This window comes from Pseudophryne corroboree, chromosome 3, assembly GCF_028390025.1.
Source record: "Pseudophryne corroboree isolate aPseCor3 chromosome 3, aPseCor3.hap2, whole genome shotgun sequence".
In the NCBI taxonomy this organism is placed as follows: domain Eukaryota; kingdom Metazoa; phylum Chordata; class Amphibia; order Anura; family Myobatrachidae; genus Pseudophryne; species Pseudophryne corroboree.
Genome location: NC_086446.1, coordinates 451,634,880 through 451,779,058, shown reverse-complemented (window position 1 = coordinate 451,779,058; position 144,179 = coordinate 451,634,880).

The window sequence follows — 144,179 nt, the reverse complement described above, 5'->3', positions numbered from 1 at the left end:
TTGGACTCTCCTGTGGATTTGTGGCATCGGACAACGCCAGCAATATTGTGTGTGCATTAAATATGGGCAAATTCCAGCACGTCCCATGTTTTGCACATACCTTGAATTTGGTGGTGCAGAATTTTTAAAAAAACGACAGGGGCGTGCAAGAGATGCTGTCGGTGGCCAGAAGAATTGCAGGACACTTTCGGCGTACAGGCACCACGTACAGAAGACTGGAGCACCACCAAAAACTACTGAACCTGCCCTGCCATCATCTGAAGCAAGAAGTGGTAACGAGGTGGAATTCAACCCTCTATATGCTTCAGAGGTTGGAGGAGCAGCAAAAGGCCATTCAAGCCTATACAATTGAGCACGATATAGGAGGTGGAATGCACCTGTCTCAAGCGCAGTGGAGAATGATTTCAACGTTGTGCAAGGTTCTGATGCCCTTTGAACTTGCCACACGTGAAGTCAGTTCAGACACTGCCAGCCTGAGTCAGGTCATTCCCCTCATCAGGCTTTTGCAGAAGAAGCTGGAGACATTGAAGGAGGAGCTAACACGGAGCGATTCCGCTAGGCATGTGGGACTTGTGGATGGAGCCCTTAATTCGCTTAACAAGGATTCACGGGTGGTCAATCTGTTGAAATCAGAGCACTACATTTTGGCCACCGTGCTCGATCCTAGATTTAAAGCCTACCTTGGATCTCTCTTTCCGGCAGACACAAGTCTGCTGGGGTTCAAAGACCTGCTGGTGACAAAATTGTCAAGTCAAGGGGAACGCGACCTGTCAACATCTCCTCCTTCACATTCTCCCGCAACTGGGGGTGCGAGGAAAAGGCTCAGAATTCCGAGCCCACCCGCTGGCGGTGATGCAGGGCAGTCTGGAGCGACTGCTGATGCTGACATCTGGTCCGGACTGAAGGACCTGACAACGATTACGGACATGTCGTCTACTGTCACTGCATATGATTCTCTCACCATTGAAAGAATGGTGGAGGATTATATGAGTGACCGCATCCAAGTAGGCACGTCACACAGTCCGTACTTATACTGGCAGGAAAAAGAGGCAATTTGGAGGCCCTTGCACAAACTGGCTTTATTCTACCTAAGTTGCCCTCCCACAAGTGTGTACTCCGAAAGAGTGTTTAGTGCCGCCGCTCACCTTGTCAGCAATCGGCGTACGAGGTTACATCCAGAAAATGTGGAGAAGATGATGTTCATTAAAATGAATTATAATCAATTCCTCCGTGGAGACATTGACCAGCAGCAATTGCCTCCACAAAGTACACAGGGAGCTGAGATGGTGGATTCCAGTGGGGACGAATTGATAATCTGTGAGGAGGGGGATGTACACGGTGATATATCGGAGGATGATGATGAGGTGGACATCTTGCCTCTGTAGAGCCAGTTTGTGCAAGGAGAGATTAATTGCTTCTTTTTTGGTGGGGGTCCAAACCAACCCGTCATTTCAGTCACAGTCGTGTGGCAGACCCTGTCACTGAAATGATGGGTTGGTTAAAGTGTGCATGTCCTGTTTATACAACATAAGGGTGGGTGGGAGGGCCCAAGGACAATTCCATCTTGCACCTCTTTTTTCTTTAATTTTTCTTTGCGTCATGTGCTGTTTGTGGAATGTTTTTTGGAAGGGCCATCCTGCGTGACACTGCAGTGCCACTCCTAGATGGGCCCGGTGTTTGTGTCGGCCACTAGGGTCGCTTATCTTACTCACACAGCTACCTCATTGCGCCTCTTTTTTTCTTTGCGTCATGTGCTGTTTGGGGAGGGTTTTTTGGAAGGGCCATCCTGCGTGACACTGCAGTGCCACTCCTAGATGGGCCCGGTGTTTGTGTCGGCCACTAGGGTCGCTTATCTTACTCACACAGCTACCTCATTGCGCCTCTTTTTTTCTTTGCGTCATGTGCTGTTTGGGGAGGGTTTTTTGGAAGGGCCATCCTGCGTGACACTGCAGTGCCACTCCTAGATGGGCACGGTGTTTGTGTCGGCCACTAGGGTCGCTTATCTTACTCACACAGCTACCTCATTGCGCCTCTTTTTTTCTTTGCGTCATGTGCTGTTTGGGGAGGGTTTTTTGGAAGGGCCATCCTGCGTGACACTGCAGTGCCACTCCTAGATGGGCCCGGTGTTTGTGTCGGCCACTAGGGTCGCTTATCTTACTCACACAGCTACCTCATTGCGCCTCTTTTTTTCTTTGCGTCATGTGCTGTTTGGGGAGGGTTTTTTGGAAGGGCCATCCTGCGTGACACTGCAGTGCCACTCCTAGATGGGCACGGTGTTTGTGTCGGCCACTAGGGTCGCTTATCTTACTCACACAGCTACCTCATTGCGCCTCTTTTTTTCTTTGCGTCATGTGCTGTTTGGGGAGGGTTTTTTGGAAGGGCCATCCTGCGTGACACTGCAGTGTCACTCCTAGATGGGTTCGGTGTTTGTGTCGGCCACTAGGGTCGCTTATCTTACTCACACAGCTACCTCATTGCGCCTCTTTTTTTCTTTGCGTCATGTGCTGTTTGGGGAGGGTTTTTTGGAAGGGCCATCCTGCGTGACACTGCAGTGCCACTCCTAGATGGGCACGGTGTTTGTGTCGGCCACTAGGGTCGCTTATCTTACTCACACAGCTACCTCATTGCGCCTCTTTTTTTCTTTGCGTCATGTGCTGTTTGGGGAGTGTTTTTTGGAAGGGCCATCCTGCGTGACACTGCAGTGCCACTCCTAGATGGGCCCGGTGTTTGTGTCGGCCACTAGGGTCGCTTATCTTACTCACACAGCTACCTCATTGCGCCTCTTTTTTTCTTTGCGTCATGTGCTGTTTGGGGAGGGTTTTTTGGAAGGGCCATCCTGCGTGACACTGCAGTGCCACTCCTAGATGGGCCTGGTCAGACGTGTGTGTTGTGAGCTCCTGAGTTCCACTCGAGTGTCGGATTACACCCAAGATCCCTGGAGCCCTTCCCAGCTGGGATGGAGCCTCCCAGGGGAAAGGAGAAGCAGTTTCCCCCGGTTATGGAGCCTGACCCAGGGGAACCTATACTGTGCAAAGGCTCTGGTGCTGGGGATTTAAGTCCAGTGTCCCAGTCTGCTGTAAAATCATCCTGCATGCAGTCTGCTATGGAGGTCACTGTGGAAATCCCCAGCAGTGTGTCTAAAGCCTGTGGTTTAACTGCAATTACTGACCTATCTACAACAGCTGGTTTATCTACACCAGTGTTCCCTGATCCTGCAAAGACTGCTTCTAGTTTGCCTACTAGTGGATCCCCTGCTGCATCTGTTAATGGCCAGAGCATGGAATCTTATGTGGAGCTGCTGCATAGTACCGGGGGCTGTGCTCCCTTTTCAGCGGGTGCTATCGGCAGAGTCCGGTGGTCAGGAGAGCCGGTAAAGACCTTAATAGGCAGCCCTGAGCTCCCCCCTGCAAGTGCTGTGAATGGCGTTGAGACCCGGCGTCTGGAAGTGAAGCAGCTGGAAGGAGAGTTTTCTGCCGCTGGAGCCCCTGCTGACGCGACGGTGAAGAGGTTAGTAAGTCCGGCCGTCGGCGGGTTCCCTGCATGTTATCGTCGCTCTGTAGATGCAGGGGCTGGTATAGTGGCCTCTGGGTCTGCTGCACCAGTGTGCACTGCTGCCAGCCTTAATGTAAAAAATCAAAAGGAGGTGGAGGAGGTTTTGGATGGTGATAAGGACAATCAGGGAATAAAGCCCCATGCTAGTAATGTTCCATCCATGCCAACAGGTGTTACTAAGGTGGTTCCCCCCATGTTAAGTTTGGCTGCCAATAAATCAGTGACAATGATTAAGGAAGGTGACGTTCAAGTGGCGCCTATATCTACATCTGCTGTGCTTAAAAAAAATCCTGTGTGCCCAACTGGTGATGAGACATCTATGATTAAGGAAAAAGTGACTGGGGGTTCGGTTGCTGTGAAAATTGAGGGGTGTCTAGTGAAGATGACCCCCTGTACAGTGAATTTAAGTCCCCCCGTTTCCGTGCCATCTGGATCTGCTTTGTTGGTGTGTGAGGGAAAGTCAGTGGCTGCTACCGATGCTACCGTGGGACCGGTGACCAGGTCCAGAGCTGTTAAACCTGTGGTAGCCCCTGCAAAGTTTATTGTTGGTAGCTCAGGGATCGGTGATGTCAAGAAATTAGCCACTGTGGCCTCTGTGTCAAAAACAAAGAAGCCGGGGCTGAAGTGTGATGTCTTGGTGGAGTCTGGATCGTTGCTTGATGTGGTATCCTCTGACACCGAACAAACGCAAGCACAACTCTCATCCGCTGCAATTGGGGGTAATCTCCCTGCGACAATTAAGTTGGAGTGTAGGGCGGCTGGTGCCCGGAGTGTATCCTCTGACCTGCCTGTGGAGGTCCAGGACAAAGTGACAGAGCAGTCTGTCTGTGAGACGGGTTTGTCGTCTGGCGACTCCCAATCTTCTTGTGGGACTAGCATGGCAATTATCGATGAGGATACTAAGGAGATGGAGATGCAGGACTTTGCTAGCACTGGTGAATCAAGTATTGACATTGCTGAGTTGAAAATGTTAGTTGTTAAGAAGGGGATTTTGATTGCGGAGAAGAAGAGGAGGAGGAACACTTGTCCAAAATGGGAAAGGGAGAGGATGGAGGGGGACATACGCAGGTTGGAGCTTGAATGTATATGTTTGGAGGCCAGGATGCTAGCACTTCAGAAAGAGCTGGAGGAAGAGGAGAAAATTGAGTGTGAGCCAAGTGGATCGACCGTGTCTGAGGAAGAGGATCCAAGGTGTGATGGTGGTGCTTCTGCTGGTGAAGATGCTGTGGATTCTGCGATGGATCAGGGCCTGGAGTGTAATGTTGCTATGGTGGAGGAGGCGTCTCCTCTTTTGATTGTGGAACAGCGGTTGGATGGTGGTCTGGGAGGTGTCGCTGTTCAGGCTGGTGTTGCTTGCTCGGGGTCGACCTCCCAACATCTGGCCTCCTCTGCTGGGAAGCAGGTTGCGTCCATGGTGGGTCCGGCGCGTGCCGGTGAGATGGCTGAGGCGAGTCTCCCCAATCTGCCTACGGGTGGTGGCGTTAGCAAGCCAAGCATGGTGGCAGGGGTGAGTGGTGCCAAAGACGCCACTGGCACTAATGTTGATGGTGTCACTTGCTCTAAGGCTAGGGCTAAAACAAAACATGTTGCCGAGACTGGTGTTAAGAGTGTGTCGGTGGGTCCAGTGTCATCGTGTGGACTTGCCCAAGGTCTTCCGGCGTTAAGGAAAGAAGATTTATCTGCAGAGGAGCGGGCTATTGTTGATGGTCTATATGGTAGCTTGGGCGTACCTGTGAGATCCTTGCCAGCTATATCCGTTATTAGAACCTCTTTGGCCAATAAAAATGCTAGTTCTGTATCTGTTGGGCAGGGTGCGGGGCGGGGTAATGTTGTGGGCTCTGTTGGGCAGGCCTCGCCTCAGGTAGTTCCTAAGCCGGGCTTGTCCTCTTATGCGGGTGCTGTCTCAAGTGGCAATAGGATTGTTGCTCCAAAGGTGTTTTCGGCTTCTGATCAGGCTGGTAAGCGTCGCAACGTGGTTTCACTTAAGTGGATAGGGGTTGAGGAACCCCCTTCTAAAGGGGATTTCCTGGAAATGGTGTTCTCATTGGGTTTCCATGCCCCTGATCTTTTTGCTTGCATCCACCCTGTAAAGACCCCTGACTACGACCTTAGTTTCATATCTTATCAAGGGCTGCGGGTGTTCTGGGAACAGTGGGAGCTAAAGAAGGGGTGTGAACCGTATTGTCGCTATAAAGCGGCGGCTGTTACTCGCCAGGATAGAGTCCGTGCAACTGTATTGGTCAGGAATGAATCCCTCCCTGCTGCAGATATTGGCTATTGGTTAAGTCGATATTGCGACATCTTGTCTCCTCTGGTGAAGATTGATTTCACGAAAGGTGTGTGGGGTGGAGCCTGGTCGGCTGTGATCAGGCTTAGGCATAATGGTCAGGTGCCTTGCCATGTTCCCTCTGCTGCTTTCATTGGGAGAGACAAAATCCAATGTTTTTATCCTGGTCAACCTAGACAGTGTCACCGCTGCGGAGACTTTCGTCACCTAAGCAGTGACTGTACTGTCCTGAAATGTGCCCTCTGTGGTAAAACTGGGCACATGGCGAGGGATTGTGGCAACGTAACCTGCAACCTTTGTGGGTGCGAAGGACATCCTTATAGTAGGTGCCCCAAGGCCTCCCATAACCTTGAGGTTATGGGGGAAGAGCTAGAGAGGGAAATGGGTCGTCTTTTTGAGGAGGAGCGACGGGAGGTTGTAGAAAAGCAAGTGGTGAGGGCGGTGGTAGAGAAGAACAGTGTGGTGAGGAAGGTGCCTGCTGAGGTGGATAAAGATGGCTTTCAGGTGGTTGAATCTAAGTCAAGGAAAAGGTTGGCCAAAAGAAGGGATTCAGACCCTGGTATTTTCTGTGTTAATGGATTTCAGTTTAACTCTGAGGAAGAGTCTGAGGTGGAGGACAGTGATATCGTCTTATCTGAAGGGCAGCTTGTCCAGGTCCCAAAAGATAAACCCAAGAAACAAAGAAGGAGGTCCTCTGTTAAGAGTTCTTTTGGGGAAGTAGCGTCCGTGGTGGAGGGGAAGGGGTGTAGGAGGAGTGAAAGGAGGAGACGAAGTAATGAGGTTGATAGTTCTGGTCATGTGTCTTCAAAAGTTAGATCGGTGGTAACATCAGACACTGATGGGAAACCTCAGAGTTCAGTCAGGGAAGATGTGGGGGACTTTTCCTTCATGCCTTCCTGTACCCCTCAAATCCTTTCCTCATTGCCCCAGGATCTCATGGATCCTCCCCCTGTCCCTGTGGACCCTAGGCCCTTTCCCGCTTCTCCAGGAGCGGAGCCTCCTGATCCGGGTCCTCCTCATGATGGTTTGGGCCAAGATATTTCTGCTGCTTTGGGGGAGGCTCGGGACATGGACCTCTCTGTCTCTCCCACTGCAGGTGAGAGTGATACTGAGGAGGTGTTTGTTGGGGAGGATGATCCTCTTCCCTTGGGGACTAGTTTTAAAAGGTATGGCTCCGATGAGGAGTCAAGTAGGCAAGCAAAGAGAAAGTGATTGGGTCCTACCTTACAATCCAATGAAACATGGATCCCCAGCCTATACGATGTGCCACAATTAATGTGGCTTCCGTTTTGTCCGAACGTGCTCGTTTTATGGCCTTTGATTTTTTCAGCACAATTGAGGCTGATTTTTTATTTTTGCAGGAGACCAGGATTGGTGATCTGGCGGTTCTTCATAGAACAAAGCGTGAATGGAGGCGTGGACCGTCTTTCTGGTCTCTTGCGGCCGAGCCGTACGGTGGGGTGGCGGTGCTTTTTACCGGTATGGTAACCGTGCACAGGATTGTAGAGTTACAGGTAGGTAGGTGTATGGTTTTGGATATCAACTTGAAGGGACAGAACCTACGGCTAATTAACATCTATGGGCCCCAGTCCCCAAGGGACAGGAGATGTCTCTTCACGGAGATAAAACCGTTTCTTTTTTCAGCCCGGCAGATTGTCTTTGGTGGCGATTTTAACGCTATCACTAGGCCAAAAGACAGGGGGGGCACAAAGACAACCCTGGGTCATGATTCCAATTTTTTAGCTAGCATGACTAGGGAGGCTGGTCTGGTGGATGTGCACGTTCGCCATTTTCCAGACCTCACGGGTTACACCTTCTATTGTGGTAGTCGTAGGTCTAGGATAGATAGGTTTTTTGTTAAGGAGTCCGCGAAAACTTTGCCTCCTGTGGTGAAGCTAGTAGAGTTCTCCGATCACTGTATTCTGAGTTTTGCTTTGAATGCTTCGGAAACCCCTCAGAAAGGGCGGGGTCTATGGCGGCTGAATTCGGGGCTCCTGAAGGAGGAGACGGTGAGACAGTCCTTTAGAGATTTCTTTCAACTACAAGAGACTCTTTTGGAGGCAGGTTGGAGTAGATCTGAGTGGTGGGAGGAGTGTAAAAAGCGCACTCGGGGGTTTTTCCGTAGGCTGGTAGCTCGGAAAAACTTGATAAAACAAAATGCCTACTATGACTTGCGAAGGAAACTTGATTTCTTGATCTCTGAGCGTGGAGATAGTGGGGAGATCTCTCGGGTGAAGGCTCGGTTGAGGGAATATCAATACAGTCGCATGGCTTCCTTGATTTTGGAGAGGGATTATGGAGCTTACCACTCACCTGATCCCTGTCAGAATTGTAGAAAGTCGGTTGATCTGAAGGAGGTGCGGGGTTTGGTTGATTCTCTGGGTGTCCTTCGTGAGGATAGGGAGGGCATTCTGGGGGTCATCAGATCCTACTACTCCAATCTTTTGTCCGAGCAGCCACTCATCAGAGAGAGGATGGAAAGGTTTCTTAGGGAGACACCTGGGCTCGGGGGCCTTGATGCCTCTTTTGACTCTTTGGGAAGTGATGTGACGGCGGAGGAGATCAGGAAGGCCATAGACGGTTTGTCTATAAAGAAATCTCCGGGCCCGGATGGCTTAACATCTGAATTTTTTAAAGCATTTTCGGACCTCTTGGTTCCTCATCTTGTGGAGGTTTTTAATGAGAGCCTGGCTGAGGGTTTGCTCCCTCCCTCCATGAGGTTGTCCGCCCTCATATTATTGTCCAAAGGTAAGGATCCATCTCGTGTTGAGAACTGGCGCCCCATCGCTCTTCTCAATACAGACAGGAAGATTTTGGCAAAGGTGCTCTTCAATAGGCTGATGGAAGTTTCCGGGCTGTTGCTTTCTTCTTCTCAGCATGGTACCGTGAAAGGCCGTAGCACCTTTAGTGCTGTCCTTGGCGTCCGGGAGGCTGTGGAGCGGTGTCGTGCTGAGAAGTGGGGAAAGTACTTGCTGGCATTGGATCAGTCTAAGGCTTTCGATAGAGTCAATCATGAGTACCTGTGGGCCTTGCTTGAAAGGTATGGACTTCCAGTGAGGGTGGTGGATTGGCTTCGCGTTATTTATAATCAGGCCGAGAGTTTCCCGCTTGTCAATGGTTGGGTAGGTCCTGCCTTCGCGGTCAACTCCGGTGTCCGTCAGGGTTGTCCCTTGAGCTCCCTTCTGTATGTGTTCGCAATCGACCCTTTCGTCAGGAGGGTTGAAAGTGGTGCACTCGAGGGGGTGCAATTGGGGCCGGAGTGTCTGCTGAAGGTGGTGGCCTATGCAGATGACGTCACGATTGTCGTATCGTCTACGACTGAGGCACGTGATGTGGAACACCTTATCTGCGAGTACTCTGGGGCCTCGTGCTCCATGATAAACCAAGTCAAATGTGAAGCTTTCTGGATGGGGGAGGAAGGTGAGGAGTTCAGCCTTCCGGACAGCCTTCCCCGGGCCAATTCGTCAATCAAAATCTTAGGGATTTGGTTTAGTCGTGGTGATTATACCACTCTAAATTGGGTGAGTAAGCTGGAAGTTGCTGCCCGTAAAGTAGAGAGCTGGAGAAAATGGACATTTTCTCTCAGGGAAAGGGTTGACCTGTGTAAGACTCACCTGATCCCGGTGTTTCTTTATGTCAGTTATGTGTGCTGTTTGCCTCAATCTTTGTGGTCCAGGATTTATTCTTTGTTCTTCCTGTTGTTGTGGGGGAACAGGATGAATCTCGTTAAGAGAGGCATCACCTACAGACCGAGGGCAGAGGGTGGACTTGGTATGGTCAACCCTGTGGTGTTTTTCACATCCACTTTTGTAAAGTTACATCTTGGGAGTCTGTTTTTGGAGGCCCCCCCTCGGTGGGTAGAAGGCTTTAGGGTTTGGGTGCACCCCTTCCTCAGGTCATGGATAGATGGCGGTCAGGTGAGAAACCTCCGAGTTGATAAATGCGGATACCTCCCGATCTACGTCATCTTGTGCTTGAAGGTGACAAGGCTATGGGGAATTTTGATGAGTGAAGTCAAAGGCTTCTCTAGAAGGGAGTTGGATAGGAGCATTTTGCGATCTCATTTTTATGACCAGCCATCGCTAAGGGACTGCCCGGGCAATGTGTACTCAGCTGGGTTGAATCTGATTAATTCTCGGAGGATCCCACTGAAGTTCAGGGACATTGCCTGGCTTCTTTTTCAAGGGAAGCTTTATGTTAGGGGGAAGATCGGGTTTCGAGGTGCCAGTGATCGTGTTTGCCCACGTGAGGAGTGTCCTGGGGTGGTGGAGACTGTGGACCACTTCTTGCTCGAGTGTCCCTTTAATGTAAAAATTTACAAAGCCGTTTCAGCCGCCTTACGCCTTCGTGCCTTTCGGGGCTTAGTTACCCTGAGTGGGCGTATGGGGCGTTCAAAAAGAGGTTTGGGAGATTTGATTTAGTCACCATTTACCTAGTTAGTTTAGCGGTCAGGTACCACACTTGGAGTGCACGGTGTCTAGTTTCCCTTAGAAGGTTAGTCCTTCCCTGTACTGAGGTGGTTAGTACCATTCTTCACGAGGTAAAGAGGATGATGGATATGGATCGAGGGAGGATGGATGCCGTCAGTTGGTCCAGGCTTTGGCGCCATCTGAGACCCCCTTGAGTGGGTTGCTGAAGTCTTTCCTTCCTTCCATCCTTCTGGCTTTCTTTTCTTTCACCCCCCGTAGATTTTGTGTTATAGTTTTTTTATGCTATGGTTTTAACATACGACTAAAAGCTCACCTCACTTTCTCTATGTTTGGATTTTGTTGTGTGTTAAGGCTTGATTTTGTACATATTGGTCTGTATATTGCTATTGACTGTCTATTTGACAAACTATTATTAATCTTGCCAGTGCTATGGACTTTTGAGTTTATTTGACATTGCCTCTTCATAAACTAATCTGATATATTATGCCATCGTAGTCGGACTATAGACTTTGGACAATATTATTTAAGTATGGCTTTTGGCTGGTATCACCTTGTTTATGTAAATTATTTTTTTTTCTCGTGTTTGTTGATTGCTTTGTTTTGTTGTTGCAATTTTTCTAATAAAAAAACATAGCCACTCCTAGATGGGCACGGTGTTTGTGTCGGCCACTAGGGTCGCTTAGCTTAGTCATCCAGCGACCTAGGTGCAAATTTTAGGACTAAAAATAATATTGTGAGGTGTGAGGTATTCAGAATAGACTGAAAATGAGTGGAAATTATGGTTTTTGAGGTTAATAATACTTTGGGATCAAAATGACCCCCAAATTCTATGATTTAAGCTGTTTTTAGTGTTTTTTAAAAAAAAACACCCGAATCCAAAACACACCCGAATCCGACAAAAAAAATTCGGTGAGGTTTTGCCAAAACGCGGTCGAACCCAAAACACTGCCGCGGAACCGAACCCAAAACCAAAACACAAAACCCGAAAAATTTCAAGTGCACATCTCTAATAAATACACACCTGAAGTATGAGATTACTTCATTCTGACTAGCACCCCTCCCCCACCTACCAAACTGATTTTAAGCAGGGACCTACATCTGACTGCACATCAATGATTCAGGCGTAATACAAAGTAAGTCCTATTATTTTCATACAGTGTCAGTCTATTTGGGGGTAAGCATTGGGACGTGGGGTCCCCTGAACTGTTCTGTCTGGGCCACTCCAGGGCATCACACCCTAACACTTATAGTCACTATTTTTTCACTACCTCTTAAGTGTGTCATTTTATCCATGTATTTTTTTCACCCACTTTATATCTAATTTTAAAACACTTTCTACACTCCGTAACTACCTATGCTTCTCTTATACTTTATTACACCTCACGATTTTCCACTAGTGTGGTGCCTTGGGGGGGTTCATGGCTGGGCTGATTTGGGGGTGCCCTGCATCCCAGTGTGAACCCCAAAAGTGTTAGGGACTTGCTCGATAGAGGTGATCTCGACGCGGTGAGCAAGCCCATATCATTGGCCAATTATATGCCAACAACCTCTTAGTATATTATATACTGTAATTTATAGTAATTATTGTATAGTGCATCTGCACCCATTTCTTCCCCTGTATTACCATAAAATCTCAGCAGATAGCACCTTTCATTACAACCACTAGGGTGTGCAGTCTAGACCCATTTCCTCTGTATAGTCTATACTATGTGTATAAATACACACCTGAAGTCTGAGATTACTTCATTCTGACTAGCACCCCTCCCCCACCTACCAAACTGATTTTAAGCAGGGACCTACATCTGACTGCACATCAATGATTCAGGCGTAATACAAAGTAAGTCCTATTATTTTCATACAGTGTCAGTCTATTTGGGGGTAAGCATTGGGACGTGGGGTCCCCTGAACTGTTCTGTCTGGGCCACTCCAGGGCATCACACCCTAACACTTATAGTCACTATTTCTCTGGCTGGGTCCACAGGATTATCCACAGGATAACATTGGGATATTGTCGAGCGACAGCGAAAATGGCACCAACACGGTCACGAGCTTTCTGGCCTCCCAGGATGCATTGGGGCCTCCACTATATAGTCCCGCCCACTGATTCCGTCAGATCAGTTTTTTGCTTGGTGTGGCAGGAAGCCGCATGGTCACAGGGCTGCTGTGAAAGCAGCCTCAAGTTTTCATTACTTTATTTTTATAGACTTACTGTTTTTGTTTGAGCGACTTCTCTTAACAGCGTCTTAAACGTGTATTAGAAAGAGTCGCTCCAACAACTCCCCACCGGGTCGCAACAACGCTTACCTTCGCGGTACAGTGCTGTCTCGACGGGCATCTGTGTCGGATGTTCTAGCAGGTCCAGCAGACGTTACCAGGCTGTGGCCGGAGCATGGGGAGACAGTGAGTATATGGACTTCCTCTTACTAGAGGGGTCAGGACACAGCTACGCTGATTTGGTGGAGACTACAAACAGCGTGTTGATGCGCCGAACATCTCGAGTGTGACAGCGCTACGCTCCGGGGATCATAGGCGCCAGGACTAGGTGAGGCCGCGATCCTGGGAGTTTAAGTCAACAGGGGGTTTCAGACGCTCTCCTGGCCGTCCCTCCTCCGAGTTCATGGCCAGTTCCCGCGGGTCTCTCGTTTCATTAACTGAATAACCTCACTTCCGGCTCAGACGCTACCACGAGGGTACTCGGTCGCAGCTTAGACGCTGCGGTTGTGTACACTGGATATAAACCCGCCCAGACCGAGTCGCAGGCCTTTAGTGTCTGCATGCACGTGGAGTCGCTCAGCGTCCGTGTCCGTTGGTGAGCGTCCGTGTCCGTTATCAGTTACCAAGAGCGGCAGTGTACACCAGTAGCGTCTGAATCCACTCAGCGTCTTTCGAGCGTCTTTGCTTGGATATGGAAGTGTGGTGAGTCTCCCTGTATCCCGCTCCCTGGAGGCAGGGTATACAGTACTAAAAATTCCTTCTACTTCTTAGTGTGCACTGTTAATTTTTAGTACCTATTGCATATGAGACCTGTATATTACTGTGTTTTCTGCATGTTATGTTGAAAAAGAACCAGTTAAACAGAAGTACAAATTTCCTACTTATGTATAAGTTATTATGGAGGTTGTATTCTCAGATGACAATGTCTAATGCTTTAACATGTGACTGACTGCTAGTATGTGTGCTGACTTTTCTGTGTAATGTCAGTCCTGTTCTGACCCTCAAATCAGGTGCACTGTGGTCAGATTGATTTCACCTCTATATACTGATTATAGGGTGTGGTTCAGTCACAAAATTGTGTAGTCAATATCAGAAAAAATGTCTGTGAGCGGCAAAAGTGATGAGGAGAATTTGTCAAGCACTCCTACAGCCCTAACATGCTTATCTTGTAAGTCAGGGGTAATTGATATGATTCAATTGGTCACTTATGAGGGTTTGTGTGCAAACTGTTTCGCTTTTCAGCGAAGTAAAAAACAGGAGTTAGTTCAACCTCCAGTAGAGCCACCATGGAATATGTTCGCAAAGACTGTCTTCAATAGCGGACAGGTTAGCTCCAGTAGCACCACCTCAGGGGTTAGGTTACACTATGAACCCATACATGCAGCTCCCTTCCTATGGTTTGGTTCCAGTAGCCTCTACAAGCAACCAAGGGGTAGGTAAGACTAAGACAGATACGTCTGTATGGCAGACTACACAAGAGGATACATCGGATGATGATGCGGAAACAATAGATTCAACTCCGTATGATGATCAGTCGCAGAGCTTTAGTTCAGATGATGTAGCTGAACTCATTAATGCAGTAAAGGCTGTGCTTTCTCTGGAAGAACCAACCAAGACAGCGTTAAAAGCAAAAGCACCTGTATTCAAACGAACAAAGTCAGTGAAAGCTGAATTTCCAGCGTCAGAGGAGTTGACGGAAATGATGGATGAGTCTTGGGCAGCGCCTGGTAAAAAGTATAAGATTCCTAGGAGATGGGATTCTTATTATCCATTTCCTGCTGGAGATTGTTCGAAGAGAGAAGTTCCTCCAAAAGTAGATGCACATGTTCTGCGACTCGTGCACAAATCTGCTTTGCCACTGTCATCTACCTCTTTGAATGATGTCACAGACAGGAGGGTAGAGAGCCTATTGAAAAATATTTTTTCTCTTGTGGGTGCAGTGGTAAGACCTGCTATGGCTTCGGCCTGGGTAGCAAAGGCAATGGGCGAATGGATAGAGGAACTAGAGAATGACATCCCCTCTCCTACTAGGGAGCAAGAGGATCGTCTTTGCCGTTTAAGACAATCTGCCCAGTATTTAGAAGAAGCAGCCATTGATGTAGGCACTGTTGCTTCTAAAGCTTCAGCCCTGGCAGTAGTCGCTCGCAGAGCAGTCTGGCTACGGACCTGGAAGGCAGATGCGGAGTCCAAGAAGGAATTGGAAGCATTGCCTTTCATGGGTAATATATTATTTGGAAAACCTTTATCGGATATGCTAGAGTCAGAGGCTGAATCGAAGAAGGTCAGATTTCCGGCTACCTATAACCCTAAGTCCAAGGGTTTAAAATTTCGTTCATTTCGCTGGCAAAGCAAAGCGAAAGGTAAAGAGGAGCCTAAACAACCCCAGTTTAAATCCAGGGGTAAGAAGCAGTGGGCTAGCAAAAAGCCAGCTTCCAAACCTGAACAAAAGCCCTCAGCCTGAAGAGACGGGCCTCCGCCTGGAGGATTCCAGGGTTGGGGGCCGACTCCTGCAATTTGCACACACATGGCAACAGTCAACAACAGATGCCTGGGTGCAGAAGGTAGTATCTCGGGGGTATGGGTTCCCATTCAGGAGGCAGCCTCCTCAAAGATTTTTTTGCACCAGCCCGTCTCGTATAGAGTCGAAGGCCAATGCCCTGCAAGAAGCAGTCCAAAAATTACTGCAGTCAGGTGTGATTGTCCCAGTACCTCCATCACAAAAGGGACAGGGATATTACTCCAATCTGTTTCTAATCCAGAAACCAAATGGGTCATATCGACCAATTCTAAATCTGAAGATGTTGAACAATTACATATGGATCCCGAAGTTCCACATGGAGACGTTACGCTCCATAATGTTGGCTATGGAACCGGGAGACTATATGGTATCTCTGGATGTGCGGGATGCTTACCTACATGTGCCTATAGCACTATCACATCAGTGTTACCTCAGGTTTGCCATCCTCAAGGAACACTTCCAGTTCCAAGCTCTGCCCTTCGGGCTAGCTACAGCACCCAGGGTGTTTACCAAGATCATGGTGGTTATGGCAGCTTGTCTGCGCAAACAAGGGATAAGGATATTCCCATACCTAGACGACCTATTAATCTTAGCACAGTCGCAAGATTTACTGTTGAGCCATCTCCAACAGACGATAGTTTGTTTACAGAGACACGGGTGGCTCATAAATTGGGAGAAGTCGTCCCTGAATCCATCACAGCGGATGGTTCATTTGGGAGCCATATTGGATTCAGACCTACAGAGAGTTCTCTTACCAGAGAAGAAAATAGTCAAGGTGCAGGTCATGGCTCAGGAAGCGTTGCAAGCCCAGACAATGTCAGTCCATGCAGCAATGCGGCTTTTGGGTCTGATGGTATCAACGTTCGACATGGTGGAATATGCGCAATTCCACTCCAGACCATTGCAGCATCTCATTTTGACAAAATGGAACGGAAATCATCAAACAATAAAGAAGCAGATGATAAAGATTCCAGTAAATGTAAAAAGGTCTCTAGCATGGTGGCTACAGACAGACCATTTAAACAAGGGGAGACCCTTTTGGATAAAAGAGTGGCAAGTCCTGACTACAGATGCCAGCCTGCAAGGTTGGGGGGCGGTACTCGGAAGCCTATGGTTCCAGGGAAAATGGACCGCAAGGGAAAGTCGCCTGCCGATAAATCTGTTAGAAATAAGAGCCATTTACTTGGCCCTAGTTCAGGCAAAGGACAATCTACAAGGAAGACCAGTCCAGATCCGCTCAGACAATGCGACGGCAGTAGCATACCTAAATCATCAAGGAGGGACTCACAGCAAGAGTCTGATGGAGGAAGTAACTCCCATTCTAAAGTGGGCAGAACTCCATCTCCCAGCATTGTCAGCAGTATTTGTCCCGGGTGTACTAAATTGGGAAGCAGATTTTCTCAGTCGGCACACCATTCAGGAAACCGAATGGGCACTACACCTAGAAGTGTTTCAAACACTGGTGAACAGATGGGGTCTACCGGAGATAGACCTTATGGCGTCTCATCTAAACAACAAAGTTCCGAGGTACGGATCAAGAACAAGGGACCCAGGAGCAGTCCTGGTAGACGCACTGTCAGTAGAATGGAGGTTTCAGCTGGCATATCTGTTCCCTCCAATATCTCTGTTACCCAGAGTAGTGAGAAAGATAAAACAGGCAAAAGGAGCAATCATTCTAATAGCTCCAGCTTGGCCAAGAAGGCATGGGTACACAGATCTGTGGAGAATGTCCGTGGAAGCACCGATACTGCTCCCTCAACGTTCAGATCTGTTAATGCAGGGTCCTTGTTGTCACAGTCATCTGGATCGCCTGTCTTTGATGGCGTGGCTGTTAAAACCTCTATCTTAGAGGCTAAAGGATTTTCAAAGCAAGTAATCCAAACCATGCTTAGAGCAAGAAAGCCTTCTTCGGCCTGTGTATATCATAGAATATGGCAAGCCTATATTCATTGGTGTTCTGGAAAAAATTACAATCCAAGAGCCTTTAAAGTAGCTAGAATTTTGGATTTTCTGCAGGCAGGATTGGATATGGGGTTGAAGGTTGCTTCCTTGAGGGTGCAAGTCTCAGCGTTGACTGTATGGTTTCAGCAGAAGATTGCTGACCTACAGGATGTACGTACTTTTTTCCAAGGAGTAGTACATATTCAACCTCCATTTGTTCCTCCTGCAGCTCCCTGGGATTTGAATTTAGTTCTTAAATTTCTCCAGGGTCCTTTGTTTGAACCACTTGAGAGAGCAGATCTTAAGTGGTTAACGGTTAAAGTTCTTTTTTTTACTGGCAATGGCGTCAGTCAGAAGAGTGTCAGATTTAGGAGCATTATCATGTAAGTCTCCTTTCCTAAGTTTTTCTCCAGACAGAGCAGTTCTCAGAACAAGATCTAGTTATCTTCCAAAGGTGGTGTCAAAGTTTCACCTGAATAAAGAGATTGTAGTCCCAGCTTTTCAGGTATCGGGACTATCTGCGGGAGAAGCGTCACTGGACGTGGTCCGGTCTTTAAAAATCTACATAGATCGTACTAGTGCCATCAGGAAAACAGATTCCCTCTTCATCCTCTACGGATTCCATAGGAGAGGTTGGCCTGCTAGTAAACAGACGCTGGCGAGATGGCTCCGAATGGTAATATCTGAAGCTTATTCTCATGCAGATCTCCCTATTCCGGCTAATGTCTCTGCACACTCTACACGTAAGGTAGGTCCTTCTTGGGCAGCACAACAGGGTGCATCAGCAGAACAGATATGTAAGGCAGCCACATGGTCTTCCATAAACACATTCATCAGACATTATGCCTTGGATACTTTTGCCTCTCATGACGCAGACTTCGGGCAAAAGGTCCTCCTGTGCAATCAGGAGCGTCCCCACCACTAAAATGGCTTTGGGAATCCCAATGTTATCCTGTGGATAATCCTGTGGACCCAGCCAGAGAAATGAACGTTATGGTAAGAACTTACCGTTGATAACGTGATTTCTCTTATGTCCACAGGTATCCACAGGGATCCCACCCGGACGCATCTGATTTGAGGATCTAGACAAACACTAAAAACCTCTTCCTTCTTGTATGGAAGGGTGTGCATGTGTGTTCTTATCGCCTGTACAGGTCTCTACCTAATGTTCCTGCCTATAATCGCTGTGGAAAGAACTGATCTGACGGAATCAGTGGGCGGGACTATATAGTGGAGGCCCCAATGCATCCTGGGAGGCCAGAAAGCTCGTGACCGTGTTGGTGCCATTTTCGCTGTCGCTCGACAATATCCCAATGTTATCCTGTGGATACCTGTGGACATAAGAGAAATCACGTTATCAACGGTAAGTTCTTACCATAACGTTCATTTTTTCACTACCTCTTAAGTGTGTCATTTTATCCATGTATTTTTTTCACCCACTTTATATCTAATTTTAAAACACTTTCTACACTCCGTAACTACCTATGCTTCTCTTATACTTTATTACACCTCACGATTTTCCACTAGTGTGGTGCCTTGGGGGGGTTCATGGCTGGGCTGATTTGGGGGTGCCCTGCGTCCCAGTGTGAACCCCAAAAGTGTTAGGGACTTGCTCGATAGAGGTGACCTCGACGCGGTGAGCAAGCCCATATCATTGGCCAATTATATGCCAACAACCTCTTAGTATATTATATACTGTAATTTATAGTAATGATTGTATAGTGCATCTGCACCCATTTCTTCCCCTGTATTACCATAAAATCTCAGCAGATAGCACCTTTCATTACAACCACTAGGGTGTGCAGTCTAGACCCATTTCCTCTGTATAGTCTATACTATGTGTATAAATACACACCTGAAGTCTGAGATTACTTCATTCTGACTAGCACCCCTCCCCCACCTACCAAACTGATTTTAAGCAGGGACCTACATCTGACTGCACATCAATGATTCAGGCGTAATACAAAGTAAGTCCTATTATTTTCATATAGTGTCAGTCTATTTGGGGGTAAGCATTGGGACGTGGGGTCCCCTGAACTGTTCTGTCTGGGCCACTCCAGGGCATCACACCCTAACACTTATAGTCACTATTTTTTCACTACCCACTTTATAAAGGCAAAAGGTGGTCACACCAAATGTTGATTTGATTAAGATTTATCTTCTGCTCATTCACTTTGCATTTTGTTAATTGATAACAATAAACTATTAACACCTCTATTTTGAAAGCATTCTTACTTTGCAGCATTTTTTCCATATCTGCCTAAAACGTTTGCACAGTACTGTAAAGCACACAATGTATATATTTTCCCATACATACTGTAGTTGTATGCACCTTGTGCATATGGGCCCTCATTCCGAGTTGTTTGCTCGCTAGTTGCTTTTAGCAGCAATGCAAACGCTAGGCCGCCGCCCTCTGGGAGTGTATCTTAGCTTAGCAGAAGTGCGAACGAAAGGTTAGCAGTTCTGCTACTTAAAAATTTCATGCAGTTTCAGAGTGGCTCAAGACTTACTCCTAGCTTGCGATGGCTGCAGTCTGTTTAGGTCCTGGTTTGACGTCATAAACACTCCCTGCGTTCGGGCAGCCACTCCCTTGTTTCTCCAGCCACTCCTGCGTTTTTATCTGGCACGCCTGCGTTTTTTTAGCACACAATCAAACAACGAACACTCGAGCGACTGAAAAGCGTCGCTCGAGCTGGTGTAAAACTACTAAGTTTTGTGTGAAAGTACTTAGCGCATGCGCGTTGCATACCATGCGCATGTGCAGAATTGCCGATTTTACACCTGATCGCTGCGCTGCGAAAATCATCAGCGAGCAATCAACTCGGAATTAGGGCCCAGGTTTGCTACTAGTCATCATCAGCATGCACTTGCCCTATACTATGTTCAGAAGATATGCCTCCAAACAGTACTATTTTCACTTATGAATAGCTCTCTCAAGCCTATATTTGCGTGAACATGGCTTCACATAACTTTGACTACATGATTACAACCACAATTCAGTTCCACCTCTTCAGTCATACATCTGGTCAAAGATTGTACAACTCTGCAATGCAGGGCCGTAACTAGGTGTGTGCCGATGGCGCCTTGCCCACAGCGCAAATGCACTGAGGGCATACCATCTGGCAACACACACACCACCCACCCCCCGTATGACCATCATGTCCAGTGAGTCAGTACTCAGTAGTACTGAAAGCCCTACCACCGTCACTTTGCAAGGGACGGGGAGCAGTTACAACCTCCCTCCCATTATCCGTCACGGAGACCCACCGCCACTGCAAGTTAGTGGGAGTGCTACCGCAGGCAGCAGGTCTCGGAAATGAGTGTCTGTGAGTCCCTGGATGCCGGCGCTATGTGGAAGCCCCCCGTTCCATTATTCCATCAGTGAGACCCACCGCTGCTTGTGCATGGGAGAGGGAGCACCAGACGGCTGTTCCTGGTGTGTGTCCCTGTGGAAGCCCTGGATCCTGCCCCCCCCAGGTGAGAGACAGACACACACACACCTCCCCCCTCCGTAATGTGTTAATAGGGGTCTCTCACACACACGCACACACCCATGTGTAAAACCTGCTGCCATAATTTGTAATTAGGGGACTCTGCTGCCGTAATGTGTAAATAGGAGACTCTGCTGCCGTAATGTGTAAAAAGAGGGAATGCTGCCTTAATGTGTAAAAAGGGGGACTGCTGCCGTAATGTGTAAAAAGGGGACTCCGCTGCCATCATGTGTAAAAAGGGGTACTCTGCTGCCATCATGTGTAAAAAGGGAGACTCTGCTGCCATCATGTGTAAAAAAGGGCAACTCTGCTACCGTAATGTGTAAAAGGGGTACTCTGCCTGCCGTACTGTGTAAAAGGGGACTCTGCCTGCCGTACTGTGTAAAAGCGGACTCTGCCTGCTGTAATATATAAAAAGGGGGACCCATGTGTAAAAAACTGCTGCCGTAATGTATAAATAGGAGAATTTGCTGCCGTAATGTGTAAAAATGGGGACTCTGCCTGCCTAATGTGTAAAAAAGGGGGGCTCTGCTGCCGTAATGTGTAAAAAGGGGGACTCTGCTGCCATAATATTTAAAAGAGGGACTCTGCCTGCTGTATTGTGTAAAAGGGGGACTCTGCCTGCCGTACTGTGTTAAAGGGGACTCTGCCCTATCTTATATATGGTGGGGCGGGGGGCGCCAATGCTGTTTCTTGCACACACCGCTAAAATATCTAGTTACGGCACTGCTGCATTGCCCTCATTTCTGAACATGTGCAGTGCAAATTCACATTAGATAAACTCCACAAATGGGACCCCAGTGTATGTTGAGAGGTAGCACATTGATTAACTGACTCTTAACTATTCTATAACATTTCTTTCAATCCATACTTACCAACTCTTAGATTTTTCCCAGAGGAGAGTTCCCAGTTGTGAGAGGTAACTGATCACTGTAGTTTCCGGACTATGTGCTTCTCATGAATAGGCCCCACACCCTTGAGGCATAATGCCACGAACCATGTGTCCATGAAGAGAGATTGGGCATAGATGACACAATGCTTTCAGAAACACTTAATCTCATCCTCATACTGCCCATTTCATTAGCAAGTGGGCAAGATGCGCAAGCGTGAACTACATTTACAGGAGGCCGTGGAACGCCACAAAAATTCCAGAGCCCCCTGGATAATCCAAGAGAGGAGACAAGTATGTTCCAATCAGACAACTTTTCCATTTCCTTTTATGAACTCTCTGACTACACCAATTGCTAACCGAGCATCAGATACAAATGCTATTTGGCAAGCTTAAATTTTTTTAAAATGTGCAAGTGGTTATGGGGAGGATTTGCTGGGCTAAAACTAAATTTTTGGTAATTCTTTTGGATCACCAAGAGAGTCACAGCGAAATGCGCCTTTTCCCAGTCCCCGCTTCTCGATACCACAATTCATTGCAGTATGGTGCCAGGATGACATGTTGTTTGTTGAACAATCCTCCACACGGGTTGGGGTAGGAATGCCGGTAGTCGGGATCCCGACAGTCAGAATACCGATGTCGGGACCCGGCCTCCAGAATGCCGGCAGCGGGGTGAGCGCAAAGAGTCCTCTTGTGGGTTTTATTCACACTTTATGGGTGTAATGGACACCCACGAGTAGGAATAGCCCTGGCTCCGCTGACGGCATTCAGGCGGCAGGGATCCCGTCATCGGGATTCTAACCGCCGGGTTCCCGACCGCCGGGATGTTGACTACATCCCCCTCCACACTGGCCGCAATCATATGGCTTTACGGAGGAGAGATGAAAAAGTAGGTACATCTGCATACCCATAATCACTTTCTGGTAATTTGAAACACAAGAACTACGCAGTTATTTAGACCATACAATTCTTATTCTGTAGGGGACTGAAGAAAATTACACAGAGAATGAGTCACGGCATGAACTAGGCAAGAGGGACACACTTTAATGTGACAACATCTGTCTGATCCATAGTTTTCCTCCTAGCTCCTTAACCCCTTCATCTCTCCAACACCCCCACTTATTTCCTTTCCTTCTTAGAACTTTGCCTCTTACGACCATTATATGATCCCTATAATGTATGTGCAATTCAAATCCACATGATAAAATAAGAGCGGAAAGCAGTGTGTTAAAATTGTTTATGTGTTATTCATCTGCCATTACAAAAAAAAAAAACTCAGACTGTAGAAATGATTCTAGAAGCAGCTTGAGGAGGGGGCTAATGGAAAATCTTCAAACAAGGCTTGAGACCCAATTTCATCTGCAAAGAGGAACAATTTCCACAAAGGTCTGTAGAAGGGGGAGGAGAGTGAGCCACAACGCCCATACTCTCCAACTCACACTATATGTAGGCATTTTAATCTACATCAATATACATTCACTGAGATAAATCATATATTCCATGCTGAAAAAGTTATTTATAGAAGAAAGTAGTGAATGTCTGCATAATCTTGTGGGCAGAGGCCACTATTGCAGACAGGATGCTAATTTGCAACAGATGTAGAATAGATAAACAGTGTATAAGGCCGGGTACGCACTAGAATGATCGGCACAATCTGTCATATTGGAACGACAAATCGTGCATATCGTCTAGTGTGCATGCCTGATTGTTCGCTCCCGTGGGTTGCATACAATATCTTCTGGTTGGTCATGTTGCACAGCCACTTAGATGATATCGTATGCATATAAGAAAACTCATAGGCGTGCGCAGCACATATTATTAGGGGGTGCACTGTCGGAGGGTCAATGCAATATAAAATATCCACCCTTGTACCAATCCTAAAAAAGCAGATAAATTGTCAGATGTTGTGGTGTGCACCAAACAAACACCCCTGGTGGCACTCACTGCAATTACACTGCTCCTCCTCAGCCTGGTCTGGCTCCCCCTCTCTTTCCCCTGCAAGCTGCAGCAGCTTACTTACAAGTCAGTCACTCAATGACACTGACAGTCGCAGACTAGTACTGCTGCTGCTGGAAAAACGAGTGACGTGTCAATGCTGCTGCAGACCACCTGCCAGCATTGAATTTGTCTTCCTAAGAGGAATGCTGGCTGCATGCTGCTCCTCATCAGTGGCTGGCGTTGGCATAGCATAGAAGGAGAGAGGTGGTGGGTGTGCCGGTGGGCGTGTGAGCAGCATGACGTAATCACATCACGCTGTTTTTGTACATGGTGGTGGAGCCGGGAGTTTGAAAGCCAGTGGCAGTGGCACCCTTGATTAACCCAGGCGTCTGGTTAGTAATGCAGTCCTGACAGGGTGCAGCGCAGAGGGGGCAGAAATCAGCCTGCTCAGCGATCGCTGCATCAGACATGTGAGATCGGGGTGCCAGACATTAGGGGGTGCCTGTGCGCACCAGGCACCCCCCTGCGCACACCTATGAGAAAACTATGGAATTGTGGCATATGATAATAATAATATTAACCACCTACACTTTCATACAATTGGTTCTGTTTAGTAATGCCCCAATAGTTAATGTGTAAGCAGAGTTACAGCTATATAATAGGCTACATTTCCAACCAGAAAGTTATGTGCAAGCTATTGGTATATGTTGGCATCACCATGTAATATCTGTTATATGGGTATAGGTTCCTATCCTTATTAGCAATAACACTTTGATAGGTGCTATAGGAGTAGGTTCCTGGTTTATAAATAAGCAGTCACTCAATTACTAAACTAAACCTTGCAGCCTAGACCCACTGGATTTCATAGTTTTGATACTGATTCTAAGCTGGGAGTGAAGCAAAACAGAGCAAATTACTGTGCACCTGCATGAAAACATGTTGCATTGCATGTGGGGCAGATGTACCATGCAGAGATATTTAGATTTGGGAAGGGTGTGACCAAAATTAAATGTAAATTGCATGGTAAAAATAAAGCTGTCCAGTACTTGTGGTCTTGGTCTGCATGCAAAAGCAGCCAATAATAATAACCCTGCATGCAAAAAATATAAATGTACAGATGAGTCCTAGTTAATCTTACCCCGCTAATTGCTACGGTTAGCGTGCCCACGGTTGTGCATGTGCTGCGATCCATAGGCTCGCATGGGGGGGGGGGTGATTATGGTTAGGCACTAGAGGGGGGGTTAACCCTAGCCACCATCCCCAAGTCTTAGCCCTAACAACCACCCCCGGTATCTTAGCCCTAGTCACACCCCCCCCCCCCGTCCCCCCGAATTTCAGCCCTAGCCGCCACCCCAGTTGGGTTAGGGCAGAGGGCAGGGGAGGGGTACCCACCGCCGCCGGGCCGTCGCTCCCTCCGCTGCTGCTCACAGCGCTGCTGCTCGAGAGGAGGAGAGTCCAGGGTGCGCCTCTCCTGCCCCTCAGTGTCTACCTTCAATTCAGCACCGGCCCGTGAGCCAATCAGAGCTTGCAGACCGGCAGCCAAGGCTCCTGATTGGCTGCCGTATCGCAAGCTTTGATTGGCTCACGGATCGGCGCCTAATTGAAGGTAAACACCCGCACCACCCGACCGCCGCCGGAGACTGAGGGGCAGGAGAGGCGCACGCTGCGCTCTCCTCCCCTCACACACAGGACAGCAGCAGTAAGCAGCAGGGGAAGGGGGAGAGGGAGGGGCGGGGGGGGGCATATGTACCTGGCACTGGGAGCATATCTGGCACTGGGAGCATCTCTGGCACTAGGAGCATCTCTGTATCTTCCACTGGGGGCAGATCTGGCACTGGAGGGGATATGTGTATCTGGCACTGGGGGCATTTCTGTATCTGGCACTGGGGGCATATCTGGCACTGGGGGGACATGCGTATCTGGCACTGGGGGCATTTCTGTATCTGGCACTGGGGGCATATCTGGCACTGGGGGGACATGCGTATCTGGCACTGGGGGCATTTCTGTATCTGGCACCGGGGGCATATCTGGCACTGTGGGGGCATTTCTGTATCTAGCACTGGGGGCATATCTGGCAGTAGGGGGGCAATGTATATCTGACACAGTGGGGGCACTTGTGTATCTGACACTTTGAGGCAATGTATATCAGGCACTCTGGGGGCATTTGTGTATCTTGCAATGTGGGGCAATGTGTATCTGGCACTGTGAGGCAATGTATATCTGGCACTCTGGGGGCAATTGTGTATCTGGCACAGGGAGACAATGTGTATCTGGCACTGTGGGGCAATGTATATCTGGCACTGGGGGGCAATGTATATCTGGCACTGGGGGGCAACGTGTATCTGGCACTATTTGGGTCATATGTGTATCTGCCCCTCCCCCCATATGTGTCTCACGCCCCCATTTTAATTGGTCACGCCCCATGTGGCATTTGGCCACACCCATTTCGCGTGACACAGTACCTATAAGACATTTTTCTACTTGCACCACGGGGTAAAATAATTACCCCGTCCTCTATCAGCATTCTACTTGTTGGGATGCCAGTTACTCCCAACCACTGGTTATTTATATCGCATCCTCCATGGGTGCATATGCTCCTGCGAATGGGTCGCAGACAGGTGTGATGCAGCCACATGTGCTGTCCATTCCAGGATGGATGAGGGAGGACACATCTGTATTTGCTTACCTTGTATTGCAACATGGTTTGTTCCAGGCAGGGACATAAGTTCATACCAGAAACCCAGAGGCAAAATAGTTGTTGTCGTCCCCCTGCTTGCATTAACTACCAACACTCAAATCCCAGCAGCACTCAAACACACACTCCACCCTAAGCAGCTGCCTAATGGTAGAGCCAACCCTGCACTTACACATAATGCCCACAGTAGTAGTGCCGCTTACATATAATACACACAGTAGTAGTGCCGCTTACATATAATACACACAGTAGTAGTGCCGCTTACATATAATACACACAGTAGTAGTGCCGCTTACATATAATACACACAGTAGTAGTGCCGCTTACATATAATACACACAGTAGAACGCCGTTGTTGGGGTGCGGTCCGGACAAGGCAGGCGTGTCTGAACTGTTGCGGGGGCGGGCCACAGCAACTGCATGATATCACCTAGGCTGCGCAGGCAAAAGCATCGCCGCCGTGCATTGAGAAGTACATTTGGATCTGGACTATGTACATGCTATTTGAAGATGATATGCAGTGTTTAATACTATTTATGTGAATAGAACCAATAAATCATCCATGATTCTTTATCTCAACAGTCTGCACTGTCTGCTTGTTTCAATTTTTTCAGAACAATATCTTTATAAAGAAAGAATACATTAGTGCAGACTTCACTGTCTAAATGGTTGAAAGATAGTAAGCATTGATTGTTTTACTCAGGATATGTGGCTGCGCCACGTGTTATTAAGATATTAGCATTCCCCTCAGATGTGCAATCTGTATACTAGTGCTCTGCCTTTATACATGCCATATCTGCTCACTCACTACTAATACAGTAAGCAGGTAACTGTATTATCCACTATATATATCAGCAATAGATAGCTACAGGCTACAATCCATACAGAAATATTATTATACGATTGCAAAAAAAAAAAAGGTAATTTGTGTGATTGATGTTTTAAAAATGTCCTGTGTAAATACATGTAACTTCATCCTCGTTGCTACAATGCCGTATTGCAGCCACGCTGCTCCCCAAGCAGAGCGCCATCACACCTGCCATTGCACAGACTTGCCCCCTCCATACCTTGACAAAGTCCACTGGGTACAGGCTCCAGGACAGGGTCGTAGCCAGAACTGTGTGGGCCCCATAGCAACATATTGAAGGGGTTCAGGGTATACCAAGATATATTGCAGACCCAAAGGCAACTTTTTTTTTAAGGACACCTATGTATCACCCAATGGTGAAAAATATATATGTAGCCCAGCTAAGTAGACGTTATTTTTAGTATATATAATTTGTATATCTATTATAAAATAAATAGTACCGATGAGTATGTATGTAGTGGTTTTAATTTCACTTATATAAGAGGAGTGAGTAAAGGTATGACAAAGAAGCTTCTGGAGCCCATCGCGGGAGAGAAGGGAGCCATGCGCCGGAAAAAGAGGACTAGCGACTAGTGAGCGAGGACAAGCAAGGACAGGGGGATCACGAGCCAGCCGCAGGTGGGAGATATAAGAGGCTCCCGCAGGTGACGCGAGAGGAAAGAGAGCCGTTGAACGTTGGAGAGGAGGGGGAACGAAGAGAGACGGAGCGGAAAACAGCCGGGACCCCGTTTCTTTATCCCCGTTAATCAGCACCGCTTCTCTCCGTCAGTATCCAGAGGATTTGGTGAGCCAGCCAGCGATCAACGAGAGAAGACACTGACATACAGCTCCGTCAGCCGCCAGCCCGACACTACCGTACAGCTCCGCCAGCCGCCAGCTCCGTCGGGACGAAGGAGAGAGGGAGAGTGCCTGCTCTGTCAGCCGTCAGCCCACCAGTCGCCAGCCCTCCGGGACAAAGGGTTAAGGAGAGAGGGAATGCCTGCTGCCTTACTTTGAGCCCGCTGGTGAGGGAGAGATAGAGCATTGGAGGACAGACAGACGGTGATTCCGGCAAAGGGACGGTGGCTCCGGTGAAGGTGGAGCTGATGACGCATCTCATCTCCTATACAGTGCGGTGGTAAGATATTGATTACTATCGTGACAGCTGACAGCTTGGCAATCCCAGTCAGCAACTAACAAGTAGGGAGATACTACTTGTTATAAATAAAGAATTGCAGAGTGAATGTTTATTACTGTAGTAAAGAAGAACAACTGATACAAAAACCCCTCTAAATATAAAAGGAGGTAAGGAAGAGAGATGTTACGCATCATCTAATTTAATCCCCTATATGCCCAGCATGAGATCAGAAATTCATAACTGACAAGGGGGAGTGGCTTACAAACTCTGCTGGAGGGTAGGGGGAGCATATGAAGGACATACAGTTTTATTGTGCATCAATAATTTACCACACATAAATTAAAGCGTGAACTCTTCCTTCAGACTTTATCGATACAATTTATGTGTTACATTGAAGAGAGACATTAAGTTGTAACTTTTACCAGGCTCATATAAAGCTAGCTTATTCATTAATTGAAAGAAATTCAATGGATACAAGGAGGTGCTGTTGAAAGGAAAGATTACATGTTTACTTTTAGTACTATGAGAAGAGAAAACCTTTGTTACCTAATGATTTAGTCCTTTCCTTTACTTACACTAAAAGAAGGATCTTAGGATTCAGAAGATATACTATATACTACAGAGGAGCTTGCATAATATTCTGCACAGACAAAGATAAGCATAATCGTCAAGTTGTCAGATAAAGACTAGGTTCACATTGCAAAGAAGAAAATTAACTTACATTTGCGATTCATAACCAAAAATATAAAGTATACCATTATTTAACACTTGGATACCGGAATACAAGACAGAGACTATTTTATCTTTAACGGCAGAAAGACTTTGATTACAAGGAAAAGCTATATAGTAGTATAGTGGTAAACTGGACACTTCATACCTTTCTCACTACCTCTATGGATAGGAAACATGAAATATTGTTAATATTAAATTAAATTTATATTAGTTATGTTTTAAAGTTATATTATATATATATATAAATATATTAGTGAGTAATAAGAGTACCCGGGTCACTCGAGCACTTCAGGTGCCATCTTTATTGAAGTAATACAATTTTTTGTAAATTGCATGCAACAGAATTGTAAAGTATTGCTTGATGTCAATAAATTATTCACTTTAATGGATATATTTAAAATACTATAAAGTATTGGTTCTATTTATAATACTTACCATCCAGGTTGAGACATATTGAATATAACAGTCCGATGATCCTGAAAGACAGAAGAGATAGAAGATACATGTATTCGATGATTACAGGTATTTAACTAATCCTTGGTATTCAGTAAAACTACAATACTAACTACACACATAGAGATTAGGCTTACTCAAGCGAGCCTTACCAAAATTCCTATAAATATATATCATTAAAATAAGAGAAGCTTGAGTGGAGGCACGATTATTTCATATTATAGCCCTTTGATACCAAAGGAGACCAAAACCAATTCAGTCCTTATTGAAGAAAGGGCTACATATACAACACATGTAACTGTGACAGGGAAGGTGGCCCCTTTTAGCTCTGGGCCCCATAACAGCTGCACTCCCTGCACCTATGGTAGCTACGACCTTGTTCCAGGATCTGACAGCTCCAGGATCCCTACCACGGCTCCAACTGCCATGTGCGTCAGTGGAGACACCCTGTCCAACAGGCTCTTGTAGTTGTCTCCAGGCAGAGAGGGCATCCCCTCTTTAACCCCCATTGAGATACCAGCATTTCGTAGCTCCTTGGGGCTGCCGAGGACAGGAAAGGGGCTCAGCCCTCCCCCTGGTGCAGCTAGTGTAATATACTCTTTTATCCCTTGATATTGTGGTTAACAAATAATAGTTGATGCTGATACCAATATTTATTAGTAAAGGAAACACTATCCTATAATACCATTTATAAATTTACACACTCAAACAAATAAAGACAGTTTCTTTTTTTTATTTCACAGCAACTGAAGATTCCAGTAAGTCTCCGCCTTTGGTTTTCTTCCTTAGGTGGCAACCTTGACTCAATATCAGAGTTATCACATATACAATAAATATACATATATATTATTACTGCCTACATTTATAACATAAATAAGGTTATTTCCAACAATTTCACTTGGAAGCTATTATCACATATATATATATATATATATATATATATATATATATATATACATCAGAAGCTGGATTACCCCTTATTACCTCACATTAGAATCTATACTGCGCAGTGACTAATGGCCATAACGTTGGTGCACATGAAGTCCTTGAGGAATTAATTGGAAGCACATTAACTAAAAGTTCTTGGTCTCCTGTATGTGTACTTCTAGTAGAATATTCGTTAAGATTTCTGATGTTAATTGCAATATAACCAGGTTCAGGGCCTCTCAACGTTGCTCAAATCAGTATAATCACAGATGAAGTTAATCTTTGACTATTGGCACTGTATACTTAAGTTAATTGTACCTGATGACTTCTAATTGACTGCAATTAGTTCTGTGACACTGTACTGTGCTGAGATTTCTGGAGTGTGCCTGTGCGGGAAATATCAATTGCCTTTTCTTATCTTCTTGTTATAGCTTATTGAAAAAATTTCTATATCTAAATAAATTTTCCAAATCCATAACATATGCTGTCGGTGTCACTCTGTTTCAATATGTCTATGCTGTTTCTGAGGTAAGTGTATTTCTGAATCCAACTAAAACAGTAGCTTCCTTTAATTAACTCTCGTGGCTTAACTGGAATTAATACTGTCTCTTCTAGTGCTGATTACCACTTTAAGAACTAAGCTTTCACTGGTAGCTAGGATAGATGCCAGCTGGTATATTTCTGATAATAAAGCGCTTTTATTGGAGAGCTTCAATTGTCCCTAGTATAACACTGGCTATTTTCCCTTCAGTACAGGGTCGTTCTGTGGCAATGAAATAGTTGTTATAATAACCCGGGTCTATTTTCCCTTCAATATAGGGCCGCTCTGTGGCAATGATTTTTCAGGCCCACCTCTAACCTTATAAGGGATGACCGGATCCTCCTCCTCCACTCCCCGCAAATGTCACTCACTGCTCCGGCTGCAGCCCAGCTATGGTCGGGTTGGTCTAGCCAGCTCCAGCCACCTCCCGGTGGGCGTCACTCCGCCAAGCTCTCTCACTTCCGAGCTCCCGCAGGTCTCCTCGTCTGCCACCGCTGTCGGCACTCCACTCGGACCCGGACTCCGCTCCACGGCTGGGGAACACTGTAACAGGGTACTTTCGCTGTTTCTCCCGCTGTCCGTCAGTGATCTCTCAGCAGACGCATTGCTCTCACCGCGCAGCTCCGGTCCCGATCTCCTTCTCCTCAGCGCACCAACGGTCCTTTCCTTTTATCCCTTCCCCTCTAGAGCCCCGGATCAGTCCCGCCAAAGGTCCCCTGCACGAGCTGGTTGTCGCACACACAGTCTCGTGCCAGCAACCCCCTCCTTGTTAAGCCGGGTGTCAGTCTATTAAATCCAAGTTCATACCAACAGTACCAATCTCCCTCTGCGAGGGCGCTTATTCACAATTGCCTCTTTCTGTGAAAGAATTTATATTAAACTTGCCAATATTCTTAAAGGAGAGGCTAGATGTAATTATATGAATTCTTTTTTGTTTTTTTTTACCCCTATCTACTCAAGGCACATTTATTAACATTACAACCTTATCCTATCACAATTCATTGCCCACGCAGGGGACTTAGCAAAGGGTTACATTCAGATTTTACCAGGGTATTACACTAGCAGTTCGAGCTCCGCCTGCTGTGTGCAGCCAGCATGCAGCACAGTGACCAACATGAATCGCTAAAGTGCAGCACAGGCAAGGGGACACAAGAACTGGACTCCTGAGATTCATGAGGGTCCAGGGCCCCTCGGAATCTCAGAGCCTGTTACAAGTGTCCCCTTTGTCCCCCCGTCGCTGGGCCTGTGTACACATAATGACAGACATATTGCCCCACATTATTAAATGCCCTAATACATGACAGACATAATGGCTCTAATGCTGGGTACGTACTGGTAGATATATCTGTATATCAATTGATCTGCAGGTATATCTGCGGATGGACCGGGCAGTGTGTTGAGCATACACACTGCCTGATCCGTTGGCACTGACGTCACAAACTGGGCGGGCATTTACATGCGCCCACCCAGTTCAGCGGTCAATCACCTCCAGCTGTTGCAGCATGTGTATGGGCAGGTGTCTGACTGCCTGCACACACAGCGATGTGCCAATATATCACTAGATATATTGCCGTCGGCTGTGCTGCAGGGCCGACGCGATATGTCTGTGAACGACAACGTTCACGGAGATATCGCTCGTACACACTAGCCGACAGACCAGCTATATATCGGCCAGTGTGAACGCACCATGACACACATGCCCCACATTATTACAATCCCTTATATAAATGTAACCCTGATTTAGGGTTTAAACAACACTTATACTGAGGTAGTTATAATATGGTGACTAATATGGAGTATAAGCATATATATTATTCATATATAAAAGTTAATGGATGTTGTAATACTGTATGCATGTCGTGAGGTAAATAATACAGTTCACAGATATGTAATTGTATGTACATTGATGTAAATGTAGTGGTGAATACAATTAAGGCTTATTTTATGGTTTCACAGTGTATCTAAAGGGTTAATGTCCTTGTGCTCCTAACTGTCAATCACCTAGTGGGGTGATTGCCAGTGGGCGGAGCATCACCTCAGAGTGGGTCATGTGACTACTAGAGAGGGGTGGAGAGGTGCTGTGAGTGTAGCTGAGAGAGAGACTGCATATCCCTTGGTGAGAGGACATTGGCCCTCATTCCGAGTTGATCGCTCGCAAGGCGATTTTAGCAGAGTTACACACGCTAAGCCGCCGCCTACTGGGAGTGAATCTTAGCTTCTTAAAATTGCGACCGATGTATTCGCAATAATGCGATTACTAACTACTTAGCAGTTTCAGAGTAGCTCCAGACTTACTCTGCCTGTGCGATCATTTCAGTGCTTGTCGTTCCTGGTTGACGTCACAAACACACCCAGCGTTCGCCCAGGCACTCCCACCGTTTCTCCGGCCACTCCTGCGTTTTTCCCGGAAACGGTAGCGTTTTCAGCCACACGCCCCTGAAACGCCGTGTTTCCGCCCAGTAACACCCATTTCCTGTCAATCACATTACGATCGCCGGAGCGAAGAAAAAGCCGTGAGTAAAAATACTATCTTCATTGTTAAATTACTTGGCGCAGTCGCAGTGCGAATATTGCGCATGCGTACTAAGCGGAATTTTACTGCGATGCGATGAAATATACCGAGCGAACGACTCGGAATGAGGGCCATAGTTTTTTGCTGCTCCGGCCGTCGCTCGCATTAGAGCTGAGCGGTATACATTGCGGCGGCCGGAGGGGGCTTAGTGTGTGTAGCCAGAACAGGGCTTCCTTACTGTAAAGGTGGTGACAGCAGCATTGAGACTCAGCACTGTTCATAGAACCCGGCATCAGGGCTAGTCAACTCACCCAGCAGTATTGGAAGGGCGCACCTATGACAGGGAGACAGAGAGGGTTCCTCCTATTACCGGCACAGACTCTGACAGCCACAACAAAGAAGCCAGGACCAGCAGCAAAGGCTCCATTCTGTGTGGCTGTAAGTGTAAGGGAGGAGTCGGGGGAGCATCCTGCTGCAGCATCACTAGATCGTAGAAGTGTGAGTGCATAATCCAGCCATTTATATTACCCCTACACTAAGCACAGCAAGCCATAGGTGACTATGGTACATAGTCAATTTCATATTGGGACTAAGGACTCCAGGGCTAGGCCGCAATAATGGCTATTAAGCAGGAGGATAGTAATGGGTCACAGTAGTCAGAGTGACCTATAATGACAGTTCCATGTATGGCTTAATCATAGTGCTAAGGAGAAGGTAGAAAGCACTGGGTATATATATGTAACAGGAGGAGTGGAGTGAAACTTGAACTGTTTAACGCTTCATAAATAGTTTTCTCTAACGTCCTAGTGGATGCTGGGAACTCCGTAAGGACCATGGGGAATAGCGGGCTCCGAAGGAGGCTGGGCACTCTAGAAAGATCTTAGACTACCTGGTGTGCACTGGCTCCTCCCACTATGACCCTCCTCCAAGCCTCAGTTAGATTTCGTGCCCGGCCGAGGTTGGATGCACACTAGGGGCTCTCCTGAGCTCTTAGAAAGTTATAGTCTTAGAATTTGTTATTTTCAGTGAGACCTGCTGGCAACAGGCTCACTGCAGCGAGGGACTAAGGGGAGAAGAAGCGAACTCGCCTGCTTGCAGCCGGATTGGGCTTCTTAGGCTACTGGACACCATTAGCTCCAGAGGGATCGACCGCAGGCCCAGCCTTGATGTTCGGTCCCGGAGCCGCGCCGCCGTCCCCCTTACAGAGCCAGAAGCAAGAAGATGGTCCGGAAAATCGGCGGCATGAAGACTCTGTCTTCACCAAGGTAGCGCACAGCACTGCAGCTGTGCGCCATTGCTCCTCTCACACACTTCACACTCCGGTCACTGAGGGTGCAGGGCGCTGGGGGGGGCGCCCTAAGGCAGCAATAAAAACACCTTGGCTGGCTAAAATACCTCAATATATGGCCCCAGGGGCTATATATGAGGTAAATACCCCTGCCAGAATTCCATAAAAAACGGGAGAATAGGCCGCGAAAAAGGGGCGGAGCCTATCTCCTCAGCACACTGGCGCCATTTTTCCCTCACAGCTCGGCTGGAGGGAAGCTCCCTGGCTCTTCCCTGCAATTCTACAGTACAGTAAGAGGGAAAAGAGAGGGGGGGCATTAAAATTGGCACTGTATACAGTATATTATATAAAAGCTATTAGGGACATAACTCAGTTAGTCCCTGTATATATATAGCGCTCTGGTGTGTGCTGGAATACTCTTACTCTGTCCCCCCAAAGGGCTTTTGTGGGTCCTGTCCTCGTTTAGAGCATTCCCTGTGTGTCTGCGGTGTGTCGGTACGGCGGTGTCGACATGTTGAATGAGGAGGCTTATATGGTGACAGAACAGAGGCCGATATATGTGATGTCGCCCCCTGTGGGGCCGACACCAGAGTGGATGGATAGGTGAAAGGTATTAACCGACAGTGTCAACTCCTTACATAAAAGGGTGGATGACGTAACAGCTGTGGGACAGCCGGCTTCGCAGCCCGCGCCTGCCCAGGCGTCTCAAAGGCCATCAGGGGCTCAAAAACGCCCGCTCTCTCAGATGGCAGACACAGATGTCGACACGGAGTCTGACTCCAGTGTCGACAAGGTGGAGACATATACACAATCCACTAGGAACATCCGTGACGTGATCCCGGCAATAAAAAATGTGTTATACGTTTCTGACTTTAACCCAAGCACCTCTAAAAATGGGTTTTAGGTTTGGGGAGAAAAAACAGGCAGTGTTTTGTTCCCCCATCAGATGAATAAATGAAGTGTGTGAAAGCGTGGGTTCCCCCGTTAAGAAACTGGTAATTTATAAAAAGTTACTGATGGCGTACCCTTTCCCGCCAGGTGGATAAGTTACGCTGGGAGATATCCCCTAGGGTGGATAAGGCGCTCACACGTTTGTCAAAAAAGGTGGCACTGCCGTCTTAGCATACGGCCACTTTAATAGGTACCTGTTGATAAAAAACAGGAGGCTATCCTGAAGTCTGTATTTACACACTCAGGTACTAGACTGAGACCTGCAGATAGTGCTGCTGCAGCGTGGTCGGTGACCCTGTCAAACAGGGATACTAGTTGGCAAACATAAAAACATATTAAAGACGTCGTCTTATATATGGGGGATGCACAGAGGGATATTTTGCCGGCTGGCATCCAAAATAAATGTAATATCCATTCTGTCAGGAGGGTATTAGAGACCTGTCACTGGACAGGTGATGCTGACTTAAAAAGCGCATAGAGAGCCTTATAAGGGTGAGGAATTATTTGGGATGGTCTCTGGGACCTCGTATCCACAGCAACTGCTGGGAAGAAATAATTTTACCTCAGGTTTCCTCACAGACAAAGGTACAGTCCTTTCGGCTTCAGAAAAGCAAGCGGGTCAAATGGCGCTTCCTTTCTGTACAGAGACAAGGGTAGAGGGAAAAAGCTGCACCAGTCAGCCTGTTCCCAGAATCAAGATTCTTCCCCCGCCTCCTGTGAGGCCACACCATGACGCGGGTGCTCCACAGGTGTAGCCAGGTACGGTGGGGGGCCGTCTAAAAAATTTCAGCAATTAGTGGGCTCGCTCACAGGTGGATCCCTGTTTCTTTCAAGTAGTATTTCAGGGGTACAAGCTGGAATTCGAGATGTCTCCCCCCAGCCGTTTCCTAAAATATGCCTTGCTGACAACTCCCTCAGGCAGGGAGGCTGTGCTAGAGGCAATTAATAAGCGGTATTCCCAGCAGGTAATACTCAAGGTGCCCCTACTTCAACAAGGACGGGGTTACTATTCCACACGGGTTGGGGTACCGAAACCGCATGGTTCGGTGTGACCCATTTTATATTTAAAATCCTTGAACACAAAAATTCAAGTTCAAGATGGAATCGCTCAGGGCGGTTATTCCAAGCCTGGACGAGGGGGATTACATGGTATCCTGGGACATCAAGGATGCTTACCTGCATGTCCCCATTTACCATCCTCGCCAGGAGTACCTCAGATTTGTGGTACAGGATTACCATTACCAAGTCCAGACACTGCCGTTTGGACTGTACATGGCACCGAGGGTGTTTTATCAAGGTAATGGCCGAAATGTTGATACTCCTTCAAAAAAAAAGGGAGTTGTAATTATCCCGTACTTGGACAATCTCGTTATAAGGGCGAGGTCCAAGGAGCAGTTGGTAGTCGGGGTAGCACTATTTTGGAAAGTGCTACAACAGCATGGTTGGATTCTAAACAGTCCAAAGTCACAGCTGGTTCCTATGACACGTCTACTGTTCCTGGGGGTGGTTCTGGACATAAACCAGAAATAGTGTTTCTCCCGGAGGAGAAAGCCAAGGAGTTGTCATCTCTAGTCAGAGACCTCCTGAAGCCAAAATAGGTAGCGGTGCATCATTGCACGCGAGTCCTGGGAAAAATGGTAGCTTCCTACGAAGCAATCCCATTAGGCAGGTTCCATACAAGAACTTTTCAGAGGGACCTGTTGGACAAGTGGTCCGGATCGCATCTTCCGATGCATAGGCTGATAACCCTGTCTCCAAGGACCAGGGTATCTCTACTGTGGTGGCTGCAGAGTGCCCATCTTCAAGAGGGCCGCAGGTTCGGCATACAGGACTAGGTCCTAGTGACCATGGATTCCAGCCTTTGAGGCTGGGAGGCAGTCACACAGGGAAGAAATTTCCAGGGACTTTGGTCAAGTCAGGTTATTTCCCTACACATAAATATTCTGGACCTGAGGGCCATTTACAATGCCCTGAGGCCGGCAAGGCCTCTGCTTCAAAACCAGCCGGTACTGATCCAATCAGACAACATCACGGCAGTCGCCCATGTAAACCAACAGGGCGGCACAAGAAGCAGGATGGCGATGGCAGAAGCCACAAGGATTCTCCGATAGGCGGAAAATCATGTGTTAGCACTGTCAGCAGTGTTCATTCCCGGAGTGGACAACTGGGAAGCAGATCTTCTCAACAGACACGACCTCCACCCGGGAGAATGGGGACTTCCTCCAGAAGTCTTCCAATAGGATTGTACACCATTGGGAAAGGCCACAGGTGGACATGATGGCGTCCCGCCTCAACAAAAAGCTATAAAAGATATTGCACCGGGTCAAGGGACCCTCAGGCGATAGCTATGGACGCTCTGGTAACACCGTGGGTGTACCAGTCGGTTTATGTGTTCTCCCCTCTGCCTCTCATACCAAAGGTACTGAGAATAATAAGAAGGCGAGGAGTAAGAACGATACTCGTGGATGGCCAAGAAGAGCTTGGTACCCAGAACTTCAAGAATTTATATCAGAGGACCCATGGCCTCTGCCACTCAGACAGGACCTGCGGCAGCAGGGGCCCTGTCTGTTCCAAGACTTACCGCGGCTGCGTTTGTCGGCATGGCGGTTGAACGCCGGATCCTGAAGGAAAAGGGCATTCCGGAGGAAGTCATTCCTACGCTTACTAAAGCCAGGAAAGAGGTTACAGCAACTCATTATCACCGCATATGGCGAAAATATGTTGCATGGGGTGAGGCCGAAAGGGCCCCAACAGAGGAATTTCAACTAGGTCGATTTCTGCATTTCCTGCAAGCAGGAGTGACTATGGGCCTTAAATTGGGTTCCATTAAGGTACAGATCTCGGCTCTGTCGATTTTCTTTCAAAAAGAACTAGCTTCAGTACCTGAAGTTCAGACATTTATAAAAGGAGTGCTGCAGAGTCAGCCCCCGTTTGTGCCTCCTGTGGCACCTTGGGATCTCAACGTGGTGTTGAGTTTCTTAAAATCACATTGGTTTGAACCACTAAAAACCGTGGATCTGAAATATCTCACGTGGAAGGTGGTTATGTTATTGGCCTTGGCTTCTGCCAGGCGAGTATCAAAGTTGGCGGCTTTGTCTTGTAAAAGCCCTTATTTGATTTTCCATATGGATAGGGCAGAATTGAGGACTCGTCCCCAGTTTCTCCCAAAGGTGGTGTCAGCGTTTCACCTGAACCAGCCTATTGTGGTGCCTAGGCTACTAGGGACTTGGAGGACTCCAAGTTGCTAGACGTTGTCAGGGCACTGAAAATATATGTTTCCAGAACGGCTAGAGTCAGAAAATCTGACTCGCTGTTTATCCTATATGCACCTAACAAGCTGGGTGCTCCTGCTTCTAAGCAGACTATTGCTCGTTGGATTTGTAGTACAATTCAGCTTGCACATACTGTGGCAGGCCTGCCACAGCCAAAATCTGTCAATGCCCATTCCACAAGGAAAGTGGGCTCATCTTGGGCGGCTGCCCGAGAGGTCTCGGCTTTACAACTTTGCCGAGCAGCTGCTTGGTCAGGGGCAAACACGTTTGCAAAATTCTACAAATTTGATATCCTGGCTGAGGAGGACCTGGAGTTCTCTCATTCAGTGCTGCAGAGTCATCCGCACTCTCCCGCCCGTTTGGGAGCTTTGGTATAATCCCCATGGTCCTTACGGAGTTCCCAGCATCCACTAGGACGTTAGAGAAAATAAGAATTTACTCACCGGTAATTCTATTTCTCGTAGTCCGTAGTGGATGCTGGGCGCCCATCCCAAGTGCGGTTTATCTGCAATACTTGTACATAGTTATTGTTAACTAAATCGGGTTATTGTTGAGCCATCTGTTGAGAGGCTCTATTGTTTCATACTGTTAACTGTGTTTCATATCACGAGTTGTACGGTGTGATTGGTGTGGCTGGTATGAGTCTTACCCGGGATTCAAAATCCTTCCTTATTGTGTACGCTCGTCCGGGCACAGTACCTAACTGAGGCTTGGAGGAGGGTCATAGTGGGAGGAGCCAGTGCACACCAGGTAGTCTAAGATCTTTCTAGAGTGCCCAGCCTCCTTCGGAGCCCGCTATTCCCCATGGTCCTTACGGAGTTCCCAGCATCCACTACGGACTACGAGAAATAGAATTACCGGTGAGTAAATTCTTATTTTAAAGCTCCCCCATATATCAGCATCACATCAGTCAAAGGAGAGCCAGAGACATTGTCCCGCAGTTCTAAATAGAAAGTAACACCCTAAAGCTGCCACCTAATGTGTGTATTTATGCCCCTGAATTAGCAGAATTAGAGTCAAGGACATTAAAGGTAGCCATACTACAGTGACATTGGATGGATGTTAAAGCCTCTTAGCCACAAAGGATTAGAATATCATCCCGATTCAAGGACTAGCTTGTGGCACTTTAATACAACTGTGTTATATGTATATTCGTGAACCCGTAAGAAGGACTGACACGTAAGAGACTATTAGTTTTAAAGTTAAAGGATTTGAGCTCGCTGTGACTATGATAAGAGAAACCATCTCTTGCAGATATATTTAATATAGACTCATCCTAAGAGACAACAATAATTTGAGGCATACAGGAATCGAAAAGCTATATATGCTCTGAAATATAGAAAGCATCAGCTACTTCAAATGGACACAAGGACGCAGCATAACAAAGGTTTATCATACCAGCTTCTTAGGAGTTTAGTTTAATACTGGACAACTACGGTAACATTTTTACTGAGGAAAGGATACAGATTCCTTGGTAATCAACTGTTGATGTTACTATCTATGAGCTAAATAGATACTTTCTGTTATCTGCCAAGGAGGAACTATAAGTAACCTTATAGGAGAAAGTAATCGCTACCATAAGTAGACTGAGCCAAACATCTTTCTCTTTAACTGAAGGGAGAACTGATAGTTGATACTAAAACATAGTGTCAGACATTCTGTATTAACTGCTGTTATTTTTAGGAAGTTTATGGGCCCTTATAGTGCACTATCATATTAAGAGTACCCGGGTCACTCTAACACCTAAGGGTGTCTTGAAAAGAAAAAGGATTTGTTGTATTGCATGCAGGTACTGTGTATAGGCCTAATTGACAGGGGGTTAGCATGGATTAATGACTTAAAGGGGAATGTGTAATTGATGAAATGTTAATGTATACTTAATCCGTTTGGTACTGGTCATTAAAGTGTTATACTTTCCATGTGTGTGTGGTCCGTCTGGAAGTTGATCTGAAGATCCTGGAAGAAAGAGACAGGTATATTAGATAATATATCTATGATATAAGGGAATCATCCCCTAAGGATAGAGATCAGGCTTACTCAAGCAAGCCTTAACGGTAGTTAAATACTACACATAGCTTGAGTGGAGGCACAGCTATTAGGTAACCATCCCTTAATAGAATACATAGACAGCTCTCGTTCAAGGTATTGAGGGTAGGGTTACATTTGGAGGCACAGCGTGAGATAGAAGTTACACTCAGGCCCTGTTACACCACAGGTGTCAGCTGCCATTAATTATTATTGATAAAGTCCTCACATCCCTAAAAATAAAATACAAATATGGGAAAGAAGCAAAGGAACAGGGAGAAGGTTGGACATAAAGCCATTGCTGTATCAGTTGGGAGAGTTGAAGCCATTAGAGAATGTAAAAGTATGGACAAACAAGAGTACCATAAGGGACCAGGCTTAAAGGAAGAGGTGACATGCAAGTTTGTGGGAACTTTTGTAAATAACCTAGGTGTGGAAAATGAAAAAATATTAGATGTCCCTGTAGAGTTGGAGAAGAGAAAGAAAAAATCAAAGGACAAGAAAGTCAGACTTGATCCCCACCTAAAGGATAGTGAGCAAGGTGTTAGTGACAACCTTGCTCATACTTTGGTCGCTAACATGGATTATGGAATGAAAGGAGATAAGAATGTTCTACCACTGAAAGAGAGAGTTCCAGGGGAAGTGAAGATAGATGTAGGTATACAGAAATTAGAAACTGTGCTAAAGCAAATAGCTGAGGATTATAAGAAACATGGACAATTAGTATTAGCTCTGCCAAAAGATCAACAGAAGGACCTGCTTTCCCTGTTTCCAACTTCCATTGAGGAACCAACAAGAAGAGATAGCCCAGTGGATCTACAGACCCCGATAGAGGTGATAAGACATATAGCACTGGACAGGTCTAAACATATTTATCAGTTGTTGGAGGTTCTAGATGAAACCCGATGGAAGCTAAAAGAAGAACAGATGTTTAACACCAAAATTGATGAGAGGAACGAAGAGCTTGAAAGAGAACTTTGGTTTATACAGAGAGAGATGGAAACCATGGCATCTGATGAAAGACAAACCAGAGTGGATCAGGAGCAACAAAAGTTGATAATGTACCAGCAGCAGGAAGACAATATTCATTCTCTGGAATCAAAAATAACTGAGTTGTCTGAATTATTGGAAGTGGGTAAAGAAACTGAAAAGGAGGATCATATTCGTCTGAATGAAATGAAAGAAAGACAGTCTCAGCTAGAATCTGAGAATAAAATACTCAAGGATGCCAACTTCCTAAACAACTGTCCTGAAGACCGTATCCATGAATTTTCTATGCGACCGGATACTAAGGACATAGCATTACAGACTGAGGTAGTGGATGGTATATTGCTGAGACAATCTTCTATGAATAAAGTTGATAGTAAAGGGACACAGTATATGTCTCTTAAAATGACTGGCACAGTAATATGGTTCCATGTGAAGAAAGGCTATGGTTTCATTAAAAGGCATGACACCGGAGAAGACATATTTGTACATTGGACATCTATAACGAAGAATAACCCCCTAAAACTGTTGTACAGTGTAGGAGATGGAGAGAAAGTAGAATTTGAAGTGTTGGAAGGGGAAAAGGGTGTACATGCAGCAAATGTGACTGGCATTGGTGGAGTACCAGTGAAAGGGAGTCGATTTGCTCCAAACCGACGAGGATCATACAGTTATTGTTATCAACCACGAGAAAAAGCGGTTGATGAAGGAAGTGCATATTCAGAACAAAGGCAAGGGAGAGATCCAGCTCCATGTCATCCTTCTACAACCTTACATTTCCGACCTCTCTCGAGATTCAATGGTAGATTAAATCAGTCCCAGGATCAAGAAACGGAAAATTCAGATGCTAAAGACTTGATAACTTTAGAAGCTTCGTCAGAGAAAGAAACTAGTCTCAGTGACAATCGTAGTGAGGTACATGATAACTTTACCCTAGCACAATCTCTTAAATCTTCCATCCGAAGTCCAGTACTAATAGAAGTCAATAAATCAGGTGTAGAAGAGCTAGGGAAACCAGCACGATCAGAGAACACTATCCCTGGGAGGCATGAAGGCTATGTAGTTCCATCCCTCCCTATTTGGCCAACAGTTAAAATGGTTGAGATGAGGTGGCTTGCTAATGGATGTGAATGAATATATACTATTTTAGCATAGTGAGTAAGGTAGATGGTGCATTGGCACCTAAAGATGTTAAACAGTGACAATGCACCAGGGGGAGAAATGTAACCCTGATTTAGGGTTTAAACAACACTTATACTGAGGTAGTTATAATATGGTGACTAATATGGAGTATAAGCATATATATTATTCATATATAAAAGTTAATGGATGTTGTAATACTGTATGCATGTCGTGAGGTAAATAATACAGTTCACAGATATGTAATTGTATGTACATTGATGTAAATGTAGTGGTGAATACAATTAAGGCTTATTTTATGGTTTCACAGTGTATCTAAAGGGTTAATGTCCTTGTGCTCCTAACTGTCAATCACCTAGTGGGGTGATTGCCAGTGGGCGGAGCATCACCTCAGAGTGGGTCATGTGACTACTAGAGAGGGGTGGGGAGGTGCTGTGAGTATAGCTGAGGAAGAGACTGCATATCCCTTGGTGAGAGGACATAGTTTTTTGCTGCTCCGGCCGTCGCTCGCATTAGAGCTGAGCGGTATACATTGCGGGCGGCCGGAGGGGGCTTAGTGTGTGTAGCCAGAACAGGGCTTCCTTACTGTAAAGGTGGTGACAGCAGCATTGAGACTCAGCACTGTTCATAGAACCCGGCATCAGGGCTAGTCAACTCACCCAGCAGTATTGGAAGTGCGCACCTATGACAGGGAGACAGAGAGGGTTCCTCCTATTACTGGCACAGACTCTGACAGCCACAACAAAGAAGCCAGGACCAGCAGCAGAGGCTCCATTCTGTGTGGCTGTAAGTGTAAGGGAGGAGTCGGGGGAGCATCCTGCTGCAGCATCACTAGATCGTAGAAGTGTGAGTGCATAATCCAGCCATTTATATTACCCCTACACTAAGCACAGCAAGCCATAGGTGACTATGGTACATAGTCAATTTCATATTGGGACTAAGGACTCCAGGGCTAGGCCGCAATAATGGCTATTAAGCAGGAGGATAGTAATGGGTCACAGTAGTCAGAGTGACCTATAATGACAGTTCCATGTATGGCTTAATCATAGTGCTAAGGAGAAGGTAGAAAGCACTGGGTATATATATGTAACAGGAGGAGTGGAGTGAAACTTGAACTGTTTAACGCTTCATAAATAGTTTTAAAGCTCCCCCATATATCAGCATCACATCAGTCAAAGGAGAGCCAGAGACATTGTTCCGCAGTTCTAAATAGAAAGTAACACCCTAAAGCTGCCACCTAATGTGTGTATTTATGCCCCTGAATTAGCAGAATTAGAGTCAAGGACATTAAAGGTAGCCATACTACAGTGACATTGGATGGATGTTAAAGCCTCTTAGCCACAAAGGATTAGAATATCATCCCGATTCAAGGACTAGCTTGTGGCACTTTAATACAACTGTGTTATATGTATATTTGTGAACCCGTAAGAAGGACTGACACGTAAGAGACTATTAGTTTTAAAGTTAAAGGATTTGAGCTCGCTGTGACTATGATAAGAGAAACCATCTCTTGCAGATATATTTAATATAGACTCATCCTAAGAGACAACAATAATTTGAGGCATACAGGAATCGAAAAGCTATATATGCTCTGAAATATAGAAAGCATCAGCTACTTCAAATGGACACAAGGACGCAGCATAACAAAGGTTTATCATACCAGCTTCTTAGGAGTTTAGTTTAATACTGGACAACTACGGTAACATTTTTACTGAGGAAAGGATACAGATTCCTTGGTAATCAACTGTTGATGTTACTATCTATGAGCTAAATAGATACTTTCTGTTATCTGCCAAGGAGGAACTATAAGTAACCTTATAGGAGAAAGTAATCGCTACCATAAGTAGACTGAGCCAAACATCTTTCTCTTTAACTGAAGGGAGAACTGATAGTTGATACTAAAACATAGTGTCAGACATTCTGTATTAACTGCTGTTATTTTTAGGAAGTTTATGGGCCCTTATAGTGCACTATCATATTAAGAGTACCCGGGTCACTCTAACACCTAAGGGTGTCTTGAAAAGAAAAAGGATTTGTTGTATTGCATGCAGGTACTGTGTATAGGCCTAATTGACAGGGGGTTAGCATGGATTAATGACTTAAAGGGGAATGTGTAATTGATGAAATGTTAATGTATACTTCATCCATTTGGTACTGGTCATTAAAGTGTTATACTTTCCATGTGTGTGTGGTCTGTCTGGAAGTTGATCTGAAGATCCTGGAAGAAAGAGACAGGTATATTAGATAATATATCTATGATATAAGGGAATCATCCCCTAAGGATAGAGATCAGGCTTACTCAAGCAAGCCTTAACGGTAGTTAAATACTACACATAGCTTGAGTGGAGGCACAGCTATTAGGTAACCATCCCTTAATAGAATACATAGACAGCTCTCGTTCAAGGTATTGAGGGTAGGGTTACATACATGACAGACATAATGGCCCTGTTACACAGCGAGCCAAATTCTTTAACACTTTTGACTGCAATCCCCCACCACCTCCACAGCACTCACCCAGCTTGAGATATTAAACAGCCACGGCCCACGTAGGCTGAGCAGACAGACCGCAGCCAGTCACTCCACACACGTAGGAAGAGTCCGGGACCTGGGAGAGCTGGGGAGGCAGCAGCAGCGGAGGCAGACATGCGTGGATCGCGGCCTCACACACGGCACTCCACCACAAACATTTTCTGCCCTCAGGGACCTGGGAGAGCCAGGGAGGCAGCAGCAGCGAAGGCAGACATGCGCAGACCGCGCCCTCACACACCTCGCTCGACAGCAAAAAAACTTCCGCTAACAGCATGAGGAGAGGAGCTGGTAAGGTGACGGATGCAATCGCGGGGAGGGAGAGGGAGATCCAATCATGGGGGCGTGGGCAACATGCGGGAGGGCGGTGCAGCATCCCTGCTGAGCCGTGAAACTCAGCTGAGCTAAGGGTAAGGAAGTATTCTTTCACTGGCAGCGTGCAGTACCGCCCTCTAGCGCCGAAGCCCATGGGCAGCTGCCTAGTGGTGGCGCCGGCCCTGCCCCTAACCCACATTCACTACCAACTCCTCAGCAGCACCGAGACACACCCATCCCCACCCCCACATTCACTAGTAACACCCAGGAGGACTCAGATATACATCCCATCCCCCCACACCTCCACTCCCAAACACTCCAGGCAGCAGCACTGAGACACCCCCACATTCACTAGTAGCACCCAGGAGGACTCAGATATACATCCCATCCCCCCACATCTCCACTGCCAAACACTCCAGGCAGCAGCACTGAGACACCCCCACATTCACTAGTAGCACCCAGGAGGACTCAGATATACATCCCATCCCCCCACATCTCCACTGCCAAACACTCCAGGCAGCAGCACTGAGACACCCCCACATTCACTAGTAGCACCCAGGAGGACTCAGATATACATCTCCTCCCCACCCTGCCTTCACTGCCAACACTCCAGCAGCACCCACCCAGACACACTCTGCTCCACCTGCATTCACTTCCAACATTCCAGGAGGCAGAGCACCCAGACACACACTGTTCTCCCACTGCTTTCACTTCCAAAACTCTAGCAGCACCCAGGCACAATTTCCTCTTCCAATTAATTACCAACACTCCAGCATACAAACACTACCTACTGCTGATCAGGGTCTTTCACTCTTGCTATTTGCTGCTCCCACAGCAAAGGCAGCAGGTCAGATGTGTATGAAGGGGAACAGCTAACTTGTAATGTACATTGGTTTGGTTTGCTTGCGGGCTACTGTGTATGTAGTGTACAGCTACTATCAGGGCCGATGCTAATGTGTTCGGCGCCTCCCTGCAAACTATAAATTTGCGCCCTCCCATACTTTACAAAGGGACGGATACCCAAAATGCGGTGTGGCCTTACAAGGAATGGGCGTGGCCACACAATAGTACTCACATTTCAAATTACGCCACACAGTAGTAGTGCGCTTATGCATAATGCCCCCAATAACAGTGTGCTTATGAATGAATATTGGCCCCAGGAGTAGCGGTATACAGATGGAGCCACGCACAGCAGCGTTCCCGGCGTGACTAGGCGATCCGTCCACCTAGTCACCCAGGGAGCGCACAGAGACGCTCCCATTCAAGTGAATGGGGCATGTGCACGTCAGGGACACGGCGGTAGGCGCGCCAGGCACAGATGGCTCCGTCTGTATATGTATAATGTCTGCAGAAGTGTCACTTATACACATAATGGCTAAACAGATTTTTTTTCCCCCTCCATCTCCTCTACTTACTGTTTTCTGTATATACTGTATGCAGCCATGAGAACCCACAGAAAAGGGAGGGCTGGAGAAGAGGAAGGCTGAGGCAGCATACCATGAATACTGGAGTGGGAGGAGACAGAGTAGGATAGACATGGGACACAGGAGAGGAGGGACCAGTCTGGAAAGGAGCACAGCTTATTGGTGGCTGGTCCCAGGGGAGGGGCCAGCAACTGTGATAGGATAGGAAAATGGTGTTGTGCATAAACCTGAATGAAGCCAGACAGCAGCAGTACTCACAGCTATATGGCAGGAGCCCAAACACCTGCAGCTTCATCACAGCCAGCGGCAGTAGGGGATGTAAGGGTGTGTACACACGGTGAGATTCGGACTTATCCGATTCTCACTGTGCGACGGGGGGCCGGGTCGGCACTTAGCCAGTATCGCAAGCACATAATGAGTGTGCTTGTGATCCTGGTTCTGTGCGATTTTGGCTAAGTGTCAATCCTGACTATCTCTTCTATAGAGATAGTCAGGATTGACTTGCCTGCACAGCCTATTTTTTCGGCTGATGCCGACCGCGCGGGGCCGCGCATCGGCATCGGATCGGGATCGCAAGGTGACTGTCACCTTGCGATCTGCACTATCTTTTCTTCTGATTCTGACTATATAGTCAGAATCGGAAGAAAATATATTACCGTGTGTACACACCTTAAGGGACATACAAATGCATTTATCCGACTGGCTCTGCCCCCGAAACACCACCCACCCCTCCCGAAACCCCTCCCCCTCTGCTACACACAGCAGTCCACTGTGGCTCCTTCTGGCTCCGCCCCCGAAACACCGCCCACCCCTCCCGTAACTCCGCCCCCTCTGCCTCACAATGCAGTTCGCTGTGTGTTTACATGAGCGGCTGGGACTCAGGAGTACACGCTGACGTTGCATGTCTCCTTACCTCTATGTGAATGTACACAGTGTCAGGGGCACCAAACTGCTACACTGTGTTGGCCTGGCAGCAAGGGAGACCCGCGCAGAAGCGGGATGCAGGGCGGGAAGTGCGCCTCTGGAGCTTGGCGCCTACCTGCTCTGCATCCCTTTGCTGAGCAGGTAGCGCCGGGCCTGGCTACTGTGTATGTAGTGTACAGCCACTGGCCGTTAGACATGGCTAACGTGTTTAATCAAAATAGAACTTTATCCAGTGCTCGAAGTGGCTGTATGCAATACCGCTGTATACCGTCCCATTTCGAGCACTACGTATACATTTATCTATCTTCAAGTACGTACGTGTGTGTGTGTGTATGTATATATATTTAGAGAGAGAGATGTAGCCATGCTCATCAAGGCTTTGCCTAGGCGCGGGTGCACCTTATTTGCTGCAAAGTGTGCGCATGCCCGGGAGTGCATGTGCTTCCTTACCAGCCATGATGAGCATGGCTACATCTGTATATATGTATTTTTCTGAATATAAATCTGCATTCATCTATCTATCTATCTATCTACTCCAATTCAGCCGGCACTCCTCGCTGTAATGACAACTGGTCCTGGTGCCTCATGCAGGAATATCCATATAGCAATACAAAGACAGCCAGGCACTCCAAGGACTCTTCTGCAATCACCTTTATTGGTGTGTTAGCTCAACATGTTTCAGGGCATCAGCCCTTTCGTCAGGATACACCACATACAACAAACAGACAGACACAAAACATTTAAATACCTGTTTGATGAGTCCTATCTCTCACCGGTGTCCACGTCCTCAGCTGCAGCCGCTGATGCCCCGCCGGAGTCTCACTTCCGGGTTCACGCAAGGCGCGGTTGCTTAGCAACCGTCTGCTTGCGCTCCAGTGAAGCAAGTCAGACACAGTGTTCACCGTAGGCGTCATCTGAGGGGGACTGCCGGGGACAAGACATTCACCTAAATCAACTACCAACAATAAAAACGATCAGAGATCATTGAAAAATATATACATACACATGCAGCAGCCAGTGGATCATAGTGAATAAGAATTTTAGAAAAAGAGATTAGAAAAATATACAGTGCTGGTTGTTAGAATATAAACAACTATACATATTACTTGCACTGAGTTTAGAACTGACATCCAATTACCGTAAACTGTTCCAGTTAATTTTATCATTCAATCCGCCAGGTACCGTGGTGCCCAGACGGATAATCCATCTAGCTTCCAGCACACATAGTGCTTTGATCCGATCGCCTCCGCGGGGAGACTCCCGCACATGATCAATCATAAAGTACTTTAGATCTGACAGTGTATGGCCCATCATCTTAAAATGGCGAGCCACTGGCTGATCTATAACTCTGCCCTCAGTTGACAAATGTATCGCCGACCTATGTAAGGCCATACGTTCGCGGAACTTCCGAGAAGTCTGGCCCACATAATATAACCCACATGGGCATGTGACCACTTACACCACAAATGATGAGGTACACGTGAGCACATGCCGGATGTCATATTTAATTTGCAGATGGGGGTGTTGAAAGGATTTACAAGCTAACAAAAATCTGCATGTGGTGCAGCTATGACAGCTATAGCACCCTGCAGGTTTAACATATACATTTGGTGATCGAGGGGCACCCCTGCCTGTGATGTCAGTAATCATAAGTCTGTCCTTGAGGTTACGGCCTCTCCTAAATGCTGCTAATGGACGAGTGGATTTAAAGCATGGAAGGTCTTTGTCTGAGGCTATAATAGGCCAAAGTGCCTTCGTCGCTCGGTTTATCACCGTGCTGGCAGTAGTGAAGGTACTAACCCAAGGGAAGACATTCTCAGATGTTTTAATGTGTGATTGCATTAACTGAGCTCTTGGTATGCTCAATACTTGCACTTTATTCTCTTCTAACATCCTAGGGTCATAACCTCGTGTTATGAATTTAGAGATTAATTCATCTATAGCCTCAGCTGCCTTTGCTGGATTACTGGAAATTCTAGCCACCCTCATCATCTGTGAGCGGGGCAAACCTCGCTTCAAAGATGACGGGTGATGACTAGAGGCCAGCAGAAAGGTATTTCTGTCCACATCTTTTTGAAATACTTCGGTGACAATTTTGCCCTCGCAGACATTAATTTGTACATCCAAAAAATGTACTTGAACTTCACTATATATAGATGTAAATTTAATAGGGGAGTTGCTGCCGTTAATTCCATCCAATGTGGTAATCAAGGATTCTATCCTACCTTCCCATAACAGAAATACATCATCTATGTATCTGGTATACAGTTTAATGCCTCCAGATACATCAGGATTATTCAACAGTAACCTCTCTTCCTGTTCAAACATGTAAACGTTGGCGTACGACGGGGCCACAGGGGACCCCATCGCACACCCGCGTTGCTGCAGGTAATAATGACCATCATAGAGAAAATAATTCCTATGGAGAGTTAACTCTAATAGTTTCAAAAAGAGGTCCTGATTAAATACTGTTGGATCTAAATGTAATGTCAGGAAATTCTTCATGGCGGCTAGTCCACCGTCATGGGGGATAGATGTATACAGACTACAGACGTCTAAACAACACAGCCAGGTACCCATCGGTACTTCAATAACTCGGTCCAGTAGTTTCAGAAACTCAGTTGTGTCCTTGAGAAAGGAATTCTTTTTACTCAACAGAGGTTGTAGAAGATAATCCAGTAACTGTGCAACAGGATAATAAATAGAATCACGAGCCGATATGATCGGACGGCCTGGAGGATTATTGCTGTCCTTGTGCATTTTGGGAAGGGTGTATAATATCGGGACCTTCGGGTGTTCCACTGTTAAAGCCTTATAGACTTTAGCTGTAATCTGTTGTTGTTGCATGGCTGTTTTCAACACCTCCATTAGTTCCTTCTGGAACTTATCGGTAGGGTTCCCTGGTAGCCGTTTATACACTCCTTCTTCAGACAATTGGCGTGTGATCTCTCGGCGATAATCAGTAATATCCTGTATGACGATGGCCCCGCCTTTGTCGGCGGGCCTGATAATAATGTCATCATAGGAGCCCAGCTGTTTTAAGGCTACGGACTCCTCCCTGGATACATTCTTGCGAATTTTACCCGGTGCCTGCCTAAATTTAGTGACAGACTCATGCAGTAAACGGTCAAATGTTTTCAATGACGGGTTGCCAGAAACTGGATCAAATTTAGATTTCGTTTTACCAGCTGCAAATGACTCAATAGATGAACACTCCTTAGATATATTATGGGATTGGAAATGTTCTTTAAGGCGTAAGTTTCTGGAGAAATTATGATGATCCAATCTCCATGTGTATTCATCATGCATATTCGTTGGTACGAATGAAAGACCCTTCTGCAATACTTGAATCTCTACTTGTGACAGATTTCTCTTGGAGAGATTAAAAATCAAACAATCTTTTTGCGCGGAGGATTTCTTCTGACTTCTTGCGATTCTTTGGTTCTGGCCGCCCCTGCGGGTGGTTTTTTCTGGGTAGCCCCTCGTTCGTCTAAAGGGACTCTCTCAGATGTAGAGGCATCATCAGACTCGGATACCGCAAATTCGCTGTCACTCGTATTAGGGAGGACCGAGTTTCGTTTCTGATTCTGTGAACGTCGTGGTTGCCAAGGTCTGCGGCGTCTTTCAAGGGCACTATTGCGTGATGCAGGCGCACCCCCCGCTAACCATCTGTAGACCCTGTTTTCTTCATAGTCTGTGTCTACGGTGTATTTTTTATTCCGTTTGAATTTGATCAGATTGCTCTTATACTGATCACATTGTTGTTGAAGTTTATTTAACCAACCAGTGTTAGCTTCATCTTTCAACACCTCCTGATGATCATGTTCAAATGCAAGGATCTTAGTACGTGTTGCTAGTAATTCACGACCCGACTCTTCAATAACCAGCACCATCAAGTCCAGTGCACACTTATTTAGGATCCCGATCCACTTTCGTACGAATTCCGGGTTTTGTCTTCCAATTGTGGGCACGTTAGTGACCCTGAAACCACGCGGAATTTTGCGTTCTCGTACGTAGTCAGATAGAGATGAACCATGCATCAAATAATCAATTTCTCGTCTTTTTAATTTAAATAATTTATCTCTATGCTCCACTAGTCACGATGGATCCAACTCCGGTAATACCAGCATCACAAGATGCAGCTGGATACAGGGACTTTACAATACCGCCCTGTGAGACATTCAGCTTCACAGCAGATCAAGTACAGCAGATCCTGTTTAAAGAACCAGTAACCACCCAGGACCCGGCCCACAGTTTAGAGGACATGCATCATCAATTATTTAAATTAAAAAGACGAGAAATTGATTATTTGATGCATGGTTCATCTCTATCTGACTACGTACGAGAACGCAAAATTCCGCGTGGTTTCAGGGTCACTAACGTGCCCACAATTGGAAGACAAAACCCGGAATTCGTACGAAAGTGGATCGGGATCCTAAATAAGTGTGCACTGGACTTGATGGTGCTGGTTATTGAAGAGTCGGGTCGTGAATTACTAGCAACACGTACTAAGATCCTTGCATTTGAACATGATCATCAGGAGGTGTTGAAAGATGAAGCTAACACTGGTTGGTTAAATAAACTTCAACAACAATGTGATCAGTATAAGAGCAATCTGATCAAATTCAAACGGAATAAAAAATACACCGTAGACACAGACTATGAAGAAAACAGGGTCTACAGATGGTTAGCGGGGGGTGCGCCTGCATCACGCAATAGTGCCCTTGAAAGACGCCGCAGACCTTGGCAACCACGACGTTCACAGAATCAGAAACGAAACTCGGTCCTCCCTAATACGAGTGACAGCGAATTTGCGGTATCCGAGTCTGATGATGCCTCTACATCTGAGAGAGTCCCTTTAGACGAACGAGGGGCTACCCAGAAAAAACCACCCGCAGGGGCGGCCAGAACCAAAGAATCGCAAGAAGTCAGAAGAAATCCTCCGCGCAAAAAGATTGTTTGATTTTTAATCTCTCCAAGAGAAATCTGTCACAAGTAGAGATTCAAGTATTGCAGAAGGGTCTTTCATTCGTACCAACGAATATGCATGATGAATACACATGGAGATTGGATCATCATAATTTCTCCAGAAACTTACGCCTTAAAGAACATTTCCAATCCCATAATATATCTAAGGAGTGTTCATCTATTGAGTCATTTGCAGCTGGTAAAACGAAATCTAAATTTGATCCAGTTTCTGGCAACCCGTCATTGAAAACATTTGACCGTTTACTGCATGAGTCTGTCACTAAATTTAGGCAGGCACCGGGTAAAATTCGCAAGAATGTATCCAGGGAGGAGTCCGTAGCCTTAAAACAGCTGGGCTCCTATGATGACATTATTATCAGGCCCGCCGACAAAGGCGGGGCCATCGTCATACAGGATATTACTGATTATCGCCGAGAGATCACACGCCAATTGTCTGAAGAAGGAGTGTATAAACGGCTACCAGGGAACCCTACCGATAAGTTCCTGAAGGAACTAATGGAGGTGTTGAAAACAGCCATGCAACAACAACAGATTACAGCTAAAGTCTATAAGGCTTTAACAGTGGAACACCCGAAGGTCCCGATATTATACACCCTTCCCAAAATGCACAAGGACAGCAATAATCCTCCAGGCCGTCCGATCATATCGGCTCGTGATTCTATTTATTATCCTGTTGCACAGTTACTGGATTATCTTCTACAACCTCTGTTGAGTAAAAAGAATTCCTTTCTCAAGGACACAACTGAGTTTCTGAAACTACTGGACCGAGTTATTGAAGTACCGATGGGTACCTGGCTGTGTTGTTTAGACGTCTGTAGTCTGTATACATCTATCCCCCATGACGGTGGACTAGCCGCCATGAAGAATTTCCTGACATTACATTTAGATTCAACAGTATTTAATCAGGACCTCTTTTTGAAACTATTAGAGTTAACTCTCCATAGGAATTATTTTCTCTATGATGGTCATTATTACCTGCAGCAACGCGGGTGTGCGATGGGGTCCCCTGTGGCCCCGTCGTACGCCAACGTTTACATGTTTGAACAGGAAGAGAGGTTACTGTTGAATAATCCTGATGTATCTGGAGGCATTAAACTGTATACCAGATACATAGATGATGTATTTCTGTTATGGGAAGGTAGGATAGAATCCTTGATTACCACATTGGATGGAATTAACGGCAGCAACTCCCCTATTAAATTTACATCTATATATAGTGAAGTTCAAGTACATTTTTTGGATGTACAAATTAATGTCTGCGAGGGCAAAATTGTCACCGAAGTATTTCAAAAAGATGTGGACAGAAATACCTTTCTGCTGGCCTCTAGTCATCACCCGTCATCTTTGAAGCGAGGTTTGCCCCGCTCACAGATGATGAGGGTGGCTAGAATTTCCAGTAATCCAGCAAAGGCAGCTGAGGCTATAGATGAATTAATCTCTAAATTCATAACACGAGGTTATGACCCTAGGATGTTAGAAGAGAATAAAGTGCAAGTATTGAGCATACCAAGAGCTCAGTTAATGCAATCACACATTAAAACATCTGAGAATGTCTTCCCTTGGGTTAGTACCTTCACTACTGCCAGCACGGTGATAAACCGAGCGACGAAGGCACTTTGGCCTATTATAGCCTCAGACAAAGACCTTCCATGCTTTAAATCCACTCGTCCATTAGCAGCATTTAGGAGAGGCCGTAACCTCAAGGACAGACTTATGATTACTGACATCACAGGCAGGGGTGCCCCTCGATCACCAAATGTATATGTTAAACCTGCAGGGTGCTATAGCTGTCATAGCTGCACCACATGCAGATTTTTGTTAGCTTGTAAATCCTTTCAACACCCCCATCTGCAAATTAAATATGACATCCGGCATGTGCTCACGTGTACCTCATCATTTGTGGTGTACGTGGTCACATGCCCATGTGGGTTATATTATGTGGGCCAGACTTCTCGGAAGTTCCGCGAACGTATGGCCTTACATAGGTCGGCGATACATTTGTCAACTGAGGGCAGAGTTATAGATCAGCCAGTGGCTCGCCATTTTAAGATGATGGGCCATACACTGTCAGATCTAAAGTACTTTATGATTGATCATGTGCGGGAGTCTCCCCGCGGAGGCGATCGGATCAAAGCACTATGTGTGCTGGAAGCTAGATGGATTATCCGTCTGGGCACCACGGTACCTGGCGGATTGAATGATAAAATTAACTGGAACAGTTTACGGTAATTGGATGTCAGTTCTAAACTCAGTGCAAGTAATATGTATAGTTGTTTATATTCTAACAACCAGCACTGTATATTTTTCTAATCTCTTTTTCTAAAATTCTTATTCACTATGATCCACTGGCTGCTGCATGTGTATGTATATATTTTTCAATGATCTCTGATCGTTTTTATTGTTGGTAGTTGATTTAGGTGAATGTCTTGTCCCCGGCAGTCCCCCTCAGATGACGCCTACGGTGAACACTGTGTCTGACTTGCTTCACTGGAGCGCAAGCAGACGGTTGCTAAGCAACCGCGCCTTGCGTGAACCCGGAAGTGAGACTCCGGCGGGGCATCAGCGGCTGCAGCTGAGGACGTGGACACCGGTGAGAGATAGGACTCATCAAACAGGTATTTAAATGTTTTGTGTCTGTCTGTTTGTTGTATGTGGTGTATCCTGACGAAAGGGCTGATGCCCTGAAACATGTTGAGCTAACACACCAATAAAGGTGATTGCAGAAGAGTCCTTGGAGTGCCTGGCTGTCTTTGTATTGCTATCTATCTATCTATCTATCTATCTAGTTCCTAGATGACTGTTCTTGGCTGACTCAGAAATGTCCTGCGGTATGATTGCTCACGATTGCTCATTGCTGGGAGAATTATTTTACAGCCTGCTTAGTGATCCTGTTATTAGAGAAAATTGCCAGACGGAGAGTGGAATAACTAATCATTAAAATAACAGCTTATTATGTTTGCGCACATCACATTTCATGCTTGATAGAAGTAAAAAAAAACAAAAAAAAAACCATAGTGGCTAAACAGTGTGTGTCTGGAGATGGTTGGCCAGTATATAGCAAAGACATCGTAAATGCTGAGGCATTAACAGGAGGCTTTCATATTTTTAACTATTGCAGACATATCACCCAGTTAAGTTATGCCCCAAAAACATAACATGTGAGTTACTTCTAGTATAAGACGAAGAGACAGGATGCACTCATAGCTCACACCCTGGCTAAGGCTGTACATGGAAGGTAATGACACTTTACAGCTGCACTCAGTTGGACATGGAGGGAGGTCAGGAGGTGCTGCAAGGGAAAGGAGTGGGAGGACAAAGGGGAGCTGCACCATACCTAAACCCAGAGCCGTAACTAGGCATTTTGGTGCCCTGTGCCAGAAAGAAAATTGGTGCCCACCATATTTAAAATAGGCACAGTGCACGCTGAAGGTGCACAGCAAAAGTATAGCTTCATATGGAAGGGGCGTGGCCACAGAATAGTACCAATTCACATTACACCACACAGTAGTGTCCGTTGTACAAATTACACCACACAGTAGTACTCCTTATACATGTTTCACCGCACAGTATGACATTACACCAGGTAGTGCCCCTTACAAACATTACACCAGGCAGAGCCCCTTATACACATTACACCAGGAACACCCCTTACAAACATTACGCCAGGTAGTGCCACTTATACATATTAGGTTAGGCATAGCCCTTTACACACATTACACCAGGTAGTGCCCCTTATACACGTGACATTAAGCAGAGCCTCTTATACATATTAGGCCAGGTAGTGCCCTTTATACACATTATGCTAGGCAGAATCCCTTACCCACATTAGGCTAGGTAGTGCCTCTTATACACATTACGCTAGGCAGAGCCTCTTACACACATTACGCTAGGCAGAGCCCCTTACACACATTATGCTAGGTAGAGCCCCTTACACACTTTATGCTAGGCAGAGCCCCTTACACACATTACGCTAGGCAGAGCCCCTTACACATATTATGCTAGGCAGAGCCCCTTACACACATTATGCTAGGCAGAGCCCCTTACACATATTATGCTAGGCAGAGACCCTTACACACATTATGCTAGGCAGAGCCCCTTACACATATTATGCTAGGCAGAGCCCCTTACACGCATTATGCTAGGCAGAGCCCCTTACACGCATTACGCTAGGCAGAGCCCCTTATCAACATTATGCCAGGTAGTGCCCCTACAGAGAGAGAGAGTGAGTGTGTGTGTGTGTGTGTGTGTGTGTGTGTGTGTGTGTGTGTGTGTGCTGCCTCTCAAATGTAAGTCAGGCTCCCCTTAAGGGGGGTACACACGGAGGGATCCATGCTTAAATTCTAAGCAATCTGACTACATTGCTTAAAAATTAAGCACAGATCTCTCCGTGTGTATGCCTGATATAGATAAATGAATACACAAAATGGAAGCTGGATGTCAGTTTGTCTATTGTTCAGAAAAAGTAGAGTTATGGTAGACTTACCATAGTTAAATCTCTTTCTGCGAGATAAGGGGGGTGCTCATGGAGAGATCCATGCTTAAAATCTAAGCAATCTGACTAGATTGCTTAGATTTTAAGCACAGATCACTCGTGTGTACCCCCCAAAGCGATAGCTGCGCATCGCTATCGCCGGTGCTAGATTGGCCTGCATGCAGGCTCAATCTAGCACGTCGCTCATTTCACCCGCTGGGCGAAATGAGTGGCCCCCCGTCCTTCCCCGCATCGTTCAGCACACATCGCGCTGTGCTGAGCGGCAGGAGAGATATGTGCTGAGCAGTTCGCTCAGCACACATCTCTCCCGTGTATATTGGCCTATACACTGGGTTCCACAGGGAATACATCAGGGTGTAGAGTTGGATCTTGATCCAGAGGCACCAACAGGCTAAAGCTTTGACTGTTCCCAGGATGCATTGCACAGCCTTCCCTATAACCCCGCCTCCGGACACTGGAGCTCAGTTTCGTTAACCTGTCCCATACAGTAGCAGGTAAAGAGAAGGTAGATGTTGGTCACATAGAACCACATTCCCACGACAGGAGAAGGGACAATCGGCTAATTCCATACAAACCCAAAGAAGCTAAGTGCGTCAGGGCGGGCGCCCTGTGGAACCCAGTGTACCTTGCAGAAAGAGATTTAACTATGGTAAAACTTACCATAAATCTCCTTTTCTGCAGCGGGGTACACTGTGTTCCACAGGGACTACATCGGGGATGTCCTAAAGCAGTTCCTCATAGGAGGGGTCGCACCGTAGCGGACACAGAACCCGGCGTCCAAAGGAAGCATCCTGGGATGCGGAAGTATCAAAGGCATAGAACCTGATGAACTTGTTCACTGAGGACCTGCACAGTGTTCACTGCACAATTGTTCAGCGGACGCGCCACGGCGGGCCACCCAAGAAGTTCCAACAGACCGAGTAGAATGGGCTTTAATAGCAACAGGAGCTGGAAGACCACCCTGTGCATATGCTTGTGCGATCACCATTCTAATCCATCTGGCCAAGGTTTGCTTATTCGCATGCCAGCCACGTTTGTGAAAACCAAAAAGTACAAAAAGGGTATCTGACTTCCTGAGGGAGGCAGTCCTCTCCACGTAAATACGGAGAGCCCTCACCACATCCAAAGACCGCTCTTTGGAGGACAAACCAGAAGAGATAAAGGCCAGAACCACAATCTCTTGGTAAAGATGGAAAGATGACACCACCTTAGATAGATAACCGGAGTGAGGTCTAAGAACTGCCCGGTCACGGTGAAAAATCAGAAAGGGTGGACGACAGGACAAAGCGCCTAAGTCCGACACCCTCCTAGCAGAGGCAATAGCCAGCAGAAACACGACCTTAAGCGTAAGGCATTTAAGGTCCACAGACTCAAGAGGTTCAAAAGGAGACTCTTGCAGGCATTCAAGACAGCAGACAGATCCCATGTAGCCACAGGAGGGACACAGGGAGGCTGAATCAGTAAAATACCCTGAGTGAAAGTATGAACGTCAGGAATAGACGCAATTTTCCTCTGAAACCACACCGACAAGGCAGATATATGAACCTTGAGGGAGGCCAGACAAAGGCCTAAGTCCAGGCCTTGTTGCAGAAAAGCCAAAAGTCTAGCAGGGCTAAACTTGCATGCATCGTAATTCTTAGCAACACACCAGGTGAAGTAAGAATTCCAGACCCTGTAATAAATACGTGCCGAAGCCGGTTTGCGGGCCTTCAGCATAGTTTGGATAATTGCCTCGGAGAATCCTTTGGTTCTCAGGAGTGAAGCTTCAAGAGTCACGCTGTCAAAGCTAGCATGGCCAGGTCCGTGTAGACACAAGGGCCCTGAACGAGAAGGTCTGGGCATTGAGGAAGTAGAAGAGGACGCTCCATCGAGAGACCCTGCAGGTCTGAGAACCAATGCCATCTGGGCCACGCTGGAGCGACAAGAAGTAGTATTCCTCCTTCTTTCTTGAACTTCCGTAACACCCTGGGCAGGAGTGACACTGGAAGGAACACGTACGGCAGCTGAAAAATCCATGGAAGTGCCAGTGCATCCATGAATGCTGCTTGAGGATCCCTTGTCCTTGATCCGAAGACCGGAACTTTGTGACTGTGTCGAGACGCCATCAGGTCAACATCTGGTAGACCCCACTTGTCCACTAGGAGTTGAAAGACTTCCTGATGAAGACTCCACTCTCCGGCGTGTACGTCCTGACGGCTGAGGAAATCCGCTTCCCAGTTGAGGACACCAGGAATGAACACTGTCGATATTGCTGGCAGATAGCGTTCCGCCCAACAAAGGATTTTTGACACTTCCATCATTGCCATACGGCTTTGAGTGCCATATTGATGATTTATGTATGCCACCGTGGTGGCGTTGTCTGATTGTACTTGAACAGGCCTGTTCTGTATCAGAGGCAGGGCAAGAGTCAAGGCATTGAACACTGCCCGCAATTCCAGAATGTTTATCGGGAGGAGAGATTCCTCCTTGGTCCACCGACCCTGGAGAGAGTGTTGCTCCAGCACCAAGCCCCAATCCCGCAGATTGGCGTCCGTTGTCAGTAGGACCCAGTTGGGTATCCAGAAAGGACGGCCCTTGCTCACCAGCTCAGTGACAAACATGCCTCCGGAGTCAAGGAGATCATTTGAGACCTGATCCGATGAGGCAGGCCTTCCCACTTGGAAAGGATTAACCTTGCAGAGGGCGGGAATGAAATTGAGTGAACTCTACCATGTCGAAAGCCAACACCATGAGGCCCAGTACTTGCATCGCCGGGTGTATCGACACTCTTGGGCAAGAAAGGAAGTGTCTGATCTTGTCCTGAAGTTTCAGGACCTTCTCTGGAGACAGAAACAGTCTTTGGCTGTGTGTGTCCAGCAGTGCCCCCAGGTGCACCATGCTCCAAGCAGGGACCAGCGAGGACTTCTTCCATTTGATGAGCCATCCGTGAGCTTGTAGGAATTGGACCGTCATTTCCAGATGACAGAGGAGAATATCTTGGGAGTTCGCCAGAATCAGCAAGTCGTCCAGATATGGCAGGATCCTGATTCCCTGATGACGGAGAAGGGCCATCATCACGGCCATGACCTTGGTGAAAATCCAAGGGGCCGTGGACAGTCCAAATGGCAGAGCCTGGAATTGAAAATGTAGGTTGCCAATAGCAAACCGCAGATATTGCTGATGTGAAATGGCAATAGGTATATGCAGGTAAGCATCCTGTATATCCAGGGACACCATATAGTCCTCGGGTTCCATGACCAGTACAACAGAGCGCAGGGTTTCCATACGGAATTTGGATACTCTCACAAATTTGTTCAATAATTTGAGGTTGAGTATAGTCCGGAAGGACCCATTTGGTTTCGGGACTAGAAACAGGGTCGAATAGTATCCCCTGCCTCTCTGGGACAGGGGTACTGGTACTATCACTCCTGTGTCCAGGGGGGATTGCACAACCAGATGTAGGGCTTGTGATCTCCGAAGGAATAACCGTTGTGCAGAACTGGCGAGGGGGTCGTCTCTTGAAGAGACAGTGTACCCATGAGAGACAACTTCTCTCACCCAGGCATCTGAAGTGGTATTTAACCAGACCTGGGCGAATTGCAGAAGTCGGCCTCCCACCCTGGTATCCCCCAGGAGGAGGCCGGCCCCGTCATGCAGCAGGCTTGTCCTGTTTGGAAGCAGGCTGACTGGCAGCCCATGATTGTTTAGGTTTGGGATTAGTGGCTTTGGAAGCACGAGCCTGTCTCGGGTACACCTGACCCATTGCTTTTCCTGGAGGTCGAAAGGAACGAAAAGTGGTACTTTTAGTCTTCGGTGCAGAAGGATTAGTACTCGAGAGAAACGCAGTCTTGGCAGTCACCAAGTCAGTCACAATCTTGTTTAGATCTTCCCCACAGAGGATGTCTCCCTTAAAAGGGAGCACCTCCAAGGTATTTTTGGAGTCCATGTCCACCTTCCAGGACCTCAACCATAGAATATGGCAAGCCAGTATAGACGTAGTAGACGTCTTGGCCGCCATAACACCTGCCTCAGAGGATGCCTCCTGAATATAGTGGGAGGCAGTGGTAATATGAGACAGATATTGTCTGGCAGTGTCAGATATATCCTGAGGTAGCTCTACCACCAAAGCTTGAACCCATGCTTCAATTCCTTTTGCGGCCCAGGAGGCTGCTATAGTGGGTCTATGTACAGCCCCGGTAAGGGAGTAAATAGACTTCAGGTATACCTCCACACGCTTATCCATCGGTTCCTTCAGTGAGGGGACAGTGGTGACAGGCAGAGTAGATGACACCACAAGACGGGCGACATGAGAGTCCACCGGCGGTGGATTTTCCCACTTGTTACTCAACTCCGCGGGGATAGGATAACGAGCTAGTATCTTCTTAAACAGGGAGAATTTCTTTCCTGGAGAAGACCAGGATTCCAGACATATGTCAATTATATGGTCAGAATGCTGTAAAACTAATTTAGCAACCTTCTGACGTTTGAACTTATCAGGTTTCTTAGACGCAGTAGTGGGATCTACCTCGTCATCTATTTGTAGAATCATCTTAATAGCCTCCACTAGTTCAGGGACATCAACCTGAGTTGTAGGTTCCTCGTCAGAAACAACTGATTCAGTGTCTGACGGATCAGTATATTCCCCATCCTCATCAGAAGAATTTTGTAAAATGTTAGTGGATTGTGAGGAGGAAGCGGCCCGCTTAGATGACCTCTTGACCCCAGATGGATGAGAGGTAGATTTTTGTACCACCAAAGATTGATTTAATTGTTGTATCTGGGTAGACAGAGTGTCCGCCCAGGGTGGATTAACTACAGGGACAATATGTGGTTGCAATGGCACAGGAGGTCCCACAGGGGGCATAAGATGTGACACAAGCATATGCAACATACTGGAGAATGCTTGCCAAGGTGGCTCCTGAGTGGCTACCGAAGCTGCGGGCTGACTGGGAGACGTATGGGACCCAGTACACAAACCATCAGTTATAATTTCCCCCTCAGGTAAATCCTTGGTGCACGCCCTGCATGATACAGAGGCGTCCGCAGATTTCCCTCCTTGCGTGGCAGACATGATAGGAGATCACAGTAAAACACACTAAACAGTATATACTGTGTAACACTATATACTGTATATATATATATATATATATATTTATATAAAACTCTCCTTTTTCTGAACAATAGACAAACTGACATATATATATATGATGCACCTAGCCCCCAGGGTACAGAATACAGTGATAGCAATAGGTGGGATACACAAGTGAAATCCATCCACACCACAGCTACAGGCGCCGAACACCCTAGTACCGGCCCTGTGAAAACAGGTGGATTTACAGAGGAGACACAGCCCTGCAGTCCCCGAGTTCAGCCATAGCTACTTTGGAAAGATGGCGCCCAAATCTCTGTCAGGGAGTGAGGGAGAGTGAGAAGCAGCTCCAGGGCGGGAACACCAGCAGTAGATGGCGCCCGGAATTGGGGGAGGGGCTACAGGTCATCGCCATATCCCCTATGCTGGTCCTCACCACCGGGTACTGTGGAGCCTATGTAAAACTGATTTTTTAAAATCCGACCTGTGTTCCCTGCCCTGTGGATATAGTGGGGTCCCTGTGCAGTATACAGTGTCCACGCCAGCGGTGTGGTCCGTCTCCTGGGACCGCGACCGGAACGCGATTTACCGGTAGGTCCTGCCTGGGGGACCCTCTTACCTCCTCCCTGATGTGCAGCCACACGATCCTGGAGAGCATCAACTGCAAGTATCCGGGAACCGGCCGCGGGAGTATGCAGCACTGCAGGGGAGGTGATGGAGCTGCAGCACAGCATGTCATAATGACCAGTGGCGTAACTAGAAATTTTTCTCCCCCAAGCCAAAAAATTCTTTGGCGCCCCCCCCCCCCCCCGCCCCCACCCGCCGCATAATTGGGAGCAAGAAAGGTATAAATATGCGCGCGCCTTCGGCGCGCGCTGCAAAAAAAGGGGCGTGGTTTTGTTGAGATGGGCGTGGTTTCTCATAAAGGGGCGTGGTATTGCAGGAAAAGACTACCTTATACCCCAGTTTTGCAACCTGCACGCCCAGACGTTAGCCACCACAGGAAAGAAAAATAATCCTGATTCATGCCCCTTACATTATTTGTCATTTTTCCTCCTTATAGTAATGCCCAGTATACATTATGCCACATACTGCAATGGCCCTTAGACATTATTCCACACACAATAATGCACATGACACATTATGCCACACACCATAATGCCCCCGACACATTATGCCATACACCGTAATGCCTGTGACACATTATGCCACACACCGTAATGCCAGTGACACATTATGCCACACACTGTAATGCCCCCGACACATTATGACAGGAATCGCAATGCCCGTTATACATTATGCTATACACTGCAATGCCCCTGATACATTATAGCACATACAATGCCTGTGACACATTATGACACACACCGCAATGACCTTGAGACATTATACCACAATGCCCGTGATATAGTATACCATACACCGTAATGCCTGTGACACATACCGCAATGCCCTGCCCGTTATACCCTATGCCACACACCGCAATGCCCGTTATGTATTATGCCACACTGCAATGACCCTGAGACATTATACCACATACCACAATGCCCGTGATATAGTATACCACACACCGTAATGCCTGACACATTATGACACACACCGCAATGTCCGTGATACATTATGCCACACACTGCAATGACCCTGAGACATTATACCACATATCACAATGCCCGCGATATAGTATACCATACACCGTAATGCCTGTGACACATTATGACACACACCGCAATGTCCGTGATACATTATGCCACACACCGTAATGCCCATTACACATTAAGTCCTACAGTAAGGCTTCTAATTACTTTTCAATTACCTTCTCGTTGTCAGGGGTTTCATGCACTGGGTGTCATGCTCGTTGCCAGGTGTTTCATGCACTGGGTGTCATGCTCGTTGTCAGGTGTTTCATGCACTGGGTGTCATGCTCGTTGCTAGGAGGTAGTCCTTGTTGCTAGGGCTGTGCTCCCAGTGCCACATATGACCCCAGTGCCAGATATTCCCCCACGGTGCCAGGTACTCACATGCCCCCGGTGCCAAATATAGCCCCCCCCCCATGTGCCAGGTACACATATACCCCCCCCCCAGTGCCACATATGCCCCCAGTGCCAGATATTCCCCCCCAGTGCCACATATGCCCCCAGTGACAGATATTCCCCCCGTGCCAGATATGCCGCCAGTGCCATATATTCCCCCCGAGTGCCACATATGCCCCCAGTGCCAGATATTCCCCCAGTGCCAGATATCCCCCCTAGTGCCAGACATCCCCCCCCCAGTGCCAGACATCCCCCCCCAGTGCCATATATGCCCCAGTGCCAGACATCCCCCCCCCAGTGCCATATCCCCCCCAGTGCCAGACATCCCCCCCCCAGTGCCATATATGCCCCAGTGCCAGACATCCCCCCCCAGTGCCATATATGCCCCAGTGCCAGACATCCCCCCCCCCCAGTGCCAGATATCCCCCCCAGTGCCAGACATCCCCCCCCCAGTGCCAGATATCCCCCCCCCCCAGTGCCATATATGCCCCAGTGCCAGATATCCCCCCTAGTGCCAGACATCTCCCCCCCAGTGCCATATATGCCCCAGTGCCAGACATCCCCCCCCCAGTGCCAGATATCCCCCCCAGTGCCAGACATCCCCCCCCCAGTGCCATATATGCCCCAGTGCCAGATATCCCCCCTAGTGCCAGACATCCCCCCCCCCAGTGCCAGATATCCCCCCCAGTGCCAGACATCCCCCCCCCAGTGCCATATATGCCCCAGTGCCAGATATCCCCCCTAGTGCCAGACATCTCCCCCCCAGTGCCATATATGCCCCAGTGCCAGACATCCCCCCCCCCCCCAGTACCAGATATTCCCCCCAGTGCCGCTGTCGCCGCTTATTGGAGGGACACGGAGGGCACAGCGTCTCCTGTGTCCCTCCTGCTGCATTATCTCCGGCGGCCGCGGGTCTAATAGGGGGAAGTGCCGTCCGTGAGCCAATTAGAGCTCACGGACGGCACTTCCCCCTATTAGACCCGCGGCCGCCGGAGATGATGCAGGAGGGACACAGGAGAGGCACACGCTGTGCCGTCCGTGTCCCTCCAACAAGCGGCGGCGGGAAGGAGAAAGCAGACTGACATGCGGGCGCTCGTCCGCATGTCAGTCTGCTGTAATCAGTGGCGCCCCCGCAGCCCCTCGCCCCCAAGCCACCGCGAGGACTGCGGGGGCAGTAGTTACGCCACTGATAATGACATAGAAAGTGCTGCAGCCCTTGAAGTCTTCTAAAAAGCTCTTTTCAGCGCTGCCTAGCGCAGCCCCCCTGTTAAGTGACCTGCTCTGCAGGCACCAACTTACTAACTGAACTCCAGTGTCCGGAGGCGGGGTTATAGAGGAGGCTGTGCAATGCATCCTGGGAACAGTCAAAGCTTTAGCCTGTTGGTGCCTCTGGATCAAGATCCAACTCTACACCCCGATGTATTCCCTATGGAACACAGTGTACCCCGCTGCAGAAATAAATTGTTGTTTTAAAAGTGATTTGCATATGCTTGCAGATGAAAGAGTCAGCTGTGCAGTATGTCATGAGACTGTGGTTAGCTAGTGGTCTGCAGAGTAGGGAATTGTATCTTGCAGACTAAAGAGAATTAAACGTAGGTGAGAGGTAAAATGTATTTTAATATCAAACAGACATAATCACAAGATGCTGAGCTAATTAATTGGAAATCCCCCATAAGGGGAGTATATGAATTAATAATATATTCTGATAAATGAATTATGATTGGCCTGTTAATTTGATTGGATCATGTAATACTGTAATGAAAAGTATATAAGATGAAATCAGTGTGTTAATGTCCAGTTCATGATATTCTTTTATCGTGAGCCCTGTGAACTTCACAATGCAATAAATCTACCAAAGAGACTTCAGTGTTCTTCAATTATTTTCACTGACCGTAACAATGCCCATAACGATAGCGATGCGCGGCCCCACGCATCGCTATCGCTGACTCTAGATTTGGTATGCATGCATGCCAAATCTAGTAGATCGCTCACTTCACTGCTCTGTGAAGTGCGCGTCCCCCCCCTTGCTCAGTACACATCGCACTGTGCTGAGCGGGGGGTGAGATGTGTGCTGAGCGATCTGTGCTAGATTGCTCAGCACACATCTCCCCCGTGTACACGGGACTTTACTGTGTATGCTGCTTCCCCAGACCTCAGTGTTGTCTCAGGGGGTTGTTTTCTGCCTTTGCATGCTTCTGGGGAAAATCACAGGTGCTACTCCAAGCTGCAGCCTCAGTCTAGAGCAGTGTTTTTCAACCACTGTGCCGTGGCACACTAGTGTGTCCTGAGCAGTCTCCAGGTGTGCCGCCATAGAAGCACAGCCAGGCCCGTCAGTGTTATGCCATTACTGAGGCCCTGGAACGATCAATACTGGTGGGTTTAGTGGTTGCAGAGCCAGTTCCAATTTTGGGCCCAGGCAGTGTTGGGCTCTTCTGGCTTTCTCAGATGTGGCTCAGGAGTTACCTATGGAGAAGCTGCGACATGACATCCTAGGAACTGCACCATGCATCACCATTATATTTGAGTGTGCCTTGGTAATATTTAAATCTTGTTCGGTGTGCCGCGAGTTGTAAAAGGTTGAAAATATCTGGTCTAGAGATCCGCTGTCAGTCACAACTGGTGCATACTTGTCTACTTCAAATATCTCCTCTCCGGGAGAAGCCCGGAGAGGAGACACTGCAGGAGACTTTGGGGGGCGTGGCCGGGCTGTGGCATCATTAAGCCCCATCCCCACATGAGGAAAATTCCGCGATTCGCGGGTCCACGGGAAGGGGTCCGGGCTAAAAGGATGCAATTTGCGTCATTTTAACCCCTTCCCCACCCCACGTACTCTCGAATACGGGAGCGTATCTCTTCATCCTGCCCACATCACTAGGGTGCGAGCAGGATGTGGGAGACATGCCTACTCTTCCGGGGGTGCGTGGGGGCTACCCCAAAAAACGGGAGCCTCCCGCAGCTTCCGGGAGAGTAGGCAAGTATGTACTGGTGCCGCCTTTGGGGGCTGGCAGCTGCCTCCCATCATTGTGGTGCTGGCTCCTGCATTGAATTACACCTCCAACATAACATCGGACATCCGGCTCTGGGCTGGCTTTGAGTATAGGGACAAGCTCCCCTGACTCCCTCCGTTCCCCTCAGGAAGCCAGGACTCTGGAATGGACGGTGCACCTCATAGAAACGGAGCCAGTTGCCCGCCACTGAGGTCAGGTGTATATTAAGGGGCACTCTGCATATTGCGGAAAAATCTGCACTCATATGTGTAAACATATATATATATAGTGACAGGGACAGCATAGTTCTACATGGAGTTTATGAGGGATATCAGGATTTCCTAGAGTTAGCAGAGCAGCAGCAGGACTGAAGGGTCCAGTTCAGGTGCTGCTTCAATCAGTTGTCAGCTAGAAGCTAGGCTAATTAATTGCACCTGTAATCTGCCTTTAAGTATGTGTTCATGGCACAGAAACTTTGCTTCTGATGGTGATCAGCAGTGCTTAAAGTGGTCCTAGAGAGGTGGTGGATCACCCCCCCTCCCCCACGCGTGTGAAATAAAGGGAGTGCGCACGCACAGCAAAAGGGGGTGTGGTCTCAAAACAAACAAATTGGGTGTGGCCTCAAAACAAAAGGGGTGTGGTCACCCAATAGTATCCCCAATTCAAATTATGCCGCACAGTAGCACAATCTTATTCACTTAACACCACATAGTAGTGTCCCTTATTCTTTTGATGACACACATTAGTGCCACTTATATACAAAGCCCACAGTAATATCATCCCAAATACACATAATGCCCACAGAAGTAGTTCCCTTTATACAAGGCCCTCAGTAGTAGTGCCCCTTATGCAATGTCCACTTTAGTGGTTGTGCCCATAGTATTGGTGCCCCTTACACAGTGCCCTCAGTAGTAGTGCCCCTTATGTCCCCAGAAGTGATGCCCCTTATTAAATGCCCCCTATGCAATGCCATCATTAGTAATGCCCCAGTAGTTATGCCCCCTGTAGATTTCCCCCCAGTAGTTATGCCCTCAGTCAGAAGTACCCCAGTAGATGTGCCTCCATTAGTTATGCCCCAGTAGATGTGCCCCCATTAGTTATGCCCCCAGCAGATGTGCCCCCTGTAGTTATGCCCCCAGTAGATGTGCCCCCATTATTTATGCCCCCAGCAGATGTGCCCCCATTACTTATGCCCCCTACAGATGTGCCCCCATTAGTTATGCCCCCTGCAGATGTGCCCCATAGTAACACCGCTTAAACACACACACACACACACACACACACACACACACACACACACACACACACACACAAAAACCCCACTATACTCACCAGCCCCGCTCCTGCTTCCGGATCGCACTGCCCTCCGTCTGGCTGCCCACTCCTTGGAACTATGGCAGAGATGTCATGACGCCTCTCCCATAGCGCCACCCAGCCGCACACTGATTGAGCCGGAAGCTGGAGCTCAGGAGTCACTGAGGGGAAGGAGCCGGGCGCCCGCTGGTAACACAATCTCCGTGTGCGCACGATATCTCCCTCCTGGGTTAGGTGAGCCGGAGGAGGCGGAATTGGTTCAGTCTCCAAATGGAACTGACGGAACGCAGTTCGCCCCATTCCAGCTCACTTTAACCTCTGGTGATTAGTAGTGGCGTCAAGAAGGGGGTGCGGGAGGTGCGGCCCGCCCCCAGGTGTCACCCTTCAATGGGGTGACACCACAAACAGCCGCACACCCGCAACCCCATTTTATCCACTGACTTGTCAGAGTCACGTCCGCTGCGGCGTCAACAACCACTCCTCCCCGGGCCGAAACTAAGCACTGCAGTCACGCCCGCACCCCCACCGACTTCACACCCGCCTGCCTGTACACCACCGCGCTGGGTCCGTTCTGCCATATTCTCATAGTGTAGAGATGTGCCCTGTGGGCACATCCGAGGTACTGTCCCTGGCTGTGGACAGCGCTGGGGCAGCTTGTCTGTCCCCAGCGCTGGATGTGCGGCGGCGGGTGTCTGGTGCAGGGATCGGATGTTTCCCTGCACCAGGCTGTCGGCGGGTAGCGGCACGGCGGCGCTTTAAACTTGGCGCCGTTCTGGCCGCCAATCAGAAGCGCCGCCCGCTGCTTTTCGAATCCGGCGCCGTCCGCGAGCCAATCGCGGCTCGCGGGGCGCCGGCCAATCAGAGGCGGGCGCGGCGAGCCAATCGGCGCTCGCCGCGTCATAGGCCCCGCCCCCGGCATCTGACGTCAGACGCCGGGCGGGAGCCGAAGAGAGAAGAAGCCGCGCCGAAGAGCGGCGAAGTTCGGAGTGGCGCGAGGAGGAGGAAGACGTCGCGGAAGAAGCTTCAGTGGCCGCGGAATAGGCCAGAAGACTCCAGGCTCCGGAAAGAAGATGTCCAGCGGCGGCTGGACATGGAGAGGAGACGGCGGCGCCGCTGGCCAGGACGGGCCAGCGGCAGAAGAGCTCATCCAGGCCGAGAAGCGCTGCAGTGGTGGGAAGCAATTGAGCTGTGCAGTTCCCCACTGCAGCCTTCTCCACCGCAGGTAGGCCCTTCTAAGGTGCCCCCCCCTCTCCTCCCTAGACCACCGGGTGTTCGGGCATTAGGCCCGTGGGCACAGTCAGGCCCTTCCGGCCTGTGGGCATTTAGTCGGGCCTCCTGGCCCGTGGGGGCATTTAGTCGGGCCCTCCTGGCCCGGGGGCACATTTAGGCGGGCCCTCCAGGCCCGTGGCCACGTGTAGTCAGGGCCCCCCCGGCCCGTGGCCCTGATAGGCAGGCACTAGGCCTGGGGGCACAGTTTGGGCACTAGGCCCATAGGAATAGTCAGGCCACAGGCCTGTGGGACAAGATAGGCGGGCATTAGGCCCGAGGGCAAGCGCAGGCAATAGGCCTGGGGGACATTAGAGGGCATTAGGCCCTAGTTCAGTTGGCGGCCGCTAGGGATACAAGGTGACCCAGGGCATTAGACCCAGGTCACACAACGGGCGACGAGTTAGTCGGGTGCTAGGCCCGAGGGATAAAGTCAGGCCTCCGGCCTGTGTGCAGTTAGGGGGCGTTAGGCCCAGTAGATAAGCGGTTTCCCCCGAAGGTGAATACAGGTGGTACTGGGCACTAGGTCCAGTCCACCCCAGGGTGTTTAGGTAGGCAGGCTCGCTTGGCCTGAGCCCCACATAAGGGAAGGTACAGGAGGTGGGTAGGCTGTGTGGCGCCCACCCCCTTCTAGCGGTAGGTAGGGATTTAAAGGGACAGCACCGTGGGATCTTGTAATCCGATATTGTGATGTATGTTGTTGCAGGGCAAAGTGTCTGTTTGTTAGAGTTTGTGCATAGTTTGTGTTGCACCACCCACACTTGAGCCAGTTTGAGGGCTTTGTTATGTAGCTAGTGTAGCGGATGCACACTAGGTTAGAGTTAGGCCCTGCACGGCTGTTTCTCTCTTTGCCTCCTTACAGGGACCTGTAAGTGGAGAAGATCGGAGTACAAGACATAGGACGGTGAGTAACATCAGTCTGTGTGTTCCTTCTGTGTTCGTCCCTATCTGTTTCCCTTCCTTCAGGGCGAGTGGTGAGCCTTGCACGCGGTTGCAAGGTAGAGTTTCCACCTGGTGCGAGAGTGCCAATAGGTGAAATTCGGGCTCTGAGGCGTACGCCTGGGATGACCCTCACCTAGCCCGAAAGCACATTTTCCTCGGTTCCGGAGGGCGTTTCGGTCCACAGTCAGGAGGACGGCACTCAGCAATCTCCTTCCTCCTAGGTCATCGTGTCTGGATCCGACTGAAGATTGCCAGGTCCGTTGAAGGTTCCGGTACCTGAAAGTGAGAGAGAGCGGCGCCTGGTGAGTACCGAAACTACACCTGCACGACAGCAGGCACCACCACACGCACCGCCGCACCTCTTACAATAGGATGCCGAGTGCAGCGCTGTACGGTGACATCATCGCGCACGCCGGCGCCCCATGCATCTGGGAGGGAGGAAACTGAGTGCTGTGCTGCGTTACAAGAAGAGGGACGTGTCTTGCGGTGAACTTAGTGCTCAGCGCGCCTCATTTTCTTCTAGGTCAGTGGCTGACCAGCGTTCATGGTGAACTGTTTCCTATTGGGTTGCATTCTCACAGGTATTTGTCAGCTCACAGAAGGGCAGCCGTCGCTATGTATAGGTGATAATTGCTTTTTTATAATGCTTATTTTAATTTCCCTTTAATAAAAGCCATTCCTTTTATTATCATGCATTATTTAATTTCATCTGAGAAAAGAAAAAAATGAAATGACATACTGTACATAGTAGCTGACTGATTTTTTGTTTTACTGCCTAGCAACACAGAAGCAATAGAATTTCATATGGATAGATAATCAGTTTGTTTGCGTTTACAATATTTATCAGCATGTTCCTTAGATTTCCTGCCAGTGTCATAGTATTTCCAAGTTTTTTTCACAGCTGCCATGGTACTATTTTGGAAAAGGCATGTTTCAAAATGGTGCGCTGTGAGTTCCTTCTTATGGAGGGAAACCAGTGTTCGACGTGGGCCGGTATACAACGGTATTGCATACCAGCACTTCTTCGAGCACCGAGTCAGAAGACCCCCGCTGCCGCATCGAGCTCTTGATCCTGATTGGCTGCCGGTCTGCGGCAGATTTGAAATAGTAGTGCCGCGGTCATAGGAGCTGCAGTGTCGCCGACCACAGCCTCCTCCTCCTTGCAGTGCACCGCCACCACCCTCTGCCTCCTCCTCTGCTACACGGCCGCTGCCTTCAGCCGCGCCGCCTCCCTCAGTCCTTCTCTGCATCTCCGCCTCCTCAGCACCATGCCGACCGCCACTACTAAATAGTTAAATTTACCCTGCTGCCTTTCTCTCTCCCTAGTCCCTACTGTATGCCCTTGCTGTCCATCTCTCTGTCACTCTCCCTGTCCCTATGTCCCTGCTGTCACTTTCCCTGTCCCTCTGTCACTTGCCCTGTCCATCTGTCACTCTCCCTGTCCCTATGTCTCTGCTGTGACTTTTCCTGTCATGCTCCCTGTCCCTATGTCCCTGCTGTCACTTTCCCTGTCCCTCTGTCACTCTCCCCGTCCTGTCAAAGTCGAAAAATATTCCAGTACACACATCACGTACTAACCACACACACATGCCCACTGCGCGTGCACTTGTTCCGCTGTGCGTGCACATATCCGCAATTTGCGTATGGTCGCTCCCGCGGTCCTGCGCGTGGTATTGGTATTTACGGCGGAGTTTGTGAACGCATGGAGGGTTATCAAAACATTACATATTTAATCCAAATAGTGCACATTGTACACATAGCCCCCCTGCACCACATCAGAAAGAAATAGCTGTTTAAAATGGTTACAGAACAAAGGGATTCACCTTTACAGGATAGGAGGGGATAGAACAAGGTTACAAGGTGGTGTTTGGTATCCAGCTGTAGGGTATTTTAAAGGAAACATTCCGGTGTTGGTTTGAGGAAGATTGCATGTTCCTGAGGATAGTTAGGTGCAGAAGCAGAATATAGGTTTAAACTGTATTTACTGCATATTATGTATGCGGCGGGAATCCAGAGGAGACCACCCACAAGAGCAGTTAAGAAAGACATCGCCCACCTATTCAAATCGACCTATGACCTCTCTTGTACTGTAAAAGTGCATTCCTGTGTCCAATGGACAAAGGGATTACAGTATCCATTGTATTGCTTTTGGAAGTAGTGTATAAAAAGCCTGTTGCTGCCTGGCCGGTCAGAAGACTCTTAACGATATCTACCTGATTAGCGGAGGACTGGACCAGGTTGCACAAGCGAATATTCTCACGTATGTACATTGACTGTAGCCATTTACTCTGTTGTATTGTAGTGTATAAATTGTATTGTTATCCCCTTCCAGATATATACGCTGAGGTGTCGGAGCCCAGTGTTTTAACTACAAATCTGTGTTGTGTCCTCTTTTCCCTGCTAGGGTTTAAAGCGTATTACATTACCTAACTGTATAAGGTTTAAAAGTGTATTGATAAGGTGTGTACGCGCTGCGGGTACTTTGTACAGTCAGCGCTGCATAAGGTTTAAGGTGTAACATCACTGCATTGCATTGCTGCATAAGGTTTAAGGTGTAATATCATTGCATTGCATTACGGCGAAGGTTTAAAGTGTATCTAAGTGTGTGTAAGGTATATCTTTCATTCCTGCATATCCTTTTTAATAACAAATGTATACATCAATGAGCTTTGGGACTCAGATAATGTGTGGGTGTATTGTCTTCTCTTAAGGGATACTGCGTTTGCGATGTACAGCGCACTTTTATTGTATATGGTAATAAGATGTGCCTGGCGTCTGCAATATATATTAGAGCAGGCATTTTAAATATTTGTGAGAAATCAATTTGGCATTCATAGATGGGGGCTCTGGTCCGTGATATCACGTTCTTGATAATGCACTGTACATTACAAACGCGGCTGTGATCGACCGGCTAATGATGGACGCATCGCAAAATGCTGACGAATCACATCCACGTGTATTATATTGTGTTATTAGTAAGATGCTGATATGAAATTTAAGGGACAATTCGTTTCTCATAATATTTAAGATGCTAAAATGTATTTTTATTGTTGCAAAACAAGGTTCAAATGAGTCACATTGTGTTTGATTTAGATTGGATTGCTTATCTGTTAAGTAGGGTTTAAAGTACATTTAAAAGTTGCTGCAATAGCCTTGATATAGTGGTTTTTTTTTAACTCAGGCCTAAAATAACTTCAGGGGATTGCATGGTGTGTGATTTCTTTGTGACAAAGGAAGCCGCATGGTTTGTCCTCCATTTTGGACTAACCACATGGCCTGTCCACCATTTTGTGTAACCCTCATGGATGTGGAAGGGGGAGGAGCAGCGGCCATTTTGGGAAGGTCATTTTTTCTAAATGACTGATTTTCAGTCTGCTCAAGAATAATGAGCTCTCCCTGGTCACAATCAATTACCATTTATGAGTTACCAATGCATTTATTTAACCCATGCCATAGTCAATTACAAATAGTTTCAGATGGGGCTTAATGAAAGTTAATAGTGAGATGAATACTTGATGTAAGAAGTACACACAGATTAAAAAAAAAGTTTTTTTTGGTTTGTTTTTTCTTTTACCTCTAAGATTTAGCTAACTCTGCTTACTATAAGATAGCCATTGAAATGCAAATTAACCTGTGTAACTGCTTTTTCTTAGCAGTGAACAACCCTCTTGAACAGGCAGTCAAAAGCACACAGCATTGATATGCAAATTAGAGACTTTATAGGAAATGCATTCATTTCAGTAGGTGTGTACTGTGTGGGGGTTCTATGAGAGTCAAGTTATATATATTATATAAATATATAATATATATAATATTATTATAATTATGTGTATATTTATATCAGTGTATGTTCTGCAAGATAGCTATCCAATCTGAATCATACCATTTGAATTATTGATTATTACTAGATTCATTTAGACCTGTGTAAAAGACGGAGAAATTTGTTGCTATTTAGTTAAACATATAGAATAAATATTAAGGAAGTAAACGTAAAACACAAACACAGTCTGGCCTAGTTAAAAAGGTTTATACAGAAAGACACTGTGTTGTGTTAAGTGAGCGATTATAGGTAATATCGCTTACATTTATAGAAGTGTGGGATTTGTACTATTGCGGACGTACGGTTTTTGTACACGTGTCTCGGACAAAGTACGGGACTGCGTACGCAACGTAAAGACATACGCAAGGTCGCGTGTTTACGCAACGTGCATAAGGGTACGACCGCTAAGTACAAATTACACAATAGCATTGTTTAGTTTAGGGGCGGAACAGTAGCCACGCTACAATAGCACAAATTGCTCGGTTTCCAAAATTTAGTTTAAATAAAACCTTTTCTACTGTATTACCTCTGGGGAAAGCTATCAGTTAACAGGAAAGGATATTTTTCTGATCAGAAAACTATAGAGTGTTAGTGTGGGCTGAAAAAGGTGTGAATGTATTGAACCCCGCTTGGTGAACTCGGTGAAACTCGGTGAACTTGGTGCGCACGGTCTAGGTGAATACGTGCAACGGAGTGTGATAAAGCTTTTTAAAGGTGTTGTTTTCTTGGTATTACACTCCGGCTGTTTTGGAGCACAGTGTGAAGACTCCAGTGATCCTACAACTTATAGATAGCAAGTGTCTATAAGCGGTACGATTGGACCGCATGGTTGTGTGAGCAATACGTGGCGCAACGTGATACGAAGTTTTGCATATTTGTGCGTAAATTTCGTCATCATACGCGTTGTGTAGAGCACATGCAAGCGTGATTTGTGTAAAAATTGTCTTTTAGGCAGATATTCACTGGGTATGGTAAGTTACTCCTAAAGGCCCAGGGGATATAGGCCGAAGTAGGGCCTGCATTGGCTACACGTGTCTGCTAAAAAGGGCGGATCCGTGGTACTCGGAGCAGAAAAAGTTAGTGGAAGAACTTTAAGGACTTCCACCGTTAGACTACTGTGTTTGGAGCATTTTAGGAAGTTTTCCCGTGTTAAAAGGGTCCACAATGGGAGCCAAGTGCACAGCACAGGGACGTTCCACAGTCAGGGTTCAGACAGCAGAATTGAGACCCAGGGGGTCAGCTCGGTTGGTAATGTGGGGGAAGTATGGTCCCTACACTGAGACCTTTTGTGATGAATGGACACGAATGACTGTGGGGGATAAAGCATAATTTCCTGGGATAGGTAGTTTTGAACCAGAGGTACTACACAATGTAAGGAGTAGGATATGTCTAATAAAATCCAGAAAACAAAGGATTAGACATACAGATTGTTTAAACGTATGGCAGCAAGAGGGCGATATGCAAGGGAAATTAACATATGCAGCCGGTTCCAAACCTAGCGGGAATGAGAACACAAACACACCATTGTCGACACAGGTCAAAGGGGAACAGAAGGCTACAGTCAATGATACATCCGTAAATGATAGTAATATGAAAGAGCAATGTATTAACCCTAACTTTTGCAAAATGTATCCTGTTTTGAAGTCTCTCCAAGGTTTTAGGTCACAGGAAGATGAAGGATTCAGCCAAATCGCAGCTCTCCTCCAAGCAGTCATGTTGCAGGAAACTCAGGTGGGACCTGTCCAACCAGGTAGAGCAATAACAGTATTCCCCAAAGAAAGAACTGGTGAGGTCACAGCTACCGGTAAGTATGAGACAGTTCATTGCACAGAAACAACACCACACAGTAAACAGATTAGGAACGGAATGGTAGGATTACACCCTGTCTTGGAAATAGTAACTCCCAATGGGGGAACCGATAGTCAGGAAGTAATCCTCACCAGGAATAATGCAATGTATTGCCCGTGGCCCAGAGATGAGCTGCGATCAATCATTTCAGAATTCCCCGACCCTCGGAAGCATTTAGCCAGATGTCAGAAATTTATCAGAGATCTGGGTAATGCATATGAACCAACAAACAAACAAACAAACACTGGCGGATATTTTTAAAAGCGTGCCTACCCCCTAATATTGACACCAAAAAAAAATTCATCACTGATTGTAGATTAGTCGTATGACTGACAAACTCAATCAGGAGAACTTAGAGCAAATTAACAGACAACTAGAGTTGTATTTCCCCACAACTGCTAAGTGGAGAAAAAAATTCTCCATAAAGCAGAAAGAAAATGAAATGGCATCTGAATATTTCCATCGGGCCCTGCACATAATGGATAGATACATAGGGGTATCGGATGAAGGGAAAGATGAAAATTACAGAGAGGTGGCTGTCTCTGTGCTGATGGACGGACTCGATAAGACAGTGAGGGACAGAGTACAAACCTCTTTGCCTGGTTGGAGAGGGGTCACAGTAGCTTGCCTTAGAGAGTGCGCAATTGAACGCCATAGGAATATTGCTAGGCGTAGGAAACTACAAGAGGAGAGGCTGAGGATTGAAAGTATGCAGGCTCTTACACCAAAGTCTCATCAGCCCAATCCCCAAAACCCTAGTAGTAACAAAAGACCGAGAATATGTTACATTTGTAAAAATAAAGGACATTTTGCTAGAAATTGTACGAGTAGTACAGCACATAGCCAATATAGTCCCCTAGACAGAGTAAACAAGCCACGTTATTAAACACATAGACGGGATCAAGGGACATATATTAAGGAATCACGAGCCACATATATAAAACACAGATTCGGTTAATGGGAAGAACAGAATAAATGCAACCTTACCCTTTTGACAGAACTTACTGGGGTTAGGAGGAGGCCTCTAAACTTCTGCTTCTCTCTCTAGCAGAAGTGACCTCTAAGTAACTTAACAGGAGTTTTGTTAGAGATGGTATACATATAGAGTGCTCCCACCCTGGAAGCACAAAATATGTTAAATACCCACGGAGACTAATATTGCATTCCACTGTTCTAGATGCATGTCCATCACAGGTAGAGGAAATTATCTCAAGGATACCGGGTTCCCTATGAACTTAGAATGGACAAGACACTGGATTGATGGCTGGGATAGTCCCAGTAGAGATATAACACATATAGAATTTTTTTTAAGGGGAACAGACCGATTAGGGAATCATTCCCCGTAGTGCCCAATCCAGATGTCAAACTTTGTAAAAAAATTTTCTTTGCCTTTACAAGCTTACCTGTTACTAAACTCTATGTGATTGGTTTTCAAAGTTTCCTCTTCATCCTCTTACGTTAACCAACAGGATTACAGTTCAAACGTCACATGCCTACTCGGTCTTTTCAGAGTTCTGCCCAAACCCAGTATATCTCACCAGCATAGGGACACCAGTATCAGTGTGCCTGGTCATGCACAAAGGGTGGAGAATGGGAATACTGGTGAAGGGAGACTGTGCATAGATACCGATATACATGATGGTGTGACAGCCTGATGGTGAACGCAAATCTGACAAATTTTCTTTTTTATTTCCCCTCTCTTTTCACTTTCCACAGATGGTTTACTTCACACAACTGATAATACACAACAGTTAAACACATTGAAATGCAAGATTCATGTTCCCTACAGAAAGGTCGCTGACTCGGAGAGAACATCGTATCACTGGAGTGTCTGTTCCGGGAAGGTTGAGAGGCAGTACTGTTGATACGGCACCTGAGCGCGGAGAACAACAAGACCAGAGGCGGTTGTCGCACCAGTTTTTCTTTTTTTATTATTTTCCCCATCTCCCACTACCCTCCTTCTCTCCTTCTCTTTCTCCCCCTTCTTGTTTCCTTTCTCTTCCCTTAATAAAATGGACTTACCCCAAGAGACTGCGTTCCGGGTTTCCCTGTTAATTCTGTTGTTAACGAGAACAGTCTGTTTCGGTGAGGGTCCCAGAGAGGTCGAGAAAGGATCTGGAATGGGTTCTGATGGCGAGGATGGATTTGTAGAATCTCAAGAGCAACACATCACTCGAGCAAAGGCGAGTATCAGAAAACGATCTGGTAGTCAGGGAGCTCGGAGGCACTGTGAAGGGTTATTGGCTGAAGAAAATTGCATTTGTAGGAATTGTGAGAACATAGTTGAGGATGGGTGCATCCAGAGATGTCAGTCTAGCCTTAATATCAACATGGACCGTCATCCATTGAGTGATTACCACTCACTAGTGGGTAAGGTCTTAAACCAGACAGAATGCTGGGTGTGCTCACAAGTACCTCAAGGTCAGAGCAAGTCAGGATTAGTACCATACCCTTTAGCTATAGATGAGGTACTCGAATTACGGGGTGGGAGTCAGGTGGACAAGAAATTCAATATTTCTAGGCCCCCTAGTTTAAAGCTCCACCAGTATCATGTAGATAGATCCATAGTGTGTTTCAACATTTCCAATTCCCGAAAACCGGGAAATTGGGAAGTGACCTGGAATAACCAGACCATGACCTTTTCACACAGAGCTGATAAGATGCCCATAGACTTGCAACTTGTACGCCAAATAGCCAACAGTGGAAGGTATTTCCGGTATAGGTATACTCGAGGAAGCAAGACTATGTGGGTTGGAGAAGTATCACCAGGGTACTGTGCTCATATCATCCAGCCTGATACTTGTACTGAGCAGATGGGAGAACTAGAGATTGGGTTTTTCACTTGGAAAGTTTGTAATATGGTAATGTCATATTCTGTCCCCTATGTTCTCCCTGATGATGCCTATTTCATATGTGGGAGGAAGGCGTATAAGTGGCTTGCCCCGAACTCAGAGGGATTGTGTTACATTGGAAGAGTGTTGCCAGAGGTCATGACCATAACCCATGATAAGATGAAAGATGTTCACCGCAGTGCTCAGGCTCCTTATACTCATACTCACTATGAACACATCGTTAAGAGACACCTCATAGATAGGACAGAGCACGTAGCCTCTGATTTGATCCACGAATCCACCGGGATTCAATTCCTTCTCGCATTAGACATCACCCGTACTGCCAGAGGAATTATAAATTATAGGTATATCCATGCGCTAGCGAACTTGATAGATAATATCACTGAGATGTATGACGACACCTTCAGGTATACAGGAAAGGAGTTACAAGCTTACAAGACAGAACTGATCCAGCACAGGATGGTCCTCAATTATATCACAGCCGTGACGGGTGGGTACTGTGTCACTTTGGCAACTCAAAATGGTGTGAAGTGCTGCACGTATATTACAAACAGCACTGATGACCCAACCGAGATCATCGATCAAAAGATGGACGATATCTTGCAGTTGAAGTGGGAGTTCCGAAGGAGACACAACCTTACCCTGACTGCTGTGAGTAATGAACTGACCGGCTGGGTCTCATGGTTGAACCCACAAAATTAGTTCTCAGGATTAGGAGAGTGGGCTCAAAATTTTATTATGAGTGTAGGGAAGTTTCTCCTTTGTATCCTGGGAGTCGTCATAATTATTGGCTTGATATTCAGGTGTGTTCGAATTCTAATGCGGCGCAAGCACGGCACAAAATTGATGAGTCTAAGGAGCGGGGACATTGTTACCGCAGCAGATTTAATTTATGACCCATCCATAGAGACAGTGTTGTGATAAGGATTGCAAATGAATTCCATGGCCTGTTTCTTTCACCCGTTTTTCCTTTGTCTCCCCCTTTGCCCAGATGCACCGATCCGGAAAAGACATCGACCATACCCAAGAATGTTTATGAAAATGTTATGTGAATGTATTTTAGATGTGTCTTATCTTCATCTCTACAACCTTCAGTTAATGACACACATAGTCGACAGGTGATATCCACATATACTAGCACTCACTTATGTTCCCCCTCCATGTATCATCAACTAAATGTGCACCCCATTTGTTGGAACAAGAAGCCGAAAAGAGCTCGGTAGTGTTTGTTGGCCCACTTACAGACCCTTAATATGGGATAAGAAGGATTTAATGTATACTTCGCAATACCTCGAAGCTTATCTAGAACATATACGGCACGATGATACATGCCCCTCAGACATGGATTCATACATACATGCTTTTACTATCCCACTAAGTCATACATTTTCCACCTACACCTCTCCTCCTACCATCCAATCATTTGTAGATATTGTATTATATATTTTTCTGTTTAGTGTTTAAGATAGTGGCAGTTATTGTTGACTGCCAAAGGATGGACTGTCAAAGTCGAAAAATATTCCAGTACACATATCACGTACTAACCACACACACATGCCTGCTGCACGTGCACTTGTTCCGCCGTGCGTGCACATATCCGCAATTTGCGTATGGTCGCTCCCGCGGTCCTGCGCATGGTATGGGTATTTACGGCGGACTTTGTGAACGCATGGTGGGTTATCAAAACATTACATATTTAATCCAAATAGTGCACATTGTACACATAGCCCCCCTGCACCACATCAGAAAGAAATAGCTGTTTAAAATGGTTACAGAACAAAGGGATTCACCTTTACAGGATAGGAGGGGACAGAACAAGGTTACAAGGTGGTGTTTGGTATCCAGCTGTAGGGTATTTTAAGGGAAACATTCTGGTGTTGGTTTGAATAAGATCGCATGTTCCTGAGGATAGTTAGGTGCAGAAGCAGAATATAGGTTTTCTCTGACGTCCTAAGTGGATGCTGGGGACTCCGTCAGGACCATGGGGATCAGCGGCTCCGCAGGAGACAGGGCACAAAACTAAAGCTTTAGGATCAGGTGGTGTGTACTGGCTCCTCCCCCCATGACCCTCCTCCAAGCCTCAGTTAGGTTTTTGTGCCCGTCCGAGCAGGGTGCAATCTAGGTGGCTCTCTTAAGGAGCTGCTTAGAAAAAGTTTTAGGTTTCTTATTTTCAGTGAGTCCTGCTGGCAACAGGCTCACTGCATCGAGGGACTTAGGGGAGAGAAGTTCAACTCACCTGCGTGCAGGATGGATTGGCTTCTTAGGCTACTGGACACCATTAGCTCCAGTGGGAGTCGGAACACAGGTCTCACCCTGGGGTTCGTCCCGGAGCCGCGCCGCCGACCCCCCTTGCAGATGCTGAAGATTGAAGGTCCAGAAACCGGCGGCAGAAGGCTTTTCAGTCTTCATGAAGGTAGCGCACAGCACTGCAGCTGTGCGCCATTGTTGTCACACACTTCACACCAACGGTCACGGAGGGTGCAGGGCGTTGCTGGGGGCGCCCTGGGCAGCAATGTATAATACCTTATTCTGGCTAAAAATACATCACATATAGCCCCTGGAGGCTATATGGATGTATTTAACCCCTGCCAGGTCTCAGAAAAACGGGAGAAGAAGCCCGCCGAAAAGGGGGCGGGGCCTATTCTCCTCAGCACACAGCGCCATTTTCCCTCACAGAAATGCTGGTGGGAAGGCTCCCAGGCTCTCCCCTGCACTGCACTACAGAAACAGGGTTAAAACAGAGAGGGGGGGCACTGATTTGGCGATATGTATATATATATTAAAATGCTATAAGGGAAAAACACTTATATAAAGGTTGTCCCTGTATAATATAGCGTTTTTGGTGTGTGCTGGCAAACTCTCCCTCTGTCTCCCCAAAGGGCTAGTGGGGTCCTGTCCTCTATCAGAGCATTCCCTGTGTGTGTGCTGTGTGTCGGTACTTGTGTGTCGACATGTATGAGGACGATGTTGGTGAGGAGGCGGAGCAATTGCCGGTAATGGTGATGTCACTCTCTAGGGAGTCGACACCGGAATGGATGGCTTATTTAAGGAATTACGTGATAATGTCAACACGCTGCAAGGTCGGTTGACGACATGAGACGGCCGGCAAACCAATTAGTACCTGTCCAGGCGTCTAAAACACCGTCAGGGGCGTTAAAACGTCCTTTTTACCTCAGTCGGTCGACACAGACACAGACACGGACACTGACTCCAGTGTCGACGGTGAAGAAACAAACGTATTTTCCTTTAGGGCCACACGTTACTTGTTAAGGGCAATGAAGGAGATGTTACATATTTCTGATACTACACGTACCACAAAAAAGGGTATTATGTGGAGTGTGAAAAAACTACATGTGGTTTTTCCTGAATCAGATAAATTAAATGAAGTGTGTGATGATGCGTGGGTTTCCCCCGATAGAAAATTATTGGCGGTATACCCTTTCCCGCCAGAAGTTATGGCGCGTTGGGAAACACACCTTAGGGTGGATAAGGCGCTCACACGCTTATAAAAACAAGTGGCGTTACCGTCTCCAGATACGGACGCCCTCAAGGAGCCAACTGATAGGAGGTTGGAAAATATCCTAAAAAGTATATACACACATACTGGTGTTATACTGCGACCAGCGATCGCCTCAGCCTGGATGGGCAGCGCTGGGGTGGCTTGGTCGGATTCCCTGACTGGAAATATTGATACCCTTGACAGGGACAGTATTTTATTGACTATAGAGCATTTAAAAGATGCATTTCTATATATGCGAAACTCTGGCATCAAGAGTAAGTGCGATGTCCATATCTGCCAGACGATGTTTATGGACACGACAGTGGTCAGGTGATGCAGATTCCAAACGGCACATGGAAGTATTGCCGTATAAAGGGGAGGAGTTATTTGGGGTCGGTCCATCGGACCTGGTGGCCACGGCAACAGCTAGAAAATCCACCTTTTTTACCCCAAGTCACATCTCAGCAGAAAAAGACATAGTCTTTTCAGCCTCAGTCCTTTCGTCCCCATAATATCTGCCCAGGGATAGAGGTAAGGGAAGAAGACTGCAGCAGGCAGCCCATTCCCAGGAACAGAAGCCTTCCACCGCTTCTGCCAAGTCCTCAGCATGACGCTGGGGCCGTACAAACAGGTGCGGTGGGGGGTCGTCTCAAGAGTTTCAGCACGCAGTGGGCTCACTCGCAAGTGGACCCCTGGATCCTACAAGTAGTATCCCAGGGGTACAGATTGGAAATTCGAGACGTCTCCCCCTCGCAAGTTCCTGAAGTTTGCTTTACCAACGTCTACCTCCGACAGGGAGGCAGTATTGGAAACAATTCACAAGCTGTATTCCCAGCAGGTGATAATCAAAGTACCCCTCCTACAACAAGTAAAGGGGTATTATTCCACACTATATTGTGGTACTGAAGCCAGACGGCTCGGTGAGACCTATTCTAAATGGAGTCACTCAGAGCAGTGATAGCGAACCAGGAAGAAGGGGACTATATGGTGTCCCTGGACATCAAGGATGTTTACCTCCATGTCCAAATTTGCCCTTCTCACAAAGGGTACCTCAGGTTCGTGGTACAAAACTGTCACTATCAGTTTCAGACGCTGCCGTTTGGATTGTCCACGGCACCCCGGGTCTTTACCAAGGTAATGGCCGAAATGATGATTCTTCTTCAAAGAAAAGGCGTCTTAATTATCCCTTACTTGGACGATCTCCTGATAAGGGCAAGGTCCAGAGAACAGTTGGAGGTCTGAGTAGCACTATCTCAAGTAGTTCTACGACAGCACGGGTGGATTCTAAATATTCCAAAATCGCAGCTGTCTCCGACGACACGTCTGCTGTCCCTAGGGATGATTCTGGACACAGTCCAGAAAAAGGTGTTTCTCCCGGAGGAGAAAGCCAGGGAGTTATCCGAGCTAGTCAGGAACCTCCTAAAACCAGGAAAAGTGTCAGTGCATCATTGCACAAGGGTCCTGGGAAAAATGGTGGCTTCTTACGAAGCGATTCCATTCGGCAGATTTCACGCAAGAACTTTTCAGTGGGATCTGCTGGACAAATGGTCCGGATCGCATCTTCAGATGCATCAGCGGATAACCCTGTCTCCAAGGACAAGGGTGTCTCTTCTGTGGTGGCTGCAGAGTGCTCATCTACTAAAGGGCCACAGTTATGCATTCAGGACTGGGTCCTGGTGACCACGGATTCCAGCTTGAAAGGCTGGGGAGCAGTCACACAGGGAAAAAATTTCCAGGGAGTGTGATCAAGTCTGGGGACTTCTCTCCGCATAAATATACTGGAGCTAAGAGCAATTTACAATGCTCTAAGCTTAGCAAGACCTCTGCTTCAAGGTCAGCCGGTATTGATCCAGTGGGACAACATCACGGCAGTCGCCCACGTAAACAGACAGGGCGGCACAAGAAGCAGGAGGACAATGGCAGAAACTGCAAGGATTCTTCGCTGGGCGGAAAATCATGTGATAGCACTGTCAGCAGTTTTCATTCCGGGAGTGGACAACTGGGAAGCAGACTTCCTCAGCACGACCTCCACCCGGGAGAGTGGGGACTTCATCGAGAAGTTTTTTCCACATGATTGTGCACTGTTGAGAAAGACCAAAGGTGGACATGATGGCGTCCCGCCTGAACAAAAAACTGGACAGGTATTGCGCCAGGTCAAGAGACCCTCAGGCAATAGCTGTGGACGTTCTGGTAACACCAGGGGTGTACCAGTCGGTGTATGTGTTCCCTCCTCTGCTTCTCATACCAAAGGTACTGAGAATTATAAGACGTAGAGGAGTAAGAACTATACTCGTGGCTCCGGATGGGCCAAGAAGGACTTGGTACCCGGAACTTCAAGAGATGCTCACAGAGGACTCAGGGCCTCTGCCGATAAGAAGGGACTTGTTTCAGCAAGTACCATGTCTGTTCCAAGACTTACCGCGGCTGCGTTTGACGGCATGGCGGTTGAACGCCGGATCCTAAGGGAAAAAGGCATTCCGGAAGAGGTCATTCCTACCCTGGTCAAAGCCAGGAAGGAGGTGACCGCACAACATTATCACCACATGTGGCGAAAATATGTTGCGTGGTGTGAGGCCAGAAAGGCCCCACGAAGAAATTTCAACTCGGTCGATTCCTGCATTTCCTGCAAACAGGAGTGTCTATGGGCCTCAAATTGGGGTCCATTAAGGTTCAAATTTCGGCCCTGTCGATTTTCTTCCAGAAAGAATTGGCTTCAGTTCCTGAAGTCCAGAAATTTGACAAGGGAGTACTGCATATACAACCCCCTTTTGTGCCTCCAGTGGCACTGTGGGATCTCAACGTAGTCCTGGGATTCCTCAAATCACGTTGGTTTAAACCGCTCAAATCTGTGGATTTGAAATATCTCACATGGAAAGTGACCATGATGTTGGCCCTGGCCTCGGCCAGGCGAGTGTCAGAATTGGCGGCTTTGTCTCACAAAAGCCCATATCTGATTGTCCATTCGGACAGGGCAGAGCTGCGGACTCGTCCCCAGTTTCTCCCTAAGTTGGTGTCAGCGTTTCATCTGAACCAGCTTATTGTGGTACCTGCGGCTACTAGAGACTTGGAGGACTCCAAGTTGCTAGATGTTGTCAGGGCCCTGAAAATATAGATTTCCAGGACGGCTGGAGTCAGGAAAACTGATTTGCTGTTATCCTGTATGCACCCAAAAAACTGGGTGCTCTTGCTTCTAAGCAGACGATTGCTAGTTGAATGTGTAGTACAATTCAGCTTGCACATTCTGTGGCAGGACTGCCACAGCCAAAATATATAAATGCCCATTCCACAAGGAAGGTGGGCTCATCTTGGGCGACTGCCCGAGGGGTCTCGGCTTTACAACTTTGCCGAGCTGCTACTTGGTCAGGGGCACACCCTGGCTGAGGAGGACCTGGAGTTCTCTCACTCGGTGCTGCAGAGTCATCCGCACTCTCCCGCCCGTTTGGGAGCTTTGGTATAATCCCCATGGTCCTGACGGAGTCCCCAGCATCCACTTAGGACGTCAGAGAAAATAAGATTTTACTTACCGATAAATCTATTTCTCGTAGTCCGTAGTGGATGCTGGGCGCCCATCCCAAGTGCGGATTGTCTGCAATACTTGTACATAGTTGTTGTTACAAAAAAATCGGGTTGTTATTGTTGTGAGCCGTCTGTTCAGAGGCTCCTACGTTTGTCATACTGTTAACTGGGTTCAGATCACAAGTTATACGGTGTGATTGGTGTGGCTGGTATGAGTCTTACCCGGGATTCAATATCCTTCCTTATTGTGTACGCTCGTCCGGGCACAGTATCCTAACTGAGGCTTGGAGGAGGGTCATGGGGGGAGGAGCCAGTACACACCACCTGATCCTAAAGCTTTAGTTTTGTGCCCTGTCTCCTGCGGAGCCGCTGATCCCCATGGTCCTGACGGAGTCCCCAGCATCCACTACGGACTACGAGAAATAGATTTATCGGTAAGTAAAATCTTATTTAAACTGTATTTACTGTATATTATGTATGCGGCGGGAATCCAGAGGAGACCACCCACAAGAGCAGTTAAGAAAGACATCGCCCACCTATTCAAATCGACCTATGACCTCTCTTGTACTGTAAAAGTGCATTCCTGTGTCCAATGGACAAAGGGATTACAGTATCCATTGTATTGCTTTTGGAAGTAGTGTATAAAAAGCCTGTTGCTGCCTGGCCGGTCAGAAGACTCTTAACGATATCTACCTGATTAGCGGAGGACTGGACCAGGTTGCGCAAGCGAATATTCTCACGTATGTACATTGACTGTAGCCATTTACTCTGTTGTATTGTAGTGTATAAATTGTATTGTTATCCCCTTCCAGATATATACGCTGAGGTGTCGGAGCCCAGTGTTTTAACTACAAATCTGTGTTGTGTCCTCTTTTCCCTGCTAGGGTTTAAAGCGTATTACATTACCTAACTGTATAAGGTTTAAAAGTGTATTGATAAGGTTTGTACGCGCTGCGGGTACTTTGTACAGTCAGCACTGCATAAGGTTTAAGGTGTAACATCACTGCATTGCATTGCTGCATAAGGTTTAAGGTGTAATATCATTGCATTGCATTACGGCGAAGGTTTAAAGTGTATCTAAGTGTGTGTAAGGTATATCTTTCATTCCTGCATATCCTTTTTAATAACAAATGTATACATCAATGAGCTTTGGGACTCAGATAATGTGTGGGTGTATTGTTTTCTCTTAAGGGATACAGCGTTTGCGATGTACAGCGCACTTTTATCGCATATGGTAATAAGATGTGCCTGGCGTCTGCAATATATATTAGAGCGGGCATTTTAAATATTTGTGAGAAATCAATTTGGCATTCATAGTCCCTATGTCCCTGCTGTCACTCTCCCTGAATTTTGTCTCATTCCATGTGGTATAATGTGAATTTCGGCTCATTGGTGGTCATTCCGAGTTGTTCGCTATTTCTTTCGTTCGCACAAGGTATGTGCAAAATTGCAAACATGTTGCAAAATAGCGAATATACGCCTCCAACGTATTTTTGCTAATTCGTCCGCAGTATTACACAAAGTGGGCGTATGCCAAATGACATCGCACTAATGAGAACCCATCACAATACCACAAACCTCATCGTAAAAAACCTAACTTCTCGTAGATTTACACATTCCTCTTAAAATTGCACACGTTTTTGCTAAAATAACACACAGCAATGGTTTTTTTTCACATTTAAGTTAAATAAGGCTCCACAAGCCTTCGTCAATTACGAATCCAATTAGTGTAATGATTGTTAATGGTCATGACCAATTGAGTCTCCAAATAATACCTGAAGAACACTTTGTAGGCATAATTGGCCATTAACATTGTAAATAAGTTATTTTTAATATAGATGTGGGAAATGTGGCTTGTTTTTTTTTATTTTTTTTTGTAGAGGTGTAGTGTGTGAATAAATGTGTTAACATGTTTTTAAAATCAATAAGCTCCTAACTATTTTTAATGTTTATTTTCGGTATAAATTTGAAATTCATATTCTTAAGTTACATGTCAGAAATGTTTAAGCTAACCAATTTCTGCTAGGCAATCTGCAGTTCCTTTATTGCATAAATAAGCACAACACCCGATTAACTTGAATCAAAAATGTTTATTTGTTTTTTGTTTTTTTTTAAACAAAATTTATAGAAATATATATTTTTTTTATTTTAAACAAATTTTTCAATCAAATCGACTGTTGCCAGTAAATTTTGTAGTTGCTGGCGCATGCTGGCCAGAATTTCGCCCAAACTTGTGGGATCTCCAACCGCAACATCTGAAATTAAGATGCAAAATAAACATTAATAACTTCCTCACATTACCTATTATACAAACAAGGCACAAAGCACACTTTAATGCAGGCATGTCCAAACTGCGGACCTCCAGCTGTTTGTAAAATACATATCCCAGCATGCCTTGACCCAGTTTTGCTGTCAGAGAATGCAAAAGCTGTGTCTGGCCATGCTGGGATGTGTAGTTTTTCAATAGCTGGAGGGCCGCAGATTGGACAGGCCTGCTTTAATGGCCAAGTAACTACATCATGGATGTTTTAATGAGAAAACATTAGCAGAACAACACACAAGCCTGCTCAGCAAGGTTTTTTTTATTTTTTACTTAAACAAAGTGTACGACACCATGGGGTACATACAGTAATATGGGAGTTATATTGTAGATGGAATGTTACCCATAGCAACCAATCAAAATCAACATATTATCTTGTAGAAGGTGCAAAATAATTGAAAAGTATGATCTGCTTGGTTGCTATGGCCAAAATACCAACTTAAATAGTAATACCATCTTAGTAAATGTAGCCTCATGCAGGGATTCATTCACATCTGGGGTGAAGCAGTCTTTTATTTATTTTTTTGGCCCTGCATCATCACACTGCATATCCACATCTTCAGAAGGACCACATATCGTAGCATGCCCACACTCCATGAAAGCCTGCCTTACAACATAAGGTCAAACAGCTTTCTAAATGTATAAATCCAAAATAGTAGGAGTGTAACTTTCACAACACAAATCACTGTGTCCTTAGCCTGCCTAACAAAGTGACTCCTGCGACTTTAATTTGAAAATATTGCAATACCCAGGCACAATTGTAAAAGTAAAACCACACAAAAAGTACCACTCAGGTCTAAATGTTTTGCATATAATGTATCACATACAAACCCTGTTGTGCAGCCAAACCTGTCAACATAGTGATTGGCGACCCAGAGTGGGCATCCTCAACATTGCAGATGTAGACACTGTACATATAATGTTCCTCACACAAATGTAAATGCATCATCCATACCATGATGAAGAAGACAAGCATTTAACCTTGACAAAAGATTGCCCACAGTACAACACTGCATTTATTTGAATGTGTCGTTTTTTTAAATAAAATAAAAAAAGGAATGTGTGTGAACTTACTCTCCTCTGCCACTTGTCCACCTCCCTCAAGTGGCTCCGGGGCCTCTGCTGCCCATTCTGATGGCGGCAAAGGTGGCTGGCTGGGGGATGGAGGCTGGATGGGTGAGGTTGGCTGGATGGGGGATGGGTGCTGGATGGGGGAAGGAGGCAGGATGGGGGAAGGAGGGTCTATTTGTGTAAGAGGATGGAAGGGGGAGGACCTTACAGAGGGGGTTTGAGAATGATAGGGTGAGGGTTGTGGAGAGGATTTTTGGGACACAGAGGGGGAGGGGGGCAGAGAGGGGAATTGTGAAAGAGAGGTGTATTGGACCGGAGAGGGTTATTGGTCGGGAGAGGGGGATTGGGAAAGAGAGTGGGATTGGGCCAGAGAGGGGGATTGGGAAAGAGAGTGGGATTGGGCCGGAGAGGGGGATTGGGAAAGAGAGTGGGATTGGGCCGGAGAGGGTGAGGTGGCTGGAGAGGGTGAGGTGGCCGGAGAGGGTGAGGTGGCCGGAGAGGGGGTGTGGGCCAGAGAGGGGGAGGAAGCCTGAGAAGGGGCGTGGGAAGAAGGGGGGGATGGGGCAACAGAAGGGGAGGGGGCCTGAGAAGGGGCGTGGGAAGAAGAGGGGGATGGGGAGACAGATGGGGAGGGGGCCTGAGAAGGGGCGTGGGAAGAAGAGGGGGATGGGGCAACAGAAGGGGAGGGGGCCTGAGAAGTGGACTGGTGTGGACTCCCAGCAGCATCTGCAGCTTGCCGTTGTGCTCGCCCTAGAATGACATATGTAATATTTAGGTTGTAGCATATAAATTTATAACATCAGCATATTCCTATTACTCTGTTCTGTCCCATGTTAAAGTGACAGGGGTAACATTAATAAAAAATGTTAATGTTAAAACTGGTGATGTTGCCCATAGCAACCAATCAGATTATACGTAACATTTATTAAGCTGCTTCTATCAGATAATACATAGAATCTGATTGTTTGATATAGGCAACATCACCAGTTCAAAAAAACTCCCACATTAGAAAATTAAACCCACTGAGCAAGTTATTGGGTTAAGTTGACAGGCTGTGTAGCAACTCTGCACAACAACATTCACTTTTGCAGAAGCACCTTGCTACACAGTCAGTACTGCTTGCCCTACCCACACACACTGTGTCATGTTTATTCTACAATAGTTTAGTGTAATTGTGCAAATTTTCACACTCTCACTTAGTGAAAGTAGGCAAAGTTTATGCAAAAATTCTGTGTTATTTACTATAATATTTTACTTACTGCGCCTACGTAAGTCACGGATTTGTTGGCGGAGCTCCGCCAACAGATCCGGTGTACGCCTGCGGAGGTCGCTCCAGCGCCTCTCCAGTTGGATGATGGTCCTCCTGCTGCGGACGCGGGTTTTCAATACCCGGCGGACCTCCGCGTAGACCTCGCGCTTTACCCTATTTGGGATAAAGGGCCCTGCGCGGCCTACGCGGCGGTCCATTACTGCAACGAGAACGCGCAGCTCCCGGCGGGTAAAAGCTGCTGCACGCATGATGGCAATGGCGTTTTCCATATATGGGCTTATGTTTATAGTGTGTGGTGGCATGTGATTGGTTGTAATTGCATGGTGTCATCTGTAATAAACTTTATTGAAATGTGTACATTAATGTGCAGGACAGTTTGTACAGTTCTCATGGGCGGAGATTCGCACCCGCGGACACACAGACACACACACACACACAGCGGAATCACACACATATCGGAGATTCGCACCCGCGGACACACACACACATATCATTGAGATATGGCTTCAAATCATAAACATATTAGTCTTCACATATATATATATATATATAAAAAAAAACATTTAAAAAAAAAACATTGTATACAACAATCTTACACAACATACATGAAAAGGAGAACATTACATAAAAAACTGTACTGAAACAATATAAAATACTCTCAAAACTCACTCAGAAATGTGCTCACACAGAAATGTCCACCTTGCTTCAGTAATTTTCAGCATACACCCACACACACACAGGCTGCATGCAGAGCGTTTCTATAGCCAGTGCAACAATTAGTGGACCAATTTGCATAATATACACCTGCGTGGAATTCCGCACCGGAAAACACACGCAGCTATAAATAAATAAACACTCGTGCATACACACATGCCACCAGCAACATGGCTACTCGTGAGCAGACGGCAGCAGAGATGGACAAGGTGCAGAAGCAGATGGCAGCTTTAGCACATAGAAGCTTAGCACTGCGGAGGCAGATGCTTGACTTTGCCAATGCTGAGTTAGAAATAGCAGGACCCAGTACTATACAAACTCCATCTTCTGATACCCAGGAGTTAGGAGTGAATCCCCTGCCAGACATAGCTAGTGGGGAAACTGAGGGTGATTCCGGACTAGCAGCTCAAACACAAACTACACAAGCAGCTAGTGAAGAGGAAGATGGTGAGGAAGGTCAGGACGATAGCTCACAGGCTACTTCCAAAAAAAAGAAAAGACAGCCCGCCTTCACTAAGAGGGAGTTACGGGTTTTGGTCACACAGGCCATGCAAAAAATACATCGAGGACCCAAAAACATGGGTGCTGCAACCAAAGACAGAATTTGGAGGGACATCACTGATTCTGTTAATGAAGTCGACTCATGTTGCCTTATAGGTAATTGTCCGCACTTAGTATAATATTAGGCCATAAGATGTTGTCTGAATCAAAATATAATTCATTATAAATAGGCGATGTTACCATAGTGGACAGTATACTGGATATATATAGTAAGGAATAGATATGAAATAAGTTTGAATGTATGAGGTAATGTTTAGCTGATTTAAGAAATTAGGTTTGTGTATGTGTTTATATAGATATACTGTATATTTGTGTTTTACTGCAAGATGGTAAAAAATAGTGTAGGGAACAGGTTTATTCTGCTCTAGTCATAAATAAGGCCAGAGAGGTTACAGTAAGATCAAGAGTCATTGTAGAGAAAAGGTATTAGGCCATAAATGATAATAGGTATGTGACAGAGCTCTGTTGGTCATTGGAATTCACAGGTGTGCTTACAGTAGATCAGAATCTACTGGTTTGTCTATTGTCCAGTGAAGGTTAAAAGCTAGGGAGCATAAATTAACTACTATGAAAAGAGATCACATCCATTGATAAAACATTGTGTAACCGACCCCAGGAAAACTTGTCAATACAACAGAACTTTGGATGAAAAAACATTCCAGATTTTACAATACTATACTTGCTTAAGGCAGTGTGGACACCACACTTTTATGACACCATGCCTCCGTGAACAGGACACGACAGCCCAGTTCAATGTTTGTTTTATTACACCTTGGAATCTGACAAACCTATAATTACCTATTCCATTGGAAACTATGAGAATATGATAGTTTGAATTGGTAAAATATGAGATAAAAGGACCAGACTTGTAGTTAGGAGTTAGAAGGAAGAGGGAGAGGGAGAAGAAGAAGGAGAAGGAAGAGGGAGAGGGAGAAGAAGAAGGAGAAGGAAGGAAGTCAGTCAGGAGGAGAAGTCATGGAGAACATGCAGAAGGAATGATTCTTGGGATGGCAATCTTTAACTTGCAAGTATAAATATGATAGTAATTGAAACTGTTTGTGAAACTTATGTCATGTTGTTTTATGTTATGTAACGAAGGAAACATAGCATAGCTTAATATAATTATAATTAGTATATATATCACTACTGTGTATATCTTATTCTGTACGATTTGATCTGCCTGTAAATAAAGAATCATATAAAAAGAGCGGTAATATTCAAGCTTGAACTCTCTTTAAGGAATCTTAACTTCATAATTTCATAAGTCATATATATATATATATATATATAAGGACTGCATATATTTATCAGCCAATTAATTTGTAAGCCTGACATAATATATTTGCAGATATATATGATAAACGCATATTAATTAAAATATATCCATATATTAAATACCATATATGATATAATAAATATTAATAATCATAAATAAGATTCCATAAAGCAATATTGGCGACCACGAATTGGACTTGTTATTACTGAATCTGATTATCTGATTTATAATATTTATGAGGAGTAGCAAATGCTATAAGCTGGCTACCAAATCTGCAGAATCACGGTGGGGATGTATCTATGAAAATTTATTACCATTGTGTAATGTCAATTTTGTATTCTGTATAACCTAGGATAAATGTGTTAGTGCAATATACGTTATTTTAACTAACATAATATCTATTAGGAAGCAGCACCAATGGCTATAAGCCTGCTGGCAAAGTACAAGATCACAGTGGAATAGGTTACAAATGAGAATAAAGAATTTAAAGGCCTAGAATAGAAAATGTGCACAGTGGAAATGAGTATTTCCAAATAAATGTATAAATGTACCAGGTATTAGAGTTTAACCTTAAGACACCGGTCAATCTTAAGGAGAGGATACCTTCAGTACTAAAAACAAAGAATATATAAATTTAGCATTGTAATGTTAAATATGCAAAAAGTTGCAGCAGCATTAGGAAAAATGCGCAGAACTGCGGCTTTAGAAGCCAAACAGAAATGTAAAGAAGGATCAGGTTCACGTCTTCGTAAGGCGTGCCTGACCATTAATGCAAAAATGCATTCATTATTTAAGTCCCTTAAACAGAAAAATAAACAGAAAAAGTTTGGGGCAGAAGCAAAAAGCCTGGCAGATTGTAAGCAAACTGTCATGACCTCTCAGGAGGAGATAAAAGAAAGTACAAGGGAGAATATTGTAGATGTAGGTGAGACTCAGGGCAGCATTGTCCATGTGCAGCACACAGAGTCTGCTATGGTCACACAGACCACCAGCAGAACAGCCTCTTTGGTAAAGGAAGAAAGTAGCAATGTGCAGGATGTGTCTATCATCAGACAGCACATTAATGTAAAGGAGGTAGCAGCAATAGGAGATGTCCCCTATACTGTGTCTAGTAAGGGGGAAGATCAGTGTAATTCAGATTATGAGTATTCTGCTGAATACACTCTCAGAGTTCCCAATGTAAATGAAGAATTTGTTATGCCCTTAGGCAAAGGTGAATTGTCAGCAGATTTAAACACTGATAGCTGCAGTACAGTGCACACAGGGGTGGAGAAGTTCCCCATGGTGAAAACTCCCATGGCAACCAGAGTTGCAAACCTTGAAATGTATTCACCTGGAAACATGTTTAAAGGGAAAATCCATGAAATTAATTCAGGAATGCATGTTTACAAACAAAGTTCCCAAACTTTTGTAACCCCCACACAACACTCAGAGACATCTAGTGATGGTGCAAATGTTTTCAGGTCAGAGAGACCACATGCAGAGTGTCATTCTGCAAACCACACACCAATTAACAATGACAAAAAGGATCACCAGGATGAGAATGTTTTTATGCCCTGGCGCCATAACCATTTTATTACAGGTGTGGAAAGACAGAAAGCCCTGGGACCTGCAATACATATTTGGCAAAGTCTAACAAGTTTCTCTCCCCACAAGAATATTTTTCAGGAAATACAAGATGCTTCAAGACCAAGAAGCCATGCCAAGCAGCAAACGCTATGGTTGGAGACAGTCTGGGACCAGGCTGCATCACAAGGGAGTATGGTCACAAGTGAATACGGTAGTATCATTCCTTTACTTGTTAGATCCAATGTAGCCATTGTTTGCTTTGATGTTCCAACAGCCACAGTTTCCAAATTAAACCTGCATCATATCTGCAGCGACAATTGTGCTGCCATTGACACACAAGGTGACAGGAAAGATTGGCACAGGCCAGAAACAATTGTTTGTTTGTTATTCAATCTTTAAAGACACATTTGTAAATTCTGTACCTGATAACATGCAGCAGATAGGACAGAATGCATAGCAAGCTATGTTAAATCACTGTATAAATATCTGTGATATTCATTGTATGTCTTTTTGTTTGATTCATAGTAATCCTGGCAACCTGTATACAGAATGGTGCAAGACTCCAAAAAGACTCCAATTTACAAGCGAAAAGGTCTTCATTAACCCTTTCATCGCTGCTATCCAGCAAATTCTACATAGCATCCCTAAAGACTGATATATGGACAAATCCTCAAGGAGTTTTCCAGTTTCACAAGAAAGGGGAAGGTTTTCATTAACCCTTTCATCACAAGTAATCATTACTTGTCTTTCAAACTACATGTACACCCCCACAACAGTGTACAGCACATCTCATCACTGTGATTATACAGAACTGTCTCATCCCTTCATATACCTTAATCAAATATATATGTAAACATTTGTCTGATATATATATATATATATATATATATATATATTTATTTGATATCATTGTATTATATACCCTGTAAATATTTTATGGTTTTTTTTATATTACACAGTAGATACTACCTATGCTTCCTTCGTAAAAGCTTCAAAAGTAATTAAATATCTAATACTGGATGGAATTAGATTTAGTCAAAGCCATTCCTAAATGATATTTAATATCTGTTTGAAGCAAAATTGTATTCATTTATTGTATTGATAGGATGTTACTATATACACATCAAAAGCATTTTAAATAATTATTAGCCAAAATATAGGTAGGATAGAAAACGCCTTTATATGGGTTAAACTGGTATAGGGTTATTTAAGATTGAGATGTATAAATAGGTTCAAGGTAGAATAAGGAGACTTAAGACTGCATGGTAATTTATTCAGTGAGGAAATACAGAACAGAGTAGGTGTACTACTCGCAGCCATTTGTGGTACTATTGCCCGAAGACAATTAAGACCTACTATTAACAAGCAAAGAAAGAAAGAAAGAAAGACTGGTTCATATATGACTGTTCTATTCAAAATCACAACCTGTTTTGTGCAAAGCAATATGGACACTGGTCACAACTGCGGTATTGGATAAACGCAAAGGAAACAGAACTGCTAAATACTGTATAAAGACCATTACCGAGGGTCATCACAAGTACTGAGTTGCAAACTCAAGATCATAGTACGCAAAATACACAGCCCTCTGCGTCAAACAGCGAAATGGCAAGCAAAGGAGCAGCTGCTATGAAGAATTCTACTTCAACTGCCTCCATAATGCAGACGCAAGGCGTCTCCAATTGCAAGCAAACCACGCAGATGACAGTCTTATCCCAGTAAATTGCTACAGCCAAGAACAGCAAAAATGTCCAAATGTACTGATCCAGATACAGAAAAAAGGTCTACAATTGGGCTATGGTATTCCAAATGTCTGTAGAAATTAGTTTTCCTCATGAATACTGAATAAAAACCTCAGTCTTGGTCTGCTTTAGTTAAAAAGTAGAATAAGGTTAGGTAAGCTAAGAATTTTTAGAGATTTTTAAAATCACAATGGTTATTATTATTACACTTATGGTATATATTAGGGTTACAACAAAAGTTATGTTTTGAAGAAATATTTTGAAATGTATTTGGAAGCAATTACGCTAGTTTAATGTGTGGCCAATCAAAATAATTTCTCATGGCCACAAGGGGGCGACTGTTGCCTTATAGGTAATTGTCCGCACTTAGTATAATATTAGGCCATAAGATGTTGTCTGAATCAAAATATAATTCATTATAAATAGGCGATGTTACCATAGTGGACAGTATACTGGATATATATAGTAAGGAATAGATATGAAATAAGTTTGAATGTATGAGGTAATGTTTAGCTGATTTAAGAAATTAGGTTTGTGTATGTGTTTATATAGATATACTGTATATTTGTGTTTTACTGCAAGATGGTAAAAAATAGTGTAGGGAACAGGTTTATTCTGCTCTAGTCATAAATAAGGCCAGAGAGGTTACAGTAAGATCAAGAGTCATTGTAGAGAAAAGGTATTAGGCCATAAATGATAATAGGTATGTGACAGAGCTCTGTTGGTCATTGGAATTCACAGGTGTGCTTACAGTAGATCAGAATCTACTGGTTTGTCTATTGTCCAGTGAAGGTTAAAAGCTAGGGAGCATAAATTAACTACTATGAAAAGAGATCACATCCATTGATAAAACATTGTGTAACCGACCCCAGGAAAACTTGTCAATACAACAGAACTTTGGATGAAAAGACATTCCAGATTTTACAATACTATACTTGCTTAAGGCAGTGTGGACACCACACTTTTATGACACCATGCCTCCGTGAACAGGACACGACAGCCCAGTTCAATGTTTGTTTTATTACACCTTGGAATCTGACAAACCTATAATTACCTATTCCATTGGAAACTATGAGAATATGATAGTTTGAATTGGTAAAATATGAGATAAAAGGACCAGACTTGTAGTTAGGAGTTAGAAGGAAGAGGGAGAGGGAGAAGAAGAAGGAGAAGGAAGAGGGAGAGGGAGAAGAAGAAGGAGAAGGAAGGAAGTCAGTCAGGAGGAGAAGTCATGGAGAACATGCAGAAGGAATGATTCTTGGGATGGCAATCTTTAACTTGCAAGTATAAATATGATAGTAATTGAAACTGTTTGTGAAACTTATGTCATGTTGTTTATGTTATGTAACGAAGGAAACATAGCATAGCTTAATATAATTATAATTAGTATATATATCACTACTGTGTATATCTTATTCTGTACGATTTGATCTGCCTGTAAATAAAGAATCATATAAAAAGAGCGGTAATATTCAAGCTTGAACTCTCTTTAAGGAATCTTAACTTCATAATTTCATAAGTCATATATATATATATATAAGGACTGCATATATTTATCAGCCAATTAATTTGTAAGCCTGACATAATATATTTGCAGATATATATGATAAACGCATATTAATTAAAATATATCCATATATTAAATACCATATATGATATAATAAATATTAATAATCATAAATAAGATTCCATAAAGCAATACTCAATAGTCCGCACCTCGCAGGAAGTTCGAAGACGGTAAGTGTATATTGCCAGTCCATTTTCTGTGCCAAGTATTCTTAAAAAGTTACTTAGATGTGATGTTGCCTATAGCAACCAAATGCATAACATGTGTACTATATATTAAAGCAGGTTTTCATCATTTAACACTACCTTCCCCCTATTTTTCACCACATATGTAGTTGGGCCGACTTCAAATCGCGCATGAAGGGCAGGAGGTCTGCGGAGTGAAATGCCTCGAGGGCAACAGCGGGAGGTCCTGCTGCCACTGTGGAATACACAGATCTTGAGGAGATAGCGATGGACTGTGTGAGCTACGAGGAGGGGGTTGGGGTGTCTCATATGGACACGGACCTGCCTGAAATACTCCATGCACATGACTTGCCAGGTAAGTTTACACACATATTTGTATTGTAAAAATTTTTGGAATACAAAAGTCTCATATTGTTTTTTTCTACTCTTTTTCCACTCATTCTTCTATTTGCCTTGAACATAACACAGCACAGGGGGGTGAGCAGGTAGAGTCACAGGAGGGTTATGTGGCTGAGGCTGAGGTGGAGGGACCTAGTTTCTATGGCACTGTGGGAGCACAAATCCCACCCATCAAGATTCCAACTGCCCCCCCCCACCCCCACCCAACCCTCTGCTATCCCGGAAAAAAAGAGAAAGTGATGTCTCTCCAGATGGGCAGCACCCATGTTTTACATGTTGCCTCGATGTATTTTTTTTATTTTGGCTTGTGTGGCCAGAATGTAGAACTCCCTCAAAGTGAAAGGTTTTCTTTAAATTGTAGCCTGTGAGTTATTTGTGCCTACACCTGAGCCATCTTCCTCTTCCTAGCGTGCTGTGTATGTTTGTGTTTGTGTGTTTGTTCCGGAATCTACCTCAGTTCCCCTAAAAGTTTAGTCTGGCTGGGGGTTCACTTACTTAATTTAAAACATAATATTTTGTCACAACATGGGGTTATCATAGTACTGGGTTCTGCTCTGTGCATTTGGCCAATGCCATCTGCTTGCTGCTATGTCCATCTCTGTATGTGATGCTCATTTGTAGCCATGTTGTGTTGGTGAATTTGTTCTTTTTTTTGAAGTAAAAAAAAATTACTTTACAATTGTTTGTGTGTTTTATTAAAGGTTATGCACTCAGGAAAACTGTGCCCTGTAAACTTGAACATGGCATATTGACATTTGTGGAACAAGGGAACAATCAGAATATTAAGACAAACATTGCATAGTGTAATTTTAAATCTGTATGCCTTGCAGAACACTTAATTGGCCATATAAAAAAAAAAAAGAACTTGGGTTACTAGGGGCAACATGCCATAGTATTAGATATGGACACATATTCCCCAAAAAAACTAACACAAACATATTAAGTCACATTAAATGTAGGCTGCATTATGGTGCTCATGTTATTTGGTATGTACAAAGGAATATGTCTATGTCGAGAAGATTTAGCTGATGTAGTTTATAAGTTTGTTTAGTCACATTTTAGATTATTAAACAAATAATTAAAATATGCATTTAACATCAGTTAATTTTTATTTGTCCAAAAAATACAGTGCATTATTTGTGAGTGTGTCATATTTATTTGTGGTAACAATACAAATATTAAGTGGCCATATAATTGCTGTTTGTATTATTTTGTAAGAGCAGTGTTTGTCGAGTAATTGCTCAACAGGTGAATTCAGTTGCTAATTAATTGCTAATTAGAGCAGACACACACTTGTAACAGTACTTCGCTAGTGCTGAGTAGCTGCAGACTTACTCTTCGGCTGCGTCAAGATAGCGAACATTTGATATGTACTTTTAACATAGGATACGCATTTTTGCCAAAATCACGCTTACTGCTGGATGCATACTCCCACACTAGCCGCCCACTTTCACGCCCATTTCGTAGGATTGCGAAGCCATGCCTCTGCCACACCTCCGTCACTCCCTGTTTTCGTTTGTGTATTACGAGCAGATTTTCGTATAGGAATTCTGCACAAATATCGTATCTCTAGCTTTGCACATGCGTATTTCCGCTTTTGCGCTTGCGCAGTTTGAGTTTTTTTGCCGTTTGCGATGCGATGATCTGCTGCGAACAACTCGGAATGAGGGCCATTGTGTGTACTTTAATGTGAATTTCGGCTCATCCTATGTGCTATAATGTGAATTTTGGCTCATACCATGTGCTATAATGTGAATTTCGGCTCATTATGTGTGTTATATTATAATGTGAATTTTGGCTCATTCTGTGTCCTATAATGTGAATTTCGTCTCATACCGCGTACTATAATGTGAATTTCGGCTCATACCGTGTGCTATAATGTGAATTATCGGCTCACTCTGTGTGCAATGATGTGAATTTCGGCTCATTCTGTGTGCTATAATGTGAATTTCAGCTCATACCGTATGCTATATATATATATATATATACGTATATACTCGTATATATAGTAGAAAGAAGATAGCGGCACTCCAGTGGTCTAACTCAAATATTTAATTGTATTGGTATACAAAACAAGCACTGATTGGTAATTTTGTTTGGAGTGCCGGGCCTTCAAGCGCTATACAGTGTATATGTGTACATATATATATATATATATATATATATATATATATATATATATATACATACACACACACACATACATATATACATATATATAGCAAATGATACCAGGCATCAGTGGTCTTGCTTAAATAACAACACAGCAAACATCATAGAACTTGACCACTGAGTGCCCAGTATCGTTTGCTATATTATCCTTATTTGTGAGCACCATGGTAGCTACATCAAACTATTGCGTGCCGGCCAGTCGCTGCATATATATATATATATATATATATATATATATTTCCTCAATTAGAGGAATCCAACAAAGTCAGTATTCAGTTACCTGCAAACATTGATCGTGGGTAATTGCGTTGCTGGGGGCTATTCATTTAGCCCCGACAAGCCATCACCAGCTGCAGCATTTGTTTCACCTGGCAGGCGATGCAAAAGCCCAGAAAACAGCGAGTGGGGCTGTTTCTACTGAAAATACACGAGTTTCACTTAACCTATGTGTTTTCAGGAGAAAATTTCCTTTTTTCTCTATCGTCCTAGTGGATGCTGGGGTTCCTGAAAGGACCATGGGGAATAGCGGCTCCGCAGGAGACAGGGCACAAAAAGTAAAGCTTTCCGATCAGGTGGTGTGCACTGGCTCCTCCCCCTATGACCCCCCTCCAAGCCTCAGTTAGATTTTTGTGCCCGGCCGAGAAGGGTGCAATCTAGGTGGCTCTCCTAAAGAGCTGCTTAGAGAAAGTTTAGCTTAGGTTTTTTATTTTACAGTGAGTCCTGCTGGCAACAGGATCACTGCAACGAGGGACTTAGGGGAGAAGAAGTGAACTCACCTGCGTGCAGGATGGATTGGCTTCTTGGCTACTGGACATCAGCTCCAGAGGGACGATCACAGGTACAGCCTGGATGGTCACCGGAGCCTCGCCGCCGGCCCCCTTGCAGATGCTGAAACATGAAGAGGTCCAGAATCGGCGGCAGAAGACTCCTCAGTCTTCTAAAGGTAGCGCACAGCACTGCAGCTGTGCGCCATTTTCCTCTCAGCACACTTCACACGGCAGTCACTGAGGGTGCAGGGCGCTGGGAGGGGAGCGCCCTGGGAGGCAAATGAAAACCTATTTGGCTAAAAAATACCTCACATATAGCCTCCGGGGGCTATATGGAGATATTTAACCCCTGCCAGAATACACTAAAGAGCGGGAGACGAGGCCGCCGAAAAAGGGGCGGGGCCTATCTCCTCAGCACACAGCGCCATTTTCCTTACACAGCTCCGCTGGTCAGGACGGCTCCCAGGTCTCTCCCCTGCACTGCACTACAGAAACAGGGTAAAACAAGAGAGGGGGGGCAAAATAGTGGCAAAAATTATATTATAAAAGCAGCTATACAGGGAGCACTTATTATAAGGCTATCCCTGTCATATATAGCGCTTTTGGTGTGTGCTGGCAAACTCTCCCTCTGTCTCCCCAAAGGGCTAGTGGGGTCCTGTCTTCGTTAAGAGCATTCCCTGTGTGTCTGCTGTGTGTCGGTACGTGTGTGTCGACATGTATGAGGACGATATTGGTGTGGAGGCGGAGCAATTGCCAAATATGGGGATGTCACCTCCTAGGGGGTCGACACCAGAATGGATGCCTTTATTTATGGAATTACGGGATAGTGTCAACACGCTAAAGCAGTCGTTTGACGACATGAGACGGCCGGACAATCAGTTAGTGCCTGTCCAGGCGCCTCAAACACCGTCAGGGGCTGTAAAACGCCCTTTGCCTCAGTCGGTCGACACAGACCCAGACACAGGCACTGATTCCAGTGGCGACGGTGACGAATCAACCGTATTTTCCAGTAGGGCCACACGTTATATGATTTTGGCAATGAAGGAGGCGTTACATTTAGCTGATACTACAGGTACCACTAAACAGGGTATTATGTGGGGTGTAAAAAAACTACCTATAGTTTTTCCTGAATCAGAAGAACTAAATGATGTATGTGATGAAGCGTGGGTTGCCCCCGATAAAAAGATGCTAATTTCAAAGAAGTTATTAGCTTTATACCCTTTCCCGTCAGAGGTTAGGGCGCGCTGGGAAACACCTCCTAGGGTGGACAAGGCGCTCACACGCTTATCTAAACAAGTGGCGTTACCCTCTCCTGAGACGGCCGCACTTAAAGATCCAGCAGATAGGAGGATGGAAAATATCCAAAAAAGTATATACACACATACAGGTGTTATACTACGACCAGCTATAGCGACAGCCTGGATGTGCAGTGCTGGAGTAGCTTGGTCAGAGTCCCTGATTGAAAATATTGATACCCTGGATAGGGACAATGTTTTACTGTCTTTAGAGCAAATAAAGGATGCATTTCTTTATATGCGTGATGCACAGAGGGATATCTGCACACTGGCATCACGGGTAAGTGCTATGTCCATTTCGGCCAGAAGAAGTTTATGGACGCGACAGTGGTCAGGCGATGCGGACTCAAAACGGCATATGGAAGTTTTGCCGTATAAAGGGGAGGAGTTATTTGGAGTCGGTCTATCAGATTTGGTGGCCACGGCTACAGCCGGGAAATCCACCTTTTTACCTCAAGCTACTCCCCAACAGAAAAAGACACCGACTTTTCAACCGCAGCCCTTTCGTTCCTTTAAAAACAAGAGAGCAAAGGGATATTCATATCTGCCACGAGGCAGAGGAAGGGGGAAGAGACACCAACAGGCAGCTCCTTCCCAGGAACAGAAGCCCTCCCCCGCTTCTACAAAAGCCTCAGCATGACGCTGGGGCTTCTCAAGCGGACTCGGGGGCGGTGGGCGGTCGTCTCAAGAATTTCAGCGCACAGTGGGCTCACTCGCAGGTAGATCCCTGGATCCTGCAGATAATATCTCAGGGGTACAGGTTGGAACTAGAGACAGATCCGCCTCGCCGTTTCCTGAAGTCTGCTTTACCAACGTCCCCCTCCGAAAGGGAGACGGTTTTGGAAGCCATTCACAAGCTGTACTCTCAGCAGGTGATAGTCAAGGTACCTCTTCTACAACAGGGAAAGGGGTATTATTCCACTCTATTTGTGGTACCGAAGCCGGACGGCTCGGTAAGACCTATTCTAAATCTGAAGTCCTTGAACCTGTACATAAAGAAGTTCAAGTTCAAAATGGAGTCACTCAGAGCAGTGATAGCGAACCTGGAAGAAGGGGACTTTATGGTGTCCTTGGACATCAAGGATGCGTACCTCCACGTTCCAATTTACCCCTCACACCAGGGGTACCTCAGGTTCGTTGTACAAAACTGTCACTATCAGTTTCAGACGCTGCCGTTCGGATTGTCCACGGCACCTCGGGTCTTTACAAAGGTAATGGCCGAGATGATGATTCTTCTTCGAAGAAAAGGCGTATTAATTATCCCATACTTGGACGATCTCCTAATAAGGGCAAGGTCCAGAGAACAGCTAGAGAGGGGATTAGCACTGTCTCAAGAAGTGCTAAAACAGCACGGCTGGATTCTGAATATTCCAAAATCCCAGTTAATGCCGACAACTCGTCTGCTGTTCCTAGGGATGATTCTGGACACGGTTCAGAAAAAGGTTTTTCTCCCGGAGGAAAAAGCCAAGGAGTTATCCGAGCTTGTCAGGAACCTCCTAAAACCAGGAAAGGTGTCTGTACATCAATGCACAAGAGTCCTGGGAAAAATGGTGGCTTCTTACGAAGCAATTCCATTCGGCAGATTCCATGCACGAATTTTCCAGAGGGATCTGTTGGACAAATGGTCAGGGTCGCATCTTCAGATGCACCAGCGGATAACCCTGTCTCCAAGGACAAGGGTATCTCTTCTGTGGTGGTTGCAGAGTGCTCATCTATTGGAGGGCCGCAGATTCGGCATACAGGATTGGATCCTGGTGACCACGGACGCCAGCCTGAGAGGCTGGGGAGCAGTCACACAAGGAAGAAACTTCCAGGGAGTGTGGACGAGCCTGGAAACGTCTCTTCACATAAACATTCTGGAACTAAGAGCAATCTACAATGCTCTAAGCCAGGCAGAACCTCTGCTTCAAGGAAAACCGGTGTTGATCCAGTCGGACAACATCACGGCAGTCGCCCATGTAAACAGACAGGGCGGCACAAGAAGCAGGAGTGCAATGGCAGAAGCTGCAAGGATTCTTCGCTGGGCAGAGAATCATGTGATAGCACTGTCAGCAGTGTTCATCCCGGGAGTGGACAACTGGGAAGCAGACTTCCTCAGCAGACACGACCTTCACCCGGGAGAGTGGGGACTTCATCCGGAAGTCTTCCACATGCTGGTAACCCGTTGGGAAAGACCAATGGTGGACATGATGGCGTCTCGCCTCAACAAAAAACTGGACAGGTATTGCGCCAGGTCAAGAGATCCGCAGGCAATAGCTGTGGACGCGCTGGTAACGCCTTGGGTGTACCAGTCGGTGTATGTGTTTCCTCCTCTGCCTCTCATACCAAAAGTATTGAGAATTATACGGCAAAGAGGCGTAAGAACGATACTAGTGGTTCCGGATTGGCCAAGAAGGACTTGGTACCCGGAACTTCAAGAGATGATCACGGAAGATCCGTGGCCTCTACCTCTAAGGAGGGACTTGCTTCAGCAGGGTCCCTGTCTGTTTCAAGACTTACCGCGGCTGCGTTTGACGGCATGGCGGTTGAACGCCGGATCCTAAAGGAAAAAGGCATGCCGGAAGAAGTCATTCCTACTTTGATTAAAGCAAGGAAGGAAGTAACCGTGCAACACTATCACCGCATTTGGCGAAGATATGTTGCGTGGTGCGAGGATCGGAGTGCTCCAACGGAGGAATTTCAACTGGGTCGATTCCTACATTTCCTGCAATCAGGATTGTCTATGGGTCTCAAATTGGGATCTATTAAGGTTCAAATTTCGGCCCTGTCGATTTTCTTTCAAAAAGAATTGGCTTCAGTTCCTGAAGTCCAGACTCTTGTTAAGGGAGTGCTGCATATACAGCCTCCTGTGGTGCCTCCAGTGGCACTGTGGGATCTCAATGTGGTTTTGGAATTTCTAAAATCTCATTGGTTTGAACCACTAAAAAAGGTGGATTTAAAATATCTCACATGGAAAGTGACCATGTTACTAGCCCTGGCTTCGGCCAGGAGAGTGTCAGAACTGGCAGCTTTATCTTACAAAAGCCCATATCTGATTTTCCATTCGGACAGGGCAGAACTGCGGACTCGTCCGCATTTTCTCCCTAAGGTGGTGTCAGCATTTCATCTGAACCAGCCTATTGTAGTGCCTGCGGCTACAAGTGACTTGGAGGACTCCAAGTTACTGGACGTTGTCAGAGCATTAAAAATATATATTGCAAGGTCAGCTGGAGTCAGAAAATCTGACTCGTTGTTTATATTGTATGCACCCAACAAGATGGGTGCTCCTGCGTCTAAGCAGACGATTGCTCGTTGGATCTGTAGCACAATCCAACTTGCACATTCTGTGGCAGGCCTGCCACAGCCTAAATCTGTAAAGGCCCACTCCACAAGGAAGGTGGGCTCATCTTGGGCGGCTGCCCGAGGGGTCTCGGCATTACAACTTTGCCGAGCAGCTACGTGGTCAGGGGAGAACACGTTTGTAAAATTTTACAAATTTGATACTCTGGCTAAGGAGGACCTGGAGTTCTCTCATTCGGTGCTGCAGAGTCATCCGCACTCTCCCGCCCGTTTGGGAGCTTTGGTATAATCCCCATGGTCCTTTCAGGAACCCCAGCATCCACTAGGACGATAGAGAAAATAAGAATTTACTTACCGATAATTCTATTTCTCGGAGTCCGTAGTGGATGCTGGGCGCCCATCCCAAGTGCGGATTATCTGCAATAATTGTACATAGTTATTGTTAACTAATTCGGGTTATTGTTTAGGAAGCCATCTTTCAGAGGCTCCTCTGTTATCATACTGTTAACTGGGTTTGATCACAAGTTGTACGGTGTGATTGGTGTGGCTGGTATGAGTCTTACCCGGGATTCAAAATTCCTCCCTTATTGTGTACGCTCGTCCGGGCACAGTACCTAACTGAGGCTTGGAGGGGGGTCATAGGGGGAGGAGCCAGTGCACACCACCTGATCGGAAAGCTTTACTTTTTGTGCCCTGTCTCCTGCGGAGCCGCTATTCCCCATGGTCCTTTCAGGAACCCCAGCATCCACTACGGACTCCGAGAAATAGAATTATCGGTAAGTAAATTCTTATTTTTTCAATGACCTAATTGGATAGCCTGAAAAAAATATATCAAAGAAACATTGGAGTTTTTAGCTTCTGATGTTTCTTCACAGGTAATTGAATACTGGCCTAAGTGCGAGTCTGCAAATGTGTTTTTTTTTTTTTTGTCATGAAACAGACTTCGCATGAATGTGCATATCTAAGAAATGGGATATCGGGATGCAGTTAGTCGGGATCCCGGCTAACATGGGGGGTAATTCCAAGTTGATCGCAGCAGGATTTTTGATAGCAATTGGGCAAAACCATGTGCACTGCAGGGGGGGCAGATATAACATGTGCAGAGTGAGTTAGATTTTGGTGGGTTATATTGTTTCTGTGCAGGGTAAATACTGGCTGCTTTATTTATACACTGCAAATTAGATTGCAGATTGAACACACCCCACCCAAATGTAACTCTCTCTGCACATGTTATATCTGCCTCCCCTGCAGTGCACATGGTTTTGCCCAATTGCTATCAAAAATCCTGCTGCGATCAACTTGGAATTACCCCCATGGGCTATTCCCAATTGTGGGTGTCCATGACACCCACAGAGTGGGAATGTAACCTGTGGTGAGTGCAGCGAGCCACCAAGCCTGCAGCATGGCTAGCGCAGCAAGCCCAAAAGGGGACTCTTTGCGCTCGCCACCCTGTCGGCATACTGACGGCCAGGATGCTGTTGTCGTTATACTGACGCCCGGCATCCCGACTGTCGGTATATCATACCAAACCTGGGATATCCAATTAAAAATGCCAAATCGCAATACTCGCAGCGAGAGGTTGCAAATTTTCTACAAAATATGATCTGGGAGAAGTGAATTTAAAAGGTTTGGTATGCTGTTCATGAGAGTTTCTTTTGATGTCTTTAGCTCTATGCCATATTCAGAATCTTGGGTAACACATGAATACCTCATTGCATTACAAACCAGTTTTTAGGTGCATACACACGGTGCGATGTAACCTTACGATTTTGACTATATAGTCAAAATAGTATGGAAAGTTTATGCAAATCGCATGTGTACACAGCTTGCGATACTGATGCGCGGCATCAAGAAAAAATAGACTGTGCAGGCAAGGCAATCTTGACTATCTAGTTCAAAGTATGCCATAGTCAAAATCACAGATAGCCAAAATCGCACCGTGTGAATAGACAATATCGGTGCTTCTGGACTCTGGGGTAGTTCAAGGAAAATCGCATAGTCAAAATCGGGCATAGACAAAGTCTAAGTTTGTGGCCAGCAAGTCATGAAACTGTCAAGTCTAATAATTTAGGCGTTGTGTGTAATTTGCATAACTCTTATGTAAATGTTATTACATTTAGGCTGTGCATATGATATTGTAATTTAAAGGTATAATGTTCAGCTGTTTATGTCACTACTATTGCCATTGCATTCAGTGATATACAGGAATTATGACATTACTAAGGATTCCATGTGGTGCGATACGAGAGGAGGTCCATGGGGGGTGACACCATGAGTTACCACACCGGGTGACACCAACCCTAGTGACGCCTCTGGTGATTAGCATCTAGAAGGGGGTATGGGTATGTGCTGTTAAGAACTATGCTGATATGATCCGGTACTGCTGTAACTATATGCTGTTTTGAGAACTGCCTGATAACCTGAATTGGAAGCCTGGTGTATGAAGCTGTAAGCTGCCTGTGCTGGTAATAAAGTGATTCCCGGGAGGCCGACACTACTGTGGGACCGGCCTCCGGCTCTGTGTCTCTTTTTTTTTCCTGTTATTTTTTTTTTATTTTGCTGCCGATAACCGGCAGAGCCACCTAGTGGCCACCTGCAGCACTGACAGCACAACCTCTGCTCAGCCTCAGGCCATACTTGCCTACCTGACCCTCCCCATGAGGGAGAAAATGCTCTGTTCCTGGACTTTTCTGGTAATGTATGATTGCCATCACCTGTGGTGAGCTAGTTAATTGATAAGAAAGGTGTTTCACCACAGGTGATGGCAATCATACATTACTAGGAAAGTCCAGGAACAGAGCATTTTCTCCCTCACGGAGAGGGTCAGGTAGGCAAGTATGCCTCAGGCTACACAGGAAGCGTCATGTGTGATTACTTTAACTTCCTGCCTGAGGCTGAGTGATTGCTGCTGGACACAGGCCAAAGAAATAAATATGGGATACAGCAAAGAGGTACAATCTGTTCTCCCCTACCAGGGGGGGAAGGCGTGTTGCACCCATCCCCTCTTCTGTACCCAATCCTGTGTGCCAGCCCCTGCTGCTGTACTCGGCCCCTCTCCTGTACCCACCCCCCTCTCTTGTACTCAGCCCTCTGTGTCAGCCCCTATACCCAGTCCCTCTCCTGTACCCAGCCATGTGTTTAAGCCCCTGCTACTGTACTCGGCCCCTCTCCTGTACACAGCCCTGTTTGTGTGCCAGCCCCTTCTCCTGTACTCAGCCCTGTGTTTCAGCCCCCTCTCCTGTACTCAGCCCTGTGTGTCAGCCCCTGTACCCAGCCCCTGCTGCTGTACCCAGTCCCTCTCCTGTATCCAGCCCTGTCACTGCAGCCGGTGCATTGCACCAGGGCCCAGCGCTATCAAGGGGCCCAAAGTCTGTGGCATTATAATGAGTCAGACTGACTCATTACAAGGCGCCTACTGCTGTGTGCTGCCACTGGAGCGAGGACTCAGAGGAGCGCAGATGCAGCTACAGAAGCAGGGGAGGAGGAGGAGGGAAGGGGACTCAGAAACTCAGAAACCGCAGCGGCGCACTGTAATTGGTAGCGGCACTGCTGTGCTCGCTGACAGTCCCTCCTCACAAGCACGTGATCCCCCCTCCCTCCCTCGTGAGCTGCCCAGCTTCTCTGCATGCCTGGTGCTGGGTTCCCAAGGCCGCGACCGGTGATGTCTCCTTTAGTTCCTGCTCCCAGGAGCTGTGCTCCACCCACCACAGAGAGTCGGGTACACCGGATACCTTCCGACCCCTAGACATGCAGCCGCCTCCGCCACCCAGACTGAGAAGGAGGAGGAGGAGATGAGGCTCTGCAATTCCACTTTCCTGACGCTGCTCGCCTTCTGTCTCTACATCTTCCTCTCCCTGTCACTGCGTTCTCCAAGCAGAAAGGTGAGCCCCTGCCGCCGGTCCCGCCATGTAATTCTTACCCGCAGCAAGGTTACTGTGCGGGTACCATAATGCCATACTCCCTGTGTGTGTTATTGGCATATCCAGCCACTTGTGCCCCCTTTTATGGCAGGGTCAGGGGCATCCCCAGGGTAAGGCTTGCTCTCTGGCTTGATGGGCAACATTGCTGGGCATACCTAGGTCGTAGTGTGGGCAGCCCCTGGCATGTGTGGCAAAATTATCTTTCTATCTACCTATTGTACCCACCTACTGTATATCTATCTCTGACTATCTGCTGTAGATATATCTATCTATCTATCTATCTATCTATATATATATTTATATGTATATATATTGTAACATAGATTATGGTTATTGTTTTTAGCCATGAACTAGTGGATAGTTTGGGATGAGTATATATGTGTGCATATATATATATATTTACTTCATTTAAAATTAATAATATGAAAGTTCACACCATTAGTAGATTAATTAATTAGAAATGAATTATAATTATAATATGTAATATATACATGGTTACCGTAAGAATGTGTGTGTATATATATATATATATATATATGGATATAATTTAATGGTATATATATATATACAGTATATATGTATAAGATATGAGTATATGTAGGTTTGCAAGTAGATTTTATGAAATAAATATTTATAATTGTATAGTTGATGTGAGATAGGTGCAGGGGTGCTTAACTTGTGTCTTATGGTGAAACAGAATGGGGGCGGAAAGAGGGGGAGCTGTGTGGGCTCAGTGACAGCTGTCAGTGACCATTGTGTGAGGCACTGACAGCTCTGACAGAAAATTCTGGAGGGATCGCGAGCGCCCCGCGAGCGCTATATTAGCTACTGACAGGGGGGGAGTAGCGCGCGGCTTAGGCGGGAAAGGGAGATGCACGAGCCGGGGTCTGGAGGAGTATAAATAGAGCTCTCCGCAGTCAAAGAGCAGACTGCAGATCCCCTGGCTAGTGTGTGCACTTGGCTCCTGTGTGCTGCTGACAAAGAGCTGTTGGCAGCGAACATACAGCAGCGCTGCTGGGACCAAGTAGTACTACCCACGCTGGGCGAGCTAAACGGGACGCTTACCCGTGGCGCTGGTGCTGCCGGAGGTCGGTGGACCTCCCGCTGTAAGTAGCCGTCGCTTGAAGAAGGGAGAGGCGCTTGCTCCAGGTCCCTGGGAGCGGCGACAGCCAAGTGCGGTGAGAGAAGCCGGCGGGTCCCCATGGTAACGGCAGAGACAACGGAAGCAGTCAGAAGGCTTCCTTGGTAACTGGGGCCGTATCCATTATCAGCGATAATAAACCAGCGGATTCCAGCCTCCAGAAGCTAAAGGGAGGAGTCGGGGGAGTGCCAGCAGCTTGCTCTTCAGAGGAGCGTAAGTGCCTATTTAATTCTGCATCTCCACACCCTAAGACACAGAGTACCCATGCCATACAATCCAGTATATTGCATAAGGTAGCTCTGTAAGGGTAAAATTCTCTGCAAAGGCTCAATTTATAACAGCTATAACACAAGCAGCAGGAGATATAAGTATCCACCTTAGGGTGTATAAATAATTAAGGAGCAGTAATTAAATGGCAGTGACTGTATACCTTATTTAATCTTGAGGCAAGTTATCTTCAACTACACCTTCAATTGATGTCCCATTGGCTGTAATATTATATTATACAGCTATTTCAACGTGACAGTAATAAACACTCTCCGCTCCTCTAGTGGTAGAACAGGCAATGCTGCTGTGAACTGTGTATATATATATATATATATATATATCAGAGGAAGTCAAACATGAGAGTACATTAGCGGAGGTACTGCTTTTCTTCAGTGATACTCAGAATAAACTTTAATTAAGGACAAACCCCTCTGATTAATGCTATATTTACTTCTGTAAAGCCACATATCATTCTGAGTAATGGTGACATCCAACTAATAAGATTAAAAGCCGAGATGCGTTTATATATATTTCATCTACCACATTGTTGAGGGACTGTTCTAATTTACCCAGGCTGAAGGTACTAGTGTATCCTTTACTGAGACATTTTAGAAGAAAAACATTGAAACTTTAACCAGATAGTAGTACACTAGTCACCAGCCACAGGAAGATAATTTGTTAGTTGGAAAAGAAACTTCTGTAACAATGTGTTAAGTAACACTAACAAACTAGAAGGATACTTGGTTACTGGACATGTATGCCTATTGTAGCACATAAATCCTAACTAATGGAGTAAAAGTGATGCTTCTACAGAAGAAAGAACGAAGGGAGGGGGGCGTGGCCTGGCTGGCAATAGAGGAAGCTGCACTTTACATGGGCTCCAGCCTGCAAGTTTGCAGAAAGCCCTATAAATCCCCGTTCTGTGCCTTGAATCTACCTGTTTGTGCCCTTCAGCCCCTCTCCTTGTGTTCCTGCTCTGGGGGTGCGAGCTGCGGAGTCGGAAGACAACTCCGGCTGTCTTTGCGGATTGCGGCCCTCCCCCGCATGTGAATCCGGGCCCTCAATTTCTGAACCACCTCCGAGATCGAGAACGAAGCTACGAGCGGGTGCCGGATATCCCCGCCCTCACCCCTCCCGCACTGACCGGACCGCTGTCTGAGACCCACTGCCTCGATCCGCCGTGCTGGCTGGCGACTGGGCTGGCGGCTAGGAGTAGAGGACTCCGCATCATCTCCACGGGCCGTGAGTAACCCCCGGCGGCGGCCATCTTGCCTCCCTGCACAACCACACTGATAATACTCCCGGAGAAGGGAGCTTCACTAAAAGGGTCCTCACATCTCTCCCCCTCGTTTACAATCGCTGAGGGGGTCCCGCGGAATCGGGGAGCGCTTATCAGTCCTCCTGCCGATTGCGGCCTTCCCCTCGATGTGAAGCCGGGACCTGGAGCTGGGGGCGTGGCCGGGCGGGAAGTCCGGAGCCGTGCAGCTGACCCCACGGAGCTCTTTTGGATCCCTGGGGGGCGTCTGGTGGCCAATCTGATACCTCCTATAGCCCCCTGCCTGCTGCGCTAGAACCCCACGGAGTGCAGGACACAGAGCGGGAGAAGCGGCCCACCAAGGCGGGGACGAAGTGGCGATCATCTCGCTTCCAGTGGTGGTGCTCGGGTGACGACGGGGCTTCGGTTGGGTGAGATGCTGACCCCCTCCCCTTGACTGCTAGTCCCCTTGCCACTGAGGCAGTCGGATCCTCCTGTCGCTGAGCCCGGTATCTTCGAGCCCCGGTCGCTGCACCTGCTGCCGGCCGCTATCTACCTACTGCCCTGCAGTGATCACGGGGGCATCCTGGTTACGGACAACATCGTGACCCTCGCTGCCTGCTGTCAGACAACATAAATGCCCACATGCCTTCGGGCTCAATGACCACATAAGCCACAGAGCTCATCCAGGCTACACAGAGCGGTGACTCGATTCACCCTTTCCCCCCCCCCTCAGGGCTCAGACGACTAGATCGGCACCCTCCCACACCGTGCCAACAACCAGATAAAACACGCATCATTTCCTCCAGTCCTGCTGCACTGCGACCGGTCACTGGCTGGTCCGTGACCGTGCTAGTGTGCTCCCCCCCCCCCCCCATCACCTGGCTGCCATGATCGACATGGGCGGGGGCTACCTACCTTATTCTGCAATACTGGCTTTGTCCCACACTTGATTACTACTTATCTCGCCTATTACGATGTGAGGATCATGTAATGCCTGCTCTATGTTAAATCATTCTGCGGCCAGGTTGTGATACGGGTCTCATTGTTAATAATACCTGTGACAGGACGGTACCGTACGAAAGCACTTGCCTGTTTCGCGTCCCGTTGACTGCGCACAGACTGGAAGGTCAAGTCACACGAGGCCTGACCACATAGGGGATTCCCGCTTACCGTCAGTAACCGCCTGTTACTGACTCCACCCACTGCGTTGTGGGCGGGTTTTTGCTGCCACCACCAAACTCCTAACCTGCCGTGGCGTTTGGAACCACGGTTCTGCTCTGTATGTGCCGACGCACTGCCTTACCACACCTGTGTGGTGTTGATGAATCCCCACTAGCCACTTGCTAGGCCTCTACCGGTAGCTGGCGGAGGGCGGAACTTGGAGACGCTAGGTACTTCCCTGGACAGCCGGAGGACGGGGCTAGGTTTGGCCTAACCCTGTTGGTCACAAGATGAAGCAGTCTTCTTGAGGCAAGGATGTTTATTGCTCAATAACCTTTAAAAAGGCTCCTCCCTATTGCTAGGGGCAACAGCATACAATCAGATGTTTTCAGCAGAATAAGATGTTACAACTACAAATCTGGAGGCACGCAGGTCTCCTTTTTATGTCAATTTTCCACACAGTATCACAGGGGGGTTAGCCCTCCCTGTCTTCTCCAACCAATCAGGTTATCGCAGAAAATATAAAGAAATACAAGTTTACATTTCAAAAGTTAAGAATTAGATAACGCACATTCCTGCTCCTCTTCATATATATAACCAAACCAGTGTGCTATCCCAAACACAATCTGATTATCATCTTCCTGTCTCTTTCACAAATGTAAATGTAACTTGCATTTCAATTGCATTCACCCTCTCACACATAGACAACGTTCTTATACTGTAAATTAAACATAATCTGCATCACACATAATGCAGCCTAAGAAATGTTACATCAAACTGTTGTTGAATGAAACCCACTAGTTTGCATTTGTGAAACACAATCTGATTAACATGTTCCTGTCTCCTCTAACATCTCCATGCAAACCCAGTTCACACAATATTCAGAGAAGACAGCAACAAATCCTTTCACCTGCATGTGTCTATAAAGTTACACAGAGACACATCTCAATCTCAAAGAAATGGTTTGTCCATACACCCATTTCCAGGTGCCAGGGTCATCAGCATCTCAATTCCTAGGTGAGAAGCTTCCAAGCCATTTGTACTCAAACGTAAATGCATTTTAAAACCAACACAGCTTACACATTCCTTCTAAGTGCTGGCATTTGCTGCAATGTAAATGTGCAATCTTACAACTGTGCCTATTGCCTTAAATATAACATTGGTGAAAACACAGTATTAAATATATTTTTAAATACCCGGTGCTTAGCACCCACACTACATTTAAAGATGGCGCTTAGCACCAGTGCACAGTTTTAAAGTGGCACCAAGCGCCCATTGTCCTGTTAAGGGCACCGGGCACTAGGGGTTAACCCCTTCAGTGCCGCAGCCGCCATTACACGTGTGGCTGGTTGGTCTCTCCGGCCACACTACCTATAAAGTCTCTGGGAGTCGACTCCGCCCATCTCACAATTGTGACATCAGCTCCGCTAAGCCGATATTATCAGTGGTCACCCGTTTATCCTTCTCACTCCACTATGTCACAGAAGAACCGCAAAACCCCTGCTCAAGCTAAGCCTAGTATTCTCCGGGCATGGGAAAAAGCAGGAGTTACATCTCGTGGCTCCCCCACCGTAGACCCCATGTCAGATGCCGAAGATGCTCCTTCTCCGAAGCTTGGTCTCACGACCCAAGATGTAATTGCAATCGTCACCAAGACCATTCAAACGGAAATGAGATCAGTCCTAGCTGAATTCAGAACTGAACTCGCTGATCTTGGCTCTCGCACAGATTCCCTGGAACGTAAAGTGGATGAGGTCTGCCAATATCAAGTAGTGGTCGAACAGGAGCTATCGGAGATTCGAGCGTATATGGCCCAACAGGAGGACCATCTGGAGGATATGGACAACCGGAATCGCCGGAATAATGTCCGGATCCGCAATATACCGGAGAGCGTTTCTATGGAGGGCCTCCCGACTTTTCTGGAGGGCCTACTGCAGACCACGATACCCGAGGTCCCTAAAGATTTCCTCCTTCTCGATAGAGCACATCGAGCCCTACGCCCACATCCTCCACCTACCCAACCCCCAAGAGATGTCATCCTGCGGTTCCATTATTACAAAACGAAAGAGAAATTTATGATGGCGGCCCGGGAACATCAAACAATTCTCTACTCTGGAGCCCAACTGCAGATCTTCCAGGACTTAGCCCCCTCCACAGTCTGTGCCTCCTGCATGTCGGTTCTGGGTGGGCCCTCTTTCCAGTGTTGGTCTCGAGCCTTGAACTGGTAAGGCTAATCTGCCGCTTAATCCTGGGGGGCCACTCGGGCACCGACTCTGGACGTGACGATTATGGCTACTATTGTTGTTATATACCACCATTGATTCATCAGGGCAATGTTATATGCTACATTGATGTTATTTTTAAGATTCCTTGGTTAAATCTACATAGGAAGATACTGTTATTGTTAACATAAATACTGACAGCGATGTCTTTCTTTCTCTTCTTACCCCTCTTTACTCCCTGATCTGATTTTCCCGCTCCCCTTAACCTGGCTCGCAGAATGTACCTCTTCCTTTTTCTTTCACTCTTTTATATGTTCCTCATCTTCCTTGTTATGTGTTATTCATGGCGCGTCCCCACGCTCCGAAGGGGCTGCCCGCTTGGCGTCCGCCCCTTCATTCTTAGACCCAACCCGTTTCTAGGAAAGGGTCTATCCCTTAAGTTCGTATTCACGATCTTCCTTACCTGCTTCTATTGCCTCTCCTTTCCCTCTTTAATGCCCCATGGTCGACCAAGTCAAGGGCTATCTTTTCTATTGAGCTATATTGTCTTTCAACCCCCATGACTTTAAAAGTCTTATCCATTAACGTCAATGGCCTTAATTCCCCGACCAAGCGCTCCATGGCGTTTCAGTTTTTTGCCAGACAAAAAGCGGATATCATATTCTTGCAGGAGACCCATTTTAAGGCCCCCCACCCCTCACTAAGCTCCAAACGTATCCTCATGCATTTTATTCCACAATGTCAGCTAAACGCAGAGGCACTGCCATCCTGGTCCATCGTGACCTACCCCTGGTTGTCCAGGACACAGTTCTCGATGACCATGGCAGATTTGTGATTCTCTCCGGCTCCCTTAAGCAAACTCCCATTACTTTGGCATCGGTTTACGCTCCAAACATGCAGCAGGGTTCCTTCGTTAAAACGTTCTCTGACCACCTTTCTACATTCTCAAATCCCTGGGTTATTGTGGCCGGTGACTGTAATGCTACAATGGATCCCCATGTTGACAGATCCCGCCCAGGCGCTGGGCCCTCTCCCCATACGAAACTGTCTAGACTCCTACAGTCCTGCGTCACTGCACACAATTTATATGATGCTTGGAAAACGCTCTATCCGTCCGCTAAGGGCTACACACACTATTCCCCACAGCACGATATATACACTCGTATCGACTACGTTTTTGTAGATAGGGACTCCACTCAAACCCTTTTGGGCGCTCAGGTGGTTCCGATCACCTGGTCCGACCATTATGCGATACTATTTGATTTTACTTGCTCTCATAAACCTTCGACTTCCCGCAAGTGGCGCCTTAATGAGTCCCTGCTCCTTAAATCCGCTAATGTGTCTCAAATAGAAGATGCGATTCATCACTTCCTAGCTGACAACGTCTCCCCCGACATATCGTCAGCAATACTATGGGAAGCACATAAGGTGACATTACGGGGTCTCCTCATTAGCCTTACGTCTACCCAGAGGAAGATTGAGTCTAAACGGATTGCGGACCTAGAGGCTGAATTAACCTCCCTGACTCTTCGCCATCAGCGGTTCCCCAAACGCAAATTATATCTAAAGATACTTGCCCTGAAAGGGCAATTGTCCCAAATCCTCACAAAGAAAACGATCAAGTCCCTTTTGTGGATCCGCCAAAAGTTCTACGAAAAGTCGAACAAGGCAGATACTTTATTAGCCCGCCGACTGCGCGAGAAACGCACTCTCAATCGAATATTGGCTTTGAGATGTCCTGACGGATCCACAACGTGTGACCCTAAGGTGATGGCTTCCCTCTTCCAGGATTATTTTACTTCCCTCTATAACCTCCCCTCCGAGGCCACTACCGATCCACACCATATATCAACTATACAACAATATCTTACCTCTTGTCACTTACCGAAACTATCTACAGCGGATCTTAAGATACTTAACGATCCCATTACTCATGAGGAAATCCTTATCACAATTGGACAGCTTCGCCGCTCTTCCGCACCAGGTCCTGATGGATATACTGCCATATATTATAAAAAAATTTCCCAAGCCATTCTTCCTATGTTACATTCACTATTCAACTCATTAATGGAGGGGAGTTCTCTCGATGCAGCTACCACCAGAGCCAATATCATCGTTATTGCCAAGCCTGATCGGGATCCTATGGAAATGAAAAACTATAGGCCTATCTCATTATTAAACACAGATTTAAAGCTATTCGCTAAGATCCTGGCTAATCGACTCGCCCCTCATCTTCCCACACTGATCCAGCCAGACCAAGTGGGCTTTATCCCCAATTGTCAGGCTGCTGATAACACTCGGCGTCTTATAGATCTCATTCACCTCTCCCATCGGGACTCCACCCCAACTTTGGTGGTGGCTCTTGATGCGGAAAAGGCCTTTGATAGGGTAGCCTGGCCCTTCATACAGCAAGCCTTACGGGCTGTAGGAATTCAAGGTCCATTTTATAATGCCATCACCTCGCTTTATGTTAACCCTACCGCGTCTATCCTGGTTAATGGCCTTTCCTCCCCTCCACTCACTATTAGAAATGGCACCCGACAGGGATGCCCACTTTCCCCCCTACTTTTTGCCCTAGTAATGGAACCGCTGGCGGCGAAAATCCGATTGAACTCCAATATCTCAGGTATTTTAGTGGACAACCATGAATATAAAATCGCACTATATGCAGATGATGTCATTTTGACTCTGACCGACCCGCACACATCCCTACAACACCTTTTTGAGGAGATCCACACATATAGCGCCATCTCAAACTATAAACTAAATGCCGACAAAACAGAGGTTCTAGACCTACATATCACTCCACAGGATCTCAGTCTTTTACGCTCCTCCTATTCCTTTAAATGGCAAAATGCTAAACTTAAATATCTAGGCATTTATCTAACCAAATCCTATTCATCGTTATATGCCGCTAATTTCCCACGGTTGATATCCTCACTTAAAGCAGATCTCACCACATGGAAAAATTATTTATTTCCTGGTTTGGCCGCATCGCGGCAGTCAAGATGAACTTGCTGCCAAGGATATTGTACCTATGGCAAACCCTACCTATTCACATGCCAGTCAAAATATTGAAGAATCTTCAGCGAGATATATCTAGCTTCATCTGGGCTGGGAAGAAACCCAGAGTTAAAATACGGCTGCTTCAACAACACCGCTCGGAGGGCGGTCTAGGAGTACCAGACCTCATTCGATACTACCGAGCCACACATTTGGCTTCTTGTGTTCTCTGGCACTCACCCCCGACACAGAGAACGTGGACTTTACTTGAGGCGCATTCCCTCCATATGTTCTCACCTTCGACCCTACTATGGTGCCCATCCCGCTCCCAGCCCACCTCTAACCTTCTCTTGCCGACAGTGCGCTTTTCCTTGTCAATATGGGATTTTTGTACTCGCTTCTATCAACTCCGTTCTCACAACCCTTATTTAACTCCTCTATGGAACAATGCACAATTCCCGCCAGGCAATAACCACCCTGCATTTCACCATTGGACCGCGCAAAATATTCTCTTCCTACAGGACGTTGCTCCTATTTCCTCATTCCCATCTTTTGCAAATCTACAATCCCGCTACTCCCTTCCCCATTCGGTATTCTATCAATTCTTACAAATCAGACACTTTTACGGAACACTCCCTAAACCCACCCACCCTATTATAGCTACCCCTCTGGAAATATGGTGTTGCGGTTCTCGTTCAACGAAGGGACTCCTTTCGCGCATTTATCGGGTGCTACTGACACACAATGTCCCCCCCAAGGAGAATCACGAACTGGCTTGGGAGAGGGAGGTGGGAGAGATCTTAACAGTGGAGGAATGGGAGGATATTAGACGGGAAATTACCAAAAGTTCTATCTCAGTCCGTATAGCTGAAAATTCATATAAATTGTATTACCGCTGGTATCTAGTTCCTACTAGACTACACTCTATTTATCCCACGTGCTCGGATGAGTGCTGGAGACTGTGTGGATGTAGGGGGACCCTGTTGCATGTTTGGTGGTCTTGTCCAATGATCCGCCAATATTGGAGACAAATTCATAAATTGGTTTTAGAAGTTACGCACTTAATCATCCCTCCCTCGCCCCTTTACTCACTACTTTCCCGCCCCGTCCCTAACACCTCACGCCACCAACAAGCCTTAATTAAACATATCTTGAATACGGCTAAGTGTCAAATAGCGTCTAATTGGAAGTCTGTGACACCTCCCACTTTGACCGCTACTATTAACGCAATTTGGCTTACTTATAAGCTAGAGCGAATTACTGCTTCCCTCCGAGACTCCCCAGTCTCCTTTACTGAGACATGGACACCCTGGACTCTGCACTTCAATGCTGAACCGCCATTGACAACCATTTAACATTCGATGCTTGGTGTCTACTACTTAATCTATGATACTGAATATTTAATATTTAAGCTAGACTTTACTCACACCACTAAATTAATGCTATGTATAGCTCAGACTGGCCGACCTCTCCCTCTTTCTTTTCCCTCCCCTGGTTATCTACAATCCCTTTCTTTTATTATACTCTCTTCTCTACCCTGTGACCTCTCTTTATGTACCCTGGTTTTCATACTCCCCCTCTCTTTACTCTAATGGATAGTTGTAACAATCTAGGTAATCTGTCTACATGGAGACGAGTGTGATAACTACTAATTGATATGTCTCTTGAGCGCCCCTTCCTCATGACTATAATGCCCCATGATAATATTATTTGCCTTCTATTGTTTACAACGCTGTATTTGTCTGTTTATATGCTTATATAATCAATAAAACGTTATTTAAAAAAAAAAAAAAGAACGAAGGGAAAATTAAATTTAAAAGAATCAACATAGATAGGGATTTAGGATTAAAACTACTAAAGAATAGAGGAAGGATTCCTTTCCCCATTCATAAAGAGGACTAACACAGCCAGGATCTTACAGCAACTGCACCTTGGATATCACATAGTAATGTTATGCATATCTAGATTGTAAACTTATGGGCCCCAATGGTAACTGTGCACAACAGATATAAGAGTACCCGGGTAACTCAATTTTTACCATTTTGGAAAAAGATATACGGTTGTTACTTGTTTTAGTATTGCATGCAACCAATTTATGTATATGTATTCGGGAAATGTTGTATATAGATGATATTTCTTCATTGGCACATAAGTCATTAATGCATGATAGCGATATGTTGTTATTATAAATTATACTTATTATACTTACCACCTGCATCTGTGAGCTGGAGTTGATCCATGATTCCTGGAAGAGAAAGGAGGTAAATTTATTGGTAATCTGTGATTTAAATAAAGAAAAAAAACACACATACACTGGGATTGAGGGAGGCTTACCCAGGCAAGCCTTAATAAATATATAGTCTGGGTGGAGGCACACTTAAGTCAAAGGTAACTTGTATATATGTAGATATCTATATATAATATATATCTACATATATGGGTATATGTATATATACATACATGATAATATAAGGGAGGGTTACAATATATATATCTATTAAGTTATTTTCTCTAACGTCCTAAGTGGATGCTGGGGACTCCGTCAGGACCATGGGGTTTAGCGGCTCCGCAGGAGACAGGGCACAATAATAAAAGCTTTAGGATCAGGTGGTGTGCACTGGCTCCTCCCCCTATGACCCTCCTCCAAGCCTCAGTTAGATTTTTGTGCCCGGCCGAGAAGGGTGCAATCTAGGTGGCTCTCCTGAGCTGCTTAGAATAAAAGTTTAAGTTAGGTTTTTTATTTTCAGTGAGTCCTGCTGGCAACAGGCTCACTGCTACGAGGGACTTAGGGGAGAGAAGTAAACTCACCTGCGTGCAGGATGGATTTGCTTCTTAGGCTACTGGACACCATTAGCTCCAGAGGGAGTCGGAACACAGGTCTCACCCTGGGGTTCGTCCCGGAGCCGTGCCGCCGACCCCCCTTGCAGATGCCGAAGTTGAAGAGGTCCAGAGGTCCAGAAACAGGCGGCAGAAGACTTTCAGTCTTCATAAGGTAGCGCACAGCACTGCAGCTGTGCGCCATTGTTGTCAGCACACTTCATACCAGCGGTCACTGAGGGTGCAGGGCGCTGGGGGGGGCGCCCTGGGCAGCAATGTATTATACCTTTTTTATGGCTAAAATACATCACATATAGCCCTTGAGGCTATATGGATGTATTTAACCCCTGCCAGATCTCACAAACTCCGGGAGAAGAGCCCGCCGTTTTAGGGGGCGGGGCCTATTCTCCTCAGCACACGGCGCCATTTTCCTGCTCAGCTCTGCTGTGAGGAAGGCTCCCAGGCTCTCCCCTGCACTGCACTACAGAAACAGGGTTAAAACAGAGAGGGGGGGCACTTATTTGGCGATATGATTACATATGTGAAAATGCTATAAGGGAAAACACTTGTATAAGGGGTTGTCCCTGTATAATTATAGCGTTTTTGGTGTGTGCTGGCAAACTCTCCCTCTGTCTCCCCAAAGGGCTAGTGGGGTCCTTTCCTCTATCAGAGCATTCCCTGTGTGTGTGCTGTGTGTCGGTACGTGTGTGTCGACATGTAGGAGGACGATGTTGGTGAGGAGGCGGAGCAAATTGCCTGTATTGGTGATGTCACTCTCTAGGGAGTCGACACCGGAATGGATGGCTTATTTAGGAATTACGTGATAATGTCAACACGATGCAAGGTCGGTTGACGACATGAGACGGCCGGCAAACAAATTAGTACCTGTCCAGGCGTCTCAGACACCGTCAGGGGCTTGTAAAAACGCCCATTTACCTCAGTTGGTCGACACAGACACGGACACTGACTTCAGTGTCGACGGTGAAGAAACAAACGTATTTTCCTTTAGGGCCACACGTTACATGTTAAGGGCAATGAAGGAGGTGTTACATATTTCTGATACTACAAGTACCACAAATAAGGGTATTATGTAGGGTGGGAATAATCTACTTGTAGTTTTTCCTGAATCAGATAAATTAAAGTGTGTGATGATACGTGGGTTTCCTCCGATAGAAAATTATTGGAGGTATACCCTTTCCCGCCAGAAGTGAGGGCGAGTTGGGAAACACACCTTAGGGTGGATAAGGCGCTCACACGCTTATAAAAACAAGTGGCGTTACCGTCTCCAGATACGGCCGCCCTCAAAGAGCCAGCTGATAGGAAGCTGAAAAATATCCTAAAAAGTATATACACACATACTGGTGTTATACTACGACCAGCAATCGCCTCAGCCTGGATGTGCAGCGCTGGGGGGGCTTGGTCGGATTTCCTGACTGAAAATATTGATACCCTTGACAGGAACAATATTTTATTGACTATAGAGCATTTTAAGGATGCATTTCTATATATGCGAGATGCGCAGAGGGATATTTGCATTCTGGCATCAAGAGTAGATGTGATGTCCATATCTGCCAGACGATGTTTATAGACATGACAGTGGTCAGGTGATGCAGATTCCAGACGGCACATGGAAGTATTGCCGTATAAAGGGGCGGTCCATCGGACCTGGTGGCCATGGCAACAGCTAGAAAATCCACTTTTGTTACCCCAAGTCACATCTCAGCAGAAAAGGACACAGTCTTTTCAGTCTCAGTCCTTTCGTACCCATAAAGGCAGGCGGGCAAAAGGCCAGTCATATCTGCCCAGGGTTAGAGGAAAGGGAAGAAGACTGCAGCAGGCAGCCCATTCCCAGGAACAGAAGTCCTCCACAGCTTCTGCCAAGTCCGCAGCATGACGCTGGGGCCATACAAGCGGACTCAGGTGCGGTGGGGGGTCATCTCAAGAGTTTCAGCACGCAGTGGGCTCACTCGCAAGTGGACTCCTGGATCCTACACGTAGTATCCCAGGTGTACATTGGAAATTCGAGACGTCTTCCCCTCACAAGTTCCTGAAGTCTGCTTTACCAACGTCTCCCTCCGACAGGGAGGCAGTATTGGGAAAAAAATTCACAGGCTGTATTCCCAGCAGGTGATAATCAAAGTACCCCTCCTACAACAAGGTAAGGGGTATTATTCCACACTATATTGTGGTACTGAAGCCAAACGGCTCGGTGAGATCTAAAAGATTTGAACAATTACATACAAGGGTTCAAATCAAGATGGAGTCACTCAGAGCAGTGATAGCGAACCAGGACGATATGGTGTCACTGGATATCAGGGACGCTTACCTACATGTCCAAATTTTGCCCTTCTCACCAAGGGTATCTCAGGTTCGTGGTACAGAGCTGTCACTATCAGTTCAGACGCTGCCGTTTGGATTGTCCACGGCACCCCGGGTCTTTACCATGGTAATGGCCGAAATGATGATTCTTCCTAAAAGAAATATGGACGCTTTCCTGATAAGGGCAAGGTCCAGAGAACAGTTGGCGGTCGGAGTAGCACTATCTCAAGTAGTTCTACGACAGCACGAGTGGATTCTAAATATTCCAAAATCGCAGCTTTTTCCGACGACACGTCTAATGTTCCTAGGAATGATTCTGGACACAGTCCAGAAAAGGATGTTTTCTCCCGGAGAAGAAGGCCAGGGAGTTATCCGAGCTAGTCAGGAACCTCCTAAAACCAGGAAAAGTATCAGTGCATCATTGCACAAGGGTCCTGTGAAAAATGGTGGTTTCTTACAAAGCGATCCCATTCGGTAGATTTCACGCAAGAACCTTTCAGTGGAATCTGCTGGGAAAATGGTCCGGATCGCATCTTCAGATGCATCAGCGGATAACCCTGTCTCCAAGGACAAGGGTGTTTTCTTCTGCGGTGGCTGCAGAGTGCTCATCTATGAAAGGGCCGCAGATTCGACATTCAGGACTGGGTCCTGGTGACCACGGATGCCAGCCTGAGTGGCTGGGGAGCAGTCACACAAGGAAAAAATTTCCAGGGAGTGTGATCAAGTCTGGAGACTTCTCTCCACATAAATATACTGGAGCTAAGGGCAATTTACAAGGCTCTAAGCTTAGCAAGACCTCTGCTTCAAGGTCAGCCGGTATTGATCCAGTGGGACAACATCACGGCAGTCGCCCACGTAAACAGACAGGGCGGCACATGAAGCAGGAGGGAAATGGCAGAAACTGCAAGGATTCTTCGCTGGGCGAAAAATCATGTGATAACACTCTCAGCAGTGTTAATTCCGGGAGTGGAAAACTGGGAAGCAGACTTCCTCAGCAGGCATAACCTCCACCCGGGAGAGTGGGGACTTCAGCGGGAAGTCTTCCACATGATTGTAAACCATTGGGAAAAACCAAAGGTGGACATGATGGCGTCCCGCCTGAACAAAAAACTAGACAAATATTGCGCCAGGTCAAGGGACCCTCAGGCAATAGCGGTGGACGCTCTGGTAACACTGTGGGTGTACCAGTCAGGGTATGTGTTCCCTCCTATGCATCTCATACCAAAAGTACTGAGAATCATAAGAAGGAGATGAGTAAGAACGATACTCGTGGTTCCGGATGGGTCAAGAAGGACTTGGTACCCGGAACTTCAAGAGATGCTCACGGCAGAACCGTGGCCTCTACCTTTAAGAAAGGACCTGCTCCAGCAGGGGCCTTGTCTGTTCCAAGACTTACCGCGGCTGCGTTTGACGGCATGGCAGTTGAACGCCGGATCCTGAAAGGGCATTCCAGATGAAGTCATCCCTACCCTGGTCGAAGCCAGGAAGGATGTAACCGCAAAACATTTTCACCGCATTTGGCGAAAATATGTTGCGTGGTGTGAGGCCAAGAAGGTCCCTACAGAGGAATTCCAACTGGGTCGTTCCTACATTTCCTGAAAACAGGACTGTCTATGGGCCTAAAATTAGGGTCCATTAAGGTTCAAATTTCGACCCTGTCGAATTTCTTCCAGAAAGAACTGGCTTCAGTGCCTGAAGTTCAGACGTTTGTAAAAGGGGTACTGCATATACAGCCTCCTTTTGTGCCCCCAGTGGCACCTTGGGATCTCAATGTTGTTTTGAGTTTCCTAAAGTCACATTGGTTTGATCCACTCACCACTGTGGAATTAAAATATTTCACATGGAAGGTGAAGATTCTATTAGCCCTGGCTTCAGCCAGGCGTGTGTCAGAATGGGCGGCTTTATCATATAAAAGCCCTTACTTAATTTTTCATTCTGATAGGGCAGAATTGAGGACTCGTCCTCAATTTCTCCTTAAGGTGTTTTCTGTTTTTCACATGAACCAACCTATTGTGGTACCTGCGGCTACTAGGGGCTTGGAGGACTCCAAGTTACTTGACGTTGTCAGGGCCCTGAAAATATATGTTTCCAGGACGACTGGAGTCAGAAAATCTGACTCGCTGTTTAGCCTGTATGCACCCAACAAGATGGGTGTTCCTGCTTCTAAGCAGACGATTGCTCGCTGGATTTGTAGTACAATTCAGCTTGCACATTCTGTGGCAGGCTTGCCACAGCCAAAATCAGTAAAAGCCCATTCCACAAGGAAGTGGGCTCATCTTGGGCGGCTGCCCGAGGGGTCTCGGCTTTACAACTTTGCCGAGCTGCTACTTGGTCAGGGGCACACCCTGACTGAGGAGGACCTGGAGTTCTCTCATTCGGTGCTGCAGAGTCATCCGCACTTTCCCGCCCGTTTGGGAGCTTTGGTATAATCCCCATGGTCCTGACGGAGTCCCCAGCATCCACTTAGGACGTTAGAGAAAATAAGAATTTACTTACCGATAATTCTATTTCTCGTAGTCCGTAGTGGATGCTGGGCGCCCATCCCAAGTGCGGATTGTCTGCAATACTTGTACATAGTTATTGTTACAAAAATCGGGTTATTCTTGTTGTGAGCCATCTTTTCAGAGGCTCCTTCGTTGTTATCATACTGTTAACTGGGTTCAGATCACAGGTTGTACGGTGTGATTGGTGTGGCTGGTATGAGTCTTACCCGGGATTCAATATCCTTCCTTATTATGCACGCTCGTCCGGGCACAGTATCCTAACTGAGGCTTGGAGGAGGGTCATAGGGGGAGGAGCCAGTGCACACCACCTGATCCTAAAGCTTTTATTATTGTGCCCTGTCTCCTGCGGAGCCGCTAAACCCCATGGTCCTGACGGAGTCCCCAGCATCCACTACGGACTATGAGAAATAGAATTATCGGTAAGTAAATTCTTATTATTAAACATTACAGGTTGTAGGCCATCACAAGTGGTCCGCTACATATATATGGGGGGGGGGGGGGGGAGGATATATATGGGGGGAGGAGGATACTTTACCAGCCATACAGGGTTTGGTTTAGACTGCCTTGTGTGTGTGCCAGCCCCTGCTCCTGTACCCAGCCCTGTGTGTGTGCCAGCCCCTGCTCCTGTACCCAGCCCTGTGTGTGTGCCAGCCCCCACTAAAGGGTCAGGAGTTGCTATTAACTGGGTTTGAACCAATTTCTGGGGTGATTCCTGGCTCCAGGGGTGGGGATATTTGTGCTTTTTGGGCATTGAGTTTGGTCTCTTTGTTTTAATGATAGTATGTCTTTTTGCTGGAGGTTTTGGTGTCTGTGTTCAGTCTCGGTGGCGGTGGCTGGGTGTTATTTAGAATATGAAGGTTTGGGGTTTGTCACTGCAGGTTAAAGGTCTGTGAGAGTTGGGGCCACAACTACCAATAACATTGAAACCAACAACTTCCACACAGTAGTGATGTACTTATCTTTCCTACTTTGGTGTTTGTCCCGCCTACACTTCATTTGGTACCGCCCATGGGAGGCCACTTCTAGAATTTTTTTCCAGGGCCACTTTTAGTTCCCAATCCACCCTCTCCCTCTCTCTCTCTCTCTCGTGCTATTTTCCTGCATTGTTTATAAGGCACAATGATTCTTATGGCTATATGCATTTTAAAATAGGGTTTTTCATGGCCACTTATATGGAACCACAATACATGCACAAGCCCAGAAAATGGTGGCCTTTTCCCTCCCTTGCAAGGGCCTCTGATTGGAGAAACGGAGGCCATCGCTGCCACCTCCTCACCCCCAAACGGTATTAGACTGTCAATCACTGAAAAGCTGATGCTGTTCTGCATCTGTAGTCGCAGGACCCGTTCATGTATGCCTGGTGGTGTCCGGTACTCTGGCTGCTGTGTCTCAACAACTGGTCTCCGGCAACACAGTTGGCATGAGATATCACTGGATCACTGAAAGTCCACATGCATCACTTGTGGCCACACCAGGTAACGGTTTAATGTATTGTTGTTATTACTTTATCCTTTATTTAAATATTTTTTTTTAGAAAAGTCATGTAGACACAGAAAATATCTATCTGTCTATCCCAAAAATACAAAGAACAATAGGTTAAGAAGTAAGCATAGAAAATATGTGAATAGCAAAATATAGATTCAAATCTATATTCACATTGCAGAGAATTGCTCTAAAAAAAGGAATACAGAAGAAGAACATAGTAGAGTAACATGAGACATTCTAGAACAGTGGTTCTCAAACTTGGTCCTCAGTACCCCACACAGTTCACGTTTTCCAGATCACCAAGTAGGTACACAGGTGTAGTCATTACTCACTGATACGTTTTAAAGATTCACAGGTGGAGCTGATTATTTCACTTGCGATTCTGTGAGGTGACTTGGATAACGTGAACTGTTTGGGGTCCTGAGGACCGAGTTTGAGAACTTGTGTTCTATAAGGTTAAACAGATGTCCATAATTAGACCAGTAAAAGAGCAGCAAATGACAGATATAATAAAGGAGGAATCGCCTACTAGAAGTGTGATTAGTCATGCTAGTTAATAAACAGACATTTTTAAAAGGGAGGATATCCACTGGTCAGTGTTTCCAAATTACACTAAGAAGTCAGCCTGACAGCTTGTCTAGTGGAGTTTTTCACATGAGATGGTAATGTTGTAAAATATGGGAGCCAAATGGAAAATAATTTTTCTACCCTAGACTCAAGGGAAATTTACTAAGATGGGAGTTCTATTTAAGATGGGATGTTGCCCACAGCAACCAGCCAGATTCCAGGAATTATCTTCTGGAAGGTGCTAGATAAATGAGAAGTAGAATCTGATTGGTTGCTATGGGAAACATCCCATCTTAAATAGAACTCCCATCTTAGTAAATTTACCCCTCAATGTCTATAGAAAATCCCACCCAGTCCATTTGGTAGAGATACGTCAGTTGGGGATATTATCCTTTATTTATATGGTGCCACAAGGGGTCCACAGCATCTTACAAAGTACATAAACAGAAACATTATGAACAAAACAAAGGAAAAAAGTGACCTACAGAACATTAAAGGACATGGACAAGGTTTGTAAACAATGCAACATCAGTGGTTATAATATCCAACTAAGCAGCAGGGTGACAGAATCCAAGGGTTAGGTGCCATCAAAGGCAGTGGGGAAGAGATGATGATATAAGTGAGGGAAAGAAAGGGGCACGTGAGGGAAGTGGACGCTATTCCTGAGAGCTCAGTATGCAGGGAGATCACAAATTTCTCATGCATGCAATAAAACATTTCTAGCCTAGAAGAGATCTACAAGTGCTAATTATTAAAGCGAGACTAGGAAGACACTTACAGTAGCTGGCCACTAGAAATATTTGATAGCAACACCTACAATGGATGAAACCACAGCTAAGTACTAGTACAAGTTACCCATTTTAACAACAGGAAAGCGCTATTTAATCTGTTTGTAGATTTTATTTTATATATTTTTCAACATATCGCTATAGTGGATACCGGCCAGCATCAATACATATTAATAAAATATTCATAAAACAGAAATACTATATTTATAATACTTCTTAAAATTCACTGTTAAACCAATGACCTGTATATTTACAAACATGGGGTGTGGCCATGGGGGCCAGATTCACTCCGAGTTTCGCTAACCTATACATGGGAGTCTTTGAAGACGAACATGTGTGGGGAGGAGACCTCGGGGCGGATCTGGTCTACTATGGCCGAAAAATAGATGATTTATTTATTATTTGGGGTGGTGGTTTTGAGGCACTGCATGATTTCACTAATGGTCTAAATAATAATGAATATGGTTTGAAGTTCACTTTTAATTACAGTTATACAAATATTAGTTTTTTGGATATAGAGCTATCAATAGAGGAGGATCAACTGGTGACGAAAACATATATTAAGGTGGTTGATCAAAATAGATATCTCAATTATAATAGTTCTCATAAGCGATGTTGGAAGGATAACATCCCCAGGGGTCAGTTTGTCAGACTGAGGCGGAATTGCACCTCAATATCGACATATCGGATACAAGATAAAAAAAACTTATGGAGTCATTCTTAAAACAGGGATACCCACAGGAATTATTAGAGACAGGGTCCCTAGAAGTGGAAGGTATAGATAGAGAGGAATTGCTTAAACCTAGGGATCATAGTAAGTCGATGGATATGAATAGTGACAGAATTGTAGCCTTTACTACACAGTATAATAGCTGTGCTTATAAAATCAGTCAAGTTATAAAGAAAAATACCTCATTATTACTTCTTGATGAATATTTAAAGCCACAATTTAATCCAAAGGGATATACCATTTTTAGAAAGGCAGATAATTTAAAAAAAAATGAGTACCTAGTCATTATGTGAGGGAGAAAAAACTGGATATAGGGGTATAAAATACTTGGCTCCCGGTTAAACCAATGGGATACCACAAATGTGGGAAAATAAATTGTCTATCTTGTAAGAATATACCCAGGAAGAGTATTAATTTCCAGTCATTTTCAACAGGCGAAATATTTCCTGTTAAGGATTTTATGAATTGTATGTCTACCTATATTATTTATTTAATTTCATGCCAATGTGGTAAACAATATATAGGCCGGACCACTAGAACTCTTCATGTCAGATATATGGAGCATCGTAGAAACATCATGAGAGGTGATAAGCACCCATTGTCAGACCATGTTGTACATTGTCAGAATTCAAAGTGGGAAAATATACTAATGATTGGTATAGAACATATTAGGACGACAAATAGGGGTGGAGATCGATTTGATAGACTTCGGAGACGCGAAGCATATTGGATATTTCGAATGGACACCATGGTCCCTTCCGGTTTAAATGACATGATAGAGTTAAATGGGGTCTAATTTGAAATTGCTTAGTTATAAGATATGGATAAAGATGTGTGGATTTGATAGTGATTAAGTAGAAATGAAGAAATAATTTGTGGGGTAAAGATCTCCTATCTTATGTCTATTTGGCTTATTATGTGACAATAGAAAGTATATATAAAAACAAAAATGTATACAACTTTCCTTTTTATGCTAATCATTAAGATAATGTTATATGAGATCATATCTAATTTATAAATCTTAAGAACTATTGAGGACAAAAAATTGATGTGTCTGCGACTTGAAATATGTATTATGTGTAACCACTAGATGGTGTAGGGACTGGTAATGCCAATGTTTGAAATTCGATGTATATTCTTTTATATATAGTATATATGTATTGTGGATATTAATGTTATTTTATATATTATACATTATTGAGCTCCGTTAATTATTAAATACTATATGTAGATAGGTGAAAGCTATGCTGCAATGTATATTTAAATCTATAAAGACTGGAAAATAGGCTTGGATGCGGGTAACAAAACGAGCTATCAGCACATGCGCAGGTGACTGTCATGAGAAAGAGGCTTGGGAAGCATATCTATGGCGCCTGCGTGAGCCACGAAAAAACGTGCTTAAAAGGAGGAGCGGCTAGGGAGAGTGATTTATACTGAGGAAGTTGCCGAGGTTTAGAAGGCGGGGAAACGCGTCTGTATCTTCTCCTAGACTGCAGAACACAGCGGAGATTCAGTTATCAGCCGGCTGGCTATCATTTACCCCGCTGCACAAGGGGGTTAAAGAGGTGACAAGTGACCACACACGGACTCCAGATAAGGCTGATGGGGAGAGCTGCAGCCGGGAGGGACATCATCCAAACAGTGTTTGTGACAAGCTGCTGAACTGTTTACAATCACACCTTTGGTAATTAACCTGTTCATAAATGCTTTGGACTGTCTAATATATGCTGCATGGCCATGCATGAACGCTTCTTATTTACTAATTGGGAGGCTAGAGAGAAAAGCTACTAACCATATTATAGAGCGAATAGATGCTGAGTGCAACTACTAATCACAAGTAAAATAACTTAAGTGCATGATTTATATGCTTACACCTGGCTTGTTGAGTTAATGGAAAAAATGTGCTGATTGCTTAGGTGGTACAAAGTATCACTGAAGATCACGTGAAAGAGACTTTGTTGCTTATCAGCTCTGGGTGCAGCTATACAGGTCATTGGTTTAACAGTGAATTTTAAGAAGTATTATAAATATAGTATTTCTGTTTTCTGAATATTTTATTAATGTGTATTGATGCTGGCCGGTATCAACTATAGTGATATGTTGAAAAATATATAAAATAAAATCTACAAACAGATTAAATAGCGCTTTCCCGTTGCTTTTTTTCTCTCTGTTGTATAAATAGGGGTTTATAGCCAATTACCCCAGAGAAAGCAGCCTTTCTTTCTGTTAATGACGGCGCCAGGATTTTTTCTGTGTTTACCCATTTTAACAACTCTTAAATTGAGAAAATAAGTAGTAATTGTGCATTAAAATGTATAAAAAAAAAAAAAGCAAGATGTTCCTGGTAGAAGATTGTGCTAACCTCATGTAGAACTGCATATTTACCATGCTTTTTAGTTAGACAGTTCTATCTTATTATAAGCCATTGGAGACCATACAAAACGAAACCTTGACACATGGCGATGTGATCCTATTGTCAACATTGGCCGTGTTGACATCCATCATGATGAAATGTCAACATTCTAGAATGTCAGCATTTTGTGCTGGTGGGCCAGTGGTGACTTATCATCTCCAAATGGCTGCAGCGACTTCTGGGTACTAGTGGTCATGTGACATCACTTATGGGTGAGAGGTGTGGTCCCCCAGTGTTTCAGTAAGTATTTCTTGGCTATCCCTAACTCCCCCCCCCCCCCCCCCCCCAAACCTCAAGCCTTTCCATCCGACTTGCAGTCTAACGCTAATGTAGACCCCCCAAGAATTCCAACGTTACCTGTCAACATCCTGACATATTCTGTAGTGTAGAGAATTATTCCGCCGATGCACGTGTTTTCCGACAAGTCGGGAATTCCCGTCTTGTCTGAAAAAAAACTGCCTCTAATGAATAGGTCGGAACCCTTTCCGACCTATTTCTGTCGGAAGCTGCCATCTTTCCGACAAGACCGCAGCTTCCGACACTTATTGAATACCCCCCTATGAATGCTGACCTTGTGACTACTTGCCCCCACAAAAACCATTAAAAAGATGCAAAACGAAACAGCAGCAAATTCTTTTATTATTGCAAACGTATACACAAAGCAAATATGTTTATTATACTTAATTATGGACTACAGTTCTGTCATCAAAAGAATAAGGATGTAGTATACAGAAGCATTTACTGACAAATCACTCAAATACTTTCAAGCATACATACAGGATCTTGTTTTACAGTCTTGACTCAAGGATCAACACTTGAAAGTTTGGCCTAAGTCTAAGAGATAGAAATGAAGACCCTGCTCTCCCCATCCCCCAAGGTCAAAGCTATGGTGAAAATACTGGTGTTGCATAAGATCTGGTGGTTATGGAGCCTTGAGGTATGTGACCTGACGATACTGATCCATCAGCTTCTGAAGCTCCAGCTCTGCTCTTCTGAACATACACGTTGGCTGGTCCATGTAGAGTATGATTGCATTTGTGCTTTTAGTTCCAGAACAGTGCTTTATCAGGATGCACAGTGTTATGCTACTATGACACCAAAACTGAGAGAAGGAGGAGGGGGGGGGGGAAGCAAGGGCCATAGTAACCCTGGAACCAAGAAAAAAGCAAGCTGCAGTTACTTCATTTACTTCAACAAAATATTTCAAGACCTAAAGCACAGACCTGAGCAATGATGCATGGGGCAAGTATGAACAGCTGATGCAATAAAATGAAAGACTAGGTAGGACAAGTGGTGAGGATAGGGCAACTATCTTACTGGGTAAGCAGCGGTAAGTCACAGGGAGGGGAGACAAGTCGGCACTCCAAGAGCCTGCACACAAGGAGAAACTATACAGTATCTCCATGTCGCATAAGGACAGACAAGGAGCACAGGTGGCATGGATAGCTCTTAGGAGAGCGGCCCTCTCAGTGAGACATTACATACAAAGAGGAGGGGAGATCAGATCGAGGGTGAACTGGGAAGGGCAGGTTAAGTTTGGAAAAGTTAGTGGAGTCAGGAGGGCAGGTAGGCTTTAAAGAAAAGGGTAGACTTTCATGGAAAGGTGTGTTTTGGGTACAGCTTTGAAGCTAGTGAGATTGCTAGAAAGTCTGATTTGGCAAGGGGGTGGAGCAGGAGAAGTATTGGAAGAGGGCATGAGAGGAGGTAACCACGGTGGAGGTGAGGTGATCAGAGAGGGTGTACAGAGAAATTAGGTTGGAGATGTAGGGTAGTCATTAAAGGCATTATATGCAATGTCCGTACACATGCTTCCTGAGTTTCATTGACTAAAGGTCACAATATGTAGATATATCCAGGAACAGATTAGGAACATTTAGTTCAAGCAGAGCCCAGTCAAGGTATGTTGAGAGTTGAGACACCATATTTTCTGTAAAGCTTAGCAATTGTGTCTTATGTTATTTCGTTTTTGTCAGGGGAAATAACACTGGCAGGCATGGTGTATGTTGTTCCATCTTGATCCCTGTCCTGTCACCTACCTTATGTTGTGTTATAAAATGCTGTCTGTTGGTCACAGATTCAAGAAGAAAGTAAAAAAATTATTAATTAAACAAAACTAGAATATCATACATGTAGATATCTGAGGAGCGTGATGTGTTTTCAACTGCAGCTGAGTGATTGGTGTTTAATACCAACATAGGTATAGGTGTATGGAATCTCAGATGTATGTGTCAGTAATGTAAGCACTTGTTCTTATTATGTACATCATTGAGAGGTCTCACTTGATAAAAACGACTGCACTTCATTTCAACCTGTTGTGTTTTCTTGCTCCCCAGTACATTGAGACCCTCCTGTGCAGGAACAGCAACCCAGGTGGGAAGTATTGTGCTTATGCCAAAGACTCTGTATCCATGACAACCACACGAATGTAAACTGGGCTTCTAAATGCGCTCCCTGGGGTTTGGAGAGAGCAATAAGGTGGACTTAATGAAAAGAGACAGTTCTCCTACTATATGCTACACAGGAAACTTGCATCTTATTTTGTGGCACAAAATGATGGATCAGGTTAATGTTGCTGAAGCATTACCAGATATAATCCATGGTATAAAACATATTTTTATGCAGTGCACTGCAATGGCATGGTAAGTAAGATGAGTTTGTGCACTTACCTTTTATTGATATGGAATGCTGGTATATGGAAGCCGCTGCATAAAAAAAATATGACATCAACACATAAAACCCTTAACACAGGCATGTGCAGGTGAAGAGAGACTCTTGCATGGCCAAGTCCTTTTTGAATGTAATGTTATTTGTAGGTTTTTCCAGAGATAGAAGTTCTATCTTTATCCACTTGAAGACCAGAAAGTTTTACCCTTTCATGTCCAGACAGAATTTTACTATTTGGGATACATCAGTTTACATTAAAATCACCTTTAGGTTCTTAGTCTACCCCATAGGTCAGCAAACTCGGTCCTCATTACCCCACACAGCAGTGACGTGCGGTGGGGTGAGGCAGAGCCTTTCCTGTCATACTAACGTTTGTGCCAGAGGTTTGACTGTATAAAGTATATGAAAAATACAAAGATTATGTTTGAAATATCTTCTTTGCATTATTCTAATAATTTTTAGAGCCAAAACTCTGGAGTAAAAAGTCTATGGCAGGTGAGGCAGTGCCTCCCCTGCTTATCTTTTCCGCACATCTCTGATCAACGCTCACCAAATTACCTGGAGTTTATACTGCTGTACATGTGTATAATGCCCAGATGTACGCTTTGGATCATATATTGCATGTAAATCTGGCTCTGGTGCTAGCTAGTGCCTCCTGAGCTATTTAGGTCACCGCACGTCCCTGCCACACAATTTAAGTTTTGCAGGCCTCCTCACAAAATCGCAAGTGAAATAATTAACGCCACCTGCGGACCTTTTAAAATGTGTCTGAGTAATTAATACACCTGTGCACCTGCTGGGTTACCTGCAAAACATGCACTGTGTGGGGTCCTGAGGACCGAGTTTGCAGATCTATGGTCTACCCATAGGTTCTCAAACTCGGTCCTCAGGACCCCACACAGTGAATGTTTTGCAGGTAACCCAGCAGGTGCACAGGTGAATTAATTACTCACTGACACATTTTAAAAGGTCCACAGGTGGAACTAATTATTTCACTTGCGATTCTGTGAGGAGACCTGCAAAACATGCACCGTGTGGGGTCCTGAGGACCGAGTTTGAGAACCCAAATGCTATATTATTTTCTGGGACAAATAGAACTTTCTCTCAGGAACACACGCTTTTATTTTAAGCCGTAGGTCAAAAACAGGCAAAAGATACACTTTCATATTGTTCATGTAATTTCTTTATTGCAACCCAACTAATGTAACTGACAATTGTCTCTTTCTCCAGGTACAGTGATACCAAACACTTGCCCAGATTTATCAAGCCTTGGAGAGTGATAAATAGCATGGTGATAAAGGGGGTCATTCCCACCCGATCGCTCGCTGCAGTTTGTTGCAGCGCAGCGATCGGGTTGGAACTGCGCATGCGCCGGCGTTGCCTAGCGATCGCCTCTGAGGCAGAGGTGGTCGCTGGGTGGGAGGGGGCTGGACGGCGGCGTTAAGTCGCCGTTTAGGGGGCACGGTTCGGCCAACGCATGCATGGCCGGACCATGGGGGGGGGGTCGCGACGGCTGCGTGACGTCTCACGCAGCCGCTGCGACCCGGGGCAGCGAAGAGGTTCTCCCGGCCAGCCCCAGGAGCTGCGCTGGCTGGGAGTATCTCCTGAGATGCAAAAGCATCGCCGCTGTGCTATGCTTTTGCATTTTTGCAGGGGGGGGGCGGCACTGACATGCGGGGCGGACTAGCCCTGTGCTGGGCGTCCCCCTGCATGTCTGAGTGCCTGATCGTAGCTGTGCTAAATGTAGCACAGCCAGAGCCAGCCATAGGTATAGGCAAACTAGGCATTGCCTAGGGCATTTGATATGCCTAGGGGCATCAGAAGCTTCTGCTGATTAAAATGATATGCGGCATGCCTATATTCTGTTTGTAGCATTTCATATGCAGATACAGCCACAGTCTCACACAGTATATAGGCATGCTGCATATAATTTTAATCAGCAGAAGCTGCTTGTGCATCCTAGCCACATAGCAATGCAAATAAGATGCATTTTCATAAAAAAAAGGTGCCCGACGTTAGCATTGAGGCAAGATTTATGAGGACACATCTGTATCCAAGCAGAGGCAGAGGTCACAGTGTTAGTGGTAGTGTGAGTGCTGTGTGCATGTGAATGGGTTGGTTGTGCATGCAGTAGTGTTCGGAATATATGTAAGGAGTATGTGTGTCATATAAAAATGCATTAATAATGTGCAACATATGTGTAGGGGGCACTATGTGTGTCATTATGTGTATAAGGGCATTAATAATGTGCGGCATATGTGTAACAGGGTACTACTGTATGTGTGTCATTATGTGTATAGCGGCACTAATAATGTGCAGCAAATGTGTAGGGGGCACTATGTGTGTCATTATGTGTATAAGGGCATTAATAATGTGCGGCATATGTGTAAGGGACATTATGTGTAAAAGGGCATTAATAAAGGTTGTCATAATGTGTAAGGCGCATTATGTTTATAAGGACATTAATAATGTGTGTCATATGTGTAAGGTGCATTACTGTGTGGAATTATGTGTATAAATGCATTACTAATGTGTGGCATTATGTGTATAAGGTGCTCTACTATGTGGCGTTGCGTATAGAAAGGGCACTACTGTGTCATCTAATGTGAATAAAGAGCAATATGGTGTGGTGTAATGTGAATAAGGAGCAATTCAGTGTGATGTAATGTGAATAAGGGGCTCTACTGTGAGGAGTAACGTTTAAGGTAAAGTGATACTACTGTGGGATGTAATATGAATTATGGACACTATCACATGATCAAATGTGAATAAAGGTGCAGTACTGTGTGGCGTAATTGGAATTGGGGTTACTATTGTGTGGCCATGCCTCTTGCCAGCAAAACCACACCCCTTTTTGGGCTGTGAGCCAAATGTGCAAACTGTTCCTATTTAAAATATAGGGGGTACAAACACAAAAATAAGGACTGCTCTGGGTGAGGGGTGATGGTGCTGGGAAAGAGGTGCAAGGTCAGAGGCGGAACCAGCGGTGGTGCTAGGGGGCACCAGACAAAATCTTGCCTAGGGCATCATATTGGTTAGGGCCGGCTCTGAGCACAGCTACGATCAACTCGGAATGACCCCCAAAGTACCAACCAACCATCTCCTAACTGTCGTTTTTCAAACATATGGGCAGACTTATTAAGCCTGGTCAAGTGATAAAGTGGAAGGTCATAACGCACCAGCCAATCAGCTCCTAACTACCATGTCACAGGCTGGGTTTGAGAAATGTCAGTTAGGAGTTGACTGGCTGGTGCGTTATCACCTTCCACTTTATCACTTCACCAGGCTTAATAAATCTGCTCCACAGCCTGTAACATGGCAGTTAGGAGCTGATTGATTGGTACCTTATCACCGTGCTATTTATCACTCTCCAAGGTTAGATAAATCTAGGTTATTATGTTTTATCCAAGATCTGATATAGAATATTCACAATATCAACATTCATTATTCATGTCGACAGTGATGTAATGTAAAAATTGTTGGAATGTCAACAATGTCTTTTTCTGTAATTCTATCCCTAACAGTAATCCTGACCATTATGCTAGCCCTACTAGAAATGTCAGTATTATGATAGTGTCAACATTTTGCATCATGAATGTCAACCTTCTGTCGACAGTGGGAACGGAGACATCATGACTGCATACAAATATAAAGTCCAAGAGCAAAAGTTATCATGTTAGTTTTAAAGCTATATTATTACATAAAGTTATAAAATCTATTATTACATAAAGTTATTATTACATATTTGTTATAAAAGGACATGTGAGCCGTTGCGTGTTTAATTTCCTGATCAGAGGATAAATACAGCTACTGTAGGAGCTAGCTACACTCCTATGGAGTCTATTCATGAAGCAGTGATAAGTGTGAAGAAGTGAGCCAGTGGAGACGTTGCCCATGGCAACCAATCAGCATTGAAGTAACATTTATAATTTGCATACTATAAAATTATACAGAGCAGCTGATTGGTTGCCATGGGCAACTTCTCCACTGGCTCACTTCTCCACTATTTCTCATACGTCCTAGAGGATGCTGGGGTCACTTCAAGAACCATGGGGTATAGACAGGATCCGCAGGAGACATGGGCACTTTAAGACTTTCAAAGGGTGTGACCTGGCTCCTCCCTCTATGCCCCTCCTCCAGACTCCAGTTTAGAATTGTGCCCAGTGAGACTGGATGCACTCTGAGGAGCTCTACTGAGTTTCTCTGAAAAAGACTTATGTTAGGTTTATTATTTTCAGGGGGGCTGTTGGCAACAGTCTCCCTGCTTCGTGGGACTTGGGGGAGAGAAGTTAGACCTACTTCTAGTGAGTTTAAAGGCTCTGCTTCTTGGCTACAGGACACCATTAGCTCCTGAGGGTCTGATCGCTAGGTACGCCTAGATGCTCGTTTCCAGAGCCGGCCGTCACCCCCCTTACAGAGCCAGAAGTCAGAAGACAGGTGAGTAGAAGAAGCAAAGAAGACTTCAGTGACTGCTTCTGAGGTACCGCACAGTGATCGCACGCTGCGCGCCACGCTCCCACACACAGCGGCACTACAGGGTGCAGGGAGTGGTGAGGGGGGGACGACGACACACCCTGGGCAGCATATAAATCCTCATTCTGACACTGGCATGAGGGGACATTTGTGCCAAGGCACTGTCCTAACCCCTGCCAGTATAAATATTTGTGGAAAATTGCGGGAAGGAAGCGCGCCATTACGGGGTCGGAGCTTCTTCCTCACAGCTCACATACACACACGCACACGCACGCACACTGCTGACAACTGCAGGGCGCAGGGGGGGCGCCCTGGGCAGCATAAAACTATGGCAAAAGGCACATTGTCCTACTCCCGCCAGTATAATTAACTATTTAGTTAAGAGCGAGTGAAGCGCGCCAGTACGGGGGCGGGGCTTCTTCCTCACTAAGCCAGCACACTAATCAGCGCCATTTTCTCCTCACAAGAGAAACGCTGGTCCTCCCTTCACTACTGATATGTATCAGGGTGCAAAAATGGGGGGGGGGGGGAGAGGTATATGGTGCTTGTGTTATAATAATAAAAGCGCTGCAGGTCTGTTTTTCAAAGATATGTTTCACAGATGTGTGTGCTTGGCGCTGGGGTGTGAGCTGGTTTTTTCCTCTCTGTGTCCATCTGACAGAGGTCTGTTCCCTATAAGTCCCAGTGTGTCTGTGAGTGTGTGTGTGTGGTACACGTGTGTGACATGTCTGAGGCAGGGAGTTCCTCCCTGGAGGAAGTAGGGACACAGAGTTGTAAGGTGGTGGCGATACCGACACACCAAGAGCCTGCATGGGTGAAAGAAATACGTGATAGTATGCATCATATCAATAGGTAATTTGATAAAGCTGTATCTAATACTGCATGCTGGATATGTGGAATTCTGTTCTTCCATCTGCAGGCGACCCTCCCTGGGTCACATAAAGTCCATTTACAAATGTTAATGACTATTGATACCGACACGGACTCTGAGTCCTGTGTCGATGATAGGGACTCCAGGGAAATAGATCTAATAAGAGTCCCTCCCACAAGCTTAATATATTTTTGCCCGGCAGTCAACCCCTGTCTTAGATTAGTGCACTATCCAGGGTGACAAAGAAAGTAATTCTCCCTGCACCGGGCACGGCGTTACTAAAAGAGCCGACAGACCGAAAGGTGAAAACTACATTAAAATCCATTTATGTTGCAAATGGTACGCTACTCAGACCCACTATTGTTTGCGCGTGGGTGAGTCGCGCTATTGAAAAATGTTCTGAAAGCGTGTCATCAGAAATTGACACGACTGATTAAGATCAGATACTTCTTAAATTAGGGAATATCAAAGACGCTACCGCATACATGCTAGAGGCGATGAAAGATAATGGACTCTTGAGTTCACAAGCCGCTACCAGGCCAGTATCGGCTCGGCGGGCGTTGTGGATTCGCCAGTGGGACGCGGATGCAGATTCCAAAAGAAATATGGAGGCTCTCATATACACTGCTCAAAAAAATAAAGGGAACACTAAAATAACACATCCTAGATCTGAATGAATGAAATATTCTTATTAAATACTTTGTTCTTTACATAGTTGAATGTGCTGACAACAAAATCACACAAAAATTATCAATGGAAATCAAATTTATTAACCCATGGTGTTCTGGATTTGGAGTCACCCTCAAAATTAAAGTGGAAAAACACACTACAGGCTGATTCAACTTTGATGTAATGTCCTTAAAACAAGTAAAAATGAGGCTCAGTAGTGTGTGTGGCCTCCACGTGCCTGTATAACCTCCCTACAACCCACACAAGTGGTTCAGGTAGTGCAGCTCATCCAGGATGGCACATCAATGCGAGCTGTGGCAAGAAGGTTTGCTGTGTCTGTCAGCGTAGTGTCCAGAGCATGGAGGCGCTACCAGGAGACAGGCCAGTACATCAGGAGACGTGGAGGAGGCCGTAGAAGGGCAACAACCTAGCAGCAGGACCGCTACCTCCGCCTTTGTGCAAGGAGGAACAGGAGGAGCACTGACAGAGCCCTGCAAAATGACCTCCAGCAAGCCACAAATGTGCATGTGTCTACTCAAACGATCAGAAACAGACTCCATGAGGGTGGTATGAGGGCCCGACGCCCACAGGTGGGGGTTGTGCTTACAGCCCAACACCGTGCAGGACGTTTGGCATTTGCCAGAGAACACCAAGACTGGCAAATTCGCCACTGGCGCCCTGTGCTCTTCACAGATGAAAGCAGGTTCTCACTGAGCACATGTGACAGACGTGACAGAGTCTGGAGATGCCATGGAGAACGTTCTGCTGCCTGCAACATCCTCTAGCATGACCGGTTTGGCAGTGGGTCAGTAATGGTGTGGGGTGGCATTTCTTTGGGGGGCCACACAGCCCTCCATGTGCTCGCCAGAGGTAGCCTGACTGCCATTAGGTACTGAGATGAGATCCTCAGACCCCTTGTGAGACCATATGCTGGTGCGGTTGGCCCTGGGTTCCTCCTAATGCAAGACAATGCTAAACCTCATGTGGCTGGAGTGTGTCAGCAGTTCCTGCAAGACGAAGGCATTGATGCTATGGACTGGCCTGCCCGTTCCCCAGACCTGAATCCAATTGAGCACATCTGGGACATCATGTCTCGCTCCATCCACCAATGCCACGTTGCACCACAGACTGTCCAGGAGTTGGTGGATGCTTTAGTCCAGGTCTGGGAGGAGATCCCTCAGGAGACCATCCACCACCTCATCAGGAGCATGCCCAGGCGTTGTAGGGAGGTCATACAGGCACGTGGAGGCCACACACACTACGGAGCCTCATTTTGACTTGTTTTAAGGACATTACATCAAAATTGGATCAGCCTGTAGTGTGTTTTTCCATTTTAATTTTGAGGGTGACTCCAAATCCAGACCTCCATGGGTTAATAAATTTGATTTCCATTGATAATTTTTGTGTGATTTTGTTGTCAGCACATTCAACTATGTAAAGAACAAAGTATTTAATAAGAATATTTCATTCATTCAGATGTAGGATGTGTTATTTTAGTGTTCCCTTTATTTTTTTGAGCAGTGAATAAAGGTGAGGCCTTATTTGGCGATGGACTAGATGCGTTAGTCTCGGCGGCTACCGCAGGTAAGTCGTCCTTTTTGCCCTCTGCGCCTGCACCGGCAAAAAAGACATATCACTCTCACATGCAGTCCTTTCGACCCAATAAATACAAAAAAGCGAGAGGTTTCCCCTTCTTTGCAGGTAGGGGGAGGCGAAAGAGAAGTCCACAGTGGCTTCAGGTTTCCAGGAGCAGAAGTCTACCCCTACTTCTGCCAAATCTTCAGCATGACGCTGGGGCTCCCTTGCGGGAGGCCGCTCGGGTGGGGGCACGTCTCAAACTGTTCAGCCAAGGTTGGATTCTGTCTGACCTGGATCCCTGGGTGTTGCAGATAGTGTCCCAGAGATACAAGCTGGAGTTTCAAGACGTTCCCCCATGCCGATTTTTCAAATCGACCTTGCCAGTTTCTCTTCCAAAAAGAGAAGCAGTAACAGCGGCAATCCAAAAAATTATGTCAGGATCAGGTCATAGTCCTGGTACCTTTGTTTCAACAGGGGGAGGGGTTTTATTCAAGCCTTTTTGTAGTTCCGAAGCCGGACGGCTCGGTCAGACCGATCCTAAACCTAAAGAATCTGAATCTCTACT